This window comes from Dasypus novemcinctus, chromosome 6, assembly GCF_030445035.2.
Source record: "Dasypus novemcinctus isolate mDasNov1 chromosome 6, mDasNov1.1.hap2, whole genome shotgun sequence".
NCBI classification, from domain to species: Eukaryota; Metazoa; Chordata; class Mammalia; order Cingulata; family Dasypodidae; genus Dasypus; species Dasypus novemcinctus.
Genome location: NC_080678.1, coordinates 98,220,919 through 98,364,788, shown reverse-complemented (window position 1 = coordinate 98,364,788; position 143,870 = coordinate 98,220,919). Strand labels below are relative to the sequence as shown.

Genomic DNA, 143,870 nt, shown 5'->3' with positions numbered 1-143,870 from the left:
AAACAAGGACACAAACCGATATATGTACACCAATGTTCATAGCAGCATTGTTCACTATCGCCAAAAGTAGGAATCAATCCAAATGTCCATCAACAGATGAGTGGATCAATAAAATGTGGTATATACACACAATGGAATACTACTCAGCTGTAAGAACCAATACACTACATCGCATGTGATAACATGGATGAACCTTGAGAATCTTATGTTGAGTGAAGCAACCCAGGCATTGAAGGACAAATACTATATGACCTCAATGATATGAAATAAGTGAACTGCCTCAGAGAGCTAGAGTCTGGAAAAGTGGCTTACAGGAAATCGGGGGGTGGAGGAAGAATGTGAGTTAATGTCTGCAGGGGTGGAATCTGTGATGAGCTGGCGGTAAGTATGAGCACAAAGAAGGGACAAAATGGGGGCAAGGGGTTACCTTCGGGTGGGGTTTTCTGGGTTTGAGGGGGGCTGGGGATGGGAAGAGGGGTAATATTGTCCAAGAAATAGGTGGGAGGGAGGGGCAACATACGAATATGGGAGAGTGTCAGAAGTTCGTTGAGAACTAAATGTTGAGTAAAACGTATCAAAGTAATAGTAGGAGGGTTACCTGGTTAGGACGCTCAGGGGGTATGGTCTGATGCGTGACGGACTCTGGAGGGAATAGCTGAAGGCTCATTTTGCCAAGGTGGGTTCTACCATTGGGTGGGGTGGACCCATATCCTGGGGAAGACTAATGCCGTCGAATAGAGAGAACTGTATCTCTCGTGAGAAAGGACGGCTCCTAGGGTATTAGATTGGCAGGCGTTGTGGGCCCTAAGGGGAGGGGAAAATGGATGTGGAATGGATGGAACAAAGGTAAATAAGGGGGCAAAAGAGGAGCTATGTGAGAGTACACGAGGATGAATATAAAACAGCTAATATTACACCAAAAACATATAGGGGACGACAGACTAATAATGAAAACCATAAGACAAAACATAGGATAACTAAAAATTTAGAAAACTGTACAGCCTAAAATATGGACCACATAGTAAGCACAAATGTCACCTTGTTTGAAAACTATAGTTTTGGAATCTGTACATCAGTTTCAGAAAATATGATATGAATAAGTTAAAAGATTATTGCTGTGGAAGGGAAAAGGTTTTATGGTGGATCTGGGGAAATACTGTATAGTGTATATATGAATTTCGGTGATCTAAGACTCTTCTGAAGCTGACATTATGTTGGGGTTCACTTTACGGGAAGTTTTGGATCACAGAGTGGTTCAACAATGGCAGCGGAGGAATACTGATATGGGATGTTATCGACAGGATATATGTGGTTGACAGGGAGTTATACAGGGCATATGCCCAGGGTATATGGTAATGTCTATATATACTCATAGTGGAAACAAAAACAACAGCTGGGGGGGTACTGGGCTCCTGGCCGGGGGGTCACTGTTGTGGGCCCTGGGAGAGCAGCGGCAATCCTCCAGGTGCAACGGCAAGAACCAGGAAGGAAGGAGGGCCCAACAGTGGGCTCTTGATACTAATGGCTACACTTTTGAGCCTATACACCTGCAATAAGAACAAGGCCTAGAGTAGCATTGTGCCTGGGGGTTTCCTCCTGACAGCCTTCATGTTACTCAAATGTGGCCACTCTCACAGCCAAACTCAGCATGTAGATGCGATGCATTTCCCCCAGCGTGGGACACGACACCGGGGGATGAGCCTCCCTGGCACCGAGGGATCACTACCACATACCAGCTGAAGAAGCAACTAGAAAATGACCTTGAATTAAAGATTCAATGCGAAACAGCAGAATATACCTGTCTACATATAATAACATGACTTCGGGAAGCTGTTTGACCTAATGTAAGGGGGAAATGGAAAGGAGAAATGAGATTATAAGGCTGTGAGTCTCTAAAAAAGAGTCTGGAGGTTGTCAGAAGGAATACCCCTATGTACAACTGAACAGAGTCTAAGAGACAGATAAGGTAGATACAACCCCAGGTATTGGTTCTTTTGAGGGATAAAGAGACCCACGGGTTCTATGGTCATGGCAGAAGGGGTTCACTGCCATGACAGATAGCCCTTCTTTGGAGCTGGTGCTTCTGCGTGATGGAATTGGACTCAGAGGGATCTCTTTTCACAAGACTTGCATGCTACTTTATTGGAATTGTAGTTGGTGCTGGGTTCAAGATATATGTAGGGGATTTGAATCTCTGGACTGATAATATGACACCCAGGCCCAGAGCCTCAACAGACTTCAGCTCCTACACTTTGATTTATTGGACTTACTCCACTCAGCTAACATGAAGTTGAAGAAGGTCAACCACCACAACATGGAGCCTAGAGTGTCTACAACTGGAAGCGGGAGGAGTGCATCCAGTACCCATATGGAATCTAAGCCCTCACTTGACATAGATGTGCAATGGACACAACCAATCCAATGTCCACAGAGAAAATGTGGAATGGGTGTGGGAACGGTAGCCATGGGGGCTGCTGGGTGTGGGGAACGGGAGGAAGAGATGAGATGTGGAGGCGTTTTCGGGACGTGGAGTTGTCCTGGATAGTGCTTCACGGACAATTATGGGACATTATAGATCCCCCCAGGGCCCACTGGATGGAACGTGAGAGAGTCTAGGCTATGATGTGGACCATTGACTATGGGGTGCAGTGATGCTCAGAGATGAACTTACCAGGTGCAATGGATGTGTCATGATGATGGGAGAGAGTGTTGCTGTGGGGGGAGTGGGGGGCGGGGGCGGTGGGGTTGAATGGGACCTCATATTTTTCATAATGTAATTTTTTAAAAAAATAATGAATAATTAAAAAAAAAGAAAGGGCATAGATTATGGCTGGAGCAGGAATGGAAGCAATAGAGTGACATGAGCTGAGGATGGAGAAATTAGGCAGGGCCAGCTAATTTAAGGCCATGGGCCTTTGAACCTGTCATTCCTTTTGCTCCTTGCTGAGCTTCTTTTCATATATTAGGCACATGGCAGTTATGTATCAGTAGGCTCTATGTTAATAGTTATCGCCAGTGGCAATGATTTATTTGTTTGCCAGTTTATTATCTGTCTCCTCATGAGAATATATACACTCGTAAGGGCAGAGCACATCTGTCATGTTCATTGGGTATCCCAAACACTTAGAATAATATCTGCACATAGGAGGTCCTTAGAAAATATTTTTTGAATGAATGAGTAGATGATGCAGAATCGAGGGCTAAAATACTGACTACTGAATCTTTATTTTAATGTGATTTTTTCCTGCCATCTAATGTAATTCAGTTTCATTCCCCATTGGACCAAGTACTGTAGAGGATGCTATAAATGCATCGAAGTGGACTAAAAGTCTTCCTCAGGCAGAGCAAAATCTCATGGGGGAGAACTACATAATATTATTGGATTAGATGGAATAAATACTAAAATAAAGATAAATATAGTGCTGGAAGCTTTATATTCACAGTAAACTAAAATAATAAGCACTTGTTATAAGAATCTCAACCAGGCTACAGTGGAGCAAAGACAAGGAGTTGTGCAAAGATCTTAGTGGTGAGAAATTTTATGTAATAGGAGTTGTAGGGAATGGGTGAGTTGGAATGCTAGGAAACCTGAAGAGAGGTAGAGCCAAAAATAGAAACTAGGCCAGAGTGGAAATGAATTCTATATGTGATGCCAAGGAGTATGCATTTGATTCAGTCCCATAGAATGAAAATGAAACAGAGATGGAGACTTCCTGTTTTACTTTCTCATCTACCTACCTACATTTATCTATCTATCTATCTATCTATCTATCTATCTATCTATCTATCTATCTATCTATCTATCTATCTATAATCTACCTACCTACCTACCTATCTGTCTACCTACCATCTATGTATCATCTCTTTGTCTAGAAGGTGGATTGCTGATAACGTGGAAGATAGGTTGGAGTGGCAAGAAGTGAAAAACAATTACTAGACAGATGTTCACAATAAATTAGTAGGTAGATGTTTACAGTAATCTAAAAGAAAAGATGAAAAGGAGAAAAGAGTTAGAAACTTGAATTTACCCATAGAAGCAAAAGAAAAAGCCATGTATTTTGCTATGGGTAAAACATAAAGTACATGTAGGAAATTAGTAGAGGTCACGGTGAGCAGGCAGGCAAAGGCCAAGTAGTCAAATGGTCTACACTTATATGCCTAGCAAGAATCCATGGTTTATCTTGAAGTCAGTGGGCGGCTATAATTAGATTTGCATTGTAGGAAGAATTTTTTCCTAGACAGTGGAGACTAGACCCAAGAAGGCAATGTAGGAGACTTTTGCTAAGTGGAATTGCAAACCAAAGTTCAACCAGTGCCAAGTAGATAGCCTAAGTGAGTAAGTTGAGTAGTGAGACATTGGAAAGGAAACAGAGAAAGTGAGTATAGACTAGTATTTGAAGTATCTGTTAGAGCTAAAGCAGTAGCTAGATGGAGATGGAAAGTTGAAAGGGATTTCTATTTTTAAGGTGAGAGAATTGAGAATTATGATATGTAAAAACTTGTAGATAGGTAGAGATTATATATATGTGTGTGTGTATATATATAGATAGATGAAAAATAAATTATGGAAAAAAGTCTCAGAGAAAGCAGAAGGAAATAGGGTTGAGAATGTGGAAGAATTAATTCTGAACGGGGGAAAGTAAGGTGTTATGAAGAATGCTGATGCATCTAAGTATACAAAGAGAATGAGTTACTGACTTGCACTAAGAAGAGGCTACACTTTCACAAGCCAAAGAATTAAGGTAGGGGCTAGAAGAGGGTGGTAGTTGGGAATTAGCTGCAGTGAAGGAAGGGTAGAGGAAACTGGCTAGGGACAGTAGCAAATATCTTCCAAATGGTTCTGCTGGGTTTAGAAACCCCAGTGAGCCCAGGACTTCTCTCCCACAGCTTTGGTAAATTAGGGGAGAAGAAGAATATGTGGATGGACCCAAGGAGGCTTGCGCAAGCCATGTGGAAGTGTAAAATAATGGAGCTTATAATCAGACAGTGGGATTTGGGAATTAGCTCAGAAGTGGTCCATTTCTGCCTGATGGTAAGGAGAGTGGCTGAACTAAAATGGAGGTGAATGTCAACTGAATAATTAGATTATCAGAGATCCTTTTAAAAATTTATGTGTTATTTGACACCATGGATAACTATATAAATTTCTTTTCTAATGAGAGTAAGCCTACCGTGTGGCAGGCCAGTGGGCGCTTTGCAAGAGCAAGTTGGTGCAGTAAGGATGAAGAGGATGCAGGGTCATCATGGAAAACATCCTTTGGGCTTGCAGGTACGATTTCATCATTTTTAGCAAATTTCTGAGGAGGATGTATTTCACAGTGAGGGCACAAAGACATTTCTAATACAAATGAAGGAAAAAGTGAGAAGAAAGTTTTTAAAATGGGGGAGAACAGTTTTCTAGGATTTTCTTTCTAAATTGAAGAAAATGTCCTCACACCCCCATTTACTAGGGCAAATTTTTACTCCTTCAAGTATTTAATCATATCAAACATGCCAATTTAATACAATGAACTACTGATGTTTTCTTAAACTAGGGATTATAGATTTGCATAAATTTGAGTAATCTGACCTGTTTCCTCATTAACTTAGTTTTGATTTGTTGCATGGTTTTTACTGTTTATCTAAAATAGTAACTTTTTTGGATTACAAATAACCATATGTTAATGTGGAAAAAAAGAAAATTTGAACATGTTTAATAAAATAAATCATAACACTGAAGAATATTTCAAAAAAGTTTATATGTATGTGTGCACATTGGTATATAAGATAAACATAATAACTATAAATAGGAATATATATGTGTGCCTATATATGATATATATATATATGTATCTATAATTTTTGTGTGTGAGGTTGGAGAATCACATATGTACCTCAAAACGTTGGATCCTAGAGGATCTAAAAGATCACTCATGTAACTTCCCATCAAGTGCTGGTGTCATTTACACTAATAAAAACTGTATTATATTATGCAATTATTAAAATACAGGTCTCATACAGAAATAGCCAGAAAATATATTTCAAAAGTCGAGGTATAATTTACATATGGTGAAGTTCACCCTTTTAGCATACAGTTCAATAAGATTTATCAAAGGTATACAGTCTTATATTTGCCACCACAGTCACCATCTAGTACATTTCCATCATCTCCAACACATCTCTTGTGTTCCTTTGTAGTCAGTCCCTAACCCCACCTCCAGCAGCCACTGATCTGCTTTCATTCCCTTTACTTTTGTCTTTCCCAAAGTTACTTCAGTCTTCAACCTGGCTAAACTCATTTACTTCAAGTAACTTTTCTGTAGCTTCTTTGGGATTTTAAATGTAAATGTTCATGCTGTCTATAAATTGAAAGTTTTATTTCTTCCTGTCCAATATGTATGCCTTTTATTCCTTTTTTTCCCTGCCTTATTGCACTGTTTTGGACTCCCATTATGCTAGTGAATAGGAGTGGAGAGAGAGGACATCCACGCCTTATTTTTGTCTTAGGGGAAAGCATTCAGCTTTTCATCACCTAAGTTTTGTGTTTGCTGTAGTTTTCTCAGAGATGTCTTCTATCATGGTGAGGAAGCTCTATTCCTAGCTTGCTGAAAGTTTCATCATGCATTGATAAATGAATTTTGCAAATGTTTCCTCTGTATCTATTGAAATGGTCATATGGTTTTTTTCTTTAGTGTGTTGATATCCTGAGTTATATTGATTTTTGAATGTTTTTTTTTTAAGATTTATTTATTTATTTAATTTCCTCCCCTCCCCTGGTTGTCTGTTCTTGGTGTCTATTTGCTGCGTCTTGTTTCTTTGTCCGCTTCTGTTGATGTCAGCAGCACGGGAAGTGTGGGCAGCGCCATTCCTGGGCAGGCTGCACTTTGTTTTCATGATGGGCGGCTTTCCTCACGGGCGCACTCCTTGCGCGTGGGACTCCCCCACGCGGGGGACACCCCTGCGTGGCGCGGCACTCCTTGACCGCATCAGCACTGCGCATGGGCCAGCTCCACACGGGTCAAGGAGGCCCGGGGCTTGAATGGCGGGCCTCCCATATGGTAGACGGACGCCCTAACCACTGGGCCAAAGCCCATTTCCCTGATTTTTGAATGTTGAACCGACTTTTCATTCCCTGTTTACATTTCAGGATATGGTTTATTGATAATCTTTTGAGGGTTTCCATATCTCTATTCCTGTGGCTTATTGGTCTTCATTTTTTTTTTAAGGTGATGTCTTTGTGTGGCTTTGGTAAGAGCAATGTTGCCTTCATAAAATGAATTATGATGTGCTTATTTCTCTACTATTTTCAGAAGAATTTGTGGAGAATTGGGTCTTTCTTAAATATTTGGTTGAATTTATTAGGCAGTCTGGGCTCAATGTTCTGTCTGTTGAAAAATTTATAAACTATAATGTTTCATTTAAACATAGGTTTATTCATTCTGTATATATATGTATGCATACATACTTTTAAAAAAGTGAACTCTGGTAGTTAGTGTTTTTCTAGGAATTTGTCCATTTCATCTAAGTTGTAGAATTTTGGGGCATAAGATTGTTCATAATATTCCCCTATTGTCTTTTTTATGTCTGTAGAATGTGTAGTGATCCCTCTTCTTTAATTCTTGATATTAATATTGTCTTCTCTTTTCTTTCTGAATCCATTTTGTTAGAAGTTCATCAAAATATTGATGCTTTTCAAGAATCAGGTTTTATATCCTTGATTTTGTTCCCTTTTTTATTTCAGTAACTTTTGTTACTATCTTTATTATTTCCTTTAATATGCTTTCTTTGTTATTTCCTACTTTTATTACTTTCTGCTTGCTTTTGCTCTTCCTTTTCTAGTTTTTCAAGATGAAATCTTAGATCATTGATTTAAGATCTTCTTTTCTAATTAAATATTTAGTGCTATAATTTTCCTCTAAGCCCTCTAATAGAAGCTATAAATGCCCTCTGAACATTGCTTTAGCTGCATAGAGAAATTTTGATATTTGCATTCAATTTAAAATATTTTCTAAATTTCCTTGTGACTTCCTCTATGATACTTGGGTCATTTAGAAGTTTGTTCCTTAATTTTCAAATATTTGCATATTTTCCTCATATCTTTTCCTTATTCATGTCTAGTTTAATTCTGTTGTGGTTAGAACATACTTCACATGCTTTTAATTCTTCTTACTTTGTTGAAGTTTGTTTTATGGTCTGGAATATGGTCCGTCTTAGTGAATGCACCATTGGCACTTGAAACAAATGTGTCTTCTTCTGTAATTGGGTGCTATGTTCTCTGTCAGGCCAGGTGAATTCACAGAATTGTTCATGTCTTCTACATCCTTATGAGGTTCTATGTAATTCTTTCAATCAGCAAGAGAAGAGTGTTGAGGTTCCAGCTACAATTTTGGATTGGTCTATTTCTTCTTTGCATTCTGTCACTTTTTGTTTCATATATTTTAAGTTTGTTCATTCCTGGAGGGTCTGGGCCTTTAACAGTCCTCCCTAAATTGGGTTGTTTTTGTTTCCCATCTGTTCTACTTTAATCACCCAAGAAGCACCCTTGAGTGTCACTTGCATTCCAGTCACACTTGTCCTTCATACTCCCCATTGTGCAGCAGCACCCTAATTTCCCCTTGATAATTAGAATCACTTACATCAGGCAGCACAGAAATCCCCTTCATTACCTGTCAGTTTAGTAGCATGAGGAACCCAAAATGGCCTGGTGATATTCTCAACTTCCAGTTCAGTGTTGTCTCCTCTGATGGAAGCATTCTTCATTCTTCTTAGTTCTGCTTTGATTTCTTTCAACAGTGCTTATTTGTTTTGTAGTTTAAAAATGTAGTTCTTCAGAATGAATGATATAAGATATGAATGGATGTGAAAGAAGTAGAAGGTTTGTGAAAGCTTCTTTAAGGTAGTGTCTTTTGTCCTATGATAAGATGGCCGGTGTTCATAAAATCAGGATGGAAAAATGTAGGACAAGAATTAAATGCATATGGAAAGTTGTAGATGGGTTAGCAGAAGGGAATTTTGCTTATTGCTAACTGTAATTCAATAAGCTTATTTAAAGGTGAAATTTGTCTTGAATTAATTAGTCTATGTGGTTATGGATGGTTATGGGAAGTTTGTAAAAGCATTTTCCAAACTAAAAGATTACAATGTAAAGGACTGATTTCAGGAAATCATTATTAAGTAGAAATCTAAGAGTTGATATTGATAGCAAAAATTAACTTTATAGCAAAAAACCTATCCTCAGTCTGTTCTAATATATGCTAAGATTTGTTTCCTAAGTGGTGTACTGATGCAAAACTAAAATTTGACTTTCTCTCTCTGTTAAAGTAACACAGTTTTCTTAAATGTCTGGTCTGTTTTGAGTGGATGGATATAAAACTCCTTTTGAGACTATCAGTGTATATATAACAAAGAATCGGTGCCTTATCAGAATGTCTTCATCGTATCCTTATTGGTTTTAAAATAGAGAGCCACTACTATTTTAGAAGTGGTCTTTTCTTACTATTTGATTAACTTATTTGTTACTGTGATAAGTAGAGGCCTGTTCGAATATAATGTTCTAAAACCCTTAAGGACTTCTTTAATTGCAAATTGTTATAGAAGAATTTGTTTTTCGCCTTGTAAAAAGTGAGGTGCTAAAATATAAACACGTAATAATGTGTAAAAACCCATACTACATTTACCACTCTGAAGTTTAGGGAATCACCACATTGTTAAAAGTAATATATTCTTTTTTTTTTTAAATTTTTATTTTATTGAATTATATCATTCATACATGAACACATGTAAACAATAAGTATATAGTAAAGATTGTGAACTTAAAAATAAACATACATAACATCACACAGGGTTCTCATATATCACCCCTCTACCAACTCCTTGCATTGGTGTGAAATGTTTGTTACAAACTATGCAAGAGCATTGTCAAAATATTACTACCAACTATATTCCTTATCTTACATTTGATGCATTTTCCCCCAACCCATACTATTTTTTAAATGTACTTTTGTTACAGATATTGTGAACTTGCAAAACAATCATACAAATGTATAGATTTCCCATACAACTCCAAAACTTGGTGGAACATTTTTACAGATTATGAGATAATATCAGACTATTACCACCAATCATGGTCCATAGCATACATTTGGCACACTTTTTCCATACACCTCTGTTATCAACACAGTATAGCTTGGCATTAATGCAAGAATATTATAGTATTGCTGTTAACCACAGTCTATAGGTCACACCAATTGTAGTTTTCCCATGTTTCTCCATATTCCCATCACCCTGCAATGGTGATGTACATCTTCTCTTGCTCACAGAAAAAGTAATATATTCTTATGGTGGGGATATTAATGTTCCAAAAAATTGGTAATATATTAAGTTGGTGGTAGCGAGAATATGATCTTGATTCCATAGGGCATCTTAAGTTTTCATAAATTTACAAAAATAAATTTCTTCCAGCACTTCTGAAGTTTCTTTGTGGTAAACAGTATCTTTCTAAAAGAGAAAACATGAAGAAGGAATTAAATGTGTAATTTTCTTGTATATTTGGGGAATATATAAAAAAATTCTTAAAGAATTTCAAAGTTCAAGCTGTCTGTTCTATCCTATTACTGATCTGTATGATATGATTTTTGGTTATAGTTTTAGTTATTCTTAGAAAAATGTGATGCTGTGAGAACAACCAAAATCTCTTATCAGCTACACTCTTTTGCTATGATGCTTCTCGAATAGATCATGCAGTCACCCCGTCATAAACAAAAAGACCTTAATGGAAAAAGCAAGGCAAAAGTTTGTTATGTTTTTCCTATTGATTAACATAATCTTGGTAAAAGAGTAAAAGCAAGATGAAACAAAACATCTACTATAAGTTGTAGTTTATGAAATCTAGAAATAGCTCAATTTAAGGATATTAAGGCCTAGATTGTAAGCTTTTATAGCAGTCACATTTATTCTTGAGCTCTGGTCTATGATTGGTATTTCTAAATCCTGAGATGTTTTGTTCTTTATGTATAACCTAATAGCTCCCTAAATTTTTTTAGCACCCATATGACATCAGGAACTCAGAGTTAAAGTTTCCAGCTCTAGAAGTGATAAAGAAGTAGCCCCATGGGTACGTATACAAAAAGCACAGCATAGAGGAGCTGCCACAGGGTGGGCCTGGCTGAGGTATTAGGCATCCCTATTAATACCATACAAGTTCATATCGTACAAGATTGTGAGGCCTGTTCAATGTCAGCCACAAACAGTGCCTTACAGCAGGGGACATAGGGACATAGCCAGAAAGCCACACACTAAGAGGATGTTGTTGGGCTCTCTTGTACATTTAAACCAGGTCCCAGTGCCATGTACGGTGTCTCTCCATTTGAATTATTGGCTAGATTGGTCACTAAGACCCCCAAAACAATAAAGGTATCTGCCACATTTGGTCATGCTCTGAAGTAGGTGGAAATATGTTGCTGCCTCAGCCTTCTGTGGCTCTGCCAGCCAGTGATGGCTTGATATCGCTAGACTTACAATGGATACTTGTCTCCAGGTTGGCTCTGTTCATCGTCGTGCCACAGGGTGCTGTGTACCAGGCCAGTGGATCTCCAGACCAACAGTGCTGCACTGTGCTGGCTGTGTAAAGGATACACCTAGTGGAGCAATAATTGCCAGAGTAAATGGGTAGAACCTAAACAAATACAATTGGCATTATGGCCTGCTTCCATGGAGGGACAACATGTATAGTATTGCAAACCTGGAGCTTAGATCTATTAACTGCCACTCAGAGAAAAGCTTGTGCATTGATTAGTATTAAGTGCTGTACCTGGTGAATATGATAATAATAATATCTCCAATACTGGATCATATGCAAAATGATATTGAACATGTTAAAAATCTCAGAAAACTTGATTCATTTCCTGAGTGGTTGATGAACTTGCCTATGAGATGGAGAGTGGCTGTTTCAAGAACTGCCTTCGTTCTGCTTGCCGTGTGCTTGTCTTGCTGCTGTCTATGTTGTCTTTGTGGGTTTATGTCAAGTGCATCCTCTAAAATAATATGGATATTTTCTTCACCCATGCTCAGCAGGAAGTAACTACCGAAGATGGACCTTTGCCCATTCCCCTCAAATGGGGAATGCTTACAAATATTTCTTCTTAAGAATAAGAAGAGTATAATCACAAGACGGGACTTGATAGCTGGAACATGTGCTTATTGAAAATTTCTTTTCTTAAGCAGTAATGAAAAATTCTAAGACCCTCTCCAGATCTAGTTGAACTAGTTTTCTATTAACCTAATCTCAGTAGTTTACATTTTGGTCTTAGTTCCTAGAAGGACAATAACCAGAACTTCCCAGTTCTACTTCCAGGAATGTCAGTAGTAAGATAACATCTCCGCAAAACCACAGAATGGTACCAGGAGCAACTTATTGCCCAGAAAATCTGCAACTGATGTGGGCTATGGGTGGGAGGCTCTTTGTCTCTTCTGAGATAACCTTAACCTGAGCTGTCTGTCCTGACTTGTGGGTGCGGGATGGTGAGAGGCTGCAGCCCTGCCCTTGGTAACCATGGCAACGACTCCAGTCCCAGGAAACAGTTTATCAATGCAAACGCTATAAACTTTAAATATTCAGGGAAAATGCAAACCAAATGTGCTAAAACCTTATCTAGAATGTATGAAGTCCATGCTAAAAGCTTACCTAGGATGTGGAAGATACATATGCTAATTCAAACCTATTGAGCACTGAAACAAAGAATGATTTAGCCCTTCCTCTGTATAAAAGGAACTCAAAATTCTTGTTTGGGGCTTGGGTTTGAAACAGAAAGCTCCTGAATCTGGCTGGCCATCAATAAGTCATTTTTCCTTCTCAAAATCATTCCTGAGTCCTGGCCTTTCTGTACACAAATAATTGAACCTCTCACAACTACTACAATACATCTTCCCTGGGATAAAAGGCTACAGACTAGGCATCAAACAGGAGATTTGCGTATAGGACATAACACAGGAGACCCTGTAAGCAAAATTCCAGAATCTTCACCCACATGGCAGGAATATATCATGTAATCATCGCTTGATGTCCCCTATTCCCCCTATAAAAACCCTAGACCCTTTCTCACTTTGAACTGGTTTTGGGCAGATCCCTTAATTCCTTGCTTGTGCATTTGGAATAAATCATCTTCTCAGTGAGAAAAAAATTATATATATTGTTCTTATACATATTTTGTTAGATTTATAGCTAAGTATTTTGTGATTTTTATGCTGTTGCAAATGGTACTTTAAAAAATTCAACTTTCAATTGTTCATTGCTAGTGTATAGAAATACATGATTGATATTGATGTGGGCTATGGGTGGGAAGCTGTGTCTCTTCAGAGATCAGCTGTCTGTCCTGACTTGTGGGTGTGGGACATAAGAGGCTGCAATCCTGCCCTTGGTAACCATGGCAATGACTCCAGTCCTGGGAGGCCATTTAGCAATGCAAACTCTATATACATACCAGTCAGTACAGGGAAACTCTGATGGTGGTGACGCTGAAACTTAAGGGAACTTGGACTTGGCCTCGAATGGGCAATATAATATAGCCTGTGCATAAATTCAGAATCATCTAATTCTGTATTCAAGTATGCCTAGTCTCTAGAAATCCAGTTAAGTGATATGGGCTTTGAATGTTCAGAAAGGATGTAAGACTGAATGTGTATTCAAGGTTGCATCTACACAGAATGTGGGCAAGAAGCTAATTCAAGCTTACCTGAGTTGTGGGCGATATGTTAATTTGCCTGGTACTCAGGCAAAGACTTAACTAACAAAGAAAGTAGTTTTCTTTGATAAAAGCACCGTTTGACTCCCCACCCTGTATAAAAGGAACTTGAAAATCTTGTTCAGGGCTCCGGTTTGAAACAGAAATGTCCCAAGTCCTGCTGGTAGTCAATAAATCATTTTTCCTTCTCAAAATCATTCCTGAGTCCTGGCCTTTCTATATGCAAATAATTGAACATCTCTCAACTTCTACAAGGGTATTGCATATTGTTCTTGTAACTTCAACTTTGTAAACTCATTCATTAATTCTAGGAATATTTTTGTATAATTTTTAGGATTTTCTAAGGAGGCACTCATGTTGTCTGTGATTAGAAATAATTTTATGTTTTTTCCTTTCCAGTATGTATACCTTTTATTTCTTGTTCTTGACTTAGTATGCTGTTGAATAGGAGTGGTGAGAATAAGTATTCCTTATTCCTGATTTTATAGGGAAAGCATTCCATTTTCATCATTGTCTGTTAGCTGTAGGCATTTTGTGAATGCCTTTTTGCATTGCTGCAAGTTTTATAAAGTGTGGCTGTTGAATTTTGTCAAATGCTTTTTTCTGTATCTATTGACATGATCATATATATTGACATGGTGATTTACTTTGATTTCAAATGTTGATACCCCACTTGGTCTTCAAAGATTACTATCATTTTTACATATTGCATGGCTTGACTTGCTAGTATTTGTTGAGGATTTTTGCATTTTTGATCATAATGGCTGTTGATCTGTAGTCTTCTTGTTTTTGTTAATATCTTTGCATTTGGTGTCAGGGTAATGTTGCCTCATAAAATTATTTGGGAAGTGTTCCTCCTATCTTCTGGAAGAGTTTGTATTATATTGAAATTATTTTTCCCTTAAATGTTTGGTAGAATTCACCAGTGAAGCCTTCTGGGTCTGGAGTTTGCTTGTGAGAAGAATTTAAAATACATATTCAGATGTATGCCTGTGGGTGTATAGATGTACATACTTATATATGTAAAGGCATGTTTATATATACACTTGTATTAATAAAATCTCCTATGGGTTCTGTTTCTCTGGAGAACTGTGACTATACATTATGTGATTACAGTCTTCTTCACAACATGCCAAGGTAATACATGATGTTAGAAGTTAGCACAGAGGTTAACCATGATGTGTGTAGCAACTCAAGGGAATTATGAGGGGAGGGGCTTTTAGGGTACAAGTTATATATTGTTTTTTGATCTGGGTGCAGAATTGGTGAAAATTCATCAATGTATACACTTATGTGTACTTTTCAAGTTTATTTATTTAGACAAATAAAATGTTTTTTTAAAATAAAAATTGCAGATTCAGTGTCTTTAATTCATATAGGACTATTCAAGTTATCTCTTCTTTAATGAGCTTTGCCAGTATGCATCTTTACTTGAATTTTCTTATTAACGAAAGTTTTCAAATTTATGGGCATAGAACTGTTCATAATATTCCCTTGTTAATCTTTTAATTTCTGTAAGATCTGCATTCATGCTCTCTCTTTCATTCCTGACTTGGTAAAATATATCTTCTGTTTCTTGATTAATCTGGCTAGAGATTTATCACTTTTATTGATCTTTTCCAATTTTAGCTTCATTTATTTTTTTCTATTGTTTCAACTTTTTTGATTTCTGCACTTATTTTTATGATTTTCTTCCTTCTTACTTTGGGTTATATTTACACTTTTCTTAATTTCTTAAGGTGAAAGCTTAGATCATTGATTCGAGTTCTTTCTTCTTTACTAACATAAGCATTTAATACAATGTCTTCCTCTAAGCACTCTTACCTGCAGCATCCTACAGATGTTGATGTTTTATTTTCATTCAATTAAAAATCTTTTCACACTTGCAATGACCAGTCAGAACAGTGTGAGCAACAAATTAAAGTAGTAGTGGATATTTATATAATAAGTATCCATGAATCCATAGTAATTAAGTAAATGACAGAATAAATTGATAAATGAGAAGACATATCTCCCATGCAGAAGAATTCCAAATAAATGATGTAGATACTCCACCATGGGAGGACAGATAGCATAACCCCCTTCCCTTAAGGGTGAGCTGTGCATGAAGACTTCCTCTCAGAGCATGTGTGAATGGGGGATTGATGGAAACAAGAAAATGGTGTTCAAGCCAGGTGTTCAAGGTCAGCATCGACAGTCATAAATCATGCTGATAGTACATGCCCTGGATGTGATGTCTTGAAAATGGACTTTTTAACTCTGCAGTCTTCCTCCCCACAACCCATAATTCTAGTCTAATCATAAGAAAATCATCAGACAAATTCCATAGAGGGCCATCCTGTGATAAAATTGACCAGGACTCATCAGAACTGTCAAGGTTGTCAAAAACAAGGAAAGTCTGAGAAATTGTCAAAACCGAGAGGAGCCTATGGAGACACCAAAACTAAATGTAATGTTGGATCCTGGGTGGGATTCTGGGACAGATAAAAGGTAGTTGGTATAAAACTTAAGGAAATCTGAATAAAGAATGGATATTAGTTAATAATAATGTGTCAGTGTTGGTTGACTAATTGTAACAAATATACCATACTAATGTAAGGTGTTCATTATAGTAGAAACCATGTGCATGTATGTGGTGGGACTCTCTGTACTGTGTGCTTAATTTTTCTGTATATGTAAAACTGTTCTAAAAAATAAAGTATGAATTTTAAAAATCTGTGTCTAATTCCTCTTTTGACTTTCTCTTTCATCCATGGGTTACTGAGAAGTATGTTTTTGCTTTCTGAATGCTTGAGGATTTTCTTTCAGTTATTGATTTTTATCTTAATTCCATATTGCCCGGGACCGTACTACGTTGCGACGGTTTGCTCGGTTGGTAGAGGTGGGGTCTGGCTGCGGACGAGGGGTCGGTCCAGCTTGTGACGAGGGGTCGGTCCCGCTTGGGATGAGTGGTCAGTCCCACTTGGGACGAGGGGTCGGCCCTGCATCAGACGAGGGGTCAGTCTCACAGGGGTTGCGTGGTTCGGCTGATGGGGTCACCCGGTGGAGCCGGCGATGAGGGGGTCACCTGGAGAAGCAGGCGATGAACTGGGGACAAGGGAGGCCAGGCCCTTGTCGTGGGCTCTCAGGACTGGAGGGCGCACGGCAGAAGAACTACTGCGGAGACAAGGTAAACACGCAAGTCCACTTTATTGAGGGAGAGGCAACAGTTTTATAGGGGCTGGGGAAGGCTGATTGGTCGAAGCCAAACCCTGTTCTGATTGGTTGCCAGAGAAAGGTCAGTGGGTGGCACTGGATGGGGGAGGGGTGGTGATTAGGGATTGGCTGCTGCTGTTGCTGGGGGAAGTGGCAGGGTTTAGTGATTGGTGGCTGCTGTTGCTGGGGTAGAGGGCAGACTGGAGTTTCCTGCCCACGCCTGGCTGTTGCTGCTGTCAGGGGGAGGGAAAAGGGCAGACTGGATTTTTCCGCCCTGTGCCTGTGCAGGGAGAAAGAAGAAGAAGGGTGCTGCCCCACAAGGCATCATGTGGTGCCATCTGGGAGGACGGGTGGCCGCAGAAGCATGGCTGCCGAGAAGGGGAGACCTGAGGGCACTCTGCGCCCATGCCGAGCTTCCTTCAGGGGTGGCGGTGGGCCCGACCAACCACCCTATTATGGGGGCAGCGGTTTGGAATAGGCCTACCGTGGCCACTGCCCCTCGCCAGGCCAGCAAACCACACTTCAGCCCGAGGGGTGACCACATTACGTGTTATTCTAGTACTTTCCAGTTTGTTAAGGTTTGATTTTTGGCCAGAATATGGTCTATCTTGGTGATGGTTCTACATACACTTGTAAAAGAAATGTTATTCTACTGTTTTTGGAAGGAGTATTTTATAAAGATCAATTTATTCAAGTTGTTTGATAGTGTTGCTTAGTTGTTCTATATTCTTACTGATTTTCTTTGTACTTCTATTGGTTCCTGAAAGAAGAATATTGAAATCTTTAATTACAATTGTGTATTTTTTTGTTTCCTCTTTCAGATCTGTTTTTTGCTTCTGCATTTTCACACTCTGTTGCATGCTTACTCATTTAGGTTTGCTACATCTTTTTGTGACTTGATCTCTTTATCAGTATATAATGACCCTTTTATCCTCTTAATGTTCTTGTTCTGAAGTCTGCTTTTTCAGATATTAATGTAGCCACTCTGCTTTGGATTAATGTTAGCATGCTATATTGTCCCCGTCTCCTTCCCGCCCAGTATTGGCACCCAGCGCTGCCCCTCCTTCTCCCCTTCTCCGTCTTCCGCCTAGCCGTTATCTAGACAGCCCACACTTTCCCCTTCCCCTCCCTTGCTCCTAACCCCTTAGCCAGCTTACTGTCCAGTAACCGCCTACTGTCCAGTAACCGCCTACTGTCCAGTAACCGTCTATGCAAGCAACAGCACCCGCCGGCACCAATCAAGTCCCTTTACGTATCCCTAGACCCTATAAAACCATGTCCCCTTCTACAATAAAGACAGACTTGTGCCCAGACCTTGTCTCTGTGGTGTTCTTGCTTGCACCGCGCGTCCCCCGTGCCTGAGCGGAGAGAGCGAGGGCCCAACGGCTTCGTGCCGACCCCCCTCCTCTCCTTCAACTGTGAGACAGCCACCGTCCAGAGAGCCCACCCGGCCATCTGCGTCGACCCTCCCGGAGGCCCGCTGCTGCCCACATTTGGCGCCCAACGTGGGTGGGGCCCACTCTGACGCCTACCCCCCACCCTTCGCTTAAGGTAGGGACTCTTCGGCATCTTCCATTCAAACCAGAATGGGTGCTTCGCTCTCCTCCCGTCAGGGCCCGCAGGTTCGGGCCCTGGCTGCCCTCCTGGAAACTAACCAGGTTAGAGTTTCCGTCCGCCAGCTTCAGCGCTACTGGGACTTACTTCTCCCGTTCAATCCCTGGCTCATCACCTGCCCGCTCTGGAGTCCTCAGACTTATGCCCGGCTAATCGAACGAGTAGCCTCAGCCATGGAACATGAGGGCCGGGTCTTTCCCCCCTGCCTCCTCCCCGCTCTTGTGGCCATTCGCGCTTGTTTGCAAGGCGTGCCCGCTCCCGAGGCCAAGGCCTTCCCGTGCAATACCGTGGATGAGTCAGGGGAAGGGCGCGGCCGCCAAGACGGCGCTCCCGGTAATGACTCCGATGCCGAATCGCTCTCGGCTCAGTTGGAGGCCGTGCTTGAGCTTGACCCCCCTTGCGCCACTGATTCTGACTCCGACCAGGATGGCGCACTTCTGCCTTCTTCCTCACAAAACAAAGAAAAGCCCACCCAAGAGGGCGCGCTCCCTCCTTCTTCCTCCCAAAAGAGGAAGAAGCTGCACTCCCCGCCCCTTCCTGCTTCTTCACGGAAGGACTATCCGCCATTGTACCCTCCCCTTCCTGCCTCGGGGCCATCTTGCCCCTACCCGGAACCGGCATCATCTTGCCCTCACCCGGAACCGGAAGCGTTTCATCGGCCATCTTCTGATGACGACCTAGATGATGCATACGAGCGCCCGCCATCTTATGTGCCGCTGAATAGACACCCCCTCCCGTGCTCTAATAATCTTCTCTTCGAGCCCCCCACTGCTCCAATCGCTGATATGTATCCGCTAAATCCCAATCGTTCTCGAGCGAACCCCCAAATATGGGTTCCCTTCTCCCCGAAAGACGTGCAAACCCTCTGCAGCGCTATCCGAGAGGATGGTCTCACCAGCCCCCATGCTCAAGACGTCCTTGAACGTATGACCTTTGCCCGCTGTCTCCCCTATGACTGGATATCCCTCGCGAGAGGCATACTTCCCTCAGGGCAGTTTATTGACTGGCGCGCACATTTCGCTGCCGAGAATGAAAAACAAATCACCGAGAACGCCCGTGACGGCACCTGATATCCTGCCAACGCATTCCTTGGACTGGGGCACTACGCCATGCCACAGAGCTACGTCGCCCTCCCTCAAGGCTTCTACATCCAGCTAAGGCAGTGTGCCCTCTGTGCCTTCCGCAACTGTGCCGCCTCCACGCCTGAGCCACTCACCAGACTTTTCCAGAAACCAGAGGAACCGTTCTCCAACTTCATGGTGCATGTCCAGGCTGCGGCCGAGCGCAAGGTTGTCGGCACACAGGCCCAGACCTCCTTCATCAAGGACATTATTCAGGAGGGTGCAAACCCAACTTGCAAGGTGATCATCAGGCCGCTGAGAGACAAGTCCCTCCATGACTGGGTCCTCGCCTGCTCCGGAGTCAACGCCCAGGCCTCCACCGTGGCCCAGGCTGTCCTCGCTGCCGTCTCGGCCTCCAACGAATGCTTCCACTGTGGCGAACTCGGCCACTTCACTCGAGACTGCCCCAACAAGCCACGGCCGCCGCCAGACGTGCCCAACATAGGCCATCCACCACAGCCTCCTTCCACTCCGTGCCCGCGGTGTGGAAAAGGATACCACTGGGCCCACGACTACCGTGTCCCTAACACCAGCCGCAAGCCTTTAAATGGCCATGGGGGCAGGCCTCAGCCCCACAACAAAGAGGCCGCAACGACTCAGCGCCCCCGCCCATGAATGTACTCTGGTCTATTCCCATCGCACCCTCCACCAGGCCTTTTCTCTCTATCCAAGTCTCCGGCCGCTGGCTCACAGGGCTACTCAACACAGGAGCAGAAATTTCCTGCATCCCTCTCAACCAGGCCGGGCACCTCCCTCTGACCAATGGCCCCCTAGTGGTGGGAGCCACCGGCCAAGCGCCCTCCCAGCAAGTTGCCCAGGAAGTTGTCTGGAGAGACGCAGAAGGTCGACAGGGAACCTTCCGCCCCCTCGTTCTGAAGGAAATCTCACAAGTTCTTTGGGGCCGTGATATCCTGCATCAGTCGGGAGCCGTTCTCACTGCCACGCCACCACAGCTGCCCCCCCCCAATAGTTTTGGCCATTGCTCATGTTCAACCTCCAGCACCCGTTCCTCTGCAATGGGATACAGAGGAGCCCATTTGGGTGGAGCAATGGCCTTTCCCAATCCCTAAACTGGACATTCTTAAGGGGCTTGTCGATGAGCAGCTTCACGCGGGCCACATCGAGCCCTCCACCAGCCCATACAACTCGCCAATTTTCTTCATTCAAAAGAAGAACGGGAAGTCCCGTCTACTTCAAGACATAAGAGAAATCAACAAACACATCAAGCCTATGGGATCGCCGCAGCCCGGCCTCCCCCACCCTACCGCGGTGCCCCGGCATTGGTTTGTTGCAGTGATAGATATTAAAGACTGCTTTTTCTCCATCCCGTTGCACCCGGACGACTGACTGAAATTCGCCTTCACGATTCCTCAGACCAACCATCGGGAACCGGCACTGCGATACCATTGGCGCGTTCTGCCTCAGGGCATGCGAAACAGCCCTGCCATTTGCCAGATGTATGTACTCGAAGCCATCCAGCCACTCGTGAAGTACGCTAACATCATCCACTATATGGACGACTTGCTCGTGGCCCATCCCTCAGAGTCAGGCCTGCACGCAGTCCTGGAGCAACTGCTGCGCCACCTTCGAGATCTAGATCTCAAAGTCAATACACAGAAGCTAACGGTTCATCCACCCTACCAGTTCCTAGGGTTCTCCATCACCTCCACCGTTGCGCCCCAAACGCCACACATCAGAATTCCTGACCTGCTTACACTGCTCGAATTACAACAACTCTGTGGACAGATCAATTGGTTGTGCCCAGCGCTGCCACTTACCACAGAGCAACTCCAGCCCCTGTACCGGCTACTCTGCTCCAACGCTCCGCCATCATCCGCACCCAGAAAGAGGATTCGCCTCACCAACGAGGCCAAAAATGCCCTGGCCCGGGTAAATAGAGCCATCGAACAGTGCCAACTCCAGTGACATGAGCCTGGGAAACCGTTGTTAGGCCTAGTCTTACCCACTCGGGGAACACCTACTGGCCTTCTTTGGCAAGACGGACAGCTCCTCTGGGTCCATATGGCAAAGAGCAAGCTCCGAAAGATTGGACCTCAAACCACCCTACTCGTTCAGCTCACCACCGCCCTAGTCACACAAGCCACCCATCATTATGGGTGCCCACCTGACACCATTGTGTGGCCCTTCACCGCCGGGCAAGTCACCACCATGCTATGCAGCTCCGTTGATATGCAAACTCTTATGGAGCTTTATCATGGCAACTTCGATAACCACTTTCCACAGCATCGGTTACTGCAGGGCCTTCCCCTGCTAGAAATCGCCGCCACCGGCCATTTCCCTTTTCCATCCAGCAAGCCTCTTCCAGACACCACCATCATCTTCACAGACGCCTCCAAGACTAAGGTTGCCGCTGTTGTCTTCGCACCCGGCGAGCACCAGCCACGTTCACATGTGCGCCTCCATCAATCCTCTGTGCAAGTGGCTGAACTGCGTGCTGTCATCTTAGCACTCCAAACCCATCCCCACTGTCCACTGAACATCTTTACAGACAGCCTCTACTGCCTACAAGTCTGCCAAGTCATCGCCTTTTCTGCGTTTTTTCCGCCCGACAACTCAGCGAGTGAAAGCATCAACGTCGCTCTCCTGGACCTTCAAGAGCTCATAGAGAACCGCCGACAGCCTTGGTTCATCGCTCACATCCGCAGCCATTCCGGCCTTCCCGGGCCCCTGGCCCACAGCAACCACCTTGCTGATCAGGCCGTTCACCTGCTTCCAGCCGAGACCACCGTCGCAGTCGGAGACCTCATCAATCAGGCCAAGCTGCTGCACGCCAGATTTCACTTCTCAGCAGCTGGCCTCCACAAACTCTTTCCAGACCTCCCAATCCATACCTGCAAACACCTTGTGCGGTCATGCCGAACGTGCACTCCATTGTTGCCCTTGGGGCCGCTCCAACCACAGGGAGTTAACCCTCGTGGGCTCTGCCCCAATTCCAGATGGCAACTGGACGTCACTCACGTCCCCCAGTTTGGCCGATGGAAATACCTCCACGTGGCCATCGACACCTTCTCCCATCTCTGCTACGCAACCGCGCTCACCAGAGAAACAGCCAAGCACGCCATCCAAGCGCTCAGAGAATCTATTCTTTTCATGGGCGTTCCATGGGACATCAAGACAGACAACAGACCTGCTTACCGGAGCGCCTCCTTTGCCGAATTCCTCAAACTCTACGACATCACCCATCACTTCGGCATTCCCTACAATCTGCAGGGACAAGGCCTAGTAGAGCGTGCTCACCAGTCTCTCAAAACCCTCATTCTCAAGACATCTGCCGACCAGCCGCGTTGCACCCCTCGCGACGTTGTCACAGAGGCCCTGATCCGACACAACCTGATGACCTTCAATGCCCAAGGCTTTTCACTGGTCCACATGCACTGGGGGCCTATCTTCCGGCCCACCCCTGCACCGCTTGTCCTCTGGCGTGACCCGCAGGCCACCCAATGGCATGGACCTGCCCCTCTCTTAGCCCAAGGATGGGGATTTGCCTGCGTTTTCCCTGAATCAGAGCCGCAGCCCATCTGGGTCCCAGGACGTCTCATCAAGCCCCACACCGCCAAGGCTTCCACTAACGCTGACACCAATGATCCTCCTAACGAGTTGCCTACCTAACTTGCCTCCTTCCCATTGCTGTTTCCTTTGTAGTTTTCTCTCTCTCTCTTTTGTCTCCACAGATGATTCGCCGCAACGCGGGTAGTTCCGTTCTTCCCATTGCTCTCATCGTCATGCTTCCCTTCATCTCCCCGGCCGTTGTCAACTCGGCCCATCAACGCTCCAATTGGACCCTCCAGCGCTGGCAAGAGGAAGCCTTCCTCATCATCAGAAAACTACTGCCCACGCCTGAATCCCCACCCCTCGCCATTGGCTCCAATAAAGTCCTCAATCCCCCCGCCTCCCCCCCTTCCAGCGGCACCCCCCCCTCATCCATCACTCCCCAGCTATGGCCCCCCCTACCAAGTATTCCAGTCCCCTTCTCATGTTAATCTATGCATCCTACTTATCTCTAAATACTTCTCAATCCAACCTCACCAAGAACTGTTGGCTCTGCCTCTCCCCCTCCCTTCCTATCTATGAGCCTGTCACCGTTAACTTCACGTTCAATGAATCCACTTCAGTAGCCCCAGCCGAGTGCAACTGGAACACTTCCTCTGTCCCCCTAACCCTTCAATCTGTTTCCTCCACAGGACGCTGTGTTCATTCTCGTCAAGGTTCCCACCCCTCCCTTAGTGCTTGCTCTAACTACTCCTCTCCCAGCGCTTCCGCCAAGTTCTTAATCCCCCTTAACACCTCCCAATGGCTTTGCACCTCCATCGGGCTAACCCCCTGCCTCAATGTCACCACCCTCAACGCTACCCATGAGACTTGCCTGCTCATCCTTCTCGCTCCTCGAGTCGTTTACCATTCTGACCACGAATTTTTCCGCCGCGTGCTGAGCAGACAAACCTCCCTCCACTTACAAAGGAGAGAGCCTGTCACCGCAGTCCTGACAGTTGCTACCCTTCTAGGTCTTACAGGGGCAGGCACAGGGATCGCCGCCCTCGCCACACAGTCCTCTGCCCTCTCCTCTCTCAGACAAGCCATCGACGAAGATATCACCTACCTTCAAAATGCTGTAAAACATCTAAAAAAATTCTCTCAATTCTCTCTCTGAGGTAGTCCTCCAGAACCGCCGCGGCCTCGACTTCCTCCTCCTTAGGGAAGGGGGTCTCTGTGCCGCCCTTGGAGAGGAGTGCTGCATATACGCCAACTCCACCGGCTTAGTCGAGGACAACCTGAGAAAGGTCCAGGAGGGATTGAATAAGCGCCGCAAAGAGCGAGAAAATGCGAACTATTTTTCCAGTGTTCTCCATACCCTCCTCCCATACCTCCTTCCATTTTTAGGCCCACTCATCATCATCATCTTAGCCCTCACTGTAGGACCCTGGGCCATCAAAAAAATAGTCCGCCTCACCAAAGACCAAGCCAACGCAGTATTCAGCTCCTTTGTGCAGGTTCATTATCAACGCCTCGCCACTAAAGAGCCACCACCAAGCCACCCGCCGTGCTCCTCCCGCCCCCACCGCAAACACCAAACCGCACGCCTGTAACCTCCTGTCTCCCTTTCCTCACTCATCTCCCTCCTTCTCCCCCAATCGGGCGAGGGGTTCAGGAACATCACAACCCCGTTTTGCTGGCAGAGCTCGGCGCACGCCAGGTGCCAGCGTGTGCCGACCCCAGCAGCAGGCACATGCGTCCTGGCCAGACGCTGTGTCCTCTGCAGCTGAGAGCAGCTGGGAGGGCCCTCTGCTTCTCGCCGCCAGCCGGTCTCCCTCGTGGTCTCCCTCCTCCCCTCGTCTTACCCCAGTACCCCGTCCCATACTGCCCCTGCTGCCACCAGTTCACCTCCCCCGAAGCACATACTTTTAAACAAAAGGGAGCAATTGTCCCCATCTCCTTCCCACCCAGTATTGGCAGCCAGCGCTGCCCCTCCTTCTCCCCTTCTCCGTCTTCCGCCTAGCCATTATCTAGACAGCCCACACTTTCCCCTTCCCCTCCCTTGCTCCTAACCCCTTAGCCAGCTTACTGTCCAGTAACCGCCTACTGTCCAGTAACCGCCTACTGTCCAGTAACCGCCTACTGTCCAGTAACCATCTACGCAAGCAACAGCACCCGCCGGCACCAATCAAGTCCCTTTACATATCCCTAGACCCTATAAAACCATGTCCCCTTCTACAATAAAGCAGACTTGTGCCCAGACCTTGTCTCCGTGGTGTTCTTGCTTGCACCGCGCATCCCCCGTGCCTGAGCGGAGAGAGCAAGGGCCCAACGGCTTCGTGCCGACCCCCCTCCTCTCCTTCGACCGTGAGGCAGCCCCCGTCCGGAGAGCCCGCCCGGCCATCCGCGTCGACCCTCCCGGAGGCCCGCCGCTGCCCACAGTTTATTTTCTGATTTTAGTATAGCCACCCTAACTCTCTTGGTTACTATATACATGGATTTTTTTTTCATCCTTTTATGTTCAACTTATTTGTGTCTTTGAAATTTAGGGTGTATTTCTTCTAAACAACATATAGTTCTATCTTGCTCTCATATCCATTCTGCTAATCTCTGTTTGTTGACTGGAGAGTTTAATCCATTTGCATTCAAAGTAATGGCTGATAATGCAGGATGTAGTAAAGCCATTTTGTCATTTTTTTCTTGTACATCTAATACCTTTTTTGTCCCTCATTTCCCTGCTTCCTCTTTTGTGTATAGTTGATCTTTTGTATTGAAACTGCTTTTGTGTTGAAATTCTCTTCACATTACCTTTTTTGTATATTTAAAAAATATTTTCTTAGTGGTTACTATGAGTTTTATATTTACCATCCTAAGAATATAACAATGTAGTTTGAACTGATAAAAACTTCAAAACCATATGCAATCTCTGCTTCTCTACCCCTCTGTTCCCTCTTTTTAGTTCTTTTCACAAATTAGCTCTTTATATTATGTATTTCCAGTAACCTGAAATAGGATTATTTTTATGGCTTTGTAGTTTAGATTATGTGAGAAAAAAAAAGTAGAGTTACATAGCAAGAGTGTAGTAATCCAGGCATTTATAATTACCCATGTTGTTACCTTTGCTGGAGAACCTTTATTGGAGAACTTCGTTTCTTCCTAAGGCTTCAAGCTACTGCCTACCTTTCCTTTCAACCTGAAGACCTCCTTTTAAGATTTTTGCAGAGCAGATTTAGTAGTTTTTGAACTTCCTCAGCTTTTGTTTATCTGGGAATGTCTTACAGTAAGACTCATTTTTAAAGGTTAGTTTTGCTGGATATACATTTTGGGGCTTTATTTTTTTCTTTCAGCACTTCAAATCCTGCTTGCTCTTTCCCCTCATTTCTGATGGGAATTAGGTGCTAAATCTTATTGAGGATTCCCATGTATGTGATGAGTCACACCTCTCTTGCTACTTTCTGGATTTTCTCTTTCTCTTTGCCCTTGGACAGTTTAATAATAATGGGTCTCTGTGTAGATCTCTTTAAGTTTACCCTATTTGGAATTTATTGGTCTACTTGGATGTGTATATTCATGTCTTTCATCAAATTTGAGAAGCTTTTGGTTATTGTATTAGTCAGACAAAGGGGTGCTGATGCAAAATACCAGAACTATGTTAGCTTTAATAAAGGGTATTTATTTGGGGAAGAAGCTTTAAGTTACCAGGCCCTAAAGTGCCCAATTCAAGGTACCATGAGAAGTACTTTCCACCCAAAGCCACTGGCCACATGCTGAAGCAATATGGCAGGTGATGTCTGTGAGGGTTCAGCCTTCCTTTGTCCTCTTCAGGCTCCATGGTCCCAGCTTCTTCCAATCTCAGCTGTAGGTTGGGATAAATGTCTCTCTCCTCAGGGCTGATTCTTTCTGGGTTCAGCTGCTCAGTTCTTTTCACAAGGTCAGCTATAGAGGCTCATCTCTCTTCCTGGGGCCTCTGTCATGTCTAAAGAGCTGTCTCTCTTCCTCTGCATACTTTTTCTCTGTGCTCTTCTTCTCCATGTATTTACTTACTAGGGCTCCAGCATCAAAACTCAAACTCTCTTCTGTGCCAATCATAGTTTACTCAAGTAAAAGTGAAACCCCTGAATTTAATACAATCTAATACACCTAGAAGAACAGAACAGTTTACAAACACAGTCAAATATCTATTTTGGAATTCATAAACAATACCAAACTGCTACAGTCATTATTTCTTCAAATGTTCCTTCTGCCCCTTTCCTTTTCTCTTCTAATGGAATTCCCATAGCAAATATGTTGGTACAATTCATGATTTCCTTCAGATCTCTTTGGCTCTACTCACTTTTTAAATTCTGTTTTCTTTCTCCTCTTCAGACTGAATAATTTCAACTAGCTTATTTTCAAGATCACCAAATCTTCCTTCTACCTGTTTAAATCTAGTATATTTTATATTTCTGTTTATTGTACTTTTCAACTCTAGACTTTCTATTCTCTCTTTTTAAAATGTTCTAATTGCTCCTTTTGGTCATGCATCACCTTTGCAATTTCCTTTAGTTCTATGTCCATAATTTCCTTTAGCTCATTGAACTTATTTGTGACAGTTGACTTAATCCCTGATTACTTGTCCAGTATCTGTGCTTCTTCTGTTGTTTTACTTTGTTCCTCTCAATGGACCATCTCTTCTGTTTCTTCGTATGCTTTGTGATCTTTTTTCAAAGTCTGGGCTTTTAATTCCTTTGGCTTCTTGACTCTGGAATTCTACCAGATTTTAGGGTATATTGGCTGTGTGTTGAGATTCTTCTTCAATATCCAGCCCAGTTTATACTGAATCTACAGATCAGCTTATGGTGAAAAGGTAGATTCTTCTCAGGGTTTCTAAGCATGCATCTTGCCCTGGCATGTTTGGGAACTTTCAAGAATTTTTCAGTATGTGCAACTGTTTTCTCTCTACAAAAGGAGTTTCTCTTCTCCAGTTCTCCTCTTTGGGCCTTGGGTTGTGCTGTTTGTATCAATTACAGTCTTTCACCCCAGGCACTGCAGTCATCTCAGCTCTGTTCCCGTGCTCTGCTCCTCCTTTCTGCACTGTTTCTCCATCCTTGGCAAATTCCATGTTAGGCAAAACAAACATGTGCTTTAAGTCAGTCTTCGAAGAAGCAGATTGGAGCTGATGTACAAAGACATATAATGTGTGTGTTTGGGTGAGAGAATCACCAGTCATCAGGGACCAGCACTTCAAGATGTGCAGGCTGCCAAACCATCAAGCCTCAGATGCTGGGCCAAGCCAACAGCTGGGGAGGGGCTCACAAGTGAAGGTGTTCTGTAGCTTTCCAACCAATTTTAGGCTTTCTTTTTCCTGATTCATTGTTTACTGAAAAGTTATCTATTGCCAGTCAATTTCCAGAATTCTGGGAAAGTTGTTTCTGACAGAGTCTGCCAGGTTTCCACTATTCTAAGAAGAGCCATTCACCAGGAACATCTTATTCCATTTTGCTGATGTCACCACCTCAAGTTTTGGGTTCTTATAAATAATTACTTTTTTTAAAGTTTATTATTATCTTTAATAATTTGGCATATTTCATGGATCTGACTCTACAGTTGATATTCAAAAGGATTCGGCAGTTGATAAATCATGCAGAAGTGAACAAAAATATGATATTGTAGAGGAGCATCGTAGCGTGTTTAAAAAAAGAATTTTTCACTCTAGCTCAAAGAATGTCAGAAGAAATCATAGTTTTATATGAGGAGCTTTGATTTGGGAGACTTATTTTTTTGGATTTAAGAGTTAAATTGTCTTTTAAATCATTAACCAATTTATCATAATATTGGGGGGTGAAATGCATGCTTTCAAAGGATCTAGAATTGTCATGTCTGCTTTGTTTAACAGAATATTTCCTCAGAAATACCAGAGGTGGCATTAAAAACAGGTAATCAGACCAATTTTTAAATATAAACCTAATTCTTGAGCTGTAATGCTTTTAAACTTCTCTTCCTTCACTGAGTAGGTTATGTCTCTTTTGAGAGCATAGTGTCCTTCTTTCTAGTAGATGGGGCCATTGTTGCCCTGTGGGAGGGTCTGGCTGAGTAGATTGATGTATGAACCCTGGACTTTCCCTTGCCAGCATGCGCAATTAAGGAACCCATGCTCCCATCAGTAAGAGGAGACTGGAGGGACACACTGGGTATGCCTATGACCAAAACCACATGCATGCTGTCCATTCCCTGTCATTTATGGTTCCATAAGCATTTAGACGTCACTTTCAGGAGATAAGTTCAATAATATTGCAAAATGCAGATAAAATGAGGATGAGATTAGTTTTTGATTCAGAGAGATATTCAAAACAGGAATTACAAATAGACGCAGGTCTGCTGAGTGTGGGGTCCTACACCTGAGCCATCCAATATGGGAGCCTCGAGCCACGTGTGGCTCCTGAGCACATGGCTGGCCCAAACTGAACTGTGAGTGTGAAGAATACACTGGGTAGGAAGATTTGGTATGAACAAAACAATATAAACATCCCATTCACTTTTATATTGACTATGTGGTGGTTTGAAGCTTTCCGTACACCAGGAAACATGTTCTTAAATCTGACGCCGTGCGTGTGGACCCAGTGTAAGTAGGACTCTTTGATGAGGCTACTTCAGTTGAGGTGTGGCCCAGCTCCCTCAGGACAGTCCTTAATCCTATTACTAGAGTTCAGAGAGGGGGCAAGAAGCTGAAATCAATGAAACCCAAAAGAGATGGGTGCCACCATGTGCCTTGCCATGTGACAGAGGTGCCAAGGATCACGGGCAGCTGGTCTTGGGGAAGAAAGTTTCACCCTGATGAGCCTTAAGTTGGACATCATCTTGGCTTCAAAACCATGAAGCAAAAATTCCCATTGTTCAAACTACGAGCCACTTCTTGAAATTTGCTTTGAGCAGCGTAGGAAACTAAGACTGCATTTTGAAGGGAACGTATTTTGGACACAGTGGGTTAAATAAAACATTATTAAAAGTAATATCTGTTACTTTTAATAATAGAAAACTTAAATGCTGTGGCGGCTTGCATACGTGGCTCACATTCTATTACTGTTGGGTCATATGCAGTCCTGGAGGGTTGCAGACCCCCAGGGTGTCCCCACCGCCCAGGCTGCCCTCCCCTGGAGTACCCCGCCCTTTTGACATGCTGGATCCAATCACAGCCACCGCCCACACTGTGCTGCATTTGCCATGCTTCTCACCGACCTTCTCCACCTGCCAAACACCCATGTGTTCCCAGGCTCAGAGGCCACGTGCTTGGGGAAGCCCCCAGCTCCATCTGGCCCCTCCCTGAGCCCTTTTTGACCCCCGCTGAATCAGGCCTGACACCTCCTGACCTCTCACCTCCTCCCTGGCCTCTGTCCCCTCCTGACCTCTCAGCTCTTCCCTATCCTCAGGCACCCCATTCCTCTCTCCACATTATCAGCCCCACCTCCTCCCAGTCCTCAGGGGTGGACACTGTCCTGGGCATGTCCCCTTCCATCCCCAACCCCTGCCGGGCACACAGGACAGGGGACGGCTCAGCTCAGACAGCCTGAGGGAAGGCAGGGCCCAGTTCCCAGGAAGGGCGAGGCTGAGGGGGGTTTGCCTGGCCCTCTGGGGGGCTTCAGGGAGTGAGGCTCAGCAGGACTGCAGGAGCCTGAGGCCTCCCTGTCCAGGTGGGCAGGGACAGGGGTCCCGGGAGGCCCGGCTGGGGCGTGGGTGGGAGCATGGAAGACGAAGGGACTGGAAAGGCCCCGAGTGCTCAGGCCTCACCCAGGCAGGGCCTCGGCTGGCTGTCTGGGCAGGGCCCTCGGGGGTCCATCCTGGGACTGCAGGATGGAGGAGGGGTCTGGGGAATGAGGGGCCGTCTCCCCAGAGGTCGTCCCCAGGGAAGGGAAGGAGCAGGGGGGCTGCAGAGAGGACCCAGGGACAGGTGAGACAGAGGAGAGCTGGGCCCTGCACCAGGACACTGCAGGCAGGGGCAGGGTGACCAGACGGCGACGACCACCCGGGACCCGGGTGCGACGGGTCTGGGGCTGGGGCTGGGCGCTGAGCCGCATCCAGGGAGTCTCCGTGGGGAACAGGCCACGTCTCTGCTGGACAGCGCATGGACAGAAGGACAGAGCACCTCACCTTCAGGGCCTGGGGGCTCAGCCAGGCCCCGAGGCAGGGGGCCTGGAGAGCTGGGGAGTGCAGCACCCAGAAAGGCCATGAGGTCCCCGGCACCTGCCCCCACCTCGCCCGGGGTGCACTGCGGGAGGAGCCCGCGGGCCCCCAGCCCTGCTCCCCTCCTGTGGGCGCACCCCTGCGGCCGCCTCCCACGGGCCCGGGCCCAGGGCGGCCAGATCAGCTGTGGTGAGGTCCCCGCTGCCCACGTGGCCTCAGGCCCGAGAGGAGTGGCCGAGGGGAGGCGAACGGGCCCTGCACGCTCCTGAGGAAACCTGCCCCGCCTGCGCGACCCCTGCCTGGGCTGCCCTGGTGGGAGCCCCTGGCCACGGCCCTGAAGGCAGCGCCTCCTCCAGGCAGCCGGGGCAGCGGGGCGAGGCCCGCGGCGGCCTGCCGGGTGACACGCGGGGAGCGGAAGGCGAGCGTCGCCTCCAGTCCCTGCTCCTCCCACCCGCCCTGCCCCCTGTCGGGCCTTTCCAGTCCTCTCTGCTCAGAGCTGCGCCAGCTCAAAGGATCGGAGAAGGAGGTTTTCAAGGAAAGGGTTCCTCTAGGGATTTCACATCTTGCTGCATGGTCTTTAGGCCCCCAGCCTGCATCCTAAAAACTGAACCAAAATTATGCGAGTCACCCATCACCTCCCCTCCTGGAGAAGCAGCCTGCAGGGGGCCTGCTGCCCCCGGGGGCGCCGCCATTTCCAAGGCCAGGGAGGTCCTGGGCACCCTGGGAAGGGCCTTGCTGATGCCTCACCCCTAAGCCGGGTCTCCTGCGCCCGGGGGAGCAGGGTGCTCTGCGTGAGTTCAGAAGCCCCCGGCGCAGCTGGGCCTGCTGACGGCTAGGGCAGAACAGAGTTGGGGTCCACGCTCCCCCCCAGCAGTCCACAGCTGCCTCCCCCTAAGGGCCTCATTTCCGGCCTCCCCCAGCCTGCCATCTGCCGGTGCCGGGAGCCGCTGCCCCATCTCCCAGGACAGGGCACAGGCGCCAAGGGCCCACCCCCAAGCAGGGGGCTCCTCTCACCTTCACCAACCTGTGGGATAGTCGTCTGGTGGTCAGAACCCCGGCCGGAAGGTTCTGGAATTGGCAAGTAGTCGAAATCTGGAATCCTGGCCTTGTGGTGTTTTATTTCTCTCCCACATAAAGATGGAAAGAAAGCCAGTTCTTGGCTAAAATGGATCACTAAACTTCATCTGAAATCAAAATGTCTTATTCTAGCCTCATTGGCTCATTGTGGCAACTTTCAACATCTTAATTTAGCCGCTTATGCTGGAAGATAACTTATTGAGATGTGATTTCATTTTTCCAGGTATGTGTTTTCCCTCCTCTGTTCTGTGAAGTGAGCCACGCCCTCAGTTCTGCTCAGTACAGGCCTGCAGACAGCTTTGCAGAGACCACCACCTCCAAGGCCTCGACCCTCTGGGAGGTGGAGGGGCAGGACAGAGGGCTCTGGGGACAGGGACAAAGATGAGGAAGCCCAGGAGCTGCCTGCAGGTAGGAGAGTGTATTAGTCAGCCCAAGAGGTGCTGCCGCAAAATACCAGAAATGGGTTGGTTTTTATAAAGGGTATTTATTTGGGGTAGGAGCTTACAGATACCAGGCCATAAAGCCTAAGTTACTTCCCTCACCAAAGGCTATTTCCACGTGTGGGAGCAAGATGGCTGCCGACGTCTGCGAGGGCTCAGGCTTCCTGGGTTCCTCTGGGCTCAGCTCCTGTTTCCTGCACAAGGTCAGCTGTAGACCATGAGGCTCTCTAGACTTTGCCTCTCTCCACAAGGTCAGCTGTAGACTCTCAGGAAAATAGCTCAGTCTCTCTCCCTGGGGCTCCAGCTTCAGCATCAAACTCCAACATCAAAACTCCAATATTAAAAGGCCCCCCAACTCTGTCCTTTGCCACACCTTTTATCTGTGAGTCTCCACCCACCAAGGTTGCGGAGACTCAACACCCTAAAGACATGGCAAAATTAAAGCCCTAATCAAAACCCAATCATGCCCAAGTACAGATCAGACTACAAATGTAATCCAATATCTATTTTCAGAATTCATAACCATATCAAAGTGCTACAGAGAGGATGGGGTGGGGGCTGCCTGAGGGTAGCAGAGGATGGGGAGTCCATCCGAGGCTCAGAGTTAGGTTAAATCCTTGGGGTGGGGCTGCTGGAGAACTTTCCAGGCACCAGAGAGACAGGGAAAAATTCAGTGATGATATGGTCCCACTGGAACCATAGGATTGGGATTCAGAGTGATTCAATTGGATAGAAGGGATTTACGGGATGTGAGCAGTGTATCCCAGAATTGGATTACAATTCACGCCTGCTGACGCGAGGCTTTGTGACAGTCTCACCTGCAGTCCCTTAGCTGGGTGTGAAGGTGGCAAGGGCCCTCTGGTGCCGACCGGAGGGCAGGAGCCCCAGGCCCAGTGCCTGGTCCACAGCCACAGGGTGTGGGCATTGGTCACCCACAGTCTCCACAGCACCACGGGGCTGTCGCTGGCTGAGCAGCGCGGCCTGATTGTCCTCACGTGACAGTCACGGGGAGCAAATCCAGGCTTTGGCCTAGGGACAGGAGGGGGAGCAGGTGCCATGGAAGGTGGAGGGTGTGGGTTCCAGGCATGAAGCAGGCACTCCGGAGGGTGTTGTGGGGGGACATGGGCTGGGAGGAGAGCATGGGGGAGCTGGTTGGGAAAGGGGGGACTGCAGGGACAGGGGAACAGGAAAGCTGAGAACCCAAGGGCTTGGGCGATGACGGGACCAGCCGGCCTGCGCGGCTTCCAGGACTCAGCTCCGCACGTCGCCTGTGGTCCTGCACGTCCCTGGAACTAGGGTGGCTGCAGGGGGCTTGGGAGCGGGGGCTGGGGCCTGGGGCTGCTTCCCATGGCCTGTGCGGCGAGCTCATGTGTGAGGAGCCTCACGAGGGAGCCTGGGGGTTCAGCAAAGAATGTGGAGTCAGGCCCTGGGTCCCCAGGCAGGCACTGACCCCCTGGCCTGATCTTGGGCATGGGGACCTGCAGAGGGGCTGGGCCCACCTGGGGGCTCAGGGTCGGGCTTGCTGATCCCAGCAGAGGCTGAGCTTTGGCAAAGGGGCGCCATAAGCCTGGCGCCTGCCTGCAGAAAGGGGAAAATCAGCCTAACCATGGAAACGTGGTGAAATGTGTGACACGACGGTCAGGAAACCACCTCCAGGTGAGACAGAAGTCCTAGTCCTGTGTGTCCCCTGACTGCAAACACTACGGTTTTGAGATCTGCTCTTTAAAAGGGCAAGGGATGACTGCAAGCCATGAGCGCCATCTCCTGGAGTCAAATGCACATCACAGGGGACTCCCCAACCCCCAGGCCCCACCTGGACACCTGGGCATCTGGTGCTGAGGCAGGAAGGCGCTGGGGGGTGACCCTCAGCCCCAGGCCTTCTGGCCCTGCACCCTGGCTCAGGCTTCCCAGCCAATCTCTGAGACAACCCCCACCCCCGGCCTCCTGCCTCTTGTTGGTTTCTGGGTGCCAGGGAACACCTCCCAGGGCCGGTGCTACAGGAGCCAGAATCGGCTTCCTGTGGAGGCCCCACCCAGTGGGGTGGTGAGGTGGGGGGGCCAGTGGGGGGGTCCCAGACACAAGGAATCCTGTCCCTCAGGCTTGAGGGCCCCAGGTCACCTTTGGGCTCAGGAGCTGCCCTGCTGGTCATTCTTCTACAGGACGTCACTGGGGCCCCACCCCATGGGGTCCCACCCACTCTCCTGCTCCCACGTGTCAGAGCCACCTGAGCTGAGCAGCGGGGTCCCTGTCCAGCCCTTCCCCCCGGGCCCTTTGTCTGGGGGTTGCTGGGAGTTGTGCAGAGCCTCGTCCACCTTCAGGACCACTGGGCTCCACTCCACCCTCCTGGTGGTGGCTGCACAACGTGCCTGGGGCCACAGGGTCAAGCCTTACAGTTGCCAAAGCTCGGGGGTCTTTTCAGAGGACACCTTTAACCCCAGTACCTCCCACTCTCTGAGGGGCTCCTGAGGTGTTGGCTGAGTGCTGACCCCCACTTCCTGCATGTGAGGGACAAACCCCGCCCTCCCCTCCCAGGCAGCACAGCCCTGTGGAGGCTGGGGCAGCAGGGGGGGACTGCGGGGGTCAGGTGCTGAGCAGGGGGCAGAGAGGAGCTCAGCGTGACCCCAGGGCTCAGCTTGCCATGAGGAGGAGCAGCTGTGGGAAGAGGAGCAGGAGGGGGCAGGGTGTCCCGAGAGGACAGAAGCAGAGGCTCCCCAACATGTGGAGAGAACTCCGGGGGCTCCTGACAGTCCCCGGCGCCCCCTCCTAACTGCCCCTCCACCTGTCTGGGCCCTGACAGCAGCTCTGTTGGAGTCACGTGACCAACGGGTCACCAGGAGGGACCCTGATGAGTAGGGGCACCGGGCAGCTGCCTGGGAGCCCCTCAGTCCCCCATGCAGGGGCTGTGGTGGGGGGAAGGGGGTGCGGACAGCACCCAGAGGGCAAGAGCCTGCAGGAGGAAACGCTGCTGGTTCCCAAGGCTTTCCAGCTTCTGGAGCCCTGGGCCTGGCTGCCCACCAAGGCCTGGCCCTCAGGCCCCAGGCCTTCAGCCCCCAGGCCCTGCTGCCGGCCTCCGCCTGGCCCCCCAGGTCCCACCCTTCAGCTCCACCCAGGACCCGCCCCCAGGCCAGAGACCCTGCCCCAGACCCCGCCCCTCGGTTCAGTTCTAGGCCCCGCCTAGGCCCCACCTCCAGTTCACTCCAGGCCACGCCCCTCAGTTCAGCGCCAGGCCCCGCCCCCTCAGCCCTGTCCTCTGTTCTGGGGTGGCTGCCTCTGCGCAGCCTGAGGCAGGTCAGGCCTGTGCTGCTAGGAGCAGCCTTTGGCAGGGCTGCTTTGATGTTTCCATGGAAACGCCCCTTGGACAGAGGCACTGAGGGACACCGCAGGCTGGGGGCATCTGGAAGTGGCCTGTGGAGAGCTGTGCAGGTTTCATGAGTCCCTGGAAGCTTCCATGTTAGGCGATAGAAACCCCCAGATTCAAGATGCAGCCTTCCAAGCTCCTGAAGCCCCCCTCCCATGATGGGGGTTCCCCCTCCCCAGGCTGGTGTCAAAGTCCAGAGGGGCCTGGCCCTGCTCCCGTCCTCAGGGCTGCCCAGCTCACCTGGTTGTGGCCTGCTTGGGCCTCAGGCCCTGGGGCCTCTGGGAGGGCAAGTCCTTGTCACCACACAGCCCTGGGACCAGTGACCTGCTCAGGGTTCAGCCCTGGAGCCTCAGGCTGGTTCCCTCTGACCCCTGACCTTGACCTCTGCCCTCTGTCCCTGTTGACCCTGCCTGTGTTTAGAGACACAGCGTCCCTTGGGATGAGCATCAGCCTTGGTCCATGCTGGGAGGGGATGCTGACCCTAGGCCTCTCATTCCCCTGTCAGCCTGGGCCACCTGCCTGTCCCATGGATCAGAAGACAGAGGACAGCAGAGGCCCAGCTGCCACTGCCTCGCCTGGCCCAGGCTGCCCAGCAGGGCGCAGGCAGAAGCATCTGTGCACATTTGAGAAAAGCAGTTTCCTCTGCGAGCCCTGACCCCCACTCCATCTCCATTCTGGGCTAGGCCTCGATTTGGACATTTTCTAAGCCTCAAGCTGTAAGCTGACAAACTTCCATTGTCTAGGCCACCTGATTTCATGGTATCTGCTTTGAGCAGCCTAGGAAACCAGAACAGATGTGGGTACCAGGAGAGAGGGGTGCTACTATTGCAAATACAAAACAGTGGAAAGGGCTTTGGAATTGGGTTGGGCAGAGGTTGTAAGAATTGTGAGGTGCTTGAAAGATAAGCCTTAAATTTATTTGAAGAGCCTGTTGGTAGGAATATGAATGCAAAAGGTATTTCTGATGAGTCCTTAGATAGAAAGAATGCATGTGTTATTGAAAATTGGAAGAAAGGCAGTTGTAGCAGTTTGATATGTTTATGAATTCCAATAATAGATATTGGATTATGTTTGTAATCTGGTCTGTACCTGGTGTTATTGAGTTATGATAAGGGCTTTGATTGGGCCATGTCATTAGGGTTTTGTGTCCCCACCCATTGGTGGGTGGGGACTCACAGATAAAAGGCATGGCAAAGGACAGAGTTGAAGTTTTGATGTTAGAGTTTGATGCTGAAATCTTAAGCTGGAGTCCCAGGGAAAGAGACAGAACCCTCCACTTGATATTCTGCAGTTGACCTTGTGGAGAAAACAGAGGAGCTGAGCCCAGAGGAACCCAGGAAGCCTGAGCCCTCGCACACGTCAGCAGCCATTTTGCTCCAACACGTGGAAATAGACTTTGGTGAGGGAAATAACTTATGCTTTATGGCCTGGTATCTGTAAGCTCCTACCCCAAATAAATATCCTTTATAAAAACCAACCGATTTCTTTTATTTTGCATCAGTACCCCTTTGGCTGACTAATACAGCAATCTTTGTTTTAAAATGGGAGAGAACTTGGCAATATTGAGTCCTGATGACAGACAGGAGAACTTAAGAGCTATGAACTTGAGGATATTTCCAAGCTAAGTATGGGTGGAAGGTGCAGCCTGCTTCTCCTTGAACCTTATAATAAAACGTGAGAGGAAAGGGATAACTGGAAACTGAACTCTTGGGTACAGGAAAAAAAAAAGAAATTGATGATTGGGAAAATTCTGAGCTTTGAGAAAGCAAGTCCCAGAAAATAGCGCTCCCTGTGAGTGTTTAGCTGAGCATGGAACCGGGCAGTGGTTTCCTTCCAAGTCAGGACTGGAAATGCAGCTCTCCAGGTCGGAGCTGGGAACGCCCTGCTGCCTGATGGCTTGGACCCCTGTGCAGCACGTGAAAACCAACAAGCTTCTGAGAGATCCCTATGAAAGGAACCCCTGCCAGCCTGGACTGGAAGGGACAGAAAAGGACAGATGGAAGGAAATCCCTTCAAGGGCAGAACGTGGGAGGCTGAGGTCTAGACCACAGGCATCCACTGAGGCCCAGAGAAGGGGCCACCTGTGCGTGTGGGAAGGGCGAGTGTGCCCGCAGCTGGAGGCTGCGCCTTCCCCCCCATCACTCAACCAGCGCTGCTCCCCCCAGTTGCTCAACCAGCGCTGCTCCTTGCTCCTGAGTGGGCAGAGCCTCCACCCGGGACTGCAGAGGGTCTGGCCCCCAGCCCAGGGGTCAAGGGGTGGACAGTGAACGGGCACTGCAGGAGCCCGGCCAGGCCAGCGCCTGAAGAGGAGAAGGTGGTCGGCGAGCCCGAGGCCCAGGCTCTGGAAGGCGGGGTTTCTCGGGGTGCAGGGGACCCCGGGCTGCGAGGCAGGTGGGGCCCGTGGCTCCAACCCCATCACCGCCCCTCCCTGGGCTGGTCTCGCCCCTGCCTGTGGAGGCCTCAGCAGGGAAGGCCCTGCAGGTAGGGTGGGCGTGGGTGGGGGACCCTCAGGACTCACCTTGCCACCAAGCCCTCAGGTTCCAATCCCCTGCTGCCCTCCCCATGGGGGCTGTTGGGCTGACAGGTGCAGTGCAGGGCCCAGGAGAAGCCCCTTCATCCGCGTTTCCACACAGGGCAGCCCCCATCCCCCACCACCCCTTCCCTGGCAGGTGATTTGGGACGACAGCCACGTCACATCCTGCCGCCACCTCTCCGCGGGGTCTGGCTCCAACTGTGCCTCCCCTCAGCGTTGTTCCCAGAGCACGTCCTGACACACTAATCACCCCCTGGCCTGCCTGCATCCCCGGGTCTCCTCTAGCTCAGGTGAGCCACCTGGAAGAGGTCAGCTAGCACAGGTGTGCTGACCTGGTCCACCAGGCCCCGTGAGTGTCACTGCCATAGCCCCTCCGTGTGGATGCCAGGGTGACACCAGGAGGCCGGCTCTGAGGTCCTCCTGCTCATGAGGGGTCTGTGCCAGAGCCTGGGGACTCTCCACATGTCCCTCCTCCCTACCTGGGCTCACAGCTGGACTGAACCCCAGGGCCTGTGGTCAGGTGGGGCCACATCTGAGCTCACATCAGGGCATGTGGCCAGGCAGGCCCCTGCCAGCCTCTCCAGCTCTTCCCCCTCCTGGGTGACGTTCCAATTGGCAGGGCCGCCACTGTCATTGGCCTCGAGTGATCGTGTGGTGGCTCAGCACCCACCGTGGCCAGGAGCCCCTCTGCCCTGTCGTGGTGAGGGAGTCCTCCCACATGGCATTTCATGAGTGGGGCTATTTGTTCCCGCACCCATTCCAGCTCATTCTGACTCTGCAGGGTCTGCTTCATTTCTGCCTCTCGGGAAATGTGCGTTTATTGCTCTGATTTAAAATAAGGAGGAAGAATTCCCCACGAGAGTCCCCCTTTTACTCCTCTCAGACGTGGGCAGCTCAGAGGGAGGGCTTGGTTTCTCCAGCCCCGAGGACTCAGGCAGGGGGGTCACAGAGGGCTGCACCCCTCCTCCCCCCACTAGGGTTGAGGGGCCCCCAATCAAGGCCCCAGCCAAGGGTCAGCTGAGGGGAGGGAGGGTGGGAGAGGGCCAGGGAGGGACTGTCCATGAAATCCCATTTTTCTGAAGCCTCGTGTTCAGTTCTCAGCAGAAGCCGAGGTCTGAAGTCCCAGGTGTGGCCGTCAGGGGGCCCAGTGACCTGACAGATGACCTCTGGCCTAAGCCTGATGCTGCCGCTGTGTCCTCGTGTGCAGGGACAGGGAAGACATGAGGGGCCACTCCAAGCTCGTGTTGGTTATACTAAGAGTGCCCTCAGCCTCCACTGTAGGAGGACGTGGTGGCTTCAGCAGGACTGCGTGGAGTCTTTAGGAGGGACAGATCCATTTCTCCAGAGTCCAGAGCCCCAGGCATGGGTAGGGGTCTGCTCGGTTCACACAGGGTCAGGGGAGCACAGCAGCCAGCTGAGGCACACCGAGCCTCGGGGCACAGCCAGCTGAGGCACACCGAGCCTCGGGAACAGCCAGCTGAGGCACACCGAGCCTCGGGGACAGCCAGCTGAGGCACAACGAGCCTTGGGGCACAGCCAGCTGAGGCACACTGAGCCTCAGGGCACCAATTATGGTCGATCCAATGTGTCTGCCAGAGAAGGAAGAGAGGTCTCTACGCTTCCAGGTGATTGCAACGCCCTTGCTATACTTTTCTTTTTTCAGTGCAAGTAGTTAGGGGGCTGATCCCAGGAACCACCTCAGGAAGGGGGGGTGGAGACGGGGATGAGAAGGAGGCAGAGAGCACAAGGCAGTGGGTCTCAGCAGATGACTGCTGTGGGTAGGACTGAGCCCAGGGGCTCTTAGGAGACAGTGTAGACCACTCGACCGAGTTTTCCCTGCAGAAGTGGATAGGACTGGGGCAGTGGCCCACCAGCTCCTGTGTCCCGTGTGCCTCACTGCAAGGGGCACTGACTCCCTGACATTTCCAGCATGCCCAGTGTGTGGACAGGGCAGGCTCAGGTGACTTGAAAAGCCCCCAGGTGAGACCTGCAGGTGCTGGCAGGTGGAAGTCTTGTTTTGGGGTTTGGGTACACAGTGGGGTGCTGAGGGGACATGGGGGGCAAAGCTACAGCATCTGCCACATCTTTACTGAGTGCCTACTGTGCGACGAGGCATCATCACGGTATAGCTCCCAATCCAGAAGACTAGAACCTAGTAAATTAGAGGCAGCGGGACACCCAGTGAAGCAGGAAGGGGACAGTTTAGTTACAGCGGGTTAGAGCAGGCTTCCAGAGGAAATGGCATCTGAATCTGAATGTTGAGAAGATCCAAAATCCAGACAACTTGGGGAGCAGTTAGGTGCAGGATAACCAGCAAGGAAGGCCTGAGAGGACGGAGGCAATTGTAAAGATGAAAGGAGCTGATACCTTAGAGGACTCTCGGCTTTCCATACTTTTGATCCTAGTTCTGCCTCAGTCCCCCAGAGCCATAAATCCAAAGTCAGTCCTTGAGAGGCATCTGGAAGGGTTTGGACTCCCCCATCCAATTACCCCCACTCCTCAGAAGCCCTTTCACCTTAGACAAGGTCTTCAGCTCCGAGCCTTACTTTCCTCCTCTGCAAAAAGGCAGGGACACTGTGTATACCTTGTAGGATTGGGAAGCAGGTTGGGAGGCTCCCTTTCTCCCAGGCAGAGGAGAAGGGTTCCCAGTGCATGTTCATCTTGTACCCAGGTTGTTGAATTTGTTATTGGCTCTATTATTTTTTTTGTGAATTCTTTGGGATTGTCTATATAAAGGATCCTGTCATCTTGAACAGAGTTTTACTTCTTCCTTTTCTATTTGGATGACTTTTATTTCTTATTCTTGTCTAATTGCTCTGGCTAGAACTTCCAGTACAATGTTGAAGAACAGTAATGAATGCAGAAACCATTATCTTAGTCCTGATCTCAGAGGGAAAGCTTTCTGTCTTTCATCATTGAGTAAGATATTAGCTATGGCATTTTCATAAATGCCCTTTAGAATGCCAAGGAAGTTCCCCTCTCATTTTTTTCTGAATGTCTTCATCACAAACAGGTGCTGGATATTTTCAAATGTCTTTACTGTGTCAATTGAGATGACTGTGTATTTTTTTTCTTTCATTCTATTAATGTGGTGAATTTGTTTGATTGTCTTCTGTTGAACTAGCCTTGTATTCCTGGGATAAATCCTACTTGGTCTTGGTGCAAAATAATTTTAATATGCTATTGGATTCATTTACTAATGTTTTGTTGATGGTTTTTGCATCCACATAAGGAAAATTAGCTCAGGGTGCCCCCACCTCCCACCTACTCCCCAGGCACTGAAGCCCCTCCCCGATGCTTCACGCTGCAGGCTGCAGGGACAGAGCACAGGACGCAGGCGCTGTGACCAAGGGCTGGCTCCACTGAAGTTCTCACCAGGTTAACTACTCCCCCCAAAATCTGGGTCCCTCCAAGTTCAGCCCCACAGTCTCGGGGTGGGGGCAGGACCCAGAGCCCTGATGGAAATTCAAGCTCCAGCTCCCACTCGTTAGCCCCCCAGCTCCCAGAGACAAGGCCAGACACCCTCAAATCCACCGTTGCCAGACCTCGAGCCAGACCTGGCAGGGGGTGTTGGGGTCCTGGGTTGAAGGCAAAACCGCTGCTCCCACTCCCGGGCCTGAGCTCCACTGCACCCGTGTGAGCCCCCGCCCTGCTGCCACCGGCCCTGCCACCTGCTGAGCCCCCACACTGCCCCTTGCAGGTGCCAGCTGTTACGAGGGGAAGCCTGCTGCCCTTTCTCTCCAGCAGCTTCCAGGTGACAGGCCTGGCGACGGGAGGGGCCCCCCACACTCGCAGACCCGCCACCAAAAGTCACTGCCGAGCAGGTCCCCGCTGGCCGTGCTCAGCAGGGGCCCGTGGCCGTGGCCGGGGAGAGGGCTCCTGCCCAGTTTCCGGGTGGGCACGGGGCTCAGGATTCCACCTCGGGGAGGAGGCAGCTGCCGGCCAATGAGCGGACACCCCTGCCAGGCTGGGAGGCCCTTCTCCCCCTGCGCTGAGCTGGGGCATCTGGACATCAGGCTTGACCATGTCTTTCCTCCACGCCTGAGCCACGCGTGTCAGGTTCCCCGTCCTCTGACACTGTGACTTGCAGGTTTCAAATGGCCGCTCAGTTTTGCGCGGCAGGGATGATGGCTAATTGCTTCTGTGTGACGTCCGTCTCGTGTGTTCCTGTAGTCCTTCCAGAGGTACCTGGCACAGAGTAAGGGCCATATAACTGTTATTATTCCTGCTGCTTCCTCAGGCCTCAGAGCTCTGCAGCCTCTCTTGCAACTCGAGAATCTCTGATGACGTGCTGTGCTTCAGCACCTGAAGACCAGAGAGACGCCCCTCCCCTCCCTTCATCCTCTTGTTTGCGCTGGGGTGGAAAGGTGGCGAGGGATGGGGGGCTGTGTCCTCTGGCCTCGAGAAGCTCAGGCTGGCCCTACAAACCCCGCAGGCCCCCTGGAAGTCGGGGAGGCGGGGAGACAACTTCTAAACAGATGCAGAAGCCCCTCGAGGGGCTCTGAGTCCTTGGGCCAACTCCCTTGGTCTCTGTAAGTCTCATTTTCTTTATCCCTACCTCGGAAGGCTGGAAGCACATGATCTCCCGTTTTTGTTCCTTTAAGCTCTCACGGTTTAGGATCTGCCTTATGCTGAAAGGTCTCTGAGTAACCTGTGGATTTTAGAATCCACAGAACCTAAATTCAGGGACTGTGGAAGATACCCGATAGATATGGGTTACTGTGGGAAGGCAAAACCTGCACTAATTAAAATCAGCATCATAAAAGGGCTGGTTTTCCAGATAGCTAACCTTCACTTTTCTAAAGCACCAAAACTTGGAACTCATTACAAAGGAAGACAGCTTGAATGTTTTCAGCATCTACTCTCTCCCATCCAACCCCCCCTTAAGGGAAATTTTCAGAAAAACCAAGTTACAAACTGAATTTTAAAAAGCTGTAAGTGGAGAGAGAATACTGAGGTGCGTATGGAAGGGGCTTGTGCGGGGCTGCTTGACACAAACCCTGGGTACCCTCGTATGCTCACTTTATGATTTATTGGTTGTACAGTTGTATTCCCTCCACCCCCATGGTTCCTTCATCTGTCTGCTCGTTGTGCCTGCTTTTGTCTGTTCTTTTTTTTTTTTGTCCCTGCTCCATGTGCCCACTTATCTTCTTTAGGAGACACTGGGAACTGAACCTGGGACCTCCCATGTGGGAGGCAGGTGCCCAACTGCTTGAGCCACATCCGCTCCCTACAGTTGTATTTCTGTACATTACTATGCATATAATTCTTCCCAGTAGTAAAAGACTCAAAAGAGCAGCAAATAGGTTACTTGGGCAGTTTTGATAGCCATTGTTTGGTATAAAATACTTGGTGTGTGCAAAGTAGCACTGCTTGAAAGCCACTGACCTGGCCCCACCCTTGTTTAGCCAATATGTCATGGTGGACAGGCCTTCTTCAAGAGCACAGATGGACAGCCCACAGCTCCTGCCCCGGTTGTGTCCAGGCAATGACTGGGCACGCGGAGGTGGCAGCACCGGCCACTTCCTGCTGGATACCACTCTTCTAAAGAGCTATTTGTGCTCAGGGCCTCCCCATTGGCCTGGGTGCCATTTTCTCAGAACTGCGCTGCAATCGAGGCGCTTCCTAGTCCGTCTGTCCTTCCCTCTCTCTCCCTTTGCAGGAGCCTGATATGGCTCCAGTGTCAAGCCTTCCTGGCTGTCTCTACCATTCACAGGCCATGCTCCCAATAAACCTCTCGTATGTCTAATCCCATCTTGGCATCTGCTTCTCAGAGGACCTGAATGGACTCCTTTGTGAATGTCAAGGTTTTTTCCCTATGCATATTTTTTTAAATTGAGACCATCCTGGTGTGTATTTTCATATAACATTTTGAGCATTTTCCATACTATTAAACATTCTTCAATATAGGCTTATAAAACTGGCTTAATATATGTTATGAATGCACCATTATTTATTCTTCCTATTTGGGACATTTAGATTTGTGGTATACACATGTTGTGCTTGAAGCTGCCCAGCATCCTCTGAACATGTTCCTCCATTTGGGAAGTTTCCCACATTAACAGGCCTTGCCTCCCTACCTAGCAGCCCAAATTTGCTTTCCCAGACTCCCTTGCAGCTAGAATGCAGAAACACGACTCTACCAGCCATGCCTGCAGGGACCCTGAGTAAGAAGGAGAGCAGTGAGCTGGGAGTGGGGTGGCTTTTGTTGATGGTGGCAAACAGAGATGCGTGGCTTTCCAGGGCAGCAGTCCCTGTTTGTTCTTCATCCTTCAAAGTCACCATCTTATTGGTTGTCAGAAAGTAGCAGCCCCCTTTATAAAAAAAGAAAGTAAAATTTGAGGAGATAATTAAGGGTTCAAAGTGACCCAACCATTGTGAGCGAATCCAAACCAGTACTGAAGTCCTCTGACTCCTGACCAAGTGTCCTAAAATTATACACAAGGTGACTGATTAGTCTATGGGAGGCTAAAAAGGCCAAAGAGGGGACACTAGAGGAGGCATCGGGTTTATGAGAATGGTTTGGCAACATGGTATTAAAAAAAAAGATCCCAGGGTTCTAGAAGCAACACGGTGCAGGCTTCAGACCTGTCTCTTCTCTTGGCTGTCTTTGGTCGAGGCACCAGCTCAGTTCCCTTTACCACCTCTCCATGGTTTCTTTGAGAATAAAATTAGATTATGCTTCTCATAGCAGAAAAGCTAAAAACAAACCAACCAACAAAAGCTGTCATTAATATAGAACTGACTAAACGACAAATTCATCCAAACAAGAACTGTGCACAGTTGTTTAAAAGAAAGAGGTAGAGCCACATGCTCTGATACAGGAAAACCTCCATGGCTTTGGGTGGGGACGAAATTATCAAGTAGGTTAACTATGATTTTGGTAGGCAAAAATATGGGGGGAGGCATTACACAAGTTTGTTTTTTCCCCTTGCGTAGTCATAAAACTATAACAGTGATTACTTCACAATTGGAGCACAATAGACTCTTCCCTGAGCTTTACTATAAAACAGTCTAGTCTGATATTTTTTTGAAATGGAAACCTAGATCGAAAACTGACATTTTGCCAAGTCATATTTCCATTTTTGGCTGACCCGTTTCAAAGGAAATGGCATTAGCCAGTCCATCTCTGAAGAGTTGAGCACACATCGCCACAATGTATTCCCCTACACAATTCCATAAGCACCCGAACATAGCAACCCCCTCGTATAACACCTAGTGTAGTACATAGTCAACTTCCCCCTCTTGTGCCCCGAACGTCCTCTGCAACTTTTCTCTTGTATTTGGTTATTAGTCTTTCAGGACTTTTCCAGTCAGGCGCCAGTGGTGAAGAGCTTGCGCCTGCACCCGCGTGCCCTCCAAGGGCCCACTGCATTCTGGGCGGGTCTCAGGAGGCAAGGAGACAGCTGCACTCGTGGCACCCTGCACACGGGGCAACAGCTTCCTTCCGCTCAACACGCTCCTTTTTTTTTATCCATACCACTGAAGAGACCAGGTCACTGGTTTGTAGAACCTGTATTTTAGATTTGCCTGATTGTTTCTTCATGGCATCTGCAGTATCCTGTTCTTCTATTTCCTTAATTTCCTGTAGACGGGCAGTTGGACTTAAAGGTCTGGTGAGGGCCAGGTGATGGATTTTTTGCGGGAACACATTGCCTCATCTGATGCCACCCCCCCCCCCCAGTGATTTCGTTATTACTGATGCGGGATGATCACAGGCAGGTGGAAAGCGCCAGACCGCTCACATTGTCAAAGATTAGGGCCTCCTTTATTTTTCATTTCAAACTCTGCTATACTGTTTGTGTTTTTGCCATGTGCCTATATTAATATTTGCCATAAAAGGATGATTTCCTTTTTAATCAGAAGTTTTTAATCTAGAATTTATTTTAACCTGAAATAAGTGCTCCCAAGGATGTAATTTTAAGTCGCGTTTTGAATACCTGGCTTGATAGATCAAAACAACCTTGTTTTAAAATGACAAGGTTTGGCCTTCTTCTCATTGTTCATTACATTTTGGTTTGAATAAAAGAATAGTATAAATGAATACTGATCATTAAAAAATTTTTTTAACCATGGGGAGATTTCTAGTATATGAAAGTCACCTAGTATGTGGCACACAGTAGGCGTCTTACAAACTAGAGTCCATTCCCTTGGCAGTGCATACCCCACAAGATGGCCACTCAGGTTACATTTGGTTACGACCAGGTGTCCTAACGCCACCCCCCACACACACACAGCTGTGGCGTTGCTGAGCTGCCGTCAACTTGTCCCAGTCCTCGGTGGCATCGGCGCCACCATCGTCCTCCTTTTGCGGCCATCATACAGCCTTTCCCTTTGAGAAGGAACACTTGGCGTCCCTTTCTCCAAGCCTCTTCCTGTCTCGAGGTCTCTCTGGCAGCTCCAGTTGCCAGCACAGCAGTGAACACAATGCTGGGGCAAAAGCCACCCCCAATATTTTGGGATTTTGTGTTATTGTGAAAAAATTAAAACACAGAACACCGAATGCTACCTCCGGGGTGGGAATTCATATTTGACTTGGCTTTGTACACACCAAGCAGCAAGAAGAGTGAAGAAACTGATTTTAAAATGTGTAACTTTCTGGGATGCAGGGTGGAAGAGAATCCTCTTTCACTGCTCATTTTTCCACATCTTTTTTCACTTTTGCCGCAACCCCTGCCCTTCCCCCCACCTACCCCCCCCCAAACCCTTCAGGGAGGTCTGACCACGAAATCCTTCCAGAGAGAGGTGTCCTAAGCCAAGGCGCAAGCCCCTCTCAGCTTGCCTGCTGAAATCGTGAGGGCCTCGATTCACCTCGCCACCGCTCCCCCCTGCCCGTGGCCGAGGGTGAAGGGAGACAGGACGGAGAAGGCCGCCCGCGTGCCTGGGCCTGGGGAACCAGCGAGGCCTGCCGTGGAGAAGCCATGACAAAGAACTCCAGAAGCCTTTCCTCCCAGCACCTCCCACAGGGGCCACGGGCTCCCCCGTGGCCCCCACAAGGGGACACGCACCTCCCCGCGGTTCCTCCAGCTCTCCCTCATCTCTGCATTTTTAAGGACCAATTACCCGAAGTAAGGAACCTGGCTTCTCATCTTCGAGGGTAGGCGCAAGGACACACACCTTCTAGATTCAACTCTCAGCGTTCTGGTTTTAAACAAATGAAGAGCCCCTCAAGCAGCAGCCTGCTGGAGGGTCCTGGGCGTGGCCCACGCAGTCCAAAGATTTAATACACTCACGGGAAAGTTACAAAAAAATGCAATTTTCAGGGGAAGTTACAAAAAATGCAATTTTCAAAAACGCACTGGTGTTATGAAGAAGGAAATTGTTCAGAAGGCATCAACTATGTTGGTGAAAGTAAATGGTTAATATATACTTCAAACACAAAAATGTAAAACCATGTCACTGAACCTCAAGTTAAATAAATGTAAACTGGGGCAGCGGACTTGGCCCAGCAGTTAGGGCGTCCGTCTACCACATGGGAGGTCCGCAGTCCAAACCCCGGGCCTCCTTGACCCGTGTGGAGCTGGCCCATGTGCAGTGCTGATGTGCAGGGGTGTCCCCCACGTAGGGGAGACCCACACGCAAGGAATGTGCCCCATAAGGAGAGTCGCCAGCACGAAAGAAAGTGCAGCCTGCCCAGGAATGGTGCTGCCAACACGGAGAGCTGACACAACAAGATGATGCAACAAAAAGCAACACAGATTCCTGGTGCCACTGATAAGGATAGAAGTGGTCACAGAGGCACACACGGCAAATGGACAAGGAGAACAGACAACCGGGGTGAGGGGGGGAAGGGGAGAGAAATAAATAAATCTTAAAAAAAAATGTAAACTTGCAAAATGCAAAAGTTAAACAATATTCTCTTTGTTCTAATTATTGAAGATAATTTTCCAAAACATGTCAGTTAAAAAACACACTGTCCCTTCCAGTCAAACATCTGACAATTTTAGTTTTATCATTTTTATATTTCCGTGGAGAACCAATACCAGCACACATTGTTGCTCAACTCAAAGCAGCTCTGGTTCTGTTCTTTAAAGAAAAAAAACTAAAAAGATCATTCCGTGCTCAGAGGGGCAGGGGACGTCAGCCATGACTCGAGATGTGCTGGGGGAAGGAGGGATGCAGGCCCTTCATCCCACTGCTTGACTGCAGTCACAGAGTTCCCAGCATCTCTGTGCACCTTTACTTGTCTTAAATGGTGTGCATAAAAATAGCTAAGGTGGTTTACTTCCTCAGAGCAGCTGATGACTGCTGCTACGATTTTCTTGCAAGGATCAGCATCTGAGAGGGGCCAAAGAGGCCCATTCCAAAGCAAGCACACGTTTTCTCTCCTCCCTAAAGGTGCCAGGACATCACGAAAAGGGCTTAGGCAATCTACCCTGACTGCTCAAAGCCTTGGCGTGCTTGTCTATGAACTCCTCGCAAAGTTTAAATTTAAATAAGTCCATCAACATAAAAACCACTTGATCCCAGTGCCTGTTTGTTGGGAACAGTGAAGTTGTTAAACCCAGGTGGCGGCTGCTGGACGTGGGCCTTGCCAGGATCCAGTGCCCAGGTCCTCAGGCGCCAGGCTAGGGGTGGTGGGGAGGCGCTGCGCAGTGTCGCTGGAGCCCCTCACCAGCAGACTCGGGGTAAGCAAGCATCCTGGATAACCTCGGTGAGCCTGATTCAACCAGGCAAAAGGCCTTCCGCGCAGCAGGGGGATCCCCGGGAGGAAGAGTTCCACCCGGGGACAACAGCCTCGGCTGTGCTTGTGGGGCCCCATGTGGCTTGTGATCTGCCTTTTCTGACATCCTGCAGACAACAGCTTTGGCCAGCGCCCAAGAGCGCCACCCTGCCCATCACCCTCCTCGCCTTGCCTGCCAACCCTCGGGGCTTAGGAGCAGCTTAGCCAGCACCCGCACTCACGCAGGCCAAGTCCTCCAAGAAATCCACACGCATAGCTTATCTATGCTGTACAGGTTCTTACTGGTTCTCCTTCTCTGGTTGAACCTGACTGACACACCTTCCAACTGCTACAGGATGCTGCTGTTAAAGGAATGAGGCATGCCTTCCAGCTCTGTCCAAGACCCCAGTAAACGATGAGCAAAGTAAATAATAAAGGAATATAAAGAAATACAAAATTTACTTATGGGTTAAGGAAGCAGATTGATACATAAACTTAATTTTGTGCCTCCTAAAACTCTATGAAAACACAGAAATACAGTAAAAGAACTGCTTTTAAAGAGACAAACCTAGAAATATGAAGACGGCTGGGGAGGCAACGACTGCAAAATCATTTCAGAAACTGAAAAGTAGATGGGCCAGTGATGAATTACTCAGCAGATCGGAGAATGCCAAATCCCAAGTCTGCAGAGGGCAAGGAACTGTTGCATGGTTACTTCTAGAACTTGGGGGAAGAAATGAGGAAGAGCTGGGTGGGAAACAGACCCAGATTCCAAGCTACAGGGCTCCTGGCTCCCCCTCAACTGGGCAGAAGCATGGAGGGTTCTCCTTGGAGTGAGAGAGGCTTTCTGCAGTAGGGCGCCAGGCACAGCTGGCAGCGTGGGTACCACACTGAACAACAGGACTGTGACCGCACGCGCCCCACTGAGCGCTGAATGCAAAGCGCCCACTGGGCTCACAGAATGCTGCCAGCCTTATACTCCAGTCAGGAGTGGAAAGACTCCTCTGGGGAATCTGACAAACTCCAGAAGAAAAACCTAGAGAGACCTTCACTGAGATTCCCCAACCAACAGTGCAGCCAGGTCCTTAGCGTGAAAGGCAGAGACGACAACCCTACCGTGCATTCTGGAGCTTCCCTCTCTCCTGCTTATCAACCAAGGCAACCCAGGAGTACCAGATACCTGAGGTTAAAGCTTCTAATAAAGAAACGAGCAATTAAGAAAGAAAACAACCTCGGAGGAATTAGAAATATGGTGGGAAGAGGAAGGAAACTAAACTATGCTCAGATGAGAACACGCCATAATTGAAACAATTACAAGATGCTACAAAAATGGATATTCAGAAAATGAAAGAGTTCTTGGAAAATAAAAATGATAGCAAAACCAAAAAACCAACTGAAGGATTCAAAAGATGAAAAGTTGAGGGAATCTCTCTGAAAGAATACCGTAAAGACAAAACCTAGGGGATGGGAAAATGTGGGGACCAGTCCAGGGTCTCCAACACAAGCAATCAAAGCTCCAGATCCAGGGGCAGCTCCCCAGGGGTCGGTACCGAGGCCCTCGGTAGCCGGGGGGGGCCTGTGCATCCTCTCCAGGGCTTCCCAATGCCCACGTACATACTGTAGGCAATGGCAAACACTCGGCGCTGCTTTCTTCTTGGCCCAGAGCTTTCCCAGAAAACAGTCCTGGGAGTAATCACCATTCCATGGAGAAGGAATTTGGATCTGCGTTAACCTTTTGTCTTCACACATAATGCAGGCAACAGGAGTGTGACAAAGAAGAGCAAGAAGGGAAAATCAGAAACAGATGGTGAAAATTCCCAGTAAATTCTCAGGAAGTGGGGAGAAGTACCAGGCTGACAGCTGGCACCAAACCCGGAAGACAAACTAGTGAGTTTAGGGCAGGGCCTCAAGCCAGGATGTCCCGAGCTGCCTGCACCGTGGCCCCTGCAGCCTGGGCGTCTGCTTAGCGTCAACGGTGAGGCGGCCGCAGCCCAGTTCTGGACTTCTACCATGTTGGCCTTGACAGTGGGCTGATGAACTCCCTGCTCTCTAAATAAATCAGCTGCAGGTCCTCCTCTCCTCCCACAGGAGAAACCTACAGGGCGGTTGTAGCAGGTGTAAAAACAAACAAAAGCAGTCCACTCTCTCTGACCATCTTTCTGCCAGACAACCAGTACCTGGTCTGGGGACTGTGCTGGTACCCGCCCCAACAATGGTGGCCTTTTGTCCCCAGGGCCCACTCAATCCCCCACTCACTGACTTCTCCGTTAGCAGCTCTTGTCAATTACCAGGGAAGCTGAAGACCACTGTGACCCCGAGATCCCCTCGCCTTCTCTGGCAGACTTCATCCAATGGTGCCAACTAGGGCATTGTCCCCACATAGCTGGGTTCGTGCCTGAAGCTCAGTTTTCAAAACTGAGCAATATACTGTTCCAAGATAGCTCCACAGGGGCGTAGATGATACCCCTAAGTCAGGGCGGGGCTTGCTTTGGTGGAGAAGGCGGGAGGGCTCCCGAGGCAGTGATGGTGTTCCACCCCCTCACCTAAGGTGTTGGGTGCCCCGTTCGTTTCCTTCTTCGTTCAACTGCCCGTTTGGATTGTAAATGCTCTTCTGCACACATGAGAATATCAGTTGGGGGGGTTCGGATCAAAAGGCATAGACCCGTACTAGTAAGAACTGAAGAGGAAGGTCTGACAGCAAGAGGCCAGAGAGGAAATCCCAGAGGGTGTGAGCAGGTGAGCGAGCACGTGGGCTAAATACACTGAGGAAACCCGCGGCAGGGGAGCCAGGGCTGGCAAGCAGCGACATGGGTCCACCCTGCTCCCAGGATCCTCTTCGCACGCCCCTGCCCCGAGAGGACCGTCATTCCAGCACCAGGCCCTGCTCCGACTTTGAATCCATGCTTGCTCTGGCCCCACCCTGCCCTGCCTACCTCTCTCCAGCCTTGGCTCCCCTGGCCCAGGTGGCCCCCTGCCCTGTCAACCCCCAAGGAGGTGCAGCTCGGCTTCCCAGTGCCGATCTCTGGGCTGGTCGGCTGCCGTTTGGCCTCAGTCAGGCCTTCGTCTTAACGGCCGCTCCTCAGCGTTAGGTATGTGGGCGTCTCCTCCACCTCACAAGAAAAAGTCAGGTGAGTCAAGGCTGCCGGGGTTTTCCTCAGCCTCTGCAAGTCCATTGCTGCCTCCCCGTACCACAGAGTCATAGGTGTCTGCTCGGATCAGCAGAAGGCAGAGACGCGGAGGCGCCGTTCATCCAAGGCCTCGTGGTTAGAGCCGATCATCAGCTCTGCCTCTCCGACTTCTTGGCTGGGCCCTTCTAGAATGATCTAGAATGACGGTGTTCACCTAAGGCACACACCAACTTGGGGCAGGGCCAATCTGGCTGTGGAACCAGCACCCACCAAGTGCAGTGTCTGGGGGGTTCAGAGACGAGCCTCTCACATGGGTGAGGCGAACCCCTCCTCTCAGCACTGCCCAGCAGGGCCCCCGGCAAGGCCTCAGCGGGCCCAGGTGAATGACCTGTGATCTCAGTGACGTAATGGGCCCTCCATTTTAAAAAGCTGAGCATCTTTCCCCTTGCAATTATAAAATAAAACCAAGTTCACTGCAGAAAATTTGGAAAATACAGAAAAGTCTAAAGAAAATAAAATCTCATCCGCTGCTAAGGTTTTGGCGTTGTAACCGAGCCCTTCCTAAACAAGTAGCCACGCCCCCTCCCCATGCACCACCCCCCCACCCCCTAGCCCCATTTGCTGGGGGGGGGCTTAAAATCCATGGAGCAGCTGCCCTCTCTGAGGTTGGCCCTGGGTCATGGCAGGGCAGGGCCAGGCCCCACGGCGAGGACACCCGGGCCAATGCAGGGGCTGAGGATTTGCCCCAGCTCCCACCCACTCAAGAGCAGAGCCCAGCTCAGTTCTGTAGCTCCCGTAGCCCCCGGGGGGCCAAGGCTGCAGGTCCACAATGGAGGGAAGGACGAGGGAGGTGCCAAAACCAAATCTGCCCCCATGGGCCCAGCCACCACGCCAGCAGGTGGTTTTTCTAGAACATTCTGCCCTCAAGCCCCTCCAAGCCCAAAGAGCAGGGAAGGCGGCCTCTGCTCTGCCTCAGGCCTCTGTCCATCTGAGGCCAGTGCTGGCCTTCCAGGGGCCTCCCCACCACCCCGGAGCAGGGGCTTTTGGGTCCAGGTGGCTGGAAGCCCTGCTGACCCTGCCTGGCAGGCTGGGTGTGGCCTGGGCCTGGTCCCCTGCAGATGAAGTGCTGACTGGACAGCAGGACCTTGGCATCCTGCAGGGCCCCCGAGCACTCAGCTCACTGCCCCCTTTCCATTTTGCCCACCCCGCCCCCCCAAGCCCACACCTGCAGGCCAGAGGGCAGGCTCTAAGGCCCCAAATGTGCTGCCTGGGGCAACAGTGGCCTCGGCCACCATGCCTATTCAATGCTGGACAGAGGGGAAGGATGACACAGGCTGAGGACGCAGGTCTGAGGGCCTCCTGATCGTCCTGAGCTGGGAAGAATGTCGCCCAGCAGCCACGCTCTGCAGGGGAAGGAAACTCTGGCAAGTTTTAGGAAACCGGCGAAGCTGAGGGCGCAGGAAGGCACGAAACCAAGGGAAACACAGGTGTCTGCACACACAAGTTATAGAAATTGACCTTTATTTGTCGTACTAAAGTCTGTTTAACTTTTGATACAAAGTAACATTTTAGTACAGAAAATCCCAGTCTGCCAGAACAGTACCTGTCTGCTCCCGTGTACCACCCTCACAGCCCGAGGCAGCCCGAGGCTCCGAGAATCCACCCCCGGGGGGCCTGAAGGTAACACGGCGAGACCTAGTCTACAGTTTTTCTTAATTGCGTGAGCTAGAAAACTTGTACCTATAAAACAAAGGACAGCATTGAGGACTGAAACTTCTTTTTGAACAACTGTGCAAGAAAATATATCCCTTTTTAAAAAAAAAAAAAGTCAGTAATGGCTAAACTACAATCTAATGTCTAGAATTACAAATAAAATGAAATCGGATTTCTTGCTAGGAAAATGAAATTGTTAGGAACAGGATGAAAAGGCAGGGCACGCTCCCACAGAGCCCCGTACAGTACCTGGGAAAAGGACGCACAGCTTCAGGAGATACCTCAACCCTTCCGCCCAAGACACCCGGTGTGGGCAGCGCAAACCAGGCCCAAACGGAGACACCTCCACGGGGCCCGGTGCAGGCAGGGACGGCTGCCACCTAGACTGGAGAGGCCCCCGCTTCAGTTTTAGTTTCAGCGTAGAACACGCCAATGCACTCGCCACACTCTAGAATGTAATAGCTTACGAGGCACCCCGCAAAATCTCCACTGGTCAAGGCTGTCGCCAACTACAGAACCTAAAAAGGACCCAATGGTACACAGTGGCCCTAGCTGAACAGAACCTGTCACCGGGAGTCTACGAAGCTCCAAGGGACCAAATGCTTAAAGGATAAACCCAGATGGAGGAAAAAACGAGAGGCTGTGGAAGGCAGGAGAGGAGGAGAGAGGCAAGTTTACTAGACTGCTAAAGCAGTCTTCCCTCCCCAGGGGGGGACGCTGCCGCTGGTGAGGCGACTCCACAAAGGCACTGGATCTGCCACCTCAAATGGCCTGAGCACCTGCGGTCACGGGGCCCTCCCTGGACAGGAGGAAGGCTGCCACAGCTCTGGTCCCACCGAGAACCTCCCGGAGCAAAGCAGCCGCTTGTGAGGTTCCAGAGTCGTTTCACGGAAAGCAGGAAAAGAAACAGATGGGGCAGAAAGATGGAGGGGAGGCGGGGCAGGGGCTCGGCACCAACAACGTGAAGCCGTTCAAGTAAACAGAAACCGCCAAATACTTAGAAGAGGCTTGTAAACTTGTGATCTGGAAGGTTCTCTTTGCAGCATCTCTGATTGGCTGGAGAAAGAAAGGTTGGTGTTGAACCCCTCTGTCAAAAGTCTTTTGTGTGTTTTTGTTCCGTCGAGTGTTAAGCACACAGGTGCGAGGAGCGCGGTCCGCTGCCCAGGCCTGGATCCATTTGGCCGCCACCCTCCGTCACCCGGGCGGGAGCTTCCGGAGCCTGTGCTCGTGGGAGCCTCCCCTTCACGCTCCCGCGCAGTTTTCTGGTTTTAGTCACTAAAGAGAGCTGAGCCACGTGTTCACGCGGGCAGAACATGTGCAGTCTCTTCACAGGACGAGGTTTCCCTACAACGGGCAGGCTGGGATCCACAGGACTTTATTTTGTTCTTGATTGACCGTTGCCAGGATTTGCGTGCAGATGCTTGAGAGGGCTCCTCCCTGGACGACCCCTGCAAAAGAGCCCCCAAAACACACATTCAGCTCAGAGGGAGGGCCTGGGGTCTTAAGGCCCCTTTTGCCGCCTGCTCTGAGCTTCTGCGGCACCCCTGCCCCCCGCCCACCCCACTCTCCTCCACCAGGCAAGAAGGTGGGGAGGAGAAAGAATCATAAAAAAATAAATAAAAAGATAGAAGACAAAAAATAGAAGAGTGGAGCGCACATCAGTTCCGCGTGCCCCCTGTCCCTCCAGCAGCATCTGGTCAGCTCTTCAGCAGGTGGCTGGAAACACGGGCTCCAGCAAGGCTGGGCTGGGCCCCGGTTTACCCTGCAACCCCGGGCGGCCAGGGCCTGGCCCCGCGCACACACTGCCCACCACCCCAATAACTCCCCGGGCTGGGGGATCCCAGCACATGGAAAGCCGCTTAGGGGAGGAAGGGTGGGTGTTGTGTGGCCCAGTCGGTAGAGGGATTCTAAAGGGAACTAGCATGAGTTTAAGGGGTCAGGCTTCCAGGCCCAGAGAAGATTCCAGCAAAGCCAATGAAATGCATTCCACTCTGGCCCAGCTCTGCCCTGCAGCCTTCAAACACCACAGGTTCGGTGGACGCGAATCGGGCGATGCACCTCCAAGCTCTGCAGAACGGCGCTGGCCACAAGCGGGCCCCGGCTGCCAGAGGTGAGAGTGGAAGCGGACAGCGTGCAGAAGCCGCCAGAGCCTGGCAGGGCAACTTTGTGTCAATCAAATGCAATAAAAAAGAGAGCCCGCATTTTCCAAGTCTGGGGGATTTTTAAGGTTTGTCTGTAGTAACTTGCTTTTAACGTGTTTGACAAAAGGACTGGTCTGTGATGGACTGGAAATTAAAACACACGGATGCACCCCTGACCACGGGGGGGCAAGAGAAGGAAGCCCTATTCTAGATCACAACACACTCCACGATTTAAGTTCACTGCCCCTTTCTTCCCACGACCAAAACGTTAACCCCCTACGAGTGTCTGATTTTATTGAAGAGGCTGAAAACCAGGAAGGAAAAGGGTAGCAGGTAAGTTGGAGCCATGGTTTTTTTTGTTTTGTTTCAGAGCCCAGAGATGGGTTTTCTTCACACAACCCCGTGGCCGAAACTGACCACTGGGGGGACAGACGACCACGGCGCACATGCTGCCTGCTCGCCAGGGAGTGCTTGGATCCGGGGTCGCAGGGACCCAGGAGCTGCGCTACATGGTTCCCAGGCCCCGAGACGGACCCATGGCTGCCCACGTAAGAAGGTGGGTGAGAAAGACCAGCTGGTGATCAGGTGCGCAGCTCAGAGAACTTTATATTTCCATCTTAAAACGCCCAGTGTTGCCCAGCGACGGAAATCCCAACACCTCAGCTGCGGTGAGAGGTGCCTGCAACCAGGACCGGGAGGCGGCCAGTGAGCCCGGACTCCTCCCACTCTCAGGAAAGACGCACTGGCGAAGCCTCCGGCTCCTCCTCACCGCGCCTGGCTGCACCTACCTGTGAAGTACCTGCCGTACTCCTGCTCGATCTTCTGCGCCGTCTCAAACTGCTCTTTGGAATGCCTCTGAGTCACCTTGTCCCTCAGGTAGATGGGGTCCCTCTGCTCCCTGGTGGGACATCCAGCATAGGCTGAGCCTCTCCCCTCCCAGGCCCTCTTTTTCCTCTCCTCGTCCAGGGGAAGGGGCATCCCCCAGGCTGTGGGGTGCCCCAGGAGCGCCTCGCAAAGCAGGGCAACAGCCCGCAGGTCCTGTCGGGGCTCTAGGCAGAGGGAACAGTGGGGGGCCCAGTGTGTGCACAGAGAGCGACAAACCAGCTGGCCCCCAACGCGTGGGAGCCCAGGAAGGTAAAAGGAGAAGCAGCCTTGGCGGGCTGAGGACACCCCGAGGAAACGGCACCTCAGCGAGAGCAGAGCCGGCCTGAGGCCGATCCGGGTCGGCCTGGCTCTGCCCGCCCTTTGTGTCCTCTGAGCCCCAAAGTGAGTAGAAGAGGAAAGGGGGGTGGAGAGGTGGGAAGGGGCTGTGCAGACAAAGCTGGGTGTGCGAAGGAACCGTGTGGCCCCCGAGCAGGGCTGAGGGGCTGCCTGGAGGAGGGGACACAGTTAAAGCGGCCTGGCTGAAATGGAACAGGGCCCACGAGGGGCACGGCCCCTCCCTTCCTCCTCCAAGCACCTCCTGCCTCTCCTTCGCTGCCCCCCCACAACCAGGGCCACCGGCCCCCAGCCCTCACCGTCCAGGCCGAGCCCTGGGGCAGCGGCACCTACTTGATCTGCTTTGCACTCTTGTAGTGGATGAAGATGATGATGGGGTAGATGTGCATGTTGTGCAGCCGCTCGATGGCGTGGGGCGCGACGTCCAGGAGGCAGTGCCTGTTCTGGGGGAGGAGGGAGCGTGAGCGCCACAGGCAGGGGTGAGGGGAGGGCGGCGCAGTCCAAATCCAGACTTCCTTCCCTGCCTTCGCCCAGGTGTGGGGAACTTCTGGGATCCCTACCACACCTCCAGCCCAGAGGCCTTATTTCTGCCAGACCGAGCAAATGAAGAGCTGGAGCGTCCTGGAGGCGAGTGTGGCTTTGCGTGGCTGTGACTGACATACGTTCCCCGGGTCCCCTGAGCCTCCAGGCCGAATGGGGGACAATGAAAGGCCACAGGCTTGTGCCTGGGCCGCCCGCCCCAAACACCCCTGAAGCTGCACCGGGGAGTCCCGCAGAGCCCAGGGCACCCCTGGCAGAGGTCTTCCACCCCCACAGGACAGTGTGCACTTAGAGCTGCAAGAGGCCAACTCCTTCAACAGGAGGAACCAACCCAAAGAGGTGGACTGGCCAGCCCCAGTCGCAGAGACTGAGAAGGACAAGTCCTAAGGGGACCCCGAGTCCCCTGCTCTGCTGGGGTCTTTCCAACACGCCTTGCAGAGCCACCAGTCTTTTTCTCGGGCTTCCCGACAAATGGACCTGAGGGCGTTCAAATGCATACAGAGCTAGATAGCAACAGTATGGAGGCAGGGCCCCCCAGGCGGCCGTGCTGGAAGCTGCGCACCAGCCTCCAGACGAGGCACACAAACCTAAGAGTCTGCTCACAGGTTCAGCAGAATCTGTTTCAGAATTCCCTGCAGGAGGCTCTTCCCTGGAGTTCAAAGCTCTTATCCACCCCCTCAGAGGGGGAGCGGCCACAAGCTTGCCCTCACGCCAAGAGCCAACGAGGGCAGGCCGCAGGCAGGTGGATTCTGCCAGAGAGCATGTGGATGAGCTCCGTGAAGGTGTGGGAAGAGCTGGGGGTGGGGGCTCTAGAGACACGCAGGGCAGGGATGCACAGGCAAAGGGCCCTGACGCAGCCAGGGGCGCCCAATCCTGACACACTGTCGGGCCTCTTCCCGGTGGCCTAACACAGGGGATACCTTTTCTGTGATTTCCTTTATTGAAGCCACCGTGGTGACGTCGAAATGCCCGCTTCTCCGCTTGTAGTCGACAAACAGGCAGTCTTTGACGCCCCGCTCGATGGCCTGCTGGGAGGCCTTCATCACCTCTGCAAGGCAGGGACGTGGCATCAGGACTCCGCACCCCGAGGCCCCTTCCAGGTACTGGGCACTGCTGAGCCCTCACAGCCTCCCCCAGCCCCGAAGGGGCAAATGAAGCCCGCTGTGCACCAGCACTTCAGGGACACCCTACTGCCCTCGCCCCGGGGGAGGCAGGGCCGGGGCCGCACACAGATCTGACCCCGTCTGTGGTCGCCTGTCCTCTAGGGAAGGCTCTGGAACAGCCTGCTCTGGCTGACTCAGGGACAGACGTGCCCGGCAGGCGAGGGGGCACCCCTTACCAAGGGGGCATCTGCAGAACTTGCCGGGCGCCTCGTTCACCAGCATCTCCTTCACCACGTCCAGCAGAGGCCCCAGAACCAGGACGGGCCGCAGGGATGTGCACTCGACCTTCTGCACCCGCTGATAGGCCAGGCTGCTCGCCGGATCTGAAGGAGAGAAGGTGGCGGCGTCATGAGGCTCCGTCACTCCCCGATGGATCTGTGGGGTCCATCACACGGATCCACAGCCCGGCTGGGGACCAACTCGTCCCTGCTGCCCGGGACTCTCCTGCCAGGAGGGGGCAATGGGGCCCCTCTGTTGTTCCTGGAGACCAACACAGTTCTCTCCCCCACATGAACAGCCAAGTGTCCCCCAGTCCTTCAGCTCTCACATGCTTCTTTGTGTGCCCCGTGCCTGCTTTCCTTCCACCCAGTATCCAAGCTCCTCTTGAGATAAAACCTGAGCTTAGCCAGGCCCAGTCAATGGGGTGTAAGCAGCTGCAGCTGCCACTTCCCAGCTCCCTCCCCATCGGCTGGGACGGAGGGAGCTGGAGCCAGCCCCGACCAGAGCCAGCCCTGACCACCGAGGTGAAGACAGGCCTTTGGAAATGGCCGCAAGACAGAAGGGAACTGGGCCCCTGGACGGACCCCACAACACAGCGCCTCCCCCAGGCCACCCGCCAGCTTGGACAGTTAGAGGTGACAGAAACAAGCTTCCCATCAAGTTTAAGACACCGTTGTTCAGTCTCAGTGAAAGCAGTTGAAGCAGCATGCACTGCACCTTGCATCCCACATAATGGACATAAAAGCCCTGGCAGGAGAATACTGTGCCTCAAAACCTGCAAGCACCTTCTTTGCATCCAGCTGGTTCAAGTCACCGTGTTGCACCGTCTCAGAAGTACAAAGAGTGCACAATAGAAAGCTCAGACTCTGCCTGGCACCAGGAGGTAACCGATGTGAAGAGACAACACAAGAGCTGCTTAACAGCACTAGGCAGCGGAACAAGGGCCTCCAGATAGCAGCAGGGGGTGGAACAAATGCTAGGGGTTGGAGTAGGGGGTGAAGAGGCCACCAGAAGGCCCGGGAGTGGGAGGGATGACAGCTGGGCCCGAGGCGGAGCATGGAGGGATGTGCAGGGCGCCAGGTGAGGGCGAGGGCCAGCGCCAGGCTGAGCAGCAGGCAGGCCTGAGGGCGAGGCTGAGCAGGTCTCCCCGCTCCCTCAACCCGCCCCAAGCACGGCTTTTTTGACTGCCAGTTGTCCACGCCCATCCACGTGGCTCTCTAACCAACCTAGTGTTCCACAGAAGGCCAGAGTCACAAGACATTCTGTTTTAAAAAAAAGTGAGGGAGGATGTGGTGGTCAAATAAGCTTGGGAAATGCCACACACATCACATTCACCACCTGAGAACCTCCACGCATTTGAGGAAAGTGTCTAAGGAGTCCCCGGAAAAAGATCTTCCTCCAAGAAGAGACGAACATCTTCTTGCGTAAAGAAAAAAGAAGTTACAGATAAAGCTAAAGTCCTCTCTGATGCCCGTTTCCCAATCCTGGTCCCCTACTGGCCTCTTCAGAGGTGACTAATATTATGGGATGGAAGCATATCCTTCCAGTCATTTTGTTATTCTCAAACGTTGATTTTTATATATTCATAAAACTATATAATATATTGCTATTGCATGTGTTTGACAAAAATAGCATGATAATATATTCTGCAACTCTTTGACTTAGTGTTCTGTTTCTGGAATGCACCCAAGCTGATTCAGACATATCTCATTTACTCCTTTTGAGCTTCACGAATATGCATCCATTCCCCCGTTTCTGGACATTAAATCAGTATTTCCCTTAACTTACTTGAACAAGAACCATATTCTCTTAACTACTGTTAACACCCATTTAACAGATGCACGTTCCTCCCTGACTAATCCCCATCAGAAGTCCTCACAATTACAGAATCGTAGGGCTAGAGAGCATCTTTTCTATCACTGAATCTAACCAGGTAAGTTAGAGGCACAAAGAACTGTGGGCCATCCGAGGTCACAGCTAACCAGGGCAGAGCAGAGGGGTGGTCTCAGGGGCTCCGTCCGTACCGTAATGACCTCTTGAAAAGGAAGCACCAGTGCTCAGTGCATAGCCCTGAGACATGCCTGCACAGGTCCCTAAGGGGTCAGGGACAAGGCCAGCCCATCCTCCGTGGCGGTGGACAGCCCATGATGGTGGGCATGCAATCACCAGGAGGAGGTCTTCTGGGGACACACGCAGCAGCTGGAACCAATGAACTAAAGCAGGAATTCAAATGCCACATAAAAGAAGAAACACCTTTCTGGAGGCATCACAGAGCTGTTGAGGCAACCAGGATTTGAGATGCAAGATCCTGGGGAGAAGGGAACCCCGAAACAGTAAGCCTCCCTCCGACAGAGCATTTGCAGTTTTTGGAGTAAAAGCGAGAGGCAAAGAAGCCAGCAGAGCTGTTGGCAACCACCAAGCAGGTGAGACGAAATATAGTTTAGGACTGCCAAGGCAGCCAGGGCTTGAGGGACCAGGATTCCAAGAGAACGGAGAGGCAAAGAACTAAGCCTGATATTCACCCGTTTTTCCTTAAAGTCATTTGCCAAATTCCTAAGCAGAGAAAAGAAGCTGAGAGTTTAAGAAAGTCACTAAATTGCAGAACTGAGGTCTCTGCAGTCTCATGGTGCTGAGGAGACAGAGTCAGGGAGTCAAGGACAGCTAGCAAGGAGGGGCCTAAATGACACCCCAGGCTCAGATGGGACCACTGAAGGGCCACGCCTAGATTTCAGGATGAACCTCCAACTGCACAAAAGCTGCAGCTCAGCCTCAGGTCCGTTCAGTGCCTGCCTGCAGCAAGGTGACCCGCCACCGCTCTGGAGGACAGGGCCCCAACAATTTCCTAAATGCTGACATTTCAACCAAAGATGACCAGGTATTCCAGGAGAAAAAAGAAAGACAATAGGAGACTCACAGATAACCAGGAAGAATGATGACCCAGTCTTTAAAATTAATGTGATTGATACGTTTAAGAAAACAGATAACAAGAAGGAAAATTTCACCAGGGAATTAAAATCTACTAATGATGAAGCAAATGAAAACTCTAGAATTAAAAGATGCAATTTATGAAATTAAGAACATACTGGACACGACAGAAGAGGAGATTAAGGAACTAGGAAAAAAGGCCAGTAGAAAACATCCATACTGGAGCATAGAGAGAAGAAAAGAGACAGAAAATGGAGAAAAAAACATGTCAAAGATAAACGGGCATGGTCAAAAGCACAAAGGAACAGGAGTAGAGCAGAAAGGTAGGTAGTGGTTGAAGAACCACGATTTTATTTTATTTTTTTTAATGGTGGAAATAATTGAAAAGCCTAAAACCTAGGGCCATTCTAACAAATAACCAACAATTATTTGAGTGACACTCTGCCAGGCACTGTCAGGGAGACCAACCTAGATCCTCATGACGTGAAATTAGGAAGCTCTGATGCTTATGAATGTGGGAAAGCACTGACGAAAACAGTAAATATTAAAAAGGATATTAAATTATACACACATGTATATATGTAGTTATGTATGTATGGACAAGTGTGTTTAATACATTACAATAACTATCCAAAAAAAAACCTATGGAAAGAAGACACTGCAATAAGATATACCAAAATATTACAGATTTAAAAACAAAAAGAAACAATGGCCAGAATTTTCCAAAACTGACCAAAGTGTCAAGCTACGGTATTCAAGAAAGTGTTAAGAACTCCCCAAGCAGGATAATCATAAAGAAAACTGAAGACAAATCTTAAAAGCAATGGGGGTTGGGGAGCAAAATATTACCTTCAACAATAAGGGTATGAAAAATGACTTCTCTCCAGAAACCAGAAACAGCAGGCTCTTCAAAACCATATTCAGGTCCTAATGCCCAGAACTTGTTACTGTTACCTTATATGGCAAAAGAGGTGATGCAGTTAAGGATAGCAAGAGGAGGAGCTTACCTGGGTGAGCCCTAAATGCAATCACGGGTGTCCCTGTAAGTGGCAGATACACATGGCAGAGAAGATGGAGCAGAGGGAGTAAGATGCAGGTGCTGTGGTCACAGGCCAGGGAAGGCCAGCTGCCACCAGACCTGGAAGAGGCAAGGAAGGACCCGCCCCAGAGCCTCAGAGGGAGCCTGACTCTCCTAACACCAGATTTCAGTCCAGAGATGCTGAGTGGGACTTCTGGCCTCCGGGCTCTGAGACAAGTGTGTATTGTTTTCAGCCACATGGTTTGTGGTAATTTTGTTATGATGGCCCAAGGGAAATGAATGTATCATGAAAGCCAGGAGACAGTCAATAACACCTTTAAACTGATTAAATAAAACACCTGTCCATCTAAAACTCTATACTATCCCCAGTGAAAATCATCTTCAGAAATGATGGCGAAACGGACATTTTCAGACAAACTGAGAGACTTTATCAACAACAAACCTGTTCTACAAGACATACTGAAGGGAGGTGTTCAGCAGAAAGAAAACAAAATCAGAAGTAAACACATAACTGCAAGAAGGAATGAAGGGGGAAACGGACTTGGCCCAGTGGTTAGGGCGTCCGTCTACCACATGGGAGGTCTGCGGTTCAAACCCCAGGCCTCCTTGACCTGTGTGGAGCTGGCCCATGCGCAGCGCTGATGCGCGCAAGGAGTGCCGTGCCACGCAGGGGTGTCCCCTGCGTAGGGGAGCCCCACACGCAAGGAGTGCACCCGTAAGGAGAGCCACCCAGCATGAAAGAAAGCGCAGCCTGCCCAGGAATGGCGCCGCACACACTTCCCATGCTGCTAAGGACAACAGAAGCAGACAAAGAATCAAGACGCAGCAAAAAGACACAGGGAACAGACAACTGGGGGAGGGGGGGAATTAAATAAATAAATAAATCTTTTTAAAAAAAAGAAGGAATGAAGGGTAATGGAAAGAGTAAGTATAAGTGAACAGTTGGCCGGCAAATCAATAATACTCTCTTGTGTTTAAAGTATACATAGAATTATAATGCGAATACAAAAGGTGGGAAGGAGGTAAATGAAATTACAGTATTCTGATGATCTAGAATCTTTCCTTATAACTTATATCAGTAGTAAGTCAGCGATGCATGTTGTGTAGTCTACTGTAACCCCACAAAGGAATAAAATGAAAATGAATAACTTTAAAAACTAAGAGATGAGGAAAAGGGTGGGATGAAATAGCAAACATACTTGATTAATACAAAAAAAAAAAAACCCAAGAAGGGAAAAGAGGCAAGAAAAATAGAAAACAAATAGACAATAAATGTAAATCCAAATGTCTCAGTAATTACATTTCATGTAATGGATGAAATACTCTTATTGAGTGACCAGAACAATTACATGTATGTTCAGGCTGTGAAAACTCTCTATGTTGTTCATGTCTCAGTAAATGTTGTGTCCTTTTCTGTACATATATTTCAGTAGAATTTTTTAAAAAGACATATGGTCACAGTGGATTAAAAAAAAAAATCCATATGCTACTTGTAAGAGATATTTAAATATGAAAAGACAGGAAGAATTCAAAGTAAAAGGATGGGAAAAGATGACCCAGAAGAAAACTCGTAGAACTGAATCAGACAAAATAGATTTCAATGCAAGAAACATGACAGACCTAAAGACATTTCACAATGATAAAAGGGTCAATTTACCAGAAAGATATGTATTAATTTAAAATGTACTTAATGACAATTTCAAAAATTGTCATGCAAAATTGAAGGACTAAAAGGAAGATTTGACAAATGGCTGTTTTTCAAAGATATATACATATCTAGGACATACCCCAAATACACTGGAGATGGTGCCTGCGAGAGGGAAGAAGGGGACAGGGGAGAGCAGGCAGTGAGGAATGAAGGAAAACCCAAACGAGGGAGAAGCGTAGCCCTAGCCCTAACTGAGGTGCTGGCAAACTTTTCCTGTGAAGGGCACGGGAGTATGCATTTCAGACCAACGGCAAAGCTGAGCGAGACTGGGGTAACAGTCCCTTTCACATTTTATATTTAAAAACATAAAAACCACCCTTAGCTTGCAGGCATGGAAAAACAGGCAGGCAGACCTGGCCCCCGGGCTCTAGTCTTAACGGAGAGTAATGGGGAGCCCGGGACCCAGGGTGTGGGTAACTCCACTCTCTGAGCCCCAGGCCTCCATTTTAAACACAGAGGAGAAGGGACAGGAAAGGGAGGGAAGAAGGAAGCCACCCCCCTTCTGTTCCCAGTGGCCCCTGCCTGCCCTTCCCCTGCACGCCATGCCTGCCCTGCACCATGCCCGCCATGCCCCGTGCCCATCCTGCCCCTGCCCACCCTGCACCGTGCCCACCCTGCCTGGCTGGCACACATCCTAGGGCTACAGGCCAAAATCAGAGCAGCCTTGGGAAGGGCCTGCTTTACAGGACAAATGCACCCTCCCCTCGAGGCCGTCTGCCAGGGTCCACCTGACCTTCCCTGATACTTGACACCAAGGACCTGCGGAGATGGGTGGCCCTGGGTCACCACCAAGCAGCCTGAAATGCAGCCATTCTGGAAGCAACGTCCCTGAGCAGAGACTGCTTTTGGCCTCCCCACTGCCCATCTTTGTCTCTCCCTTACTAACAGGGTTTCCTGTAACGTTGAGGCCACAATGCACCCAGCCAAATCCCTCTTTTCCCATGTCCCTGGCAGATGAGAGTGGTCAGTGAGATACAAGTGGAAGCCACAGCATGGGGCTGTGATTTAAAGAGAGTTGTCAGGCAGAGGTCCAGCCTCCTTCCTGCCACCTGAAACAAAGACATGATGGCTAGAGCTGCAAGGACACACATGGTGACCACAGGGAAGCCCCAAGACCGGAGCCACACACTATGGGTGGCAAGCAAAATGATTATAGACTCTGAAAACTGCAGCGCCACCCAACCAACCCAGATGCCTGCCGCCAGCCTTCTTGCATTTGAAAGAAAAATAGACCCTGTCTTGCTTAAGCCACTGTCTTGAGGCTTAAGTGATAAACCTCAACCCAAATCCTGAGAGTCCACTGGAAAACCAAGTTTAGCCACTTGCCTTCAAAGAGTGGAATGGAGTCATTGGAAAAGGCGTCCAAGGCCAGGAGATCCCTCCCTTCTTTGGACCCACTGCGCTTGTGCTTATGTTTCCTTCGAAAGAAGGACCTGCGTGTGGCGGCCGACAGCGTCTTTGCAGCGTTGTTATCATCTTTGACTTCAGACATGCTGAGCCTCCTGGAGAATTCTTGGTCCATCCTGTGGCCGCAGAGAATGGCAGCGCTGGGCAAGGCCGCTGGGACCGTCTCCCTGCCCACACTGCTCAGTGAGGAAGGTGAGAGCCGACACAGGACCAGGCCTGTTCCAGGGCTCCCCTTTGCAGGTTTCATAGCTACTTCGCCCAGCCCACCACCGAGGACCCCTTCACCCACCTTTGCAGGGGGTTGCACAAACACCAGTGCTAGGGGCCAGCTCTTAGGAATTTCTACCACTTTCTACTCGGATCAGTGTCAAAGGAACTGCCACGAAAGCCCTCGCTTAATAGCATTTTCTTGAGCCTGTTTTCCTTCTTTTTTTTTTTTTTCAGGAGGTACTAGGGATTGAATCTGGGACCTTGTACATGGGAAGCAGGTGCTCAAACCTCTATGCTACAGCTGCTCCCCAGCTAAACAGCATTTAAAGTTATGCTTCCTGAGTCACCACTGTCTCTCTGCACAATTCTGATTTATGCCAGGGGCAGTTCCTTAGATAATTGATCTTGGCCAACCAGAGGCGGGAACGAGCAGCTTAGCCCTCCCCACAGCCCAGGCCCCTGCCCTTCATCCCTGGGACAGCTCCGTGGCTGGCGGCCCACTCTGCCCCTGCCCGAACCCCCGGCCCGGGGCTGGAGAAGACATACACATATTTGCTGGGAATCTGCCCGCGCTGGATCTTCTGGGCGTTCTTGTCCAGCTGCCAGGCCATCCAGTAGCCAAACGTGCCCTGGGGCAAGGTGTCATCAATATAGAGGATGTCATCCTTCTTAAAGCTCAGCTCATGCTCCACCTCTGCCAGCCGGTCGTACAGGGCCCTGGGTGGGTTGAGGATGCGATCAGGGGGAGCTGCACCCTGAAGGAGCCACCCCCCAAGACTGCTCTCCTGCACTGTGCTTCCCCCAGACCAAAAAGTCATTCCAGAAACTGGAGCTGGGTCTTCCCACTCTGCAGCAGCTCCCCGAAGGTGGGCGCCCATGCTCTGCACAGGAGGACGAAGGTGGTGCCTTCCCCTAGGACTAGGGCAGCACCGTCTCCTTCAGACTGAGAACTTCTGGCCAAGACCTGAGGCCCTGCCCTTCCCTTCCAAATGGGTCTTCTTGCATGCCTTCCCTCCTGAAGGCAAGGGCCATGGTTCCTACAGACTGGAGACCCCGCAAGATGGAAACAGGCCATGGAGACAGGGAAATGCACCACATGGTACTTCACGAGCAGTGGTTCTTAATTTTGGGGGGGGTCTCAGATCTGAGGGATCATGAAGAAAGCTAAAAGTCCCTCCCAGGAAATGCTTAATCCTGTGTCTGCAACCACATCATGTCACAAGGCACCCCAATGTCCACATGCACACTGCTGGGCAAGACGGGAAGGGGAGGGGGGCAGACCAGAGGGAAAGGGGGATCTGTGGCCTCCAAATCCCCCCAGGCCCTAAGCCCCAAATAAGGAAGCCCACCTGCTCCTCAAAGCCCACAAGGGTGTTTCGAAGTCACGAGCACCGTGCTGTGACTTGCAGATCAGGGGGTCAAGTAACAGCTACCACGGCCCTACCCTTAGGAGGCAGGAAGCACAGGGGCACTGATGAGGAATGGAGCACCACTGGAGGCCCCTCCCCTGGCCCTGACCCCCCAGGCCCGGCACCTGATGTAGAAGCTGTCACCAGGCAGGCCCTTGATCCTGGTGAACTCCTCGGGCCGGTACTGCACCTTCAGGCGGACACTGTCCTTGGGCTTCAGCATCTCCACGTAGACCTCCTCCACCATCTTGCTCCAGACGTCCAGGGAGCCGTACTGCCTGGGGATGAGGGGGGTTGGGGTCAGAAGGGCAGAAACCAGGGGGCGGCCTGGATAGCCAGGAGAGGCCAGTGTGGCGAAGAGGCAGAGAACCGACATCCCCCTACCTGGGAGCCCCCCTGCCTCCCCTCTGGAGGAAGGGCTGAATCCTTGGGGTCTCCCCCAGTGCCCAGGAAAAGCCACGTTCGAGTCCTCGTGCAAGTATGAGATATTCGAAATACAGCACTCCCTCTCGTTGCACTTGAACCTTTAAATATCTATGCACCAACTCTTCATCAAAAGGGGACCCTGTGCAGGGGAGGTACAACTCTCCCCGTCAAATCTGAGGCTGCTGCGCACAAGAGCAGAGCATCTTCTCCTGGATCCCCACAGCCAGGCTGGGGGGCTCCACCCACAGCTTCTCAGAGGCCTGCCCGGTTTCCCAGGGGTCTACCCAGAGGGTCTATGCAGTACCCTGAGTTTATGAGGGTTTAAAATAAAATCACCCAGGGGTCACCCGGCATCAAATCTGCGCTGTCTGTCCCCAGGGCCATCTGAGACAGACCCCCAGGGTGCAGCTAAGGACTCACCTCGAGGAGGAGGTCCCCTGGCACGAGGCCGTCGGGACCCCTGGCAGGGCTGTCATCCTCCACCTCGGCCACAAACACCCCGTGCAGGTTCCCGCCACATAAGTGCACCCCGAGCTCCAGCTGAGACTTTTTGATGAAGATGACTCGCGGCTCTGGGGTCTTCTTGTTGGCATCTCCCACCATCCTTTCGGGAAGAAAAACGAAGTTGCTCGATCACGCACAGATGGGGAGGCGGGCACGGGCAAGTCAGAACTGCGGCTGATCCGGACCCGGGCTCTACTTGCCTCACGGTCTCCCGCCTCCCCCTGCCACCCTCCTGCAGCCTTTCAACTGCGCCACTGAGCCTGTGCCCAGGACCACCGCCCTCTAAACCAGGCGCTCCCTGGGGGTGAAACTGCTCTGACGGCCCCAACCCAGAGCCTGATAAACAAGTGAGGGATAAAAGGAAAAGAGAGAGGAGAGGTGGGGCAGAGAGGGAGTCAATGGGAAAATGAGAAAAAAGAAGGGGGGGAGGAAAAGAGCGGCTATGGCATGCACCTCCCCGCCCCTACCAACACCAAAGACCCAGTGTGTGGCTGGGGTGGCTGGGGTGGCTGGCAGCTGGGGTGGGGACGCAGCAGCTGGGGGGTGGGGAGGGCTGGCAGCAGCCCCAGGCCCACGCGCTCAGAGGAAGAGCTGGGGCTCACAAGGAACCCCCGCCTGGCTGCCCGCACAAAGGGAGGGCTCCCAGCCCGTGCCGGCTGGCTGACCTGGAGCTGGGCATGCTCTGCTTGCACGGGGGCGTGCCAGGGTCCTCGTTCTGCTCCATCAGGGGATCGATGGCAGAGGCGTGTTCCGGGGTGGTGGCACCGCTTCCCTGGAGCGTGGAGTGGGTGCTCGCAGGGTCCAGGTGGGAACTGGAGCGGGGAGGGGCAGGGAGAATGAGGGGCAGCCACCCAGAGCCACACCCCTCCAGTGACAACACGGGTCCTAAGGGGGGATGGGGTCCACATGGGTCCTACCCCAAAGCCCAAGGAGATGCAGGTGCCTCGGAGCTTGGACGCGTGTGGCCGGTCACCTGCAGGAGGCGCCGGTCCACCTCTCCCCTACCCAGGGCCCACTATGTCCTCAACCCCGAGGTCCTCTCAGACCACCTCTGGCCTGATGCCTGCAGCACCCCGGTGACACGTGAATTCTCTGTCCCTTTTCCTTGGCTCATGTCTCGACCCCCCACTAAGCTGCAACGTGCTAGGCTACTGGAACCCTGTCTCCCCCTTCTCTCACCTGCCCCATGGCCCACAGCCCGGGGTAAGACACAGGCAGGGGTGCAGGGTCTGCTCAGGACAGAGTGTGCCTGAGAATCCCGCCCTGGGCTTCAGCCTCTGGCTACCCAGTGCGACCCTGGCCCACAGTTAACTCACCCAGTGTCAGGAGGAGACATGTCCCTTTAAATGTCTCTCTCATCCAAAATCTAGGCTGGTCAACTCTCCTCCTCCCAGGAGTGGGAGGCCCAGGAGATGCAGCTGGTAGCCCTGCTCTCCAGCAGCTAGCCCATCCCGCCCACTCCCCAGCCCACAGTCCAGGGCCTCCAGCCTCACCTGGAGCGTGAGTGGCTGCCCAGCTGGTGCATGTGTGGGTTGTACTGGGCCAGGATGGTGACAGTGTCGCACTGCTGCCCGATGATGAGCCGGGCCTGCTGCTCCGTGGCACTCCACAGGTTTATGCCATTGAACTGGGGAGACACCCACAAAGGGCTGGGGACAGGATGTGGGGGGCGGGCTGGGCAACAGGGACATGGGGGGTGGGCTGGGGGATGGGCACATGGATGTGGGGGGAGAGCTGGGGGACAGGCACTTGGGGTGCAGGCTGGGGGATGGGGATGGGGACGTGGATGTGGGGTGCAGGCTGGAGGATGGGGATGGGGATGTGGGGGGTAGGCTGGCAGATGGGGAGGAGAGGAGGCTGAGGAGGAGAGGAGGGCGAGGAGGAGAATGCTGCCACGAACATGCTACGGAGGGCAGCCCTCTCTCACCTCAAGTAACTGATCTCCGTACTCCAGGCCGGCCTGGTGGGCAATGCTTCCCCCGGTCACCTTGGAGACGTAGATCCCACCCTTCTCACCACTCACGATGGAGATCCCCAGAGGTTCCAGGCTCTTGTGCACCTTGACGTGGCATGGCTCCTCCACGTAAGGCCTTGGAAGAGAGCCAGCAGTTTGGGGGACTCAGATCCAAAGAGTTCTGGGGAAGGGTCTGTGCTCAGGCATGCAACTGGGCTATGCAGAAGAGGCCAGGGAGCACGGGTGCTCCTGGGGTGACACAGGCGGGTGGAGGAGTGGCTACCCCAACTCTCTCATGACAAATGATGCACGTTCCTGCTACCTCATGTAATGTGAACATGGCAGCAATGGACACCAAAGCACCCCATCCCAGAGACACGAGAACGGTCCGTGTGAACTATAAACACTGATACATGCAGGGGAAAACCCTGAGATTCTCCACGTGAGCCGAGCTGCCTCACACAGTATGCAATTTACAAACTCCAGCAGGGTTCCAAGAACCCCTTCCTGGGAAAAGAGATGGCTTCTGGGGTGACAGTCCCTTGAGGAAAGACAGTATAAAATATCAGTTTTTATATTTATTGGCTACCCAGGGTGACGCAAATTGATCATGGCCCCCTTTAGAAGGCTTGGGTTTGCAGCGGCAGTCGGCATGGAAGCCATGGAAAGACCATGCACTCGCTGCACCCCTGGGGAGCTGCCCCCCGTGCCCAGGGGCACGGGGGAGAAGGACCTGGGCCCGGCAGCCACAGGCAGTCTCAGAAGAGGTCTGTGGTGGTACGGATCGCAGGAGAGCTGAGATTACACCTCTACCACGGCCATTCCCCCGGCGCCCTGCAGCGCTTCCCTCAGCCTCCCCAGCTCAGACCAGGCCTGGTCCGTGGCCAGGTCGTCTCCATGACTCAACCTGCATCCAAACGCAGACGGTTTAGAGGTGCAAGACCTCAGAGAGCAGCCGCCCCCAAGAGGAGGTGCTCCAGCCAGGGACACCACAGTCCTCCCTTAACACGCCACCCTCTGTGCCACTTCTAACCAGTACCCTTTCCTCAAAAGAGAAAAGGACAACTGTAAAATAACAGCCATTCAACAGAAGCCATGGAGCCGTCACAACTGATGAATCGATCACGACAACTCCTCTGGAAAGACGAACAGGACACACTGGGAAACGAGAAGGCAGGTCCGTACAGCACAATTCCACTTCCACAAATGTGCACGAGCAAACTTACATGTATGCACACGCATGACGACATCACAGAAGACCACCAACATGTTAACAAAGTGGACCTCTGAGTGAGGGCATGTGTGGTGATTTTGCTTGTTAATCTTCTGATTTTAATTTTTTAACATAAGCACAATTAATTTTTCTCAGGATAATGAGGTTGCATTTTTGTGAGTGGTTAAAACACTATTTCCTTGAAATCTTGTTCATTTTTTTAAGGTTCCTTTTAAATAGGTTTATAAAGTATACTTCATGTGACAAGGAGCTTAGAGTAAGTAAAAGATGTGACTATGTATAACAAATAAATAATGAAACAGGAATAAAATACACAGACACACACATCACAAACAGCAGTTATCAAATCTCTGGTTGATGAGATTAGTTTTTTCCTTCTCTCAGGAAAAAAAGGATTATTTTAAATAAGTGTTCTCTACTCTGATGACTTGTGTTTTTGTCCAATTTTCTATGAGTAGTTATATGACAGTATGCTTCAAAATCAGGGGTAAAAAGGATTTTTTTAGGAGGTACCAGAGACTGAACCCAGGACCTCATACGTGGGAAGTGGGTGAGCTACATCCGCTCCCCAGGATTATTTTTCACATGTGTTGTCTGCTCTGGTTGCTCGTGTTTTCACATTTCTCTGATGAGGCCGTAAGCTCACGACACTTGTGTCCTTCCCAGTGGAGTCCCCAGCTCTCTGCACAGCACAGGGAGCGAAGGGATTACTGGACTGCGACCCGACAAAACCCCCTCTACTTCTAAGGACGCACTGACTTCAGGGGAAGGTCTTGGTCTCGCAATGACCAGAGCCGGGGTCGAGAACCTCCAGCCCCGGCCCCACGCCTGCAGGCCGTGTCCCTGTGTGCACACATGGGAAATCCCCGTGGGTGAGGACCGGCCCTCCCCGTGGACTCACACTGTCCCCTAACGGGCCAGGCGCTGGTAAATGGGGACACACCCCTCTCCCAGGCTCTTGGGCTGTTTGACGAGGTCACGCTTTCGAATCAAACACGAGATTTTCTTAACGGAGCCGCCCTCCCCGACCCTGCTGGCAAAGGTCACTTTTGAGGCTCACGGCTACAGAGGGTCTTCAGCTTTTTGGTCTCGCCTGGACAAGGGCAGCTGTGTTCTTTTTTACGTGATTAAATAAAGGCAAGTTCAAGTTTAATGAGATGGCCTAAAGACCCACACTCTGGACAGAACCTTCTAAATGTAAACACGATCCACCAAATCCCATTTGGAGGAACGACAGAGGGGGACGAGGTGTGTGTGGGCAGCGTGTCTGGAGGGGAGTACGGACTCATAGACGGGGCGGCCTCGGACAGACATGAGGCCTACAGTGAACCTAAGAGCGAAGCAGGGACTGGCCTGCACTTAAAATGAAACCACAGCTGGCTTAGCTGTACATTGAGGCTTTATATTCTTTCTTTGCCCCTTTATGTATATTTCACAATAAAAGGTAGAAATAATAATAACCGAGAGCTATAGCTGTTCTGGGACCAAAGAACAAGGCAAAGAGTGAATCCCAACGCCCACTGCTAAGACGTGACACAGACAAAACACTACAACTTTCCAGCCTCAGTTTTCTCATTTGCAAAATGGGGCTAATGACAATCATAACGTCACTCACACTGGGGTTAGTGTGAGGCTCTCACGACTTAATACACTCACGGTGTTTACACAGAGCGACAGCCGTGGCCGTGGAGCCACCATCGGGCTCATGTCCAGCACCCTCCCTGCAGGCCCGCCGCGCCCCGTGGCACTCCGTGGAAGGAGCCCACCCTGTTCCTTGCCTTGTCACCTACACGTGCCCACCCCTGGGGGCACAGCAGGCTGGGCTACAGCTCCCACATCCCAAGGCCCCGTGGGTGGCACTAGGGACGCACCAGAGCAAGACGCGACCGAGCACCAGCGGAACCAAAACCCAGGTGGCCCAGTCCTGGGATCAAATAACAACGGAGCCCGCCAACCCCTGCTGTGCGCGCCCATGAGCCCCCGCTGCGGGATGCGTCGCCCACCAGTGTGGCCGTGACACAGAGCCCAGGCGGTCCTCACCGGTCCTTCCTGTGCTCCCCGAGGGACGCGGGGTTGACTGCGATCCTTGGCAGCATGGAGGCCAAGGCCTGGGACTGGCTCCAAGAAGACAGGGTGTCAACGTTCAGGGGCGACCGAGGCAGCGTGCTGCACTCAGAATGCGACAGGGAACCTGCAAGAGAGCGTGGGAGCTCGTGGGCCACCATCATCTCTGGGGGCCCCGGCTGCCACGGCCAGGAGGAGGACGTGCCCCTGCCGCTGCGCGCCGCGGGGCCTGACCGCGCCGCAGGGCCTGGGTCCATCCCAAGTCGCCAAGCCCAGGGCTGACTCGGCAAACGCTGATCAACGGAAGCAGGTGCAAGTTATCAGCTGTACCCAGACACTCAACAGTGAGGAGAAAGGGAAAGAGCAGGGCTGGCACGGAGGGGGCTGCGAGAGGCGCCTACCTCGATCAGAGCCCATGACAGACCGGGGGTATCGGGGCGTCAACGGGATTTTAATGCGTTCCGCCTTGTACTGCAAGTTACTCGAAGACCCTAGAGTTCCAAGGGGATGAAACTTTAGTCCTACGATTAAACACCAGCCCTCACCACCAATTTGGAAGACCAGAGAGATGTACAATCACAACAAAAACTCTGAGGTGAGCCTTGCCATTCACCCCCTAGAGGTCTAAATGAGAGGAGATGGAGAAAGATAGGCGCTGAGCCCCTGTCCTTGAACAAGCCACACAGCCGACGGCCACTCCAGATGGGACCGCACAGGCAGGGACAGTGACCCAAGCCATGCAGCGGCCGCTCCGTCTTCTCTCCCCAACACCGTGAACCACCCCCTCAGGGAGTCTAGGGGGGACCTGCGAGACCCTACGTGGGGCTACAGTCCCCACAAGTGGACAGCAGTATGCCTCCCCCAGGTCGCGTGCAAGCTTGGGCGCCCAGAGCGAGGCTCCCTGGCCACGGGATTCCTCTGGAGCTACTGCAGCAGGAAGGCAGCAGGGTCACTGAAGGAAGCGAAGAGACACGGGGAGCGGCTCTGAGCGGGGCGGGGTGGGACCGGCCCGCAGGGCTGCGTGGAATTGAGCCAGCCTCCATGGGGGGCGGGCGAAGGCAGCGGGGAGCAGGCCACCAGGAGGCTCTGCCCACAGGGAAGGGGGAGGTAAGCGAGGGCGGGGGCCAGGCGACAGCAGCTGGCGCGGTTACCGAGGCGGGCGCTGGAGGGCAGCGAGTTGGAGCTGTGGGAGGCCCTCATCTCAGGGTCGTCACTGCAGACCCAGGGGCTCAGGTCCAGGCTCAGACGTCCTTGGTGCTGGACACTGGAGAGAACGAGAGGGGCGAGGGGGCTCAGGGAGGAAGGCCCGAGCGGGGCGCCCGGGGAAGACGTGCGCGCGATGGGCGTCACCGACACCCCCTGGGCTGGCAGAGAGCGGCCCGTGGCCCTGGGACTCTGCTGCTCACGGGCAAACCGCTCCCGGGCAGAGGGCCCCTCGAGCAGCACAGAGGGCCACACAGCCGGAGCCGCCAGCCAAGTGCACTTCAGCCAGGGCTCCCGTGAAAAGGGGACTTCCGTATGGGAAAAGAGGGACTCCCGAAGCCGGCGGGCTCAGGTGGCTGGAACCACTCCTCCGAGGATGTGGGCCAGGAGAGGCTGGCCCGGAGAGGGGGCTCTGTGCCTTGTTCAAAGGGCATGGCAGGTCACAGAAGAGGGGCTGGCCTGAGCGCAACCCAGGGACGGCTCCTTCCAGCTGTGCAGAGAGGACGCCTCTTGCTTATGCCCTCCCTCCCACAGACCCCACCAGACCTGGGACAAAATCCAAACCTTTGCTTTCAGGCCCCTATGACCTGTGACCCCCTCCTGAGCCACCGTCCCCTGCCACACTCCAATCACTCTGCCCCCTAAGCCAGCGCACTGCCTGCTACCCCCCACCCTCAGCCCAGGCACCTACCTCTCTGCTCCCCCGGGGTGCTCCCCAGTCTTGGGACAGCCAGCCTCCCCTCCCGCCTCGCAGTCACTGCAGCACCCCCCCATCAGGTGGCCCGCCCCTGCCTTCAAGTAACAGTCCAGCCTGTTGCCCTGTTTTCCCGTCTCCAGAGCCACCAACCTACCTGCATCCCCACACGTGAACACAGAGCACTGCTGGGCCAGCAAGCTCATCCTTCAGTGCCCCGCTGCATCCCCTTGAAACTAGAACAGTCTGTGGCATCTAGGAGGTGCTCAGTAAATACTTGTCAAATAACTAGATGAATGAGCCCAAGAGTGGCCTCGACCCAGCCCCCTCCTATGCAGCCATCTCCTCCTCCATGACAGGGTCAGTGCTGGCACTTAGCGCACAAACACGCTGTGGACACAAAGCCAGACCTGTAGGGAGGTCTGAGCCTCTGTGGGGTTCAAGAGCTTTACAGACCCCGTGCTGGTGGAGGGAGGGGCCACCTTTAAAGTGCACCTTCCAGGGGACCCCAGGCTGCTCTAAGCCCCTTCCTGGCCAAACTGCCCATGAGCTCTGGGTGCCCGGCAGCCCGGGTAGGCTTGGACAGCAGGGGAGCCAGGGAGGCGTGGGGGGGCTCGCATACCTGGGGTGCAAACCCTGGGGGCCGAGCTCTCTGGGGACGGGCAGGGAGCTGCAGGGGCTGAGCCTGTGGCTGCGCACGGTGTAGATGGGGTTCCTCAGGATGGAGCTCAGGGTGGTGCTCGGTGTCACGCTCCGGGGGATGGTGCCTGGAAAGGGTCTGGGTGAGAACCACTGCCCCAGAGCCTCCCGTCGGCCCCGCACCTGGCCCCTGGCCCTGAGCACCACCAAGAAGCTGCAGAGTAATTTGGGGAAAGGACTCACAAGTCCAAAAGGGCGCCAGCTGCCAATCCGCTACCCAGCAAAGAGCTACCTGCCTTTCTCCACCGGTAAAACGGACAAACCCACTTTAATGCTTCCACTTCCCGGCTCGCACGGGGGATAAAGTGCTTTGAGAAACAACTGTCACCGATGCCAAACAAAACATCACAGGCAGGGACCACCTCCAGTTCTTCAGGCCATAAGCCAACGCCCCCCACCCTCCCAAGTCTGGGCAGACCCATGCGACCACACGGACCTCTGCCCCCACCCGCCTCATCAACTCACCCACAGACGCCCTGCAGGGGTAGAGCAGGGGGTTGCCGTGCCAACCGGAATGGCCTGGAGAGTAAGGGGACCACTCTGGGAGCTCTGGGGAGAGGTCACCACCTGCCGGGACACACTTCTGACCCTGAGGAAAAAAAGGCAAGAGGTGACTGCTGGAAGCAGGCAGCGACGTGGGCGCGCCTGAAAGCTGACGTCTGCCCGGGAGCTCCTCCCGACACCAAGGCGCTGCTCGTTCACGTTGTGCCGACATTAACAGAAAGGCAAGAGCTTCCCTTAAAACCAATTCAGAAGAAAACCAGAGACAGAATCCCTGTTCTTTCAAATAAAGAGGGTTTATGTGTAGAAATGGTGAGAACACGGGTGCTTCCGACACACAGTCACAACCTGGCTAGCACCGTGTCGTGCTTCCTGTCCGCCAGGAGCGGCACAGCTTCCCTGAATGCTGCCCACCACCTGTGGCATTCTCTTCCTTCTGGAAATGACTACAGCACACACCAAAACAACCACACTATCCCGGGCTGGCTGACCAGGTACGCCGGCCTGTCTCCCTAAACCTTTCAAGGCAAGTCTGCGCCACCGTGTTTTCTCGCAGATGCTCAAAAGCTGTTTGAATAAGCAACTCAAATGCTACTCCTAAGAAAGGGCTCCTCTTTTAGCTCCACATTCCCACCTCCCATTGGGACTGCTTCCCCCCCCACCTCCTCCACCCCTTTCCCTCCCCTCGGGCGAAGGAGCCAGGGCTAAGCAAGCTTGGGGACCTGGTGCAGGATGCCTTGGTGTGGCTCTCGACTGCTATGACCCCCCATTCCCACCAGGCCCCACTCCCAGGCAGAGCTCTACCTCCAGGAACGGAGCGGGAATGACCACCGGGGCAAGTTTGGGCCGAAAACTGGGAGCAGACTTGGGTCTGCGGCGCTTCTGGCCCAGCTCGTCAGTCTTCTGGGAGGTGAGGTCCTCGTCACAGGACTTCTTGGCCGGCAGGTAGGAGGAGTCCCCATCGCCTTCAGGGTAGTAGCTGGAGGCGATGCGGACCTTCACCTTGCGAGGGGGCGAAGTGCATGTGGGCTTCCCGGGGTCCACGCCAGGGGGCAGGGCCACCGGGGGGCTGGTGGAAGGGGAGCTGCCCACCAGAGTGGCCTCTGACTCGGAGCTGGTCTCCAGTCTGTGCTGAAACTTCATGGAGTCGCTCCTCCTGGGAGGTTTTGGGGGTGTCAGAGGCCCCACTCTCTTGGAGGCCTGGGGAGAGTGAGCAGGGACGGGGAGAAGGTAGTCTATCTTGGGGGGTGTCTGGGGCATTTGAACATGTTCAGGTCAAAGATGAACTTTCTTTGCTTTGGCTTCTTGTACACAGAGAGCTTCTCGGGCTCCACCATGGAGCTGAGCACGGCCTTGGGTCATATCCCGCCACTGTTGGAGCTCTCGGGCTCTGCCTTATCCAGGGGGGCCTCGGACATTCCGCAAGGGCCCGCCTCTGTCTCAAAGGGCAGCAGGGGCAGCCGGCTGCACACATCCACCAGCCCATAGCCACGCTCCCCGGAGAGGTCCGAGCGGAAGGAACTGGGGCTATGCTCCGTGGCGCCTGGGCAGGCCTGCGGGGAGCCCGGGAAGGGCCCCCCAGGGAACGGCTTGTGCAGGAAGGAGCCGCTGCCCCCAGGGGGGCCTGGCTCCTTCCTGTCCTCCAGCCTGTCCACGGAGAAGATGTCTGTCTGCGTGGAGTTGTTGTGCTGCATCAAGTTCCGTTTATTGTAAGCCTGGACCTTGGGGCCCTGAGCTCAGAAACTCAACATCTTATCCAAGTCCTTGATATTTTCAAAGATGTTCTGGCCGTTCCATGAGGAGCTCTGAGGGAACACCTAAAGCAGAGGAGTGAGAGCGAGGGAGATGAGACTGCAGGTCCTGAAATGGGCCATCCAAAGACCTAGAGGGGCTGATGCACACACCCGCATACACACTCACACACCCCCGTCTCCCTCTGGCAGGTGCGGCTTGCACCTGCAGTTCTCAGTCCTGGCTCCTTGGAACTCACATGAGCCACATGGTTCCTTTGAATCTGAGCACTTTCTGAATTTACCTGTACAACATCCTACACATTTTTTAAAAAATTATTAAACATAAAAGCAAAATTGCAGTGTTAAAAATACACTGCTCTTATCGAAACGGACAAGTAATTTTGTTCTATTATAAATTTTGCCAACTATGTAGAAAAATTAATAGGAAAGTACAATGAGCACCCATAAACCTACCATCTGGATTCAACATTTTACCAAGTTGTTTTTTCCTGTCTGAAAGGAAGTTGCAGATATGACATTTTACTCCAAACAACTTCAGCACATACCTCTCAAAATAAGGCTATTCCCTTACACAAGAAAATCATCTGAATAACTAGATATTATTATATGATAACATCATATTAGATGGTATTCAAATATACCCTACTGCCCCCAAAATATACTTTTGTATATAAATATACAGTTATAGCTGCTTTTTGTTTAAAGCCAGGATCCCGTCAGGGCTCACGCACGCCCTACATGTTGTGAAACAAGCTTCCGGCAATGCCGAGAAGTAGAGCTGGGGTCCGCAGAGCTGAGGCTTTGTCTGTGTCCCAGACAATGAGAGCAGAGCCAGGCACAGGGAGGGAGCCTCACCTTTAGGAGAGAGAGGGTCAAGGAGTCCTGGCAGCTCCGCAGCAGAGATTCACATTCATTCAGAGACTTGTTGTCCAGTGCAATGCCATTGATCTAGGACCAAACAGAGAGCCCGTCAAGCCCACCTGCAGGGCAGCCCCAGGCAGACCCCGGGCAGACCCCAGGCAGGGGCGTGGCCTGGCTGCCATCCTAGGGGAGCAGGCCTGGTTCTGTAAGGCCACACCTTCTGGAATGGGCAGATGAGAGAAAGCCGCTCAGTGGTAAGGCACAAGGAGCCAGGCAAAGGCTTCTGAGGCCAGTGAAACACACACCCTTAAAGTTACTCCAGGGAAAAGTGCCTGTCCGTCTGGGGCCAGAGCCCCAAAGATCTTAGGGGGTCATTTCTGTCCCTCCACTTCCTGCTGCATGATGCTGGACACAGCTCAGAGCTTCCAAGTCCCATTCCTTCATATTAAAAAATGGAAAATAAACTCAAACCCCTCCCAGAGGCAGTGAGGAGACTGTAAACACGGTTGCAAAAGACTTTGTAAACCGAAAGGAGCCACGTGAAATGAAGGCTCATCTCTCAACCCTTGTCCCTGAATCTCTGCCAACAGCCCTCCAGGCATGTCCAGACCTATTTTTTTTTTTTTTTTTGAGGTCCTGGAGCTGGGGATTGAACTCAGGACCTCAGGTGTGGGAAGCCGGTGCCCAACGACTGAACCAGACTGGTTCTCCTGAGTGCTTTGTTTGTTATTTTGCCCAGGGACCGAGCCCAGGACCTCCCTGGGCTTGTATGAGAAGCAGGTGCTCAACTGCTTGAGCCACATCCGCTCCCCCGATCTTTTTAAAAGGGCATGTGCAATGTGTGAATGGTTAAACAAACCGTGGTACTTTCATGCCATCAATTAACACTCGGCAATAAAAAGGAACAAACAGCCGATACACAGAGTACCCTGGATGGCTCTCAAAGGCATGAGGCTGAGTGGAAGGAGCCAATCTCAGAAGGTCACATACTGCAGTTCAACTGTACAACATTTTCAAAATGGCAAAATCACAGAGATGGAAACCAGATGAGTGGTTGCCAGGTTTAGGAATGGTGGGAGGGGAGGGCTGGCTGTTACTACAAAGGGTCAACTCGAGGGCGAGCTTTGTGCAGATGAACAGTTGTGTGTCTTGACTACACTCATGCTTCCATGCAACCACACATGCTGGAACGGCACAGAACCACACCTACACATCGTACAGCTGTCCACTCCCTGGTCGAGATGTTCTAGTTGTGTAAGATGTAGCCCTGGAGGGAGAATGGGTAAAGGATACATGGGAGCTCTCTAGGTTCTCTTTGCAATTTCCTGTGACTCTATAATTATTTCAAAATCAAGTTAAAAAAAAAAGTATATGCAAGGTGATTATCAAAGTGGAGGATTAATTTGGTTATTGCTCTCCTTGTAACTTTTCCACGACTTAACATTTTTCACAATGGTCATTTTAATATGCTTTTAAACCCCAGCTCAAAAGAAAATCTGAGAAAAACTGGCAAAGATGTGAAGCAGGGAGCTCTCTCATACACTGCAGGTGGGACTGAAAAGGCCAGGAGTGGGAAGATCCTATCAACTGCTAAATGCATAGGGCTCCTGGCCGAGCAGTAACACCAGGAATTTACCCCATCGTACACTTTCCAGGACAGCCTGGAGCCCTCTCCAGCAGTACTTGTAAAGACAAAGATGTCTTCAAAGGAATGCAGAGTGCTGCAGGCACTATAGAAAACAGTAAAGAAATTCCTCAAAGAGTTAAACAATGAATTACCATGACTCTACAACTGCTCTCCTAGGTATACACCTAAAAGACCTGACAACAGGGACACAAACAGATATTTAGACACATGTTCACAGCAGCATTACTCACTGTTAGCCAGAAGGTAGAAGCAATGCAAGTATCCATCAGCAGAGCAATGGGTAAACAAATGTGGTCTAGACATACAATGGAATATCCTTCAGCCATAAAAAGGAATGAAGTTCTGACTCATGCTACAACATGGGTGAACCTTGAAGACATCATGTTGAGTGAAATAAGCCAGACACAAAAGGACAGATATTGCAGGAGTCCTCTTATATGAAATATCTAGAATAAGCAAATTCCGAGGAACAGAAAGTAGATTACAGGTCACCAGGGCTGAGGTGAGGGGGTGGGGAGTTGTCTCAAGTGGGCACAGAGTTTCTGTTTGGGGTGAGGGGGGAAAAGTCTTGGTAGTGATGGTGGTGATGGCAGCACAACATTGTGAATATGATTAATGCCACTGACATGTACTTAAAAATATTAAAATAGGAAATCTTATATATGTTACCAACATATATATTTAATTTTTAGGGAAAAAAATGTCCTAACGACCATCAGGAAGGGACTGGTTCCACAGCTCGTGCTGCTGCCATCAAGGAACACCATGAAGTTAGCAAAACGGAGAGGCAGACCCGGACATGCAAGTGTGCAAGGACCTCCAAGCCACGCCGCTAGAAACTAAAAGCCAGGCTGACACCTGAGCATGCTCTGATCCCATCTGGATGAAAAGGCAGAGTGGGAAATACCCATGTTTTAAATATTTCTGCAAGAAAACTCAATCAACTGTTATCAGTGGCTGCCGTGGGAGGGAGGTTGGTAGATGCAGAGTCTGGAACTGGAGGAAGAGTTACTTTCACTGCCAGCACTACGACTGGAATTTTGTGGGTATATCATGAAAAAGTTTAAGACATTTTCAAGTTCAGAAAGTGAGTTTAAAATATTAAATGTGCATGCCCTATGACTCAGAGTAGAGTCGCCAGAGAGAGAATCGTGTACCCAAAGCAGCTATGCACACAGGTGACGTTTGGTGCAGAACTGTGTGCAATTGCAAAAACTGGAAACGATGCCTATGTCACCAGCAAGGGAGGGGGCTTTACATTACACATAATCCAACAGAACATCACTGAGGGGATAGAAATGAGGCTCGATATGGAAAGACAGCCACAATGTAGAGGGCAAATTGTAGAGTAACACAGTATGAGCTCACGTACTCAGAAAGAAACACACACCCACCAGAGCCCTGTACGTGCACACGTGGGTTTGTATAAGCACTTAGGGTCTGGGGGCACACCCAGCAAGTGGGGGCAGAGATTAGCTCTGGGAGCAGGACTGAAGGAAAGAGCCGGACCACTTTTCACTGTATGCATGTATCTATCACTTGAAGATTTTACAGCAAGTCTTACTTTGACAATAAAAAAATGAAACAAATAAAGGATATAATGTTTAGTATGAAAGATCCAAAAAGTTACACACCAATGACATCAACTTGTGAAAAAAAAGTTCTCCTAAATGTACATTCATGCATAGAATACAGGCTGCAGGGAAATTCATAAAAATGTTAAGGAAGCTTTTCTACAGGTGGTAGCTATACAAGTGACTTTTATTTCCTCCGTTTTCTGTATTTCTTAAGTTTCTAAAATAAATAGAAACACATCATCAAGACATCAGGATCAAAAATATTTTTTTTTTTAGAGGTACTGGGGATTGAACCTGGGACCATGGCAAGCAGGAGCTCAAACCACTGAGCTATACCCGCTCCCCCCAAAATTATTTTTAAATGTTCACACGGAGCAATGCCCAAGAACATTTCTTTCTCAAACCTTCCAACTGTAATTCAACTGTCTGTCTGCAGCGGGTCACCCTGGCCCTAACCTCGTCCCAGCAAGACTTACCGCCACAAACCTGTCTCCCACTGCAAGAGACCCTTCCTTGGCAGCGGGGCTCCCGGGTACCACGGCGGCGGCGTACACTCCATTCTCCAGGCTGATGCCACTGTCTGCAAGCACAAGGCAGACCGCAGTCACCGCCTGGCCTGGCCAGTCATGGTCCTGCCTCATCTTTGCTAACCAGACATCAAAAAGGGGGGTGCTGTCCAACTGCACCCTGCCCGAGCCGGCACCCTGCCCAGGTCAGGCCCCGGATGCAATGCACATCTGGTGAACTGAACCAAGCATGCAAAGGGAGACCAGCAAGACCAGAAGGGGAAGGCACGTGGGCAGCGCTGGAATGACATCCACGCCTTGCCCCTGCAACGAGACCCATCACCTGCCTGGAAGGAGGCGGCGCCCTGCCCCCTCTGCCGGCCCCTCTACCTTCGTGTCCACTTAGGTTGATGTGCAGTGGCGTGACCACCTTCCCACCCAGGGACTTGTGCCACCGCACGACCATGTTGATGGCCCCCCCTCTGTTGAGGAGTGCCTTGACCGCCTGCTTCTTGTCCTTGTTGATAAGATCCACATCGTTAATTCACAGCAGCCAGTCATTGACCCTGAGGAGGGGCAAAGCCAGGTCAGCACCCTCACCCACGCCGGACCACCTGTGCCTGTTTGGAAAGCGGGGACCCCGTGTACGTCCAGAAAGATTTCCTCTTCCCGGCACGTAATGGTTAAACTATTAGGTTGGTGCAAAAGTAACTGCAATTTTGCATTGCTGAAATTTGCCATTTGATACTGGAATACATTCTTAAGTAACTGTGGTTATGTTATACATCATTTTAATGTACATTTCTAGTTTTATGGTTTTTTGCTAATGACATTACTTGCTGTTTATTTTGTATTTATTTTGACTATGGAAATTATGTTAGAAAAAAAACAAATTCGAGTGATTTTCTTACTTGAGTTCAGAATGGGTTGTAAGGCAGCAAAGACAACTCACAACATGAACACCACACTTGGCCCAGCAACTGCTAACGAACATACAGTGCAGTGTTGGTTCAAGAAGTTTTGCAAAGGAGATGAGAACCTTGAAGATGAGGAGCATAGTGGCTGGCCACTGGAAGTTGACAACAACCATTTGAAGGCAATCGTCAAAGCTGATCCTCTTACAACTGTAAGAGAAGTTGCCGAAGAACTCAACGTTGACCGTTCTATAGTTGTTCAGCATTTGAAGCAAATTGGAAAGGTGAAAAAGCTTGATAAGTGGTGCCTCAAGAGCTAACCGAAATTCTAAAAAATCATCAAAGTGTCATCTTCTCCTTTTCTACGCAACAATAAGGAACCATTTCTCGATGGGATTGTGATGTGCAATGAAACGTGGATTATATATGACAACCAGGAATGACCAGCTCAGTGGTTGGACCAAGAAGCTCCAAAGCACTTCCCAAAGCCTAATTTGCACCAAAAAAGGTCATGGTCACTGTTGGTTGGTCTGCTGCCGGTCTATCAACCACAGCTTTCTGAATCCCAGCGAAACCATAACATCTGAGAAGTATGCTCAGCAAATCGATGAGATGCACTAAGACTGCAATGCCTGCAGCCAGCACTGGTCAACAGAAAGGGCCCAAGTCTTCTCCTTGGCAATACCCAACCACACGTCACACAACCAATGCTTCAAAAGGGAAAGAACTGGGCTACTAAGTTTTGCCTCGTCCGCCATATTCATCTGACCTCTCACCAACTGACCACCACTTCTTGAAGCATCTTGACAACATTTTGCAGGGAAAATGCTTCCACAACCAGCAGGATGCAGAAAATGCTTTCCAAGAGTTCATCAAATCCCGAAGTAAGGATTTTTATGCTACAGGAATAAACAAACTTATTTCTCATTGGCAAAAAAAGTGTTGATTGTAATGGTTCCTATTTTGAGTAATAAAGATGTGTTTGAACCTAGTTATAATGATTTAAAATTCATGGTCTGAATCACAATTACTTTTGCACCAACCTAACAGCAGACTTAGAGCTGGGCTGCCTGGACTGAGTTCCACCCAAACTTGAGTGACCTTCTGCAAGTGACGTAGGCCCTCTGTGCCTCAGTGCCCTCATCTGTAAAAGGGGAGTAATAAAGCATCTTCCTCATAGGATGGTAAAGATTAATGAATTTATTTATATACATGGAGCAAACAGTAAGGACTGTGGAAGCACACAGTATTTTCAGTCATTCCTATTCCAAGGCATGAGCAGGCATGCCCTATGCTTTTACTCATTCCACCGAGACCTTTCCTAGTCAGAGGAGCAAGCGGCAGCACCTTGGTGACAGGGGAAAAGCAGAGGCAGAGGCAACTGAGAGGCAGGGAGGTTCCTACCAGAACAAAATTAGCAGCTGTGCCTGCAGGCCTTGGACGGACGCCCCGCGGGCACACAGGTTTAGTCGCTGCCTGGCGCTCTCAGGGCCCGCTGGGAGATGGCCCCTTGCATTGGGTTGGAGGGGACCCCTTCCCTCCAGGGCCTGGGGCTCCTCAGCTCTTACCTTAACCTGCCATCAGCAACACTCCCTTTGTCCACTTTAGTGACAAATATGCCGCAGTCTCCCGGGAAGCAGGGCTCGTTCATGCCTCCTGCCATTTCAAACCCGAGTGCCTTCAAATCCACATCCTCCTGTCAAAGCAGCAGCAGCACACTTGACCGAGCACCAAGGAGGAAGGTTTGGCTCTCAAACCCCCAAGTCCCCTCACCGTGCCTGACGGAGCCCGGGCCCCTGGCTGGAAACCTGCGAACAGCTGCCCCCGCCTGTCAGCCACTGCAGACAGACACATGTCCTCGCGGCACCACCTCCCCCCTACTCTCTGCTCCTCCCTCTGCCTTCCACATGCATGCTGGCATCTGCCATGTGACACAGGGGACCGACATGCTGCCACCCAGCTTGGGGGCCACCCTCACACTCCCCAAAGGCAACTCACCGTCTCCCTCTCAAACTCTACCACTTCCGTTTCCCACTCCATGGAATCTGTGTCGATGGCCGAGTCGTGGGAGCTGTGGGCCATCAGCTGTCGGAACCGGGCCTCCTTCTCTAACTGGGATTCCATCTGCTCCCTGCAGAGAGGGTCATGGGGCAGCTCTCTGGGCGGGGAAGCACCCAGCCTGTCCCAGCTCCCAGCCCAAGCAGAATGCGCTCCTTTCCCTCTCCCCTCACACTAGCTTCCCAATCAATCTGGAGGGTCAGTCATGGCCCCTTCAATCTCAGTGGGTTTTCATGGTGGTTGGTTACTGTGTTTTTTTAAGGAAGACTAAAATCCTTTACAAATTGATCTATACGTTCGATGCATTTCCTACCAAAATTCCAGCAAGATTTTTTCTTGTAGACGTGAATGAGACTATCTAATATTTATAGAGACGAGAAAAGGAACTAAAATAACCAAAACAATTTTGAAAAGTGTGGCAGTTTGATATTACTGAGGAATTCCAAAAAGAAATACTGATTATGTTTGTAAACTGGTCTGTTCCTCTGGGCTAGTGATACCCTTAAATTGTGTTGAATTTAGGTTTCACTTTTACTTGATTAAATTATGATTAGGGCTTGGATTGGGCCAGTAGGATGTGGGGGCAGACTCACAGAAAACAACACGGCAGAGGAGGCAGTTAAGAGTTTTGGATGCTGGAGACCTGGGAAGTAAACACACTGAAGAACACAGAGTAATAGACACGGTAGAGACCCCAGGAAGAGAGAGAGCCTGACAGTCCATAGCTGACCTTGTGGAAGGAAGAGAGCAGCTGAGACTGGAGAGAGAGATGGGATTTATCTCAGAGATACTGGAGGAAACTGGGACACGGAGCCTTGGTGGGGTAAGGAGGCAGAACTCGAAGATGCTGGCAGCCATTGTGCTCCACCATGTGGCAACTTTGGTGAGGGAAGTACCTTATGCTTTATGGCCTGGTGACTGTAAGCTTCTACCCCAAATAAATACCCTTTTAAAAGCCAATATATTTCTGGTACTTTGTCTCAACACCGCTTTGGCTAATACAAAAAGGAAGAATAAATTGCGGACTCACTACCTGACTTCAAGACATATTATATACTACATTGATTAAGACTGTGTGGTATTGACACAGATCAATGGTATGAAATAGAGAGCCTAGAAACAGACCCTCACAAGCAAAGGGCAATGGATTTTTAAAAATGTGGATGAAACCAACGCCAGTAGTGGAAGGATGGTCCATTTAACAAACAGTGCTGGAGCAACTGAATACCACAGGCAAAAAAGTAATGATCTAAACCTCAAAACTTCTATGAATTAACTCAAAATGGATCATGGGTTCAATTTTTAATTTAATTTTGTAGATTTAAATGTAAAATTTAAAACCACAAAACTCTGAGAAGAACATATAGGAGAAAATTTTCAAGACTTGGGCTAGGGGAAGATAAAAAGGACTTTAGTGAAATTAAAAACTTCAGCTCTGCAAAAAGCCATGAAAAAGATGACAAAAGACTCGATATCCTGATGACTTGCAAGTGATGCCCTTCCTAAAACCCAAACCCCCTTTCCGGGTTCATCGGTGTGACTCTTCAGCCCCAGGGACACTCTTTTGTAACCTGCTCGTTTCTTGCTCAAGTGTGCCCTCCCCCAAGCCCACAGCTCTGGCCGGCCCGAGGTCTCTCTGGCCATCTCCAAAGGCTGCTTGGCCTTCCTAGGACACCGCCAGTCCCCACCCCAGACCAGGTGAAGGGTGCTTCCACCAGGGTCCCACAGCCCTCGGCCAGCGCTCTGCATTTAATGCATGCTGCACTTGCCCCTGCTGTCATCTGATCGGGTGCACACCTGTGCTCCCACAGGCTGGGGGCTTCCTCGGGAGCAGCACTGACCCCTCGTCGGCATCACAGGTTAGAGAACTTAGGAGCATAGCAGAGAGAAGGTACAAATCCAAGTATGCCAAAGGAACAAATGGAAGATGCTTGAAAGTTCCAGGCATCTCTGGTGCAATTAAAATGCAAAACCTTCTCCCAGGTTCAAGCTCCAGAGGTTCTAGGATTTAACTTAATTTAGATCCATTGCTCATGAGAGCCAAGGCAGGCGCCTGGCAGGGGGAGTTGGACACTTAGGTTCCAAACGCCTGAGACTTTTCTTAGAGCACTCAAACCCTGGAGATTCTGGTTTGATTTTTCAGAATAAATATTAGATTTTACTGAATGGAGGAGGAAGCACTGTCAACTCCCTCAAAGGCACCGCTCAAGTGTGTGTAGGCTTGTACACTCACACAACACACCAGCTCTTAACTCCCCTTCCCCACACTATCAGCATAGGAAAACTTCCAACGTACAGAGAACCACTGCTTCTCAAGTTCAAGTTCTCTATTACACTGATGGGTATTGGGCTCTGCCACTTCCTACAGTTAAAGTGTGATCTTTCTTTTATCAATCACTGCTAAAGGCCACCTGGGAGCAAGCTGGAACCACAGGGAGGATGTCTGATACCCCAAAGATTCTCCTCTAAATGGACAGCCTCATAACACAAGCAGAGTGGACGGATGTGCCTGAGATATGCTGCCTTGGAAACACTGACTCACAGTCATGACTATTTTCATTGTTGACATATTTGTCTCTCTAACGGCCCCATCTGTCCAGCTCCTCCTAGGGACTTTGCTGGCTCAGCACTGTCTGCCCACGGCTGTCCAGAGGGCCTGGCCCATACCGAGGACATCCTCAACCAACATCACAGAATGAATGAATGGCTGGCAAGTCCCCAGGCAGACTGCCTGGACGGACTGCATTGCAAGGCTTTCCTCCTTTGTGCCTTCACACATGGCTCCTGCTGATGGAGGGGTTGGGGACACGTTCCACAGCACTCTAAAGAATTTCTAGTGAGGGACACAGATGTGGCTCAAGCAACTGAGCACCTGTCTACCACACGGGAGGTCCCTGGTTTGGTTCCTGGTGCCTCCTAAAGAAGACAAGCTGAAGTGATGGGCAGGTGCAACAGGGTGATGCAACAAGAGACACAAGAAGAAAAACACAATGAGAGACACAACAAAGCAGGGAACAGAGGTGGCTCAAGCGATGAGGTGCCACCCTCCCACATCGGAGGTCCTGGGTTCAGTTCCCAGTGCCTCCTGAAGAAACAAGGAAGACAAATGGACACAGCAAATGCAAACAATGAGGAGATGGGGAGAAATAAATCTTTTTTAAAAAAGGCGGCACTCAGACCTGCCCTACGGACTGACAGAGCGGGGCAGAGAGAAGAACACGGTGCCCAGGCTGCATGCGGGGAAAAGCCCTTGCCTCGTCCCCAATGCGCCCACCCCAGCGTACTTGAGCTCCTTGAGCTCCCGGCTGATGTCATTCTTCTGCTTGCACGTGTCGTCCAGGCTGCACAGGGCCTCGACCAGCTCGCTCACTGCCCGGTCCCGCTCCCGCCGCAGGTTGTCACACAGCGTCCTGGCAGAGAGGGGGCAGTGGGCAAGGTCAGCACAAGAGGCGTGGAAAGCTCGAGGGCCTGCGATGGACACTCCTAGACGCACAGAAGGAGGCTGGGAGCCGGGGGGTGATCATCCAGGCCGGGTCCATCATGAGACAGAGGGGACAGGGAGGACCCCCGAGCAAGCAGCATCAGGTTCCAGGCTCTTCCCACTGTTTCCCCCTCAACGTGCCTGGAGTTACAGACCACCCTCCTCCCCGCCCCACCCTCCTGCAGATGCTCACTCCCACCTGGCTCAAGACCCACCTGGGAGGTCTCCTCTTCCATGAGCCCCCCTGTCCACCTGGCAGCCTGTGCTGCAGAGCCCATGTGTCTAGGAGCTTTCTGGAGCCACCCTCCAACCCACAGCCAGGAGGGAGCCCAGGCTCATACCTCTGCAGGTCTGAGCCCCTCCAGGGGCACAGGCTGGGCGTGGCATGGCTCTACTAAAGCAACCTGTGGCTTTGAGGACCCTAGGACTACCTCAGCTCTTCCAGAGAGGAGGTGGGCATGGGCAGCCTTGGCAACATGGGAGCCTGGGCTCTGTGCCACTTCCGGAACCGCCTGATGCTGCTGTGCCCAGGGGCTGGTCCCCACCTCTCCACGGCCCCAAACCCCACACCCAGGCCCTGAGCAAGGACTGCACCCTGGAGAAACCACGGAGAGGGTCAGAGCAGGGTCAGAGCAGGAGCAGACAGGGAGCCCGCCACCCCTTCCCCACCCCCACCGGGGCCTCCCTGGCCGCACCCTCCAGCCCACACTGCGCACTAAGGGGCTCGCTACCGGCAGGGTCCCCGGGGGGGGGGCGGTGCCTACCGGATGCTGTCGCACTCTGCCACGATCTTGTCTCGCTCCTGGAAGGCCCAGTCCCACCGGCACTTAGCCACATCTGCCTCCTGGAGGGCTTCCTTCAGCTCCTGGCACAGAGCCTTGCACTGCTTTCGAAGGATTTCAACCTCCTTGTTGGCCCTCCCGGCATCCATTGTCACTGTGTCTTTGATCTGGGGGGGTGAGGGGACAAGCAGAGGGGACTTTTGTGGGGCTTTCTGGCTCCTACCAGGATCAGGGCTGGAGCCGAAGCTCTAGGTTTGGGGGAGGCTCGGATCACAGCCACAGCCGAAGCCAACAGCCGCTCCTTCTCCTGGGCCCGCAACCCCCATGTCCACAGCCATGGCTCGGGCTCCCGATGAGGGGCCCAGTCCATGCCCGGCTCAGCGGAGCCCCGGCTGAGGGCTTTGTCAGAGGCCCTGGCCAGCCCCTAACTGGCTTCTATCTGCAAGAGCGTGCTACATCTCTCTAAAGGGCTGGCAACAAAATGTCATGGGGTGAGGCTGCACTGCCCCCACGCTCCAGGCAGGAAAAGAATGCTTGCCCCACCTTCTGTGTCTGCCATACCGGTTTTTATAATCTGGCAGACTGCATTATTTTTAAAGGCTAAAACTCCAGGAATTTTTGCTGAAGAACTGTTTATCTCAGCTTGCTTAAAAAGCTGAAATATGAAGCATCTGCATCTTGACACCTCCTCAAAGAATTGCATGCTCCACTAAAATCTCAAATTGAACTTTTATAAGCACTCATGTAGAAAGCTCTCTCTATGCTTCTACAAACTTTAAGAAGGGAAAAAGGCCAAATGACAAAGCAAGTGTCTAGCGCAAAAACCATCTCTGCTTCGAGCTCAACGGCAAGCCGCGTATGACCATGACATTCATTTCCACATGGGCCATCTCCACCTCTGCATAAGGCCAAGGAAGACAAATGAAGAGCATACCCAGCTACCTCTCCATGGAAGAGAAGAGAACCGCCTCTGCTGAAAACAAATTCAAAAAGACCTCGGGTCCTCACCAAGACACCAGGACGAAGGAGACAGGGGAAGATCCTAGGTGTCACCCTGGAGCTGCCCCCACCTCTCAAGCAGTGTTGGAAAGGGCTGGGGCAACTGCACCACAAATACGCCGGAAATCAGCAAGGCCTCTGACCCGCTCTGCTCAGACCTCACATTTCACAAGATCAATTTCAATCGCTTTACTTTCCATTTTCCGCAGTTCTCTTCACTCTTATGCAGTGTTCAGTTTGCTATTTTGAAAGGAAACCCTTATTTGTATTACTCTTCTGTCAAGTGTTATAATAAGCAACATGTTCAGCAATCACACTCTTAAAACCTGCCGTTTTACTCTGCTCAGGATTCATCGAGTTCAGGATCTGAGAGGTCTTAGTACCTAGTTCCACTCTGGTACAGAGCCATCTCACTTTGCCGTCCAGAGGTGGAGACCCCAAGGGGAGGCAGCTTTCCCCCTCCCCTTCTCCCTCCCCCTGGGCCCCTCAGCCCTGTGGGTCCCAGAAGTGAATTCATCCAAAAAGACTATTTCCTTGTAAGCAGCACAGCAGCTCTGCACTTAGGTCTGTGGAGGGGCAGGAAGGCGGTAACTCATAAGGAGCGCTGCAATTCGGGAGCTGAGAGGCCCCGAGAGGGCCCTCTGTGGGAGCCTGGTTTGCTGCCGAGGAACCTCAGGATCCGAGAGGTCCCCCAAGGCCCCCGCTGGTGGGAGCGCTGAGCCCGGACCCCGGCCTTCCAACTCTCACTCCAGAGTTCCTCCCTCTACACCATGCACCCCCCAAGGTGTCTCCCCACAGCCCCTGGGCGGGGCTGGGGCCCCAGGTTGGGGAAGAACATGCTGGTTTTCCCACCACTCGCCTGGCCCAGGCCTGAGGCCAATTCAAAAGGCCCCTGGGCTGCAGCCCAGCCCCCCAGACGCTCCTCTCAGAGTCCCGTCTCCTGTTGCCTTCCTGCCCCTGAATAGCTCCAAAACTCTTTCCTGCTCCTTTCCTCTCCCACACTGCTCAGGCTCTCTCCACCACAGCTGAGCTCCGCTCCTAAAGAGGCACTGCAGTTGCCTGGGGGATAGGGGGGTAGGGACGCAGCAGCCACTGTGCCAGGCAGCCACGCCATCCTTTCTGTGAGCTGGGGGCTCGGTCGGAGGGGCCTGACCTGGGAAGTGACCCAGCACCTGGGGAGAACTTGTGACCAATGGCAGTGCCCACCCCACCCCCCACTGCCCCAGGCAGCACCTTGGTCCACCACAGGGCCACAAGCCCCAACTGGACCAGGTCAGCTGATGGCCAGAGGCTGGGGGTGTGGTCCAGGACAGGCCCACGCAGCAGCTGGGAAGCAGAAGGGAAGGCAGAGGGACCTGGTGTCCAGAGCTGACCCGACACCCAGAGCAGACCCAGATTCTGGAGAGGACCTGGCGTCCACAGTGGGCCTGGCGCCCAGAGCAGAGTTGGTGCCAGGGCTGGGCAAAGGCACTGACTGGCCTCCGGACCTCCCGGGCCCCTCCTGCGCATTCAGGAGAAAGGCATGGGAAGGGGAGTGGACTGAGGGAAGGAAGGCAGAAGGGAGGGAGGGAAGAGAGGTGCAGAGAGAAGGGCAGAGACTGCCAGGGAAGCCCAAATCGCACCAGAGACAAAAAGCAGCTGATTCTGAGATCTGGGGAGCAGGTCACCATGGCTGAGGCCCTGGACAGGGCACTGTGGCGAGGCATGGAAAGCAGGGAGGTGTGCCCAGGGAGAGGGTCAGACCCAGGACGGCCCAGGCCACTGGGTGAAGTGGTGTATCTGGAGGCCAGGCAAAGTGCAGAAGGGAGCCGAGCATTTCAGCCCAGGAAGCCCTTGGCTGCCGGGGAGGGGAGAGGCTCTCCTCTCCAGCCTGCTGCTTTGGAACAGAGCCTAGAAAAGATTCCAGCTCAGCAGGCCAGCAGGCTCCATGCCCAGCCAAGACCCCCCGTGCAGTCCAGGAAGCGGACTCTGCTCTCAGTGCACGGGGCAAGCAGCTGGCGACAGTGAGCTCGTTCCTGGAGCTAGCACCCAGGGCAAGGCGGGCATTGATCTGTCCACACTCCCTGTGTTTTCAGACTTACTCAAAGGGCACAACTCCTCCAGCGGCAGACGCCCCCAGGCAGCCCTGCCGCCCCACTGCGCAGTCACCTGCGCGATCCACTTTTCTGCGTCTGCTCTTCCTTGACCCTTTTGTTTACTTACTGACTCAGTCATTTTCAGTTTTCTTCCTAGTCATTTTCTTTCCCTTTCTGATATGGACAATATCCACTCGCCCCCACCCCCAAAATTAAGTACTTAAATCCCAGAAGGGGAAAATGAGTTGATAGTTTTCCTGGGACCATTACTGAGTTCTAATGCATTAACTTTGCTTATTAGAAATTCCTTCAACATCTTTTCAAAAAATTCATCAACATAAAAGGTATACCCTGTTGTTTTTCAACCACCAGCTAGAGAAGTCTCAGTCCTTTTGAATGAAATTGCCATTATGTGACCCTCTTTTACCTACAAAAACACGATTTCCTATGGTTCAACCTGATATACACAGGGCAGTAAGCTTCCAATGAGAATAATACTAACCTTAATAATAAAAGTAGAGTCAAGTTGTTCCTAAGTCGCATGGGGCCCCACTCTACATGCTTTTTCTACATTCAACCATTTGACCGTCACAGCCCTGGGAGGCAGCTGCCACTGTCTTCCCCTCTTTGCAGGTGAAGAAGCCGAAGCATAGAGTGGCCCCCAGCTGCGGAGGTCCCCTGCAAGCACAAGGCTGTGTCCCTCGCATGCCCGGGTCCCTGGCACCCCTGGCATCCCCGGCACAGGAAGAAAGCCTCGCAGGGCCCTGGACACCTCTCAGGCACCAGTCCTGTGCCATGCTTGGTAGAGGGGAGGGGTCTGGCTGTGACCACCCAGTGCCCACCTCCCCCTGTCAATCTGCCCCACCCGTAACACCTTGCTTCTCGTTTCTCACAGACCAACCTTAAAACCTACATTCTGACTGAGCTGCCAAGGAAAGCAGTAACGTGGAGAGGCATAAACAGATGGTTTTGATGGGGGAAAACATTCACTACGATCAAGTTCAGCAGCACACAGCAGAGCTGAAAGATGTAAAAGGGAAGCTCAAATACGGGGGGAGCTCCTGCTGGACACAGATGGCCTCGGGGTCAGCAGCGACCATGAGGAAGGCCTGGGGTGACCAGGTAGGAAGTCTTCAAAAACTCCACACTGAAGGCACAGGATTCCAGCAGAGTGGCCCAATGCTGGTGCTAATGAGCAAGCCTTCCCTTGACCCTGGAGGTGAGGCCCCCAGGGAGCAAGGCTTGAGGAGAAGGGTCTCAGGGTCAACCCAGGATAACATCTTCCCCGAAGAACGCTGACCACCCCTTTAATAAGCAAATGCCCACGACTGAGGGAACACTTCCAGACCCACTGACAGCTTTGGGGACTTGCTCTCGTCATCTTTCTCCTTCACAAGCAAGACCTTGCACTAGTCTCTGACTTTTCAAGATTATCTACTACTGCTTCACCATGGGTCTGGGTGTGAGGGTGCCTGGGAAGCGTCTGAAACTCAGCCAGCGTTTCAGGTGAAAACGAGCAGGCCTTCATGCCAACTCGGAAGGCGGCTTCTAACCAGCCGCTGTGCCCACTGCAGCCCCCACCTCCCTGGCTGCTTTAGAAGATGCTGGACGGCCACCGTCCCCCTGCCTACCTGTCGCAGTGCCTCCATCTCCTCGCTGGCCACCTTCTTCTCAGATGTGCTGCTCTTGAGCTTGGACTCGGCCAGCTCCACCTCGGTCTGCAGCTTGTCCAGCTCAGAGATGACCTGGTCCCGCTCGCTCATGATGAGCTTATACTCGCTGTACACTGCATCCCGCTCCTCCTTGTACTTCTCCGACTCCTTGGCGGTCTTCGCTTGCGTGGTCTGCAGCTCCGTCAGCTCCGACTGCAGCAGCTCCATCTCCCACTGCAGGTCCTTGTTCTGGGTCGTGGCCTTGTTCAGCTCGTGGTGGATTGCCTTGAACCTAGGAGAGCGGCGCCCAGGGCACCGGGGAGGGGCGGGGGGCCTGCCCAGTCAGCTGCTAGGCCAAGGCCACTGTGCTAGGCCAAGGCCACTGTGCTGGACCGCCTTTCTCCCACACCCCGGAGAAAGGAAAGTTATGGAGTCCTGGTGTCCGTGAACCTGGAATCTTTCTCAGCCTTTAACAAATACCAGAAGTTGAGCTGAGGATTTTACACCTCCCGTTTTACTAGAAATAACACCTTATATCTTCCACAGCCAAGCCATGTTCTTTAAAAAATAAAAATAAAGGCTGCAGCAGCCCAGCACATGGGAGCTCAAAGCAGCTTGGATCTAAGTTGAGTCCGACTGCCACGTTTTCACAGACACTAAGGCCTCAAGTCAGTCAGCACAGAGACCACAGCTTGGTCCGGCCAGCCCCATGCAAGGCAGCCCTGCAAGTCAGGGCCTGCAGCGCGAGACCGGCATTCTCAAAGGCTGTTCCTTGAAACCCCAGTCCTGCACAGGGTCCCACTAAACATGCTGGGTGCTCTGGCGGCTAATGTTTGGGAAGCACTGCATCCTGTGCCCCACTCTTGGCAAGTCACATTGTGCAATACCAGAGTAAAAGGCCCCGAGAGGTCCTGATGTAAAGAAACCTGTCTGCAATTCAATCCAGCAATTTCCAAACCTATTTATCAAGAGAAAACATCTACTTAAGAAGCCCAGGAAGACTGCTAAGAATTGGCGTTGTGCAGGAACGTTCCTTACGAAACACTATTTGGAGGAAGGGAGCACACCCCTGAAGAAGATCATATTCCTTAATTTAAAAATAAAACTTTGGAAGGAACAATGCCTAAGACAAGTCGCTGTCCTATTTTCTGGGTGGGTAACTGACACAGATGGAAATGCTTGTGGTGAAACCTGGATGAACTGCATGCTTTGTTGATATGTATCAATAAAATAGATTTGTTTTTTTTTTTTAAAAAGAATTACCAGCATTAGAAGAAAGAAAGAGAGAGAGAGAAGGGAGGGAGGAAGGGAGGAAAAGGAAAGAAAAGGAAAAAAGCAAGCTCAGAGCACTCGGAGCTACTCAGGGGAGAGGAAGGAGCCACAATTCATGAGACTTACTGGGTGTCAAAAACAACGCTTCCTGGAGACCAGGAGCCTGTGCTGGTTTTAATCCTGGAAGGCGCTGGGAGCCTCGCAGATAACCACCAGCCCAGAGGTTAGCCCCCTTCCCCCCCACGCCCAGGGGAGTTCAAGCAGCTCCCCCGCCCTTCTCAGAGAAGGTGGGGTGGGTGCAGGCTCTGCCCGCATGTGCCCCCCTCCCAGCCCCCCCGCTCCTACCTCCTCAAGGAGAGGGCGCACTGGTGCTGCAGCTGGATGGCGGTGTCCCTCTGCTGGGTCAGCATGTCCGTCTGCTTCAGCAGCTGCTGGTTCTCCCCCTCCAGCTGCTCCAGGAGGTTCAGTTCTGAGCTGTGGATGGCCGCCTTCTCACTGAACCTCTTCCGCAGGGCGTCGTAGTCCTTCTTGACCCCCTCCAGCTTGTCCACGGCCGTGTCGTACAGCTTGTTGAGAATCTCCGAGGACCTGCTGAGCTTCAGCACCTAGAGACAGAGACTGCCTGGCTCACCCAGGGCCTGTGGGGGCTGGGGGGGCTGTGCCCAGAGCACAGCACACCCACACTTCTATCTGGGAGGGGAGGCCCCACCCTCTAGCCTGGGGGAATCTGGCTGTCTCATTCACAGGCCCTGCCATCACATCACATCACATGATTCATTCAGATTTATTCATTCACAAATCTCTATTAAGTACTGTGCAGAAAACCATAAACATTGCAGACATAAGGCTGTGTTTAAGGACAGAAATCCAGAAAAAGGCCTGTTTGCAAGGCTGGCCCTTGGCTGGTATCTAGGAACTTGAAGGGTAAACAGTTCCCTACAGTGACATAAAACCTTCCCTAAATGATCAAAGTGGCTCATGGTGCCTAAACTGTACAAATAACATGTTATACTCTGAGCACCTGCTCTTCTTCTGGGAGTCATACACTTAGTCAACAGAAAGCCCTCATGACTTTTAGATCAAGCAACACCTTGTACCCAGGTCTGGCAAAGTTCCAGTAACTACAATGTATTGCCCTTATTCATGGGAAATAACTCAAAACTTCGAAAAGAAAGACTTCAAATATTCAATTACCAAACATTCCCTAAACCAGGTGAGAACCCGATTAGCTTCAATCTAGTTTACTGTGTGGCCCCGGCACTGCAGTTATTCCCAAAGTAGCCCACAAGGGGGCAGTCCTTTGCAGACCAGCCAAATGCTCTCCAGATTTGTCTCACAAGCTTCACTGAGAAACAAAATAATTTAAAAGGCCATCTGGAGGTGAATGAACACAAACCTGGTAGAGCCCAATTTCACATGTCTGGGACAGAATTTGGAGTCTATATGACGGTTTGGCATCTCTGCATTGTAAGTCCTTCAAATACCCCAGCCTTGAGTTTAAACACTGACAGTCCAGGGACAATTCAGGGCCGAGTGAATCACAAGTTCGCAGTGAGCAAGGGCACGCAGGGACAAGCCCAGGGATAAGGAGATGACAGAATCTCAGGGTCACAGGGGACCCCGAGGGGCCACTTCCACCAGTGTTATAACCACGCTCACACGCAGGCAGACTGCACAAGAACACCTGGCTTACTCTGAGCTGAAATCCACCTCCTCTAACTTCAAAGCCTGTTTTTCTACCCCTGGAATCCTACAGAACAATCCTTTCTCCACAGGACAGTAGCCGAAGAGGTGCTCATGTGCCCACACGCTCCGCAACCTCTTGCCACAGGCAGGTGCGCCGGGGCAGCCTCTGCGCATTACCATCGACAGCCTCTGGAGAAATCGGGGGGAATCACCGCCTCAGCGCAGACCAGGAAATTTGAAAATTTGAAAAGCTATCCTAGTAGTCCAGACTTTTTCCTTTACACCATTAGAAGACAGTGTTCTTAGGAGCTAGTTTCCCACACACTGAGTCACAGTCAATGGTGAGATGTACATAAACGCACACGCAACTGCAGCCAAACATTCAGCCTGCCAGCCCAAGGGCGGTGGAGGTCCGAGGGAGAGCATTTACACCCAGCCTGGGATCCTACCGTCCTTCTCGTCCCAGGCAGGCAGTGGTCTCCAGAGATTACTCCCCAGGCCTGAGCTCCTGACAGTCTGCCTGGGAGGACGGGGTGGGAGTGGCGGGAGGGAAGGACCAAGCCCTGCGTTCCACTCTATCCATGCAGCACGACAGCCACGGCAGGAGCGGCTGCAGAAGGCAAGCAGAGCAAGAAGAGAATGCACCTGGGGCTGCACTCAAGGCGGGTCAAAATGCTCATTATCTGGGCTTCTCCCCAGACGTGTCCTTCAGGGACCAAGAAACCCCTTTGCCCCTCCCTCTGGGCCCATGACAGGGCATTAGCCTGTGGTTCCTGGGAAAAGAAAGTCAACTTTCAGGAATTACAGAAGAAAAATACTGTATTTTAAAGACAGGGGCCAGGGCAAGAAAGAGAAGAGAGAAGGCTCCAGGGGCCTTATGAATTTCTCAAATAAACTGGCAGAGCCTATAAAAAGAGAAAATGTGCTTTGCCTTGAACCCAGCAATTTTATCTCTAAGAGTCAAACCTAAGAAAATGTGGAAAAAAGAATGAGGGCAGACGTAAGCATGTCCCAGGAAAGACTATTTGTAACAGGACGAAAGTGCAAACAACCAAGGTGCTTAACACACGGAGAACAGGGTTAGGCCATCCCTGACAACGAAACCACAGAACACTTGGCTGGGAGTTCCGAACTGAAAGAAAACTACAAGGAAACCCACCGTATATTGTTGGGTTAGGAGAAAAGGCAGGTTGCAGGAAATGAAAATGAACGCTGTGCATATGTTAAGTATGACACAGAAAAGTATCTGCGAAATTAGATGTCAGGGGTGCCGGAGGAGTCCCCTTTCAGGAGGGAACCTGGGGCTGCAGTAGGGGTTGGTAACTGCACGGCTGTTGAAGAGGGTGTTGGTTATTTCGTTCATGGACTGTTTGACCAAAGAAGATGTATGATTTCAGTAAAGAAAACAGACAGGCACACATCCTGTACCTGCTTCCCCAGCCCAGGCTCGGCAGCCCCTGCCCTGGTCACTGGGGCACCCCCAAGACAGCCAAGAAGAACCCAAAATGCCACAGCCCCCTGTCCACATCTGGGCCGCGGCCCTCCCTGTCCCCTCCACACACTCAGAGGGCAAAGCACCCGTCTGCCCAAGAGGGAACGGGGCCCATACGCAGGCCCATGAAGCCCCGCCCACCAGGGCAGCCTCACTTCCCGTGAGATAAACCGTACCGAGGGCAGAAGGGCCCCACAAATCCCTCGAGCAAACACACAAGTCAAACAGCACCTTTTACCCAGCAAGGGCCTCTTCACGTTGACAAGGTGTGGGAGGAAGCGAGCCACAAAACCGCCTTGTCCCTGGAGACTGACCTTTAACCCCCAGGCCCCGCGGGGCACAAACCTGGGGCCTGCCGCCCGGGCGGAGGGGGCACGGGCAGCCCCGGCAGCTGGACACAGTCCCCGCGGTGGCCAGGCCACTCCTCCCCCAGCCGCCAAGGCGGCGGCACTTGCCCGGTGACAGCCAGTGCCATGAAGGACCTGTGGAGCCTGGAGCACGGGCATTTAGTCCTGCCCCGCGGGACAAGCCCTCAGGAAAAAGAAACTAGGGGATGGGCAAAGGGACCGATAGAAAACACCCCCACTTTATTTGGGAGGAGGGGGACAGGACAGGGAAGGAGGCGAAGAGAATGGAGATGCAACTCTCAGTCTGGCTGCCTGTCAAAGCCGTGTACCTCCGGAAGAAAGAGTCAGATTTGGAGGCAAAGAAGTTTTATGCTTCATGAGGGCAGATTTTTTTTGTGTGATGGAGTCTTTCTGAGATCTAATTCACCCTTTTAAAGTAAAACTTCAGCTGGTGTTTAGTATATTTATGAGGTTGTACAATCACCACTGCCACATAATTCCAGAACATTTCCATCACCCCAAAAATAAATCCTATACCCATGAAGCAGGGGCTTTCTGGTCCTCCTCCCCTCAGCTCCTGGAAACCGCTCATCTGTGTTGAGTCTCGACGGATTTACTTCTTCTGGACATTTCATGGAAAGGAATCCTGCAATACGTGACCTTCTGTGTCTGGCGGCTTTCATTCAAAATAATGGTTTCCAGGCTCATGCACATTGCAGCGTGCACCAAAACGTCATTCTGTTTCTGGCTGAATAGTACGCTGCTGTACGGGTAGACCACATTCTCCTCATCCATCCATCCATCAGTGGACATTTGCATTGTTTCCACCCTGCGGCTACAGTGACCGATGCTGCCATGAACGTTTGTTCACAGTTTTGTGTGAACAAGTTCTCGGTTACCTTGGCTTTATACCTAGGAGTGGGTCGCTGCGTCACCAGGTAACACCCGTGCTAACTTTTTTTTTTTTAAGATTTATTTTATTTATTTATTTCTCTCCCCTTCCCCCCCACCCCAGTTGTCTGTTCTCAGTGTCTATTTGCTGCGTGTTCTTTGTCCGCTTCTGTTATTGACGGGAATCTGTGTTTCTTTTTGTCGCATCATCTTGTGTCGCTCTCCGTGTGTGCGGCACCATTCTTGGGCAGGCTGCACTTTCTTTCGTGCTGGGCAGCTCTCCTTACGGGGTGTACTCCTTGACCGCGGGGCTCCCCTATGCCGGGGATACCCCTGCGTGGCAGGGCACTCCTTGCACGCATCAGCACTGCACATTGGCCAGTTCCACACGGGTCAAGGAGGCCCGGGGTTTGAACCACGGACCTCCCATATGGCAGACGGATGCCCTAACCACTGGGCCAAGTCCGCCACCCCATGCTAACTTTTTGAGGACATGCCAAACTGCCATCTAATGTTCCCACTAGCAATGTATAAGGGTTCCAATTTATCCACATCCAGATCTGAAAGGCCCAGGACAATAACAGCAAACATCACCGAGCGCTTCAGCCATGCCAGGCCCCTGGTGCTGTGCTCTGCATGCAGACCTCCTTTAATCTCCTCAGCAACCATGAGATGAACTCAGCCAAAAGCCCACTCTGCCACTTCCCAGCAAGGCTAGAAAGGTAGAGCTGCAAACTCTCTCGAAATGATGAATTTCCCAAAGAAGAATAAAATCTAAATTAGACTCCAAGGCAAAAGGTTATCTGATAATTAAGGTAAGCAAACTCACAGAGACAGACTCTAGATGTAAGTTATGAGGGGACGGGGTAGGGTAAGGAAATGAGGAGTGAATGCTTAGATTGCCCTGAAGTTCTGTTTGGATTGATGGTAAAGTTTTGGTAATGGACAGTGGTGCTGGTAGCACAATGCTGTGAACATAATTAACAGCCCTGAAATATATATTTGAAGGTGGCTAAAAGAGGATTTTTTAGGTTGTATACACGGAACTAGAATAAAAATTGAGAGGAAGAAAAACAAAGATGATCTGAGCCAAGGTCAGAGCAGGCAATGGCCAGGAAAAAAGGAGAAGCGAAGGGTGAAGTCAGGGAGGGCTGCCTCAGACCAGGAGTCGCCCCTCGCAGTAGAGAGAGGCACGAGGCCTCGGCTGGGGCTCCGTGACCGACTGCCAGGCAGCTCCCGCTCACACCAGGAGCATGGGGGCAGGCCGGCCCGGATCGGCCAGAGCTTCCGACAGGTGAGGCCCACAGTCCTACACGGCTGCTCCGGGAAGCTCGGCGCACAGGCAGGGCAGGTGCACGGGCGCTGGCCTCAAGGTGGCACTTCCTGTCAGTGGCACCTGCCTCCTCTCATCCTTGCAGCAATGCTCCAGGAGCATCGCCCCTCCCTCCTGGGACTTTTACCAGGACAGGGGAAAGGAAGGTGAGGGTGCTGCGGCAGCCGCTCTGGGGTCATGTGTCGGGTCAGCCATGGAGGTGGCATGGGGACCACATGGTCCATGGTGCTCCCCACGGGGCCTGGGGCCTCCGGCTGCTGTCCTGGCCTGCACCTAACTCCCCTTCCTGGGAGCCTTTCCTCTTGCCAAGAACAAGCCAAGGCCTACAGTTAAGTACCAGCCCCCACCCCAGACTCAGGCCTGACCCTGGCCGGCCATATCCCCCAGCAGGGGGCTCATGGGAGGGATGCGGGGGCATCTCACAGCAAGGCCCTCCCAGGGACCCCCACCCAGTCTGCCCCAGTATGCCACACAGGACCTCAGGAGTTATCAGCCAAACAAAATAAACCACAGAAGCAAATTTTTAAATAGAATATAGTGTATAATGGGAAAATACTGAAAATAGCCCTAGGTTTAGTCAATAGGAGACTGGCTGAATCATTTAAGTACTTCCATGGAATGCAATACTCTACGGAAGTTAAAAACAATGAGGTAGCCTTGTACCAAAATAGAAAGAAGTACATGACCTATTAAGCAAAGAAAAAAAAATTCTGGCCAGAAATTGTATCGTATGATGCCATTTCTGTAAAATAAATGGAGACAGAAGGGTTTGTGTGTGTGTGCAGATAAAAGTCTCAAACCTTCCACTGGTAGTAGGCTAAGTACACTAATGGCAGTTATTTCTGTGTAGTGAGAATATGGGAAGAATTCTACTTTTAATTTTTGACATTCCTGTATCACCTGATTCTTTCATTATTCAGTACAAAATGTTTATTAATTTTGCAATTGGAAAAAATAACCATAGCATAAAAAAAGAAAAAAGCGCCCTCCCCCCCTTTCTGAAGAATTGGACCTGAAAGCGATTAGGTGTGGCAGAGCAAGGCAGGAACCCTGGAGGGGAGGTGCCCTGAGGGGGCTCAGGGCCTGAGTGGGATGGGGAGGGGTCCCCATGGAGGTGAGGCCCGGAGCAGGAGGGCCCAAGAAGGGCAAGACTGGCCTGGCATGGGGAAGGGGACAGAGGGGCTGGAGACAGGTTACAGAGGCGGGCACTGATCAAGGTTAACAGCTCAAAGAATAACAGGCACCAGGTTTCTCATCGTGTGAGGACTGGGGTAAAAAAAAAAAGGGGGGGGGAATGGGAGAAACCAGGCCAACCCCGTGGTGTCAGTGTAAACTCATGGTGATAATCAATCGAGATGCAAATGTGTGTGCATACACATGTATGCATATACAGATATTCCCTACTTCTATCCACTGAGAAGGCCTAGGAGCAGTGACACCCCAATACCTATGAGCATAGCTGGCATTCAGATCTTGCCCCTAAGTACCGTTCTCCACTAAAAGGAATGAAGGCTCCTTGGAGAAATGGCTAATTTCCAGGGCTAGGGCAGGAGATGTATAAAATAAGCCTGGAGCATCTTGTACCAGAGAGCAAGGAAGTGCTCAAATAATGATAGAAAATGTCAAAAAAAAAAAAAAAAAAAGACATAAGTGCAAGGCCGAAGAGGGGGTTCCCACTGGCCTCAACAGATTGTAGCCTAGTGACTAAAACAGGAAACCAGAGATGGATAGGTAAATGGATACACAGATGGAGGGATGGAGGACAGGTAATTGAAAATCTGATGACAAATGGGATATCTGCAGTTTCAATGGACAGCCCTAGAAACACTTCTGAATCACGAAGAGGAACTTTACAGTGGAGAAGCTTGGAGACATCGCCTCAGCCAAGTGATTCTAGTGAACAGTATGAGGAGCGGATCAGAGGGCAGCATTTCCCACCGACAGGATACAAGAGAAGAACGCAGGATCCCTTCTGTGACACTCCTACCAAAAATACACTAACCGATTCTAACCATGAGGATCAGAGAACTCTACTTTGAGAGCCACCCTACAAAATAACTGGCCTCATGCCCGGGTCAAGAGGATGGGGTGAGGCATGCCAGGGCTCCACCCCAACACAAACTCTGAATAACCTACAAGAACTGGCAGAAACATCTTTCTCAAACAAAGCTCAAGAAAACGGTTAGACAACAGTACCAGGACGAGAACCGAATCAAGAAAAAAAGCTACCTACAAAGTTTTGGCTCTCATGGCACCCTGGCCGGCCCCTCGCCCACCCCTCACAGCTGGGCATGGGGTCAGCAGCGCTCCCAGGGTGGGTCCCTGACCCTGGATGCAGAGGGAGCAAAAGAACCCTCGTGCATATCCTGGCAGCATGCACGTCTGGCCCAGCCTGCCTGGTGGTGACCTGAGGGACTTGCTGCCCCAGAGCGTGCCCTGCCACAGAGGGCGGCTTGCCCAGCTCTCCTGCAAAAGGCAGAAGGCAGCCGGGGGGCGGCAGGCTGTCAAGCCATGCTGCCTGGGGCAAGGGATTGCTGGCTGGAGGACACAGAGGGCTGTGCTGTGAGGAAACCACCTCCCAGGAAAGAGGGACATTCCTATGTGTGTAAACAGGAATTCCCAGGGCCACAGAGCAAGCCCAGGGAAGACCTAACCTGCAGAAAGGGCTCTGAAGGAGAGCACAGGTCAATTTGCAAAGACTGGGAACAGTGCATTCTTTCTCCTTTTTTAGCTCTTAGGCTAGCTGTTTACTAGCTTAAGGAACAAACACCTCAGACTCTAAATTCCAGCGATAACACATTTTAAAAAATCATGTAAAATATCAAAACATCCAGCTTTTAATGAAAGATTACAAAACATACAAAGAAAAGGAAGTGATAGGCCAGGCAAAGGAGATGATTAAAGTATTTGAAATTACCCAGGAGGAGGGGCCAGACCTGGGACATAACAAAGATTCAAAAAAAAAAAAAACCTAAATATGTTGAAAGAGCTAAAGGAAAACATGGACAACAAACTAAAGGAAATTAGGGAAATGACAGATGAATGCAGAATAGCAATAGAGATGGAAAATATGAAGGGAGTGGATATGGCTCCAGTGGTTAAGCACCCACCTCACACCCAGGTTCGGTTCAGGTGTCTCCTAAAAAAAAAAAACAACAAGCAAAACAAACAGAAAAGTCAACCCAGGGAAGCCGATATGGCTCAGTGGGTGGGCACCCATTTCCCATATACAGGGTCCTGGGTTCAATCCCCAGCCCCCATATCTTAAAAAAAAAATTATGGAAAGCAATGAAACAGAGCTGAAGACGAGAGTAACAGAAAAATTTAAATTCCTTTAAGGTTCGGTTCAACTACAGATAGCAGCTAGGGAGAATCAGGTAAACTTGAAGATAAGACAGTTGAAATCATCCAGCCTGAGGAAAGACAAAAGAATGAAGAAAAGTGAACAGAGCCAGAGGGAACCTGTGAGACACCATCAAGCACTTTGGGAGTCCCAGGAGAAGAAGGAAAGAAAGGGGCAAAGAGAAAATTCAAAGAAATGATAGCTGAAAACTTCCCAAATTTAACAAAAGACATGAATAACATAACAGCAATATAACAAAAGATATCCAAGATGCTCAAGGAACCCAAAATAGGATAAACCCAAATAGACCCACAGTATAGTACTTTTTAATCACATAGTGCAATACCAAAGATTAAGAGAGAATTCTAAAAGCCCTGAAGAAATGTGTCTCATAAAGAAGCCTCAGTAAGATTAAGTGCCTATTTCTCATGGAAAACCATGGAGGCAAGAAGGCAGTGAGGTAACATATTTAAAGTGCTGAATGCAAACAATTATCAACCAAATTAAAACATTTCCAAAAAACAAAAGCTGAGGGAGTTTGTCTACCACTAGACCAGCCCTACAAGAGAGACTAAAAGAGTTTTGAAGGTAGAAAGGAAAGGACACTAGACAATAAATCGAAGCCACATGAAAAGCATCTCCAGCTAGGGTAACAGCTGGGGTATATATAAATACTAGCACCCTTGTGTTTTTGGTTTGTAACTCCACTTCTCACTTCCTACAGAATCTAAAAGTCAGATGCATAAAATGTCATGAGAAATCAGTGATTTTTTATAAACAAAGTATATAATCCTGTAATTTACAAGAACTACATGAAATAGTTGGTACATACCATTGAAGTTAAGTTGGTCTCTACACAAACAAGAAAGTTAAGGATAGTGGACTTGGCCCAATGGATAGGGCATCTGTCTACCACATGGGAGGTCCATGGTTCAAACCCCAGGCCTCCTTGACCCATGTGGAGCTGGCCCATGCACAGTGCTGATGTGCGCAAGGAGTGCCGTGCCATGCAGGGGTGTCCCCTGAGTAGGGGAGCCCCGCGTGCAAGGAGTGCACTCCATAAGGAGAGCTGCCCAGCACGAAAGAAAGTGCAGCCTGTCCAAGAATGGCGCTGCACAGACGGAGAGCTGAAACAACAAGATGATGCAACAAAGAGACACAGATTCCCAGTGCTGCTGATAAGGATAGAAGCGGACACAGAGAGCAGACAACTGGGGGGGGGGGGGAGGGAGAGAAATAAATAAAAAAATAAATCTAAACAACAAAAAAAGAAAGTTATAGACTTAAAACTATTTATAGGATGTTTACACTTAAGCTCCATGGTAACTACAAAAAAAATCAGTGAACCACAGTCTCACAGAGATGGAAGTTACAATATGGGTAGTCAGGGGTGGGGAAGGAGGGGACAAGGTGAATGGGGAATTAACACATAACAGGCACAGGGTTTCTGTTTGGGAAGACAGGAATGGCAGGTGGTAAGGGCACCACAACAGGGAAAATGCGAGTAATCTCACTGAGTGGTTGAGATGGAAACATTTGCTATATGTGTGTGTGTGCATATATTCACACACACACCAAAAAGAGCAACTGAAGAGACAAAGACAACTAAATGCAATATGTGATCTTATACAAGAGGAGAAAAGGCTCAAAAGGAAATCTGGGGGACATATGAAAAAATTAGAATATAGACTGTAAGCTTTATATCAATGTTAAATTTCTTGAACTTGAACACTGCACTTAAGGTGATTACATAAGTGAATATTCTTTTCTTAGGAAATGTGCACAGCACTATTAAGTGTTCAAGCAGCATGATGTATATAAACAATAAACAAATGTTAGAAAATGGACTGATAGACAGATAGATGATTATAAGATAGATAGACGGACCAGTAAGTTGCTGCATAGATAGAAGGAGAATGTTAAAATTGGTGCACCTGGATATTGGGGCATAGGGTTATTTTGAAATTCTCTATATGGCCTTTATTTTATTTCTGTAACTCTCTTGTATATTTGAAAGTATTTCAAAATTAAAAGTTTAAAAAATAATAATTGGCCTGTAAGCTTCAAAAGAGTCAAGGTGACAAAGGTCAAGGGAGGCCTCGTCTACAGAGCAGACCTATTGTCCTTTTGAAGACAATGATCATGATCCTATACCAGGCACTCTTATCAAAATGGGTAAAATAAAGAAGTGACAACATGAAATGCCAGCAAAAGTGGAAAAAGTAGTAAAATTGCATGTTTAACTTTATAAGCTCATTGTTGGTGAGAAAACAAGATGACACAACCACTTTTGAAAGCAGTTTAGCAAGAGCTTATAAAGTTAAACACGCACTTACTACAGCAAACAGCAATCCCACTTCTGGGTAATTTATGTGAGAGAAATGAAAACTTATGTTCTCACAAAAACCAGCCTGGGTGGGAAGCGGATGTGGCTCAACTGATACAGCTTCCACCTACCATATGGGAGGACCTGGGTTCGATCCCTGGGGCCTCCTGGTGAAAAAGAAGATGAGAAAGTGTGCCTGCGTAGCAAGCTGTGCCCACACAAGTGCCTGCATGGTGAGCCAGTGCCCGGCAAGTGAGTCACACAGCAAGATGATGATGCATCAAAAGAGAGACAAGAAGAGAGTCAAGGTGAAACGCAGCAGAAACCAGGAACTGAGGTGGCACAATTAACAGGGAACCTCTCTCCCCATCAGAGGTCTCCAGGATTGAATCTCAGTGAATCCTAGGAGAGAAAATGAGAAGACAACACAGACAGCAAAAACAACAGGGCAGGAAGAGGGGAAGGGGGGGTAAATAAATAAATAAATAAATCTTTAAAAACAACAATAACAACAAAAAACCCAGCCTGGGGGGACCAAATGTGGCTTAAGCAGTTGAGCACCCACCTCCCACATGGGAGGTCTAGGGTTCAGTTCCCAGTGCCTCCTGGGGGGGAAGGGGAACAAAAAACAAGGGAAACAGATGTGGCTCAAGTGACTGGGCTCTTGTCTACCATATGGGAGGTCCTGGATTTGATTCCCAGGGCCTCCTGGTGAAGACGAGCTGGCCCACGCCATGGACACGGAGAGCTGACGGCCCACACTGTGGAGAGCTGGCACTGCAAGATGACATAACAACAAAAAAAAGGAGACTCAGAGGAAAGATCGAGAGACACAGCAGACTAGGAAGATGAGGTGGCGCAAGCAACTGAATGCCTCTCAACCACATGGGAGGTCCCAGGATTGGATCCTGGTACCTCCGAAAGAGAAAGAGGAGAAGAAAAGCAGACATGGAAGAACACACAGCGAGCACAAACAACAACGGGGGGGGGGGGGGACACGCACAAACAAACAAGCAAAGCAAACAAACAAACAACAAAACAAAAACCAACTCAGAGGAGCCAACGTGGCTCAGTAGTTGAGTGCCGGCTTCCCACATAGGAGGTCTTGGGTTCAATCCCTGACCCCAATACCTCAAAAACAAACAAACAGACAAACAAACAAAACCAGTCTGCCTCTGGTGATAGCAGAGTGTATGGACAAACAACTGTGCTATATCCATACAATGGACTTCTACTCAGCAATAAAAAAGGAATGAATTACTAGTATGCACAGCAGTATGGGTGAAACTCGAATACATCATGGTAAGTGCAAGAAGCCAGACTCCAACAGCTGTGTACTATGTAATACCATTATGACATTCTGGAAATGGCAACAACTATAGGGATGGGAAACTAAAGGAACTGGGTGGAGGGAAGCGCTGACTACAAAGCTGCAGGAGGGAAGTTTTCAGTTGATAGGAGAGTTAGGAGAGTTCTGTATCTTAATTGTGTTGGTGGTTACATGACTGTGCATCTGTCAAAACTCACTGAAATTTATTTTTTAAAAGGGTAAATTTTACTGTATTCAATGATACCTCAATAAACCTGATTTTTTTTTTTAATTAAAAGTAAGACAGTGTGGTGCCCTGGACTGACGGCATCATTCCAGGAGTGGGGTGACTGGTGAAGAGCTGAGGCTTGTCAACCTCCCTCTGCCAGTGAATGCAGTTATAGTAACCATTAAACAAAAAGCACAGCAAAATAAAAACGAACACCAAGTCAACCGTCAACCAAAACCTCCAATGCCTTTCCCACAGCTCCTTTGCAGGATCCTGGTGCAGCTCTTCTTTTGGATTCAAATGTAAAACTGTCACCTGTCCCTCATTTAAACCCTTCCTCTTCCTAAGTCAGGAACCCACTCAAGAAGGCAGATTTTACTTTTCCTTGGAATGTCCACGACAGGATTCAGAAGGTAGGGGCTTGGACTGCAGAGGCCTGAAAAGGGGTGCTGGAAGCCGGCACAGGCCCTGGACTGTGGACCAGGGGCGGAGGAGCAGAGGCACTGTGCCCGTCACTGGACCTCTCCTCTGGCCACCCTGTGATGCAGCTCCCCACCGATGCCAAGGCCCAGGCTCGGGCTCTCTGTCCTCGGTCCCCTGGTCACCACTCTCCAGCCTCCTTGGTCTTACTGACAGCTGGGCAGGTCCCAACTTTGCTTCAGAAGCCTATGGGCCTGTGGTGCCAGGAACCGGGGAGAACACTGGCACAGGTGCTCAGGCTGGTGCAGGGGAAGCTTCTGGACCTCCACCAGGCACTGGTTATCAGGGAGAAGCAAAACAGCCCCACAACTGGCCATCAGAGGCACCACAGAGCCGAGCCAACCCACCCTCACCTGCAGCCAGGAGAGCCAGCGCTACCCGAGGCCTAGGCCCGATTCCTGCAGCAAGGTCAGCTCTGCTCGGAGAACTTCCAGGACCTCCCTCGGACCTACTGAACCCGAAACCCGCAGAGTCTGGCGGCGGGGGCGGGGCGGGGGGGCCTGGCAAGCCCTCCAGGGAGTCCGGCTTCTGATGCCCGCTAAATTTTGGAACCGCGTCTGCAGCCAGGGTGCATTTAACGGCCAGCTTGGGCTTTGCTTTCCCTTGTTTTACCAGCTGTCCAGTAGCCACACCTGAAGGAAACCCCAGGGATGAATGCAGGGCTATCCTCCAACCCCGCAACTACAGAAATGGAAGGGGGCTTCCTCCTTTGCCAGTATGCAACTCTAGCTCAGCTCCCTCCCGGGACTCAGAAAGACAGGAGCCAAGGCGAAAGGAAGTGACAATTCCAACACAGCAGCTGCAGCTGTGCCTAGCTCCCAGCGCTCCTTCCAGACACAGTACTTGTTCTAGAATCCTTGCTTCAGGGTCTGCTTCTGCAGCAATGGCCTATTGCTTCCCCATCACTCCCTCATCTAGAGCACCATCCCTGAAAGGCCCAACTCAAGTGCCAGCTCCTCCACAAAGGTCTCTGATTCAGAACTAAGGACTCCATCCCCTGGGCTATTTCCTTCTGTTTTACACAGGGCAGAATGGCCACTTATCTCTCTGCCTCCCTGGCTGGATGCGAAGAGTAGGGACCATGCTAAGGAATGAAGAGAAAGCAGGCTTTCCAGAAGGGGGAAGGAAGGGTGAGAGGGCACAGAGAGCCAGAGAGCAACCCCTGCCCCCTGACGATTTATCGCTACCTTCCCCTACCAACCAGAAGCCACACTTTCAAGGAATCTCCACAGGGACACGAGGGAAATCCTCCAGCTCCTTCTCTTGCCAACCAGCCAGGAGATCTCTGTTTAATAAAACATCTCTCCTGTTACTTCCATTTGCATGGAATTTAAGGCATCCTTTACAAATGCTGCCCAAGAATGTCTCTTCTCCTTAAAAGCTCCCCAGTCATCGAAGAAGGGAAATGAAAGGCAGCTCAGAAAATTAGGTCAGGATGAATAGGGAGAAAGAAATACCAATTACCTGAAATGAGCGTGCATTCCCTGGGCAGACTGCACCAGCTACCCACACAGCAGGGTTGGAGCCAGGCTACAATAATGGGCCAGATGGCATGGGGGAAGCCACGTGCTGAGCAGAAGAATGTCTGAAAAGATCTCAGCAGGGAGACACTGCAACCTACCAGGCTGTTAGCAAAGATGTGAGGAATCGGTAGTGGAGTCCACGTGGAGAAGTGAAACAGGAGAGAGTACCTGATGACCTAACGCCAAGCAGGTGGACTTACCAGGTGTGAGTTATGGGGGGGAAACGCTACACCCCAGGCTCCCCCTACCAATACTCTCCTATGCCGAGTATAACCTGCCAGACTTTTTCCAAATGTTCTTTTTAGAGAGATGAAAGTGGGAAAGTAGAGGTGGTCTTATTTTAGAAACCTTGCCCCTACCTTTGTTTTCACAGAGACCAAGCACATGGAAACAACCAGGCTCCATCTAAACGCTCCATGCCCTCCTGCCAAGGGCGGTGGTGGCTCCCAAAGGCTGGCAAGGGAAGAGCTGTCTCCTCTCACTGAGGTGGGCTGAGCCAGGAGGAATTCTCCAGGAGGTGCTGGAGCCCATCACCCATTCTGCCCCAAGCCCACCACCAGCATCCGGGACCTTGCCAGGGCTGGGTGAGGCCAGAGCGAGCCTCGGCATCACGTGGAGGGCTCCGAGAGCAGCCCCGGCCAGGCCCCACCCTGAGTTTCCGACCCAGCAGGTGTGGGGTGAAGCTGAAGAGCTGGTTTTCTCACGAGTGCCTGCACGGTCCAGGGGCCACACTCTGTGAGCCACCGGCTTGGGCACAGTGGGAAGAGAGGCACATCTGTGCAACAGGCCTTCTGGGGAAGGAAACCCAAGAGGACACAGCCGTTTTCTTCCTAGGGACCATCTGTGCTGGGGAAGGGAGTCTATGTCCATGCTAAGACAGTCGCCACTAGCCACAGGTGGCTACTGAACACTGGAAATGTGGCTGGGAGAAGTGATTTCATTTTAATCAATTTAAATTTGAATAGCCATGTCTTTCAGCTCTGAACAGGATGCTGGAGCTGCTGCCGCAGACACCCTGCCATCAGCGTGATGCTCCCACGAAGAAGAGAGCACAGCCAAGAGGGCCACGTGCCGCAGCGGGCTGACCTCGGCGCTGCACCTCTCTCGTTTAGGGCGTGTGTGTGTCCCTGTTGCAGCCACGGGCTTCCTGGCCAATACAGCTGAGAGCACCTTTAAGGCAGCCTGTGGAGAGATGTTGCTGCACACCCAGAGGACAAGGGCAACGGGAAAGAGAAGAGCGAGGAAACCAAAACGTGGCTCCCTGGGAACCTAGGAGCATTTGTTCCGGCTGGGAGGGGTGACGAGTGCTTTCTGCGTTAAAGACCTGGGCACAGGCAGGGAAGCTGCCCCTGCTCCAGAGGGTCCGTCAGAGGGTTGCACCCTGCCTGCCTGTGGCCAGTGGCATCGCTGACCCCTCCACCCCAGGCGCGGAGCCGGCATCACACGGGATAACATCGGTCAGCGGACTGCCCACATGAGGCCTCTCCCAGGGCACGCAAAGGGCCAGCCACACAGAAAACATCTTCCCACTCATGCCTCAAATTCCACCATTAATAATAAGGGTTAAGCAATTCCTCTGTCTGGAAGCCTTTTTTAAATTTCAAAGGCTCCTAGGAAAGGTAATACTTTAAACCTTAAATGTCGAGGGGAATGAATTTGTCAGATCATTGTTACTCGTTCCCAAGGGAGAAATGAGGCACCATAAATTCACAGGGTTTTTTGTTTATTATTATTATTATTGAAAAAATGAAAATGCTCTAATGATGATTGAAGTGATGAGTGCACAACTATGTGATTATACTAAATACTGCTGATGGTACACTTTGGATAAACTGTATGCTTTATTAATATATATCAATAGAATTGATTAGGTTAAAAAAAAAAAACCACAGGGAGCTGAGCAGAGGTGAGGCAAGAGGGGTGCATTGAGGGTTTACCCAGTTCAATTTTCTAGAAGCTCCCACCTTACCCTCTGTTGACCCTGATGCCCCACCCCCATGCCCTTCCTCAAGGGGCAGTCCCATGTTCAAAATGCCAACCACCCCACATTCACTCGATGAGTCTAAAGACGTCCAGAGCAGGCAGAACAACAAAAATGAGCACGCCACGGCTGAGAACAGGCCCCTGGCTGCTCAACAGGATGAGAGCACCCTGTTGGTCCTCTCTTCCCCTCACCACAATGGCCCCACTTACTGTAATCACTAACCATCTCCCCCATGCACCCCAAGATCTATGTGTGCAATGAGGGACCAGTCCTTCCCATTCTCCACTAAACTCCAGAGCCTACTCTGGCTCATGGGAGGTCTTCAGTAAATAGGGGTCAGATTCACCTATGAAAGCTCTGCCTGTGGCTAATTCTGGAATCTCAGGCATGAGGCTTCCCTGCCCTGGATGTCAACTTCCGCCTCTGTCGATATAGGGAGGAAAGAAATAATTGGACCATGACCTCTACAAGCCCTTCTGGCTCCACAACTCCAGCACTCACCACTGAGGCGGCACCCAGCAGACTGGAGCCACAGAACCCACACTGGGGTGCTAGAGGATGTCACCCAGGGACCCTATTGCAGAGGTGGTGAAAGACGAGAAAAGAGACACCGTCTTCTTGCCGGTGTGTCGGTAGTGATGCAAGAGCAGGGCCGACCTCGCCTTAGGGGTCTCTGAAACCCAGGATCAGAAAGACACATCCAGTTCAGCATGGATGGCTGTCCCTGGCCCCAAGGTCACACGCTGTCCAGGGGGCTGTTACTGCTTACAGTGGAGTCTCAAAAGGCAAACAGTCTCACGGATTGTGGTTGCCGAGGGGAACAGGCTCCCTGAGAGGGTCGACATCCTGACAGGGTGGTGGGGGGTAATGGCAACACACGTGCCTCCCCCTGCACCCCCCTCCTTTCTAACACCTGAACCAGAGTCCTGCCCTTCTCCATGATACGGCAGGGACAGATGCAGGACATTATATATCCTGCCATAACCACTGGGAGGACTGGGAGTGTGTGAACTGCAATGTACACTGAAGTCCATGCGGTGTAGCAGGGCTCCAAAATGTAATCACCAAGAGCAGAGAAGGTGCCGTGCTGATGGGAGAGTTTCTGATGTGGGAGGAGTGGGGGGGGGTGGGTAATATGGGAACCTCTTACATTTTTTAATTTAACATTTTGTGTGATCTATGTATCTTTAAAAAAGAAAAGATTAAAAAAAAAAGAGGACTAAGTGCAGATGGGAGGAAGAGAATGGAAATGATGGGAGAGGATAGCCCTGAGGGATGTGACAAGTGAGGGCCAGAATCCAGCCCAGGAGCCGGGGGCTCTAGCCCACAACCAGACCCCACCCACCTGGCCACCTCCCAGCGGGGTACTCACCCACACTGCTGAGGGAGCTGCTGCTCTCCGAGTCCGAAGGCATGATGGACAGGACGCTGTAGGTGGAGCCTGAGGGCAGAAGGAAGACAGATGGTTACCAGCCCCGGAGGAGCCGCTCGCCTCACCCAGACAGCTGCCAGACCAACTGGTCCTCAGTCAACACCAGGCCATGATGACCAACGCCAGGACTAGAACTCAGGAACCAAGAGCCAGGCAGGGGGAAGTGGGTGTGGCTCAAGAGGCTGGGTGCCTGCCTACCACATGGGAAGTCCCGGGTTTGGTTCCCAGTGCCTCCTAAAGAAGACACAGAGCAGACAACAAGTGCAAATGATGAGGTTGGGGGGTGGGGAGAAATATATAAGTAAAATAAATCTTAAAAGAAAATAAAAATAAAGAGCCGGGCAGAGAAGGGGCAGCCCACCTAGCCCTCCACTGCACCTCTCTGCAACATTCTGGCTCAGGGGAGCAGCTGAAGGGGCAGAGTGGCAATTGGGAGTCACTGCACTGGTTTCCTGCTGGGACATCTGGGGAAAGGCTTAGCCAGGGTACAACAGGCCCCAGGGATTTCCTATGGATTGTTATCAACGTGATTCTGGCAGAGGCAGCAGGGCATCAATTAAGCATCAACCGAACTATTTGTTCTGCTATGTCCTAGCTGTCCTTAATAATTTAGTCAGTGTCTTCTTCCTGATTAAACATTACTCATAAACTTATGAGCAATTACACCATCACCAAAGCCAGGGAGTAACACAGGCTTTCCTTTTTCCTTTTTTTAAGTCTTGGTTGACAATGTTAACTCCTGATCTTTGGACACAATTAATTTGAATTCAGATATTTTCAAAGCCAGGATGTTGTCCTCCTGGCATCTGGGGGAAAAACAAACCTTGGATCTGGAATCCCCATTTCTGAACCCACAACTCAAGTCTACCTAAAGAAGCTAAGTCAGGCCGAGCAAGTCACTTCAATTTTCTGGGACTCTATTAATGATTTTAGAAACAAATGGTGTGCTTTGCTTATCAAGACTACAAATGAGGGAAGCAGATTTCGCTCAACTGATAGAGCATCTGCCTACCATATGGGAGGTCCAGGGTTCAAACCCAGGGCCTCTTGACCTGTGTGGTGAGCTGGCCCATGCACAGTGCTGATGTGCACAAGGAGTGCCATGCCATAGGGGAGCCCCCCACCCAAGAAGCGCACCCTGCAAGGAGAGCCACCCCACATGAGAAAAGCGCAGCCTGCCCAGAACTGGTGCCATGCACACGGAGAGCTGATGCAACAAGATGACACAACAAAAAGAGACACAGAAGAACACACAGTGAATGGGCACAGAGAGCAGATTGGGGGGGGGAGGGGGAGAGAAATAAATAAAAATACATCTTAAAAAAAAAAAGACTGCCAGTGACAGAAAATTAAGAGGGAGGGAAAATCAACTCCAATTCTTAACTGGGAGTTGGGGGTGGAGCACAACATGCAGAGATTATGGATCAAATAAAATAGGCTGATGAGAGGAATGCAGTGTTTTATACTTGGAATCAAAAGAACTATGCAGTGAAGAGTTGTGCACCATGGCACTGGGAGGGCAAGCCAGAGGTGGCTTTTTTCAGTGGAGTCTTTGAACAAGCCTTAGGGCCTTGGTAACAAAAAGCTGCCAAGAAGGAATAAGTTCTTGGGCTCAGGACCAGAAACGTGGAGGCCAGATTTAAGGGGTTCTCTTCCACCTCCACTCTGGACTAGCCACCCTACACCTGGACATTCTCAGAAGGGGAGGAAGATGCTGAGGAGATGGGGCAGAAATAGCCAGGGGGACTCAAAGACTTGTATGGGGGGGCAGGAGACCCCAAGGGGGGAATGGAAAGACCACGCATGTAAGCTGAGTGGGAGGGGCACCTGAACATAAAGGTGTGCAGGTGAGCAGGCACGTGTGCCCATCAGAAAAAGAGATGAAAGGGGAGGGAAAAAGAGAAAGCAAGGAAAAAGAAGGATTTGGGCAATGGGGAGAACAAGGACAGTGGCCAGGAATGACGGGCAGCCTCTTTAGCACACTTTCTGGGTTGAACCTCTGAAGAACCTGAGGGTGTTTAGACTGGATGGAAGGGAACAGGGAGGTGTTCTAATCCAAACAGGACTGTCGGAAGGGATTAAATGCGTCCTATATGGCCTTCGGCAACAGAACTGGGAACAGAGGTTGATGCTGGAGGAAGCTGCAGCTCTCCACAAGCTGGGACACGCACTGACACACTTCCTGCTCTAGGGGCCTCCAGTTTCTTGGGGTGAAATCCCCTCAGGCGCCCGTGTTCGCAGCAGGCCCGGCGCTCACTGGGCTTGTGCTTATCACCCAGGATGTGTCCAGCTCCAAAGGGAGATGGACCCAGAAAACCCTGATCCATCCTGAACTTCCATGATCTCACTGAAAACTGAATGAGGGGAGCCGACGTGGCTCAAGCAGCCGAGCACCTGCTTCCACATGGGAGGTCCCAGGTTTGCTTCCAGTGCCTCCTAAAAACAGCAAGCAAAGAAAAAACCAACTCAGGGGATGGGATGTGGCTCGGTGGCTGAGCACCCTCTTCCCACAGACGAGGTCCTGGGCTCAGTCCCTAGCCCCAGGACCTCAAAAAACAAAACAAAACCGTATTCAAGGCTCAGCCTCCCATATTTAAAGTCAACCCACCCGCTACAGCTTTCCTGCCCATTCACACCTCCACATTTTGGTCTCAGCAAAACAATGCGCAACATGATTTTTTCCAAAGTCTCTCTCTTCCCATTCCATAAATATTGTTGCTTACAGATCTGTGAAACCAAGTCAAATTTCACGTTAGGCAAATCCACTGGTATCTTTCAAGATCAAGAACCCAACGCAAGGTCTATCTCCTAAACTCAATTGCCATTTTTAAATTTTTATTTCTTAAGCGGTACTGGGGATTGAACCTTGGAACTCCTGCATGGGAAGCAGGCACTCAACCACTGAGCCACATCTGCTCCCCATTTTTTTCTTTTAATGGGAGTAAGGGAGGCTAGCTGGGTGGCTTTTTTTTTTTTTTTCGGTAAAACGCCTCCTAAGAAAAGCCGGCACAGATGGGCACAAACATTCTGCTCGGAGGCCTCTGCTACGCCCAATCCTCCTTGTGACGCTGCGGCCTGCTCTCCACTCATTTTCAAGGTTGGCATCAATGGCGCCCCACCTTCCACTAAGGTGCCCTCCTGTTCACCCCCCCATGGTGCGTTCCACTGTTAATTAACGTGGCAGACACCGCCTCCCTCGGCGGGGGAGTCCCCCAGCCAACCCCAACAGGTTCTGTCCCTCTGCCCGGTCCCCCAGTCCTGACCCGGGGCAGGGTGACATCTCTCTGCATCTCTGGGCATCACCTCCCCCCCCAAGTCAGCTGGCAGGGCTCCTAGGAGCTGGGGGCGGGGGGGCAGGAGTGATTGTAATTGGAAAGAGCCCAGATTTTACAATGTTCTCAGCGCCTCGGACGTCATGGGGGAGGGGAGCCCGAAGACGCTGTTTTCTTGGTCACACCTTGTCTCTGCCCCTATTGTTGTCTTAAAAGCCTGTGTGGTCAGGGCTGTTGGGAATAGGCAAAGACAGACCCTCCTGGAGTCACGCCGCGTCCTTCCAGGCTGTTGTCCCGGGAATTTCACAATCAAATCCGGAGGCCGATGCGAGTCCCGTCCACCCCCACACTTCCCTGCCCAGTGGCCCTCAGGGTCCGCCACTGCCCAGTCCAGGCTCCACCCCAACCCACCCTGTAACCTGAGGCAGCTCCAGACGTGGGCCGCGGGGAGAAACGGGAGATGATGAGCACTCCCCAGCGCACGGAGAGGCCCGGGCTAACCTGGGAGCAGAAGCAGCCCCCTCCCGTCCCCCACAACCCACAGAGCCCGGACGGGTTCAGGAGGCTCAGAGGCTCCTGCAGCTCCCCAAGCCCAAGCCTGTGCAGAAGTCCCCAGGGGACCCAGAGAAATCAGTCGGATGAGAGTGATCTGGAAGCATTTCCAGAAAAGAAAAGGCTAAGGCCACGCTTCAGTGGGTCAGAGTGATAGATCTGCATGTTTGCCGTCAGATGACTTATCCCGGGACCTCGTCAAAGGACAGTTTCCCACTCCAATGGGGGTGGGGCCTGAGGGTCTGCACTTCTAACAGGCTCCCAGGAGATGTGGTCTGGACAGGGGCCCTCGCACTTGCAGGAGATGGGCAGATGGGGTGCCAGTGCGAGTGGCGGCAGAGCCCTGGGGGGGAGCCCGACTGGGTCCGGGGACCCCCGGGACCACAGGCCTGGCCCCTGGGCAGCGTCTGCATCCTTCCCAAGGCCTGGCCTGGCCTCTGCGAGTTCTGTTTACTCTGTGACTCAGGCCCTCGGGTCACAGGGACCACTTCAAAAGCACTTCCAGTAAAATAATCCGAGTGAAAAAAAAGAACGCCCAGCCCTAGGGCCCGAGCCTGCAGGGCCCAAGAGAGTTGGGAGCGCCCTCTATGCAGCCCTTCATTCACCTGGAGCTTGCAAAGGCGGGGGGACGGACGACACACCGCGACGACCACGACACACTCTTCTTCCACCTGGCAATGAAGCCCTTCACCCGGGACTCGTCCGCCTCAGCCTTGAACACCAGGTGGAGCTCTTCCCATTCTGCCTTCCCCAGCCTTCCAGAGGAAAGGCTCACTGGCCGCGGGACCCCGCCCACTCCGCCCCCCTCCCCAGCACCTCGGGACAGGGGAAGCGGTGCTCCCGGGGGCTCTGGGCTCCCTGTAGGCAGAGCAGGGGGTGCTGCCCGTGCACTACCAGGCCCCCCCTTTGCCCACCTCCAGATCACACCCTGAGGGACCCACCACCCCACACTCATGGGTGTCGGTCAGGATCCCGACACACGCCCTGAGCCCTGCGAGGCACCGGGCTAGGTTTCAGTAGAAGACAAGCCCGGGGCCAAGAGCCTTGGGGGCTACTCACCTGCTGTGAGACTCTGCGGAAATCCCTGCCCCTCTCTGGGTCTGTAAACCGAGGCAGCACACTGCCGTGATGAGAACATGGATGCCAGAGCCAGCCTGCCTGAGGTCACCTCTCAACTCTGCCATTTACCAGCTGCGTGCCCTTAGGTAAGTGACTTAGCCTCTCTGTGCCCACCATTTGCTTATCTGTAAAATGGGAACATAGCAGGACTTACCTCATGGAGATGTTGTGAGGTCATCTGAGTTAATAAATAAAAGGCGCCTGACACAGCAGCTGGCATGGACAGCAGTCCAAGGGTATGCTCCTGTTTTTATCTTCAAAGGACACCACTAAGTGCCAGGACTGAGCTGAGCACGTCACATGCACTGTCTCATTTCATTCCCCTAACAATCTGGTGGTTATCATTATCATCATTTTACAAAGGGGGAAACTAAGGGTTAGAAAAATGGAGCCACTTGCTTAATAAGGGTCATCGTACAGCTAATAAGGGGACAACAAGGAAACAAAACCAGGCAATCTGGCCCCAGTGCCTGTGCTCTTAGCCCCTGTATACAGTACTTCTGCCTGGCTCTAGAAATGCAAATGCAGTCAGGGAGGACTTCCTGGAGGAAGGGGTCTGGAGTGAGTGGTCCCTGGGGGCTGGTGGACTTGGATAAGTACAAGAGAAGCTAGATCAGCTTGAAGCCAGACAAGCAGCAGAACCTGCACCCTGTGCAAGTGAGAAGCCTCCAGGCCCAGGGCCGCCCAGAATAGATGCTCCAGGGGCGGGGGCTTGTTGCCTCCCTGCCCTCCTCCCCCCTCTAAGGCATTCTGAGCTGAGCAAGAAACGAGACTGAAAAGGGGAGGGGGGGTCAGCCCTCCCTGGAGAATCACTCAACTCCGTGCTGCAGAGATAAGGCGGTGGGAGGGGGAGCTGTCGGCTCATCACCCGGTGCAGAGCCCCCTTTCTGCTTCCGAGGTCCCCGAGGTGCTGGGAGGGCGCCTTCAGCTGCTAAGAAGCCTCCTGCAGGCCTGTGCCCAGGGCCCTGCAGCTCCCCTGGGGGCCTCAGACTCCCGCACTGTAACAGCTCAGTCAAGGCTGTGGGCCCGGAGACCCAGACTTGAAGGCTGCCAGCCCCAGCATTCCAGGAGAGGTGACCGAGGGATGGGGGACCGAGGGATGGGGGACTGAGGCCCCGCGAGCGGCTGCACTGCACATGCACATGCCCACCTTGGGTAGGGGGGAAACACTGTTCTCCTGACATGCCCCGAAGAAGTGGGTGACAGAGGACCCCGGCTACCTCTGGGTCAGACAAAGATTCACCCAACCGGGCACCTTTCAAAGTATCAGGTTCATAAGTTAAAGACCTAAAATTGGTTTTCCCCAGCTGAGATGCAGCTGCAGTGTCCTTGACAAAGTTTTAAACAAGAATAATCAGGGAGAAGATGTGGTTCAACCGATTGGGCACCTCCCTCCCACAAGGGAGGTCCCGGGTTCATTTCCTGGTGCCTCCTAAAAAGAACACAAGCACTCAACGAACAGACACAGAGAGCAGACAGCAACGTAGAAACCACTGGAGGTTAGGGGGTGGGTAGAGAAATAAATAAATAAAATAAATCTTTAAAGAAAAAATAATCAAACTGCTGACGTACCCGAGTAATGATGCTCATTTCCCCCTTTTCGAGTCATTGTAAGGACAGCAGTCTGTCTTTCAAGGGTGAATGGGAGTATCCATTTCCCAGGTAACAGGAGAGTTAAAGCTGAGAGAGAGCGTGCACGGAAAATCTGCAGGGGGCAGCAGGACCAGGAAGCACGCCTGCTGGGCTCCAAGCTCACAGTTTAAACCCTTCTCCCACAACTCTGGGGACCACCTATAAAGTAACAGGCTGAATGAGCAGATTCTGAGAAACTCTCAGCTGTCAATTTTGCCCCCTTACCTGCTCAGAAGGCAAAAATAAGAAAACAGAGGGAAAGCAAAGCATACACAGCCATAAGTAATCATTTGACACTATTAAAATAAAGGCCTTCTCTCACTAACTTTTGTTTCTTTTTTTTTCTGGCATATGAAGAAGGAAAGATGGAAGTCTTGAATTTTGGAAGAAAAAAAATAGCAGTCAGGAAGCTTGCTTTCCCTTGTCAGCTAAGCAAAGGTTCCTGGAGGTTTTTGGAAAGGCCTATGTCTGATGAAAGTCACCTTCCTTGGTTCCTCTCCTTTTTAGAGCCTCGGGATGGAGGCAGGAGAGGGAGAAGGGAACTGGGCAGGGGGGTGAGGGGGGGAGGTTTCCAAGACCTTCAACTTGGCCCCAGGGCCTGAGGTGAGAACACCTCTCCATCCTGCCTCTCCATCACTGAACACAAGTCCTGCTTCCTGCTGTCATCTGGCCAGCCACGAGACAGTGTGCCACCCAGCAGGCCCAGCAGGAGGGCCCTCAGCAGGGTCTGGGGAGCTGGGCCACAGCGCACACCCCAGAGGCTGGAGGATGGACTGGGACCAGCTCCAGGAGCCCCCACCACCATGCAAGGATCATCAGGGCACACGGTCACGATCAACAGATGCAGCCCAGCCTGACCTGCACCCCAGAGGTGGGCACAGAGGCGCCAGCCACAGCATCTGCAGCAACAGCAGCAGCAAGCTCCCCTCTTCTCTGCCTGCTCCACACAGCGAGTGTCCCCGGCACAAGGACACAACCGAGAGGGCACAGGGAGCCTGAGCAGCCACTGCCTCTGCCCTGGAATAAACCTCTGAGAGCACGAGAGGACACGACGGGCAGGAAGCAGCTCCTGGAAAGGCACAGCACTGGCTCCCTCCAGCTCCAGCGCCCCAGCAGTGCTCCATGTCCCCTTCTCAGCAAGACACAGAAGAGGCAGCTGCCTCCCTCGCACACTGCACTGCCCCACGTCCCCCACAGAGCGCACCAACCACCTTGGGCACAGGCACAGACTCCGGGGCCAGACGACCCAGCTCAAACCCGCCACCTTCCAGCTGTGTGACTGGGGCAAGGTGCTTCAACGTTCTGGCTGTTTCCTCATCTGTACAAAAGGAAGGAGAGCGGTGGGCTCTGGGGACTCAGTTATGCCGCAACAAGGAGAGACAGGCAGAGCCTTAGATTGGGCACGAGGCAAAAGGGCCATAAAGCCTGCCTCTCCCCGGTAACCTGGCTCTCCTGGCCACCTAGGTATGGCAGGGCACGGCCTCACCTCTGCGGTGTAGACTGTGAGCTGATACTAGCTAGTCTTGGCAGATGACCACCAGCCTTCCCTGGAACACGGGGCAGCTTTATGGCTCAAGCTGCTTGCGCCCCTGAGGTGCCTCCTATTACCCCACCCCCAGGACCTGACGGCTCTCCTCCAAATGGGTGTCCCCCCCGCTGCACACCAGCCTCTCGATGTCTGAGTGCAGCCCTGTGCCTCTGCTTTCTTCTCCTTTAGGGAAAGGGGGCCCCCGCACCCCTGCCACCATTCCGCCGGCCATGGCCAATTCCCAGCCATCCCCCTTCTCCCCTCTTGAGCTCCCAATTCCACCATTCCATCAGAACAAACACAGGTGTCCGCCATGAGCTTGGCATCGCACCAGGCCCTGCATCTGCTTTCTCACCCAGTCCTCACAGCCATGTGCACGTCGCCTCAGGCAAGGAGCCGGAGGCACCAGAAGAAGTGCCCGTGCTCTGGACAGGACACTGCCCCTGGGACTCAGATGCCCCTGAGTATTGACCAGATGCTCACTGAACACCATTCCAGGTACTCGGGATGCAGCAAAGAACAAGACGGACAAAGTCTCCGCCCTCATGGAGCTCACGTTGGCGGGAGGCGGGTGGTCAGCAAAGTAAACCAATCAACAAATATAAACTGTATCAGGTGATAAGTGCTATGGAGAAAAATGCAGCAGGGTGCCTGCTGTAGGGAGGAGAGGTGGCTGTTTTGTTCAAAGGTCAGGGAAGCTGCTCTAAGAAAGTCACATTTAAGCAGAGACCTTAGGAAAATATGGAGCAGGAAGCAGATGTGGCTAAAGTGATTGGGTTCCATCTATGAAACAGAAGGTCCAGGGTTCGAGTCCCAGGTCCTCCCGGTGAAGGTGAGCTCGCCTGAGTGGAGTGCTGGCCCATGTGGAGGGCTGGTGCAGCAAGATGACACAACAAAAAGAGACACAGAGAAGAGACAATAAGAGATGCACAGACCAGGGAGCTGAGGTGGCACAAGAGACAGAGCACCTCTCTCTCACTGCAGAAGGTCCCTGGATCAGTTCCCAGTGCCATCTAAAGAGAAGACAAGCAGACACAGAAGAACACACAGTGAATGGACACAGAAAGCAAATGCAAGCACAAAACAATGAAGGGGGGGTGGGGTATAGAAATAAATAAATAAATCTTAAGGGGAAAAAAGAAAATGCAGAATGCTGGAGAAATGTCCTTTCAGGCAGAGGGAAAGCAAGTGCAAAGTCTGGGGAAAGACTGTGCTTGATGAGTTCCAGAAACAGCAAGGAGGCCGGTAGATCTGGGTGGAGTGCAGAAGTGAGAGGGGCAGCAGAAGCTGGCTCCTGCAGGGCCTGTCCACCCCAGGGAGGATATTGGGTTTTATCCCAAATGAGATGGGAAACCTTGGGAAGGTCCTGAGTGGAAGACAGACACAGTCTGCCTTACATTACCTTAAGATCACCAGATACTGCGCTGAACACCGTCCACAGGTCGGGCAGGTGGAAACCAGTTAGGGAGCAACTGCAGCCATCCAGGAGAGCGACACTGGCGCTCAGACCAGGCTGGCAGGAGTGAGCTGGAGCAAAGTGGCTGGTGGGCAGGGATATTCTGGACAGGGAATAAATGGGGAAACCTGTCAGAGAACAGGCAGGAGGGGTAAAAACAAGGCACTAGCCTGTGGCCAGGCTGTGTCTGAGATGTCTACAGACTCACGAGCGGAGCCACGAGGGAGGCCCTGGGATGGACCAGTCTGAAGTTCAGGGGTGAGGTGAGCATCAGAGAAATAAGCCGGGAATTATGTCAGAATACGCTTAGTATATGAAAGTGATTAAAATGGGGAATTTAGGTTGTGTGTATGTTAACAGAGTAAATAAATAAATAAATAAATAAATAAAAGAACTGTATAGCACAAAGAGTGAACCCTAATGTAAACCATGGACTATAATTAACAGTAGCATTGTAATAATATTGTTTTACCAGTTGTAACAAAGGTACCACACTCATGCAAAATATTAATGAGAGGGACAGGCATGATTATATGGAAACTTGGAACTTTGTGCATGATTCTTCTGTAAACCTATAACTGCTTTAATTGAAAAAAAAAGAGTGAAAAAAAGAAAGAAAAAGGCAACAAGAGTTGATGGGATCACCTAAGGAGGATAGAGGAGGATAGAGGAGAGGTCCAAGGACCAAAGCCTCAACATTTGAGGGTGGGGGATAAGAGGAACCAACAAAGACGACAGAGGAGGAGTGGACAGTGGCGTAGGAGGAAAGCCACAAGTCCAAGTAAAGACACTGAACACAACAGCATGTACTCTTGATGCTTAGAGTGACCTGCTATGCCCAGGCTGCTTAATAGTGAAGGTGAGAAAGATAAGCCACTCACTCCTGACCCAAACTGTACCAGCACTCCACCTATCTCCTGAATTTGCATAGCAAGGAGACTGGTGGAGGTGAATCAGAGACCTCTTTAGGGAGAGCCTACAAGGTACACTGGGCATCTTACATGTTATGGCTCAAGGCTTGAAGTTACACTCCCAACTCCTAGTAGCTGCTAACACTGAGTACTTGCTGCAGAAAAGGCACTATTTATATGGATAATTTCAGTGAATCCTACCAGACACATACTATTATCAGCTCATCTTCTAGATGGTGAAATGTAGGCTCAGGGGGAATAAACAACTTGCCCCAAGGCCACAAAGCTAGTAAGTGAGTCCAGATTCAAACATGACCCATCCACTGACCCTATCCTAACTCACCAGTCCCCCGCCCCAGTGGACAGCACAGGACGAGAGCAGCCATCCCCCTGCTCCATGAAGACACTCAGGAGAGCACCTGAGAGCTACCAACTGCTGGATCACTGACAAGGGGGGTGCTGCCAGGAAGTGGCCTGGGGGCCATCTTTCAACTCTGCAGCCAAGGTTATCCTTTCCAACAGTGGGAAGGAAGGAAGAAGCAGGAGAAATGGGTTTCTGACTCCCTGCTGCACATCCTCAGCTGCAAGCCTTCTCCTCTGGTCCTGGCTTTGGTCCCCACTGCTTGACCCTGTCACTCATCCCACCATCAACTTCTCCAGGGCCACCCAGGAAAGACCAGTCCAATCTCTGAAACAAGCTAGAGAAATATCTCTGGGTTAGAAGGCAGCAGGCAATGGAATGGGCCAATGGGGTTTTGAGAACCTGTTCATGACACCAGTGCCTGGACTAGAAGGCAAAAGAAGTGCAAGAGGCCTCTGTGGAAGATGGTTTGGTGGTACCTCAAGAAGGTGAATACAGAGCTGCCATATGATCCAGCAATCTTGTTACTAGGAGGATATTCAGAAGAACTGAAAGCAAGGACACAAACTGACATTTGTACACCTATGTTCAGAGCAGCATTATTCACAATTGTTTAAATATGGAAACAAACTGAGTGTCCATCAAGCAGTGAATGAATAAACAAAATGTGTATATACATACAATGGAGTACTATTCAGCTGTAGGGAGAAACAAAGTTGGGATGCATATGGCAACATGCATGAACCTAGAGGATGTTAAGTTGAGTGAAATAAGCCAGACACAAAAGGACCAATATTGCATGGTCTCACTAACATGAACTAAATACAATGAGTAAACTCATAGAGGTGAACTCTAGAGTATGGGTTATAGGAAACAGAAGATGGGTTTAGAATGGGAGCTGATGCTTAATGTATGCAGCATTATTAAAATGAACAGAATTGATGGCAACACTTTACAGAGAGTTTAACTACCACGGCTGATTTATAAATGTGATTGGGGCTGAAAGGGGTACTATGTGGAAGTAAATGCCAATTGAATAGAAACCAGACAGTAATCCAGGGCATGTATAACAGTGATTTCAGTGGTAGATGAAGATTGTGTTTGACAGCATAAATATAAAAATGCTCTTCTTTTATATAGTGCTAAGAATATGGTGATATGCTGGAAAATTACAACTAATGTAATTTGTGGACAATAGTTAACAGTAATATTATAATATTTTGCAGCAACGGCAAGAAGATATTTCAATACTAAGGGACACAATAGGGGAGATAAGAGGTTATGAGATTTTTCCTTTTGGAGTAATGAAAATGTTCTAAAATTGACTGAAGTGATGACAGCACAGTTCTGATGAAAACGAGAGCCACTGAGTGTGCACTTTGAATGGACTGTACAGAGTATGGGACTGTATCACACAGTGAATTCTGTGGTAGATGACAGACCTTGATTAACAGGACAAATATGAGAACATTTTCTCCTGAATGATTAACAAATATAATATTAATACAGGGTGTTGATAATTGATTAGGATGGAGGGAAAATATACCAAGTGTAAGATAGGGGCTATATTAGCAGTAATATTTTGACGATGCTCTTTCACAGTCTATAACAAATGTTTCACAGCAATGCAAAGTGCTGGGGGTGAGGAGATGCAAAGGAGCCTTGTATGAGGACATGCATGTTTGTTTTGTCAATTCACAAATGCTACTGTGCATTTATGGTTTATGTGTGTTCATATATGAATGATATACTTAAATACATTTTTATTTTAAAAACTGCAAAAGGTGACTCTCCCCACTGTCTCCTTAATGCCACACCACCCCTCCAAGTGGTCATTTTCCATTCATCTCAGTTCAGGGGAAGCCAGGGAGCAGCTGGAGGGAATGGAGGCCCTGGGAATGGCTCAAGTCCCAAGGCCTGAGTTGGAAGGTGGGGGCAGGACATGACACGCCAGGTGCAGTCAAAGGTCAGGGTTCATTCAAGGAGGTGCCAAAAGGTCACTCATGGGTGATTTCAGTCCACAAAGGTGGAGGAGGGAGAGATACAAAGGAAAGGTCATGTCTTCATCAGCAACCCTTCTTATCCCAATACCGGCAACGCCAGCGATGGGCTGCTCGGTTCCTTGCCACCTTCCTCGTAGACTTTGTGGGGCACCTTGAAAAGTCCTCCAAGCCTGGGCCCCCAGAAGCAGCAAGGCATGGCGAATCCCTCCCCTACCACAGTATTCCTGCTGAATTTGAACATTTCAGGACCCCTGCACCAGGTGGGGGAGGCACTAAGTAACTGTACAGTGGTGACGGGACAGGCCAGGGGACAGATGCACCTGGGCTCTCCCTGGCTTAGCCACCTACCAATCCGGGGACCACAGACATGAGCGTCAGTTTCCTCATCTCTCCACGGAGGCTTAAACAGTCTTTTTTTTTTTAATTTTTATTTTATTGACTTTGTAATAATATTACATTAAAAATATATATGTAATACCCCTATGTACAACTGAACAGAGTCTAAGAGACAGATAAGGTAGATACAACCCCAGGTATTGGTTCTTTTGAGGGATAAAGAGACCCACGGGTTCTATGGTCATGGCAGAAGGGATTCACTGCCATGACAGATGGCCCTTCTTTGGAGCTGGTGTTTCTGCGTGATGGAAATGGACTCAGAGGGGATCTCTTTTCACAAGACTTGCATGCTACTTTATTGGAATTGTAGTTGGTGCTGAGTTTAAGATATATGTAGGGGATTTGAATCTCTGGACTGATAATATGACACCCAGGCCCAGAGCCTCAACAGACTTCAGCTCCTACACTTTGACTTATTGGACTTACTCCACTCAGCTAACATGGAGTTGAAGAAGGTCAACCACCACAACATGGAGCCTAGAGTGTCTACAACTAGAAGTGGGAAGAGTGCATCCAGTACCCATGTGGAATCTAAGCCCTCACTTGACATAGGTGTGCAATGGACACAACCAATCCAATGTCCACAGAGAAAATGTGGAATGGGTGTGGGAACGGTAGCCATGGGGGCTGCTGGGTGTGGGGAATGGGAGGAAGAGATGAGATGTGGAGGTGTTTTCGGGACGTGGAGTTGTCCTGGATAGTGCTTCACGGACAATTACGGGACACTGTAGATCCCCCCAGGGCCCACTGGATGGAACGTGAGAGAGTCTGGGCTATGATGTGGACCATTGACTATGGGGTGCAGTGATGCTCAGAGATGAACTTACCAGGTGCAATGGATGTATCACGATGATGGGAGAGAGTATTGCTGTGGGGGGAGTGGGGGGCGGGGGCGGTGGGGTTGAATGGGACCTCATATATTTTTTTTAATGTAATTAAAAAATAATAATAATAAATAAATATTTAAAAAAAATATATATATATATATGTGAGGTCCCATTCAACCCCACCCCCCCACCCCACCTCTCCCCCCCCCCAGCAACATTCCCTCCCATCATCATGACACATCCATTGGATTTAAACAGTCTTTATCTGCATTTCAGGGGGGTTGTGCCCAGGAAATGTGATAACAGATGCCACAGTGTTTTGTGACTGGAAAGGAACTCCTGACGAATGTTACAGCTAACATGTGCAGGTGTCCTGAGTATCACCCTCTCCCAGAGGGCACTGTGTGCCTTTTCCAGTCCCTTTGCTCCTCTACTTTCACCATTAGCCAATTTGCTTCCAGAAGCTACTCCTCATTTCCTCTACTCATATTTAAAACACACACACAAACAAGAAGGAAAATAAATACAAAAACAAGTGTTTTACACCCTCTCTCTCTGTTACCTACTGCTCATTCCAAATCCTTGAGCCCTGAGGGTACCTCAAGCCCCACCCAGTTTTGCACAATCCTACAGTGAATTTGCTTCCTACAGGCCAGTGCCCCAGCTCCTCAGTCTTGGAATTCAAGAATGCCAGAGGCTTTTGAGCACAGGACGGAGCCAGCAGGGGTGACTTCCAGCAGCCAGGAGCTGAAAAGACTGCTCTCTGCTTCCACAGGAACAGGGGAACAGTTGGGATGTTCTGGCAAGAGCTCCCCTGAATCCCCGGTCTCGGGGGAGTTGAGGAGGGAAGGCACAAGAGATTGTGCAGAGGTGGGGGAGTGAAGTCACAGAGATACTGGGTGGGGAGTACAGGAGGGTGCTGGGGTTTCTGGTTGGGGCATCCACTTCATAGGGGCAGGGCACCCAAAAGGGAAGAGCTACCTAGGTGAGAGGAGAGCACGTGAGACACACCAGGTGGCAGGCGCTGAAGAACGCCTCCACGAAGGTGGTCAGCCGACGCAGGAACTGGAGGCTGGAGGCTGGGCTGGGGAGGGCATTCCCAGCCAGCACAGCCCATTTGGGGGTCATCCCAGGGAGCCTGCAGGGTGAGTGGCAAGCCCAGAGCCACGGCCTGACAATGTGAAGTCCTTGGATAAAGAGAGTGGAGGGGAGAAGTGGGAGGGGAGGAGAGGAATGGAGGAGGGGGAGGGAGGGAAGGGCCTGCTCCAGGACTTAGGAAACACTCATGAGAAAAGTGCGGTTCTAGGCATACACGGGGCAGAACCTGGGAAATATCACCTATGAGGACAGGAGAAGCAAGAAGGCTTTCTGGAAAAGACACAAAGGAGACACAAATTGGACACTCAGGGAGGCAGGAGCAGTGTTCCACAAGGGGGAAGGAGGCGCTGGCCTGCCACGGGGAATGTGGAGGGCGGATGTGAAAGGAAAGGAAACCAAGTCTTTGATGTGGTCGTTTGGGGGCCAGGCAGCAGCAGTAAATACAGAGCAGGAGGCCACACTGAGGCCCTGCGGGGAAGGGGCCCCTGGTGGATGGATTCATTCCTGAGGTCTGCTCTGGGCCAGAAGAGGAAGCTCCTGGGCCCAACGCAGGGGGTTCGAAGAGCAGGTGTGCCTCCCAGAGCTCCACTTCATGGGGCTTACTTCTTAGCAGGCTTACTAATACCAATTGCTGACGTGCATTAAACTCCAAAACCCAATCTGCTTCTCTAACATTCTTGAAGTGACTGGGATTGGAAGAGCCTCTAGGGAAAACTGAAAGGACCATTCTCCTCCTCCATCTAGTCTTTCTTTAAGGCCCCTGGGTCTTTCCGGGAGGCCTAAGGCAGATGGCTTTCCAACCCAAGAGGAGTCTTAGGATACTAGAGAGGGTCCGCTCCCGAAACCACGGGCATCTGTCACGTTTTCCAAAAAGGACAGCTGCACACACGCACATGCAGAAACCCACTTCCATATGAAATGTACACCAAAAGCAGGGCTGAGGAGTTCCTAGAGCGGACTCTGGCCTGCAGACCCATGGCACCAGCCCACTCAACGAGGCAGTGTTCATGCGGGTAACCTGCCGGCCGGGTCCTCCCCGCACCAAAGAAAGATGAACCACCACGAGTGTTCTCCTCAGTCAAATCCAGGAACAAAGCTCTCTGTCGTGTTCCGGTTTCACAGCTACATTTCTGTGAGTCCAAGCACTCACATTTACCTTCAACTTGACTGCAATTTTATATTCACTCCAATGCTCAGAAAACAGACCCACAATCACTCTTGTCTGAGCTGCAGAGAGGAGCCCCTCCCCAAGGCAAAATCTGGGCATGCACTGCAGTCTCTCAATTGCCACAAGTCAACCACAGGAAATGGGGGAGGAGATCAGAGAAGTGTTTCACATGTACAAAAGGATGTGAGTTATCCTTCACACTGACCTCCCTCAAGAGAAAACGTTGATTTGAGTAAAAAGAGAAAATATTTCACTATTTTGTGCATAGGGCAAAAACCAAAATTTCTTATCCCCCCAAAACCAAGGAGTACATCAAATGACAGCAAAATGCACCAACCCCAAAGATGTGAGCTTCCTTTTTCCCCACCCCCCCACTATACCGAGTGCAGATGCCCTGCCTGGCTCACTGCTGGATCACTGTGCTTGCTCTCTCTAGCTACTGCACCAGCTCAGTAAGGAGTGCAGAGGAAGTTTGGATCCAGGCTTTCTTTTTTTTTTTTAAAGATTTATTTTTTATTCATTTCTCCCTGCCACTCCCATCCCCAGTTGTCTGCTCTCTGTGTCCATTCACTGTGTGCTCTTCTGTGACTGCTTCTATCCTTATCAGCAGCACGGGGAATCTGTCTCTTTTTGTTGCATCATCTTGCTGTGTCAGCTCTCCGTTGTGTGTGGTGCCATTCCTGGGCAGACTGCACTTTCTGTCACGCTGGGCAGCTCTCCCTATGGGGTGCACTCCCTGTGCATGGGGCTCCCCTATGTGGGGGACACCCCTGCATGGCAGGGCACTCCTTGTGTGCATCAGCACTGCACATGGGCCAACTCCACATGGGTCAAGGAGGCCAGACCTCCCATGTGGTAGGCAGATGCCCCATCCACTGGGCCAAGTCTGCCTCCCCAGGCTTTCTTTTAAACTTCAGCCTCCTAAGAGCTTAAGGAGGTCCATATCCCTGACATTTCACAGATGCCCAGAGGAGGACAACTTAAGCTAGGTTACACAGCAAAGGTTGTGACAGCACCAAGAACTCCCAGTCCACAAGCCAACATACAACTCTGCCGGAAGGGGCTGAAGGCAGAAGACACCAGCACCTGCAGTTAAAGCAGCTGCGCAGCGTGGCCCAAAGCAGCCCACGGGCGTCCTCGCTAAGCTTTCTCTGCCTGCTGTGGGACTCGAGGGGGAGGGACAGTCGGCCAGTTTGGCTTCTGGCCATCAGCCCCCAAACCTGGCCCCTCATCAGAATCATCCAACTGCTCTTTGAAAATGCCAAGTCCGGGGCCCTTTCCTACATCCAAGAATCAGCACATCCAGGAGTGCAGCCCGGGAATCTGGCTTGCGAAGGTGCTCTCCAGGTGATGCTGATGGGCCACCCAGTTTGGGAGTCCCCGTCCTGGCTGCACACGCCCCACAGCTACCCATGACCTCAGAGCCTCCTAAAACCCTACACTGCCCCTGGGTCCCCCAATACCACCCTCAGAGGCCACCCATGCCACAACTCGGGCCCTGTATCCAATGAAAACAAATCCAGACTTTGCCCACAGTGAGAGCAGGAGACTCTAGCCATGAAAATCATTAACTTACTTAAAACTCCCAGCACTCCAGCGCAGGAAATATTCAGAGTACCCATTTTACAGACACAAACCTGAGGTTCAGAGGCCTTCAGGTAGACTTGAAACAAGATGTATCCACCTCCAGAGCCCAGCACCCTTAAATGCCACTAAGGCCTAACACCTCCTCCCCGCCAACCTCAACGGCACCTCCTGCCCACAGCACGTAGACTGCTCTGCCTTCCCCATTCTGGAACCCCCGGCAAATAACTGAAGGAATCCCAGGCTTTCTACCATGTATATTTCTGGAATATTTTTCTGTCTTCTCTTTTTTAAATGAACATTGCATTGCTCTGGCAATAAAAATTTAAGAAAAAGTTAACAAGATTATGGGATTCTATAGAATCTCCTTCCCATAGGCAAGTAAATGATTAAAAGGGATATCTTTTAAAAGAATCTTCAGAAGAAAACAGAGGGAAAAAAAATACAGGCAGCCCTTGCCAGTGTACCATCAGCAAAGATGAGATAAGGAGCTCATGGGGCAGAAGAAAGACTGACACAGCCAGTGAGCCCAGCCAAGCCATCTCCAGAAAATAAATATTTTTACAAGGACATTTCAGAAAAGCAAAGAGGAGACCTGAGGGGCAGACCGGCAGGCTCCAAAGCGCTTGAAACAGCAGCAGCAGTGGAGGCGGCCACCCACAGCTGGCCGGCCACTTTCATCTGAAAAATCCAGATCTGGTGGTAGACAGACCATCGGTATCCAGCCCGACAGAGCCCCAACTTTCCTACTTCCCACAGCCTGCCGGCGGCCTGCTTCCTCACTTAAATGGAAACCATCAGGCGTGGCTTTGTGCAAACATGCAAGTTTTCCTCTGGGGCAAACATTCTGAGTCTACAAACTGTTCTTGCATTTTCCAAGCTTCTCAGTCTTCAGTGACAGCATCAAAGAGGAGAGAGGAGGGTGAGGTGGGCACCAGAGAGCAAAGCAAACACGAAGCGCAGGGAGATCCAAATGGGTTTCAGGCAGGAAAATGCAGTAGGAGTCTGCCAGCTCGGCTGCTCCCCGGCGAGGGTCAGCAGCGCCCTCCTCTCCCAGCGCCTGGCCGGCGCATCCCATCTGTAGTAGAGAGACTTCCCTCCACGGGACCTGAGAGGTCTGGGAGAGGGAAATGATGGGAAAGTGAGTGCAAAAAAAAAATAAAAGTTGTTTCAAGGTGAGAGGAAGGGCAATAAGACACTGATGACCAGAAGTCCTATAGGTAATCTACAGGAATAGGGTTAGAGATGATGGTGGCTAAAAACAGTATCACTATTTCATCAGGCAGAGCTTTTGGACCGTTTTTGGTAATGCCATTGATTCTTCTGGAACCACTTTTAAGGGTCAGCCACTTTTTCATTCTAAGGTCATCCATTTAAGCCTCTTAAAATGGTCTCAAAAGATAGACAGGTATGCGCCCAAATCTGCCTTCACACAGTCACCGCACGTCGAGCAAATGGAAATCCGAGGCAAGGGCCTCTGAGAGACTGTCCCAACCCCTGTTATAATACATACTCCTCTCTAGCTTACGCATTAAACCTAATCAAACCACGTCAATTATGGAGCTCCTTTGAGGTGGACGGTGTGTGAAACACGTCACGTGTTTTGGGAGTGGGTTTGGGGCTGCTAGGGGTGGGGGCAGTTAAGGAGCGATCCCTCAATTTAACTGAAAAAGAGTAACTTAAACTGAAACATCCCAGTCTCCAAAAGCCTCCGCTGCCTTTGAGACGATGGCGCCCTCTGTTTGCATTTCAAGGGTCAAGATGAAGAACTGGCCGTGAAGACTCCTGCCCAGGGCTGCCCTCCCAGGCCCAGGCCCAGCCCAAGTATCAATTAAGGCTCTTGATTCCAGTCACTGTAAAATCACCAGGAATCTTCCCTGCAGCTCTGTGCTCCCTCCCCACGTCTTCAAGAAAAACAGGGTCCGTTCTGGGGCTCGCAGTGCAGCATTGGCTGGCCGGGCTCCAGCCGCCCTGTGGATCCTGGCCGTGTCCCGCCTGGGGACGGCGCACCCCACGCTCCGACTCAGCAAGAAGGCCACTTGTTTCCCGTGAGTGCCCAGAACAGTGGCTTCCCCAGTGAGTCCAGTCGGGGACCGTGGTCCTGATGGATGGGTGGTGGCAAGGGCTCACTGTGACCCCACAGACAATTAGCAAGGTGGGATCAAGTCACCACGTTCCAGCAGTCACCAGCCAGGCGGGATGGGGCGCTGTGGGGGACACTGTGGGGGGCACTGTGGGATCTGGCCTCTGGACAGCCGGGTGGGGGCTGGGCAGGTCCCTCCATCTCTGCCCCGGCCTCTCCATGTGGGACCTGTGGCTGTCACAGGAGTCCAGGACCTGAGGAACCTGAGCGGGTTTTGGGGGAGGGGAGGTAGCACCCCTAGGAGGCGTTTGGCAATGTGTGGGGACATGGTTCAGTGGGCTCGACTGGGTAGGGGCTGGGGGCCAGAGATGGTGACCTTCTTGCAAAGTGAAGGAAGACCTCAAAGCCACCAGCACCTGCTGAGATGCACTGCAAGTCGATCCCACGTACGCCGGCTGTTACAACCGCTCCTGGACCACAGCAGCACTAGAGCCACAACCAATTTGGAAGGTAGGAAGTACCAAGAGTTACAAGAGGAAGAAAACTAAAAGATTAGAGGGAGGTAAGGGGATGTGGCTCAACTGATAAGAGTGTCTGCCCACCACCTGGGAGGTCCAGGATTCAAACCCAGGGCCTCCTGGCCTGTGTGGTGAGCTGGCCCACATGCAGTGCTGATGCATGCAAGGAGGGCCCTGCCATGCAGGGGTGCCCCCTGCATAAGGAGTGCACCCCACAAGGAGAGCTGCCCTACACGAAAAAAGCACAGCCTGCCCAGGAGTGGCGCCGCACACACGGAGAGCTGATGCAGCAAGGTGACACAACAAAACGAGGCATGGATTCCTGGTGACACAGAGAATGCAAGCAGACACAGAAGAGCATACAGTGAATGGACACAGAGAGCAGACAACAAGGGTGGGCAGGGGGAGGGTGGGGAGAGAGAAATAAATAACTTTTTTTAAAAAAAAGATTGGAGAACAAGAGACTAGTTTTTGCATGGTGATCGTGAGGACAAGGGGCAGATTGGGGCTCAAAAGAACAAGAGAAGAGCTGGCAGGATTTACCGAGGGGTAAGGCAAATGGCTTTTCAAAGTGGGGTGCCCCCACCTCTGCTGACTTACCTGAGCCGTGGGAGGACGACCGCGCGCCGACCTGCAGGCTGACCTCGGCTGGCAGGAACTCCACCAGGGGATGGATCGATCGCCTGCCTACGCCTGCCTGCCCCACCTCCTCTCCCCTCCACCCTCACGGCTTCCTCTCTACTGCCACCATCCTGGGGACAGCTCTCACTCATCAACTGTTGCAGCCACCTCCCAATTTGCCTCTGGCTTCTAGGACCCCCACTTTGCCCCTTGCCTCCACGGGCAAGCACGTAATACCTCTCTGCACTCTGTTCACCTCTACAGTGACTCGCAGAGGACTGAGTGGATAATAGTGTCTCAAGGCAGCCCCGCTTCAAGCCACTGGGATACCGAGGGCCACCTCCAGGGACCCAGCTACGAGCTGTCGCCAAGCCCCCAGCAGCCCTGAGTTGTCCTCTGTGGCTTCAGAACTAAACCTGCCTTGACGCTGGTATTCTAGGGTCTTCTTGGATGTAGGACGCCCGGGCCCCCCACTGCCCCCTACCGCCACCCAGGCCTCGGGCCAGCCCGCGGGCCGCTCATCACTCCCTGCTCACGCCCACATCTTCCCAGCGGATGCCTTTGCTCCCACATCACCCCCACCGACACCTGAGCCATCCCTCCAGGCCCAGCCTAAACGGGACTCCTCCAAGAGGACCTCCCAGGCCCCGCTGCACAGTGTCCCCCCAAAATTCACCTCCGCCAGGAACCTCAGAACATGACCTCATTTGGAAATAGGGTCTTCTCTGATAGAGTTAGGACGGGCCTTCAACCCAGTGACCGGTGTCCTGAGATGAAGAGGGAAAGACACACAGAGACATGGAGAAGAAAAGCACGTGACGACGAGGCGCAGATCGGAGCTGCGCTGCCCCAAGCCAGGAGCGGCCGGGGCTGCCGGGAGCTGGAGGAGGCAAGGAAGGCTGCCCCCCAGAACTTCAGGGGGAGCAGGACTATGCCCGCACCTGGGTTCCAGGCATCTACCCTCCAGAACCGTGATAGAATACATTCCTGGGGTTCTTCTTAGTTTCACCTTTTTTAGGAGGTACTGGGCCTTGAACCTGGCACCCCATACATGTGAAGCAGGCACTCAACTACTGAGCTAGACCCACTCTGAAAATTCCTGTTGTTTTTTGTTGTCACTGTTTTTTTGCGGTACCGGGAGCCGGGGACTGAACCCGGAACCTCATATGTAGGAAGCCGGTGCTCAACCACTGAGCCTCACTGGCTCCCTCCTGTTGTTGCTTTGTTTATTCCTATCTGGGTGTGTCAACATCTTTTTGGGGTGTTGCAGGGGCCCGCACCTCACCGTGCAGGTCCGGGATGCATTTTTTCCTTTGTTTTGACCAGGAGGTCCCGGGGATCAAACCTGGGTCCTCTGTATGGTTAACAGGAGCTCAATTGCTTGAGCCACAGCCACTTCCCCCTCCTGTTGTTTTAAGCTCCCAGTGTGTGTACTGTGCTATGGGAGCCTGGGAAACCAATACACTGTCCTACCTGGAAGTTACCTGTCCCACTGCTGCCCTGCCTGAACATCCCCCTAGGGCTCTGGGTTCCACCAGGCCAGTGCTCATCTGCTGACCACGGGCCGCTTCGCGAGGCCCCGCGCTTGGTTTCAGGATCTGCTGTCACCGTCCTCACATTAATTTATGAGCAAGGAGCTCTGCATTCACATTTGGCACTGGGCCTGTGCGGGCAGTGGCGGGCCTCTGGGAGGGTCAGTGCGGTTGGCTGGGCAGGCTCTCTGGACGGGGGCTGCCTCGTGGTCAAAGGAGAGGAGGGGGTTTGGCACGAAGCCGTTGGGCCCTCGCTCTCTCCGCTCAGGCACGGGGGACACGCGGTGCAAGCAAGAACACCACGGAGACAAGGTCTAGGCACAAGTCTACTTTATTGTTGAAGGGGACATGGTTTTATAGGGTCTAGGGATATGTAAAGGGACTTGATTGGTGCCGGCGGGTGCTGTTGCTTGCGTAGACGGTTACTGGACAGTAGGCGGTTACTGGACAGTAAGCTGGCTAAGGGGTTAGGAGCAAGGGAGGGGAAGGGGAAAGTGTGGGCTGTCTAGATAACGGCTAGGCGGAAGACAGAGAAGGGGAGAAGGAGGGGCAGTGCCGGCTGCCAATACTGGGCGGGAAGGAGATGGGGACAGGCCTGCAGATTAGGTAGGTGGTCCTCTGTCACCTTGTCAAGGACAAGGGATTTATCTCTCCATCCCCCAGTATGAAGTAGTGTTTGGTAGAGACCCAACGAGGGACAAAACGAGGCACAACTCTGCGTCTCTGCTCTGGGTGGACAGTTAACGTCCCTGCCACCACAGCCCACGTACATGCCAACGGGCTCGCCTCTCCTTCACACACCCATAAAGGGAAGCAATTCACCTCAGCTCTTTCCTCACTGCACATGACCCCACAGGACACCATGAAAACTGTCCTTGGATTTTAAAAGGCAGCACTGGGGGGCATAGATGTGGCTCAGGCCATTGGGCGCCCACCTCCCACATGGGAGACCCCAGCTTCAGTTCACGGTGCCTCCTCAAGACAAGCAGATGCCACAAGCGCTGGAACCAGCAGATGCTGCAAACAGCAGATGCCACAACCGCCGCAACCAGCAGATGCCATAATTGGAAGGCACTGCAATGAGCAGACACTGCAACGAGCAGACACAACAAGCAGACAATGAGCAGACAGATGAGGGAGCCACCCCGGGGGGCAGGGGTAAATAAATCTTTTTAAAAAGGCAGCGTTGGGGATTGAAACCTGTGCCTTCTGTTCAAGTCCTAATCCCCAGTTCTGTGGGTCGGAACTCATTTGCCAATGGGATTTTTGAAGCTCCTATACTAAGATGAAGTCAGGGAAGGGGATGTGGCTCAATCAACTGGGCTCCTGTCTACCATATGTGAAGGCAAGCTGGCCCCATGCCTGCGGAGAGCTGATGGCCCACACCTGCAGAGTGCGTGGGGCAGACCCTGTGCCTTCAGGGGCCACCTGCAGCCCCCAGCCTCACGTCCTGCAGTGGCCCAGGGCCGTGGGGAGGGGTTCTCCTTCAGCAGACACTCGCCAAGGCCCAAACCAGGCAACGCTGCGGCCCCAGGGGGAGTCAGAACATGGGGAGAGGCCAAGGTCAGAGGTCAGGCCTGGGAAGGGTGGGGGGGGCCCTGCAGAGGAGGTGACAGCCGAACCTTGTCACCAAGTGGAGTGGAGGCTGGAGGCCAGCACCCAGGGAAAGGTCCACCAATGGGTGCAGGTGTCCTGAGCCCAGCCCACCATGCCAAGGGAACTGCAGCCTCCGCTCCCAAGTTGGGTGACCTTCCTGTGACCTTCTCTCTCTTCTCTGACCTAGAGGGGAGGTGCCTCACCTTCGCCCCAGTGAGAGCTCCATGCATGCCGGTGGTCTGTGACCCAACCCTGTGCGCCCCACCCTGCCGTGAGGGGGTCCCTGTTGCTGTGTGCCTGCAGTACTGCTGTCCCTCCACTGCATACCCCCATCCCTGCTCCCAGGCACTGGCCGACTGCCCTCCACGAGCCCTGCCTGCAAAGCGCTAAGGCTAAAGCACCAAAGGGCCAGGATTGTTGACTTGCTGAGGTAGACACATAGTTTTGGTTTTACAGTCAAAAAGATGTTGGCATTTGTTGCTGATGATTAAAAGAGTTTATTACATGGTGAGTTTCTGTCCTCTCCAAGATGCATGTATGCTCCACCTGCTAGAATAACGCATCCCGGGGCCCTGTGGGGGATGGACATGGATTGTGCCTCTCACAGCACCTCTTCTTCATCCATCTGCCAAATTCCGCTCCATGAAAAAGCCCAAAGAGCCTGTTTCATGTGTATCCTGTCCTGTGTCTCCCTCCCTAACTTCATGCAAAGAGAAGCCTTTGAATTTCTCATCTCCTTTCTCCATGTTCCTGGTCTCCCACTTTGGAGTCCCACATTCTGAACGTGTCATAGTAGGTGGTGAGGAGCCCCCAAGGCCACTAGCTGGAAGCACAACTTCTCCGTCCAGGTGCCCCAAAATGTGTCCAAGCCCAGAAGGATTCCACTGAACCATGTCCTCTCCACGAGAGAAGAAAAACAATTCCCCATCTGGTTCCATCTGCCCCTGCTGGAGAATCCACACCCAAGAAGGCTGAGTTATAGTGAGCAGCATCCTCCCACCAGGCATAGCTCACGGTCTCTCTGTGTCTGTGAAATTGCCAGGCCCCCGGGCCCCTGGAACCTGGTGTGGGGTCCCCAAGCACCTCAGGAGGGTCTGCAAGGGCAGCTGTGACTGAGGGCACCCAGGCATTCACTTCATTAGGGAACTAGGCTGTTCTCCACCTCAATCCCGTCTTCCTGAATGCTACATTTCTGCCTTTCAATTGAGTGCACGGCAAGAATGGGGGGAAAGATGGCAGGTTTTGGAGTTTAATATCGATTGAGTTAGATGGCTAGTGAGGGAAATAACCATAATTTCTCCCTTGTTTAAAAAAATTTCTCTGGAGGGGCCCGTTTCTGCGTATGCAGGTTGTGTGTGCAGGCTTACCCTGGGACAAATAACCATTGGCCTTCAAAGCCTTCCTGTCTGGCATTGCTGCTGCTTGAGGGAGCCCCCTCTCCCCCTCCCTGCCCCTCACCCTCCTGTGCAGCCGAGTCCCCCGTCTGTCCAGCCAGCCACCAGGACGGGCTTGAGGAGAGCATTTCCCACTCGCCTCCCAGGCTGTCTGTGTGCCAGCAAATCCTCTCCCAAGCTGGTGGTAAGAAGGTTGCTCCTGTGACAAAATGCCGCATAAGGCGAGGCCGAGCAATGGGCCAACTCAGAGCCAGGAGCGAGGGAGAGGGGCTTAAAGCCCTGGGGAGGGGCTCAGCAGTTCCATTTTTGTTGTGTGTGTGTTTTTTTTAATATAATAAAATTTATTTTTAAAGGGCTTTTAGATTACAGAAATGTTACATCGAAATTATGAGGAATTCCCCGTACCCTCCTCACTCTCCCACATCATCCCCTATTTTTCAAATGTAGCAGTACACTTTATTATGATGTATCTGTAAAATCTGCTCATTAAAAAAAAAATGCACATTTAAAAAAATGACTCATTGTGGTAAGGACTAACCTACCTAAGTGATAATCTAAAAAATAAACCATCATTGTGACATTTATCAGTACTTCACACATCCGACAAATACTGCAAGTTCACAGGGTGGGTCCCATTTAGTGCATCTGCCTGTCTGCACACACAACAGCTCCTGAAAGACTGACTCAAGGTGATCACTGGTTTTGCCTAATGTGGAAAGTATGCAGGGCAGAGAAAATGGGTGGAGAAGCAGGGCAGACAGATCATGGGGAAGAAATAAGCCACAGCCACCAGGGTAAAATGTGGTGAAGATATAAAAGCTGCCTGGCACACAGGAGGAAGAGCTGGAGAGTTTCTCTTTAGGATGGGAAGCTGGGACACAAAAAAGAAATTTGTGCATGCCAGAGAATTTTTGAAAGCTCCTACACATGTCCAGGGCAAGATGCATGTGTAGAAAGACCATAGAGGAACCTAATTCTTTAATATAGGCTGGTTTATGAGAGCTCAGTACAAATTGGCCTACATGTAGAAGGACACCCTCAACACAGAGTTAATCTACATTACAGCCTTCAACGATCACTAAACAAACATTACAGAACACTGGGAAGTGGTAGAATCTGACTTTAAACATTAACACATGAAAATATCCAATGTTTAGACTTCAGCAAAAATATCACAAGTCATACAAAGAAACAGGATATGATGGCTCATTCAAATGAACAAAATAAAATGAATAAACTACCCCTGAGAAAGGTCAGACACTGGAATTCCTAATCAAAGACAGTAAGTCAACTTTCCCAAATAAGTTCAGTGAGATGAAATATGGACAACGAACTAAGATAAATCAGAAAAATTATACATGAGCAAAAGGAAGAATTAGAAATCTAAAAGAGGATCAAAACAAATTATGAAGATAAAGGGTACAGTAACTGAAATAACTCACTAGAGGGGTTCAACAACAGATCTGAACAGGCAAAAGAAAGAATCAGCAACCTTGAAAATAAGACAAGAGATTATTCAGGCTGGTGAGGAAAAATGAAAAACAATGAAAAAAAAAGTAAACAAAGCCTAAGAAAGCTGTGGGACACAATGAGCCATATCAACATATCATAGTTCCAGAGTAGAAGAAAAAGAGAGAGACAGAATATTTGAAAGAATAAAGGATGGAAATTTCCCAAATTTGGTGAAAGGTGTGAATATAACATCCAAGAAGCTCAACAAAGTTTAAATAGGATAAATTCAAAGATATCCACATTGAGATGCATTATAGTCAAACTGTCAAAGGGCAAAGACAAAGAGTCTCCTAAATGCAGCAAGAGAGAAGGCACTAGTTACATACATGGGATCCTCATTAAAATTAATTGCTGATTTCTAATCAGAACCCATGGAGGTGAAAATGCAGTGACGGGACATATTTAAAGTGCTGAAAGAGAAAAATTGTCAACCAAGAACTCTATATCTGGCAAAACTGTCCTTCAAAAAGGAAGGAGAAATCAAGGCATCCACAGAAACCCCAAAATAGAGGGAGATTGTTACCACTCTAACTTCCCTACAAGATATACTAAAGTGAGTCCTCCAGGAGGAAAGGACAGGACACCAGACAGCAACTTGAAGTCATATGAAGAAAGGAAGAGTTATTGTAATGTTGGTTTGTAACTCTAATTTTTTTTTATTTTTTTACATGACTTAAAATATAAAAGCATAAAAGAATAATTCTATGTTATTGAGCACATACTATATAAAGATGCAATTTGTGGAGAAAAAAAACACTATGCGAGGGTTTGGAGGAGTATTAAGAGCAGAGATTGTGTATTCTATTGAAGGCAAATTATTAGTATCAATTCTATCTAGATTGTTATATATTAAGGATGCTAAATGTAAACCTCATGAGAACCAAAAAGAAAATATCTTTAAAATATCCAGAAAAGGAAATGAGAAGAGAATCATATCATTTCACTACAAAAGATTAATTAAAACAAAAGAAGGAGATGGAGGAAATGTAGGGTACAAAAGGCATCAGATTTACACACACACACAAAGCAAAATGGCCATAGTCAATCCTGCCATATCAGTAATTACATTGGATGTAAATGGATTACACTAGCCAACTAAAAGGCAGAGATTGACAAAATGGGTAAAAAGCATGACCAGCTATACGCATTTACAAAATGACTCACCTTAAACCCAAGGGTGAAAGGAAAGAAAAATATTCCAAGTGAATAATAGCAGACAAAATGGACTTTAAGTCAAAAAGAGTTATAAGAAATAACTTCACTATATATTAATAAAAGGGTCAATA

The 143,870-nt window shown here is 50.7% G+C and overlaps 1 protein-coding gene across 1 annotated transcript; it reads right to left on the bottom strand.

The window, feature by feature from the left end:
* Positions 1–54,000: 54,000 nt before the first annotated feature.
* LOC101438880 (disks large homolog 5-like) lies at positions 54,001–120,523 on the bottom strand. The gene is given in 31 exon segments (XM_071215560.1): positions 54,001–55,657; positions 57,139–57,248; positions 57,902–58,011; positions 59,029–59,156; positions 59,448–59,594; positions 66,489–66,685; positions 67,326–67,496; positions 68,314–68,462; positions 69,035–69,218; positions 69,784–69,930; positions 70,612–70,745; positions 71,046–71,208; positions 74,347–74,497; positions 74,772–74,861; positions 75,522–75,634; positions 76,890–77,034; positions 77,432–77,555; positions 78,272–78,726; positions 78,729–79,284; positions 80,077–80,169; positions 83,784–83,887; positions 84,204–84,379; positions 86,296–86,423; positions 86,726–86,858; positions 90,070–90,195; positions 91,031–91,215; positions 95,754–96,066; positions 97,392–97,651; positions 115,362–115,494; positions 119,887–120,000; positions 120,519–120,523. Coding segments are annotated over 31 exon segments (5,148 nt in total). The 3' UTR covers positions 54,001–55,553.
* Between the last annotated feature and the right edge of the window lie 23,347 nt (positions 120,524–143,870).